We start from the raw sequence: 143,546 nt of genomic DNA, 5'->3' as shown, positions 1-143,546 counted from the left end.
GTGACATTTAATAGTGCAAACAAAACGCTCAATTACTGACTCTTTGAAAATGCAGCACACACTCAAATAATTACACTCCAATAGTGCAGCAAACCCTGAATTACTGTCACTCCAATAGTGCAGCATAATATCAATTACTGTCACTCCAATAGTGCAGCACACCCTCAAATACTGACACTCCAATGCTGCAGCATAATATCAATTACTGTCACTCCAATAGTGCAGCACACCCTCAAATACTGACACTCCAATACTGCAGCACACCCTCAAATACTGACACTCCAATAGTGCAGCACACCTCAAATTACTGACACTCCAATAGTGCAGCACACCATCAATTACTGACACTCCAATAAAGCAGCACATCCTCAATTAGTGACAATCCAATAGTGCACACATGCCCTCAATTACTGACCCTCCAGTAGTGCAGCACACCTTCAATTACTGACACTCCAATGGTACAGCACATCCTCAATTACTGACACCCCAATATTGCAGCACACCCTCAATTAGTAACAATCCAATAGTGCACACTCATTCAATTACTGACCCTTTGTCAGTGCAGCACAACCTCAAATACTTACAATCCAATACAGCCAAACACCCTCAATGACACTCCAATACTGCAGCACATTCTGAATTACTGACACTCCAATGGTACAGCACACACTCAAATACTGACACACCAATAGTGCAGCACTCCCTCAATTAATGATGTTCCAATAAGTTTAGCACACCTTCAATTACTGACGCTTCAATACTGCAGCAAACCTGAATAACTGACATACCAGCAGTGCAGCAAACCCTCAATTACTGACACTCCAATGGTGCAGCACACCCTCAATTACTGACATTCCAATAGTGCAGCACACCTTCAATTACTGACACTCCAATAGTGTAGCACAACCTCAATTACTGACACTCCAGTAGTGCAGCACAACCTCATTTACTGACACTCCAGTAGTGCAGCACAACCTCAATTAGTGACAATCCAATAGAGCACACAGACCATAAATTACTGACCCTTCGACAGTGCAGCATATACTCAAATAATTACACTCCAAAACGGCCAAACCCCCTCAATTACTGCCACTCCAATATTGCAGCAAAACCTCAATTACTGACACTACAATAGTGCAGCACACCCTCAATTACTTATATTCCAATAATGCAGTACAGCCTCAATTAATGACCATCCAATAGTGCAGCGCTCCCTCAATTACTGAAACTACAATAGTGCTGCAAACCCTCAATTACTGACCCTCCAATTGTGCAGCACACCCTCAATTACTGACACACTAATAATACATCACATCCTCAATTACTGAGAATCCAATGGTGCAGCAAACTGTCAAATACTAACTCCTCAACAGTGCAGCTCAACCGCAATTACTGACCATCCAATAGTGCAGCACACCCTCAATTACTGACACGACAATAGTGCAGTACCACCTCAATTACTGACACTCCAATACTGCAGCACACCCTCAGATACTGTCCCTCCAATAGTGCAGCACACCTCAAATTACTGAGACTCCAATAGCGCAGCACACCATCAATTACTGACACTCCAGTAATGCAGCACACCCTCAATTAGTGACAATCCAATAGTGCACACACGCTCTCAATTACTGACCCTCCAATAGTGCAGCACACCTTCAATTACTGACACTTCAATGGTACAGCACATCCTCAATTACTGACACTCCAATAGTGCAGCACACCCTCAATTAGTAACAATCCAATAGTGCACACACACTCACTTACTGACCCTTTGTCAGTGCAGCACAACCTCAAATACTGACACTCCAGTATAGCCAAACACCCTCAATTACTGAAACTCCAATACTGCAGCACATTCTCAGTTACTGACACTCCAATGTTGCAGCACACACTCAAATACTGACACACCAATAGTGCAGCACACCCTCAATTACTGACACACTAATGGTGCAGCACACACTCAAATATTGACACTCCAATAGTGCAGCAAACCCTCAATTACTGACACTCCAATATTGCAGTACTCCTTCAATAACTGACACTCCAATAGTGCAACACACCCTCAATTACTGACACACCAGTAGTGCAGCACACCTTCAATCATTGACGTTCCAATAGTGCAGCACACCTTCAATTACGGACCCTGCAATAGTGCAGCACACCTTCAATTACTGACCCTCCAATAGTGCAGCACACCCTCAATTACTGACACTTGAATTGTGCAGCGCACCCTCAATTACTGAAACTCCAATCGTGCAATTACTGACGTTCCAATAGTTCAGCACACCTTCAATTATTGCCGCTTCAATACTGCAGCAAACCCTGAACAACTGACATACCAGAAGTGCAGCATACCCTCAATTACTGACACTCCAATGGTGCTACACACCCTCAATTACTGACATTCCGATAGTGCAGCACACACTCAATTACTGACTCTCCAATAATGCAGCACACCTTCAATTACTGACCCTCCAATAGTACAGCACACCCTCAATTAATTACCCTCCAATAGGACAGTACACCCTGAATTACTGACCCTCCAATAGTGTTGCACTACATCCTGAACTACTGAAAGTCCAGTAGTGCTCACACACGCTATTACTGAAACTCCAATTGTGCAGCAATACCTCATTTACTGACCTTCCAATAGCGCAGCATACCTTCAATTACTGAAACACCAATAGTGCAGCACACGTTCAATTACTGACACTCCAATAGTGCAGCTCAAACTCAATTACTGACACTCCAATACTGCAGCACACCCTCAATTACTGACCCACCTTTAGTCCAGCACACCATCAATTAATGACACTCCAATAGCGCAGCAAAACCTCAATTACTGACACTCCAATAGTGCAGCACACCCTCAATTACTTATACTCCAATAATGCAGTACAGCCTCAATTAATGACCATCCAATAGTGCAGCACTCCCTCAATTACTGAAATTACAATAGTGCTGCAAACCCTCAATTACTGACCCTCCAATAGTGCAGCACACCCTCAGTTACTGACACACTAATAATGCATCACATCCTCAATTACTGAGCATCCAATGGTGCAGCAAACTGTCAAATACAAACTCATCGACAGTGCAGCTCAACTGCAATTACTGACCATCCAATGGTGCAGCACACCCTCAATTACTGACACGACAATAGTGCAGTACCACCTCAATTACTGACACTCCAATAGTGCAGCACAACCTTAATTAGTGACAATCCAATAGCGCACACAGGCCCTAAATTACTGACCCTTAGACAGTGCAGCACACACTCAAATAATTACACTCCAAAACTGCCAAACACTCTCAATTACTGTCACTCCAATACTGCAGCACAATCTCAATTACTGACAGTCGAAGAGTGCATCATACCCTCAATTACTGACATTCCAACAATACAGCATCCCTTCAATTAATTACCCTCCCATAGGGCAGGACACCCTCAATTTCTGACACTCCAATAGTGCAGCAAAACCTCAATTAGTGACATTTAATAGTGCAAACAAAACGCTCAATTACTGACTCTTTGAAAATGCAGCACACACTCAAATAATTACACTCCAATAGTGCAGCAAACCCTGAATTACTGTCACTCCAATAGTGCAGCATAATATCAATTACTGTCACTCCAATAGTGCAGCACACCCTCAAATACTGACACTCCAATGTTGCAGCATAATATCAATTACTGTCACTCCAATAGTACAGCACACCCTCAAATACTGACACTCCAATACTGCAGCACACCCTCAAATACTGACACTCCAGTAGTGCAGCACACCCTCAATTAGTGACAATCCAATAGTGCACACATGCCCTCAATTACTGACCCTCCAATAGTGCAGCACACCTTCAATTACTGACACTCCAATGGTACAGCACATCCTCAATTACTGACACCCCAATATTGCAGCACACCCTCAATTAGTAACAATCCAATAGTGCACACTCATTCAATTACTGACCCTTTGTCAGTGCAGCACAACCTCAAATACTTACAATCCAATACAGCCAAACACCCTCAATTACTGACACTCCAATACTGCAGCACATTCTCAATTACTGACACTCCAATGGTACAGCACACACTCAAATACTGACACACCAACAGTGCAGCACTCCCTCAATTACGGACACACTAATAGTGCAGCACGCCCTCAAATATTGACACTCCAATAGTGCAGCAAACCCTCAATTACTGACACTCCAATAGTGCAGTACTCCTTCAATAACTGACACTCCAATAGAGCAGCACACCCTCAATTAATGACACACCAACAGTGCAGCATACCCTCAATTACTGACCCTCCAATAGTGTAGCACACCTTCAATCATTGCCATTCCAATAGTGCAGCACACCCTCAATTACTGACCCTCCAATTGTGTAGCACACCTTCAATCATTGCCATTCCAATAGTGCAGCACACCTTCAATTACTGTCCCTCCAATAGTGCAGCACATCCTCAATTACTGACACTCGAATTGTGCAGCACACCCTCAATTACTGAAACTCCAATTGTGCAGAATACACAGAACTACTGACCCTCCAATAGTTCAGAACATTCTCAATTCCTGACACTTCAATACTGCAGCACACCCTCAATTACTGATGTTCCAAAAGTTCAGCACACCTTCAATTACTGACGCTTCAATACTGCAGCAAACCCTGAATAACTGACATACCAGCAGTGCAGCAAACCCTCAATTACTGACACTCCAATGATGCAGCACACCCTCAATTACTGATATTCCAATAGTGCAGCACACACTCAATTACTGACCCTCCAATATAGCACTACACCTTCAATTACTGACACTCCAGTAGTGCAGCACAACCTCAATTACTGACACTCCAGTAGTGCCGCACAACCTCAATTAATGACAATCCAATAGAGCACACAGACCATAAATTACTGACCCTTCGACATTGCAGCATACACTCAAATAATTACACTCCAAAACTGCCAACACCCTCAATTACTGATATTCCAATAGTACAGCACACCCCCAATTAATTACCCTCCCAATAGGACAGTACACCCTGAATTACTGACACCCCAATAGTGCAGCACAGCCTCAATTACTGACCCTCCAATAGTGCTGCACTACATCCTCAACTACTGAACATCCAGTCGTGCTCACACCCGCAATTACTGAAACTCCAATAATGCAGCAAACCCTCATTTACTGACCTTCCAATAGCGCAGCACACCTTCAATTACTGAAACACCAATAGTGCAGCACACGTTCAATTACTGACACTCCATTAGTGCAGCTCAACCTCAATTACTGACACTCCAATACTGCAGCACACCCTCAATTACTGACCCACCTTCAGTGCAGCACACAGTCAATTAATGACACTCCAATAGTGCAGCAAAACTTCAATTACTGACACTCCAATAGTACAGCACACCCTCATTCACTGACATTCCAATATTGCAGCACACCTTCAATTATTGACAATCCAATAGTGCACACATACCCTCAATTACTGACCCTTAGACAGTGCAGCACAGCCTCAAATACTTACACTCCAATACTGCCAAACACCCTCAATTACTGACACTCCAATAGTGCAGCACACCCTCAATTACTGACACACCAATAGTGCAGCATATCTTCAAATACTGACTGTCCATTAGTGCAGCGCACCCTCAATTATTGACACTCCAAAAGTGCAGCAACCCCCAATTACTGACACTCCAATACTGCAGCACAACCTCAATTACTGACACTCCAATACTGCAGCACACCCTCAATTACTGACCCACCTTCAGTGCAGCACACAGTCAATTAATGACACTCCAATAGTGCAGCAAAACTTCAATTACTGACACTCCAATAGTACAGCACACCCTCATTCACTGACATTCCAATATTGCAGCACACCTTCAATTATTAACAATCCAATAGTGCACACATACCCTCAATTACTGACCCTTAGACAGTGCAGCACAGCCTCAAATACTTACACTCCAATACTGCCAAACACCTCAATTACTGACACTCTAATAGTGCAGCACACCCTCAATTACTGACACACCAATAGTGCAGCATATCCTCAAATACTGACTGTCCATTAGTGCAGCACACCCTCAATTATTGACACTCCAAAAGTGCAGCAACCCCCAATTACTGACACTCCAATACTGCAGCACAACCTCAATTACTGACACTCCAATATTGCACACACACCCTCAATTACTGTCCTTTAGACAGTGCAGCACACCCTCAAATACTTACACTCCAAAACTGCCAAACATCCTCAACTACTGACCGTCCAATAGTGCAGCACACCCGCAATTACACACATTACAATACTGCAGCCCAACCTCAATTACTAACACTCCAATAGCGCAGCACACCTTCAATTACTGACCGTCCAATAGTGCAGCACACCCTCAATCATTGACACTCCAATAGTGCAGCACACCATCAATTACTTACACCACAATAGTGCAGCACACCGTCAATTACTGACCCTCCAATAGTGCAGCACACTGTCAATTACTTACACCACAATAGTGCAGTGAACCCTCAATTACTGACACACCAATAGTGCAGCACACACTCTATTACTGACAATTCAATATTGCAGCAAACACTCAATTACTGACTTTCAAATGGTGCAGCAATCACACAATTACTGACACTTAAATAGTGCAGCACACTCTCAATTAATGACAGTCCAATAGTGCAGCAAACACTAAAATGCTAACACTCCAATAGTGCACCACACCCTCAATTACTGACACACCAATAGTGCAGCACACCCTCAATTACTGACACTTGACTAGCGCAGAAACACTCAATGACACTCCAATAGGACAGCATACCCTCAATTATTGACACTCTAATAGTGCAGCACACTCTCAATTACTGACAATCCAAGAGTGCAGCACTCACTCAATTCCTGACACTTAAATAGTGCAGAACACCCTCAATTACTGAAACACCAAAAGTGCAGCACAGCCTCAATTACTGACACTCCAATCATGCAGCACACACTCAATGACTGACACTCCAGTACTGCAGCACGCACTCAACTGCTAACACTTAAATAGTGCAGCACACCCTCAATTAATGGCAGACCAATAGTGCAGCAAACACTCAATTGCTGACACTCCAATAGTGCACCACACCCTCAATTACTGACACACCAATAGTGCAGCACACGCTCTATTACTGATAATTCAATATTGCAGCAAACCCTCAATTACTGACATTCAAATGGTGCAGCAATCACACAATTACTGACACTCAAATAGTGCAGCATACTCTCAATTAATGATAGACCAATAGTGCAGCACACACTAAAATGCTAACACTCCAATAGTGCACCACACCCTCAATTACCGACACACCAATAGTGCAGCACACCCTCAATTATTGAATCTCCAATAGTGCAGCACCCCCTCAGTTACTGACCCACTAATAGTGCAGCACACTCTCAATTACTGACCCTCCAATAGTGCAGCATACCCTCAATTACTGTCCCTCCAATAGTGTAGCACACACTCAATTACTGACAGTACAACAGTGCAGCACTCCATCAATTACTGACCCTCCAATAGTGCAGCAACAAATAATTACTAACACTCCAATATTGTAGCACACCCTCAATTACTGAAATTCCAAAAGTGCAGCATAACCTCAATTACTCACACTTAAATAGTGCAGCACACCCTCAATTAATGACAGTCCAATAGTGCAGCAAACACTCAATTGCTGACACTCCAATAGTGCAGCACACCCTCAATTACTGTCACTCCAATAGTACAGCACACCCTCAATTACTGACACACCAATAGTGCAGCACACACTCTATTACTGACAATTCAATATCGCAGCAAACCCTCAATTACTGACACTCCAATACTGTGGCACACCATTTATTATTGACACTCCAATAATGCAGTACACACTCAATTACTGACACTCCATTAGTGCAGCATACACTCAACGACTGACCCTCCAATAGTGCAGTACACCATCAATTACTGACCCTCCAATATTGTAGCACACCCTCAATTACTGACACTTGAATAATGCAGAAACACTCAATGACACTCCAATAGGACAGCATACCCTCAATTATTGACAATACAATAGTGCAGCACACTCTCAATTACTGACAATCCAAGAGTGCAGCACTCACTCAATTACTGACACTTAAATAGTGCAGAACACCCTCAATTAATGACAGTCCAATAGTGCAGCAAACCCTCAATTGCTGATACTCCAATAGTGCAGCACACCCTCAATTACTAATACACCAATAGTGCACCACACCCTCAATTACTTACACTTCAATAATGCGGCACACCCTCAATTACTAACACTCCAATATTGTAGCACACCCCCAATTGCTGACACTCCAATAGTGCAGCACATCCTCAATTACTAACAGTCCAATAGTACAGGCCACCCTCTAATACTGACCCGCCAATAATGCAGCACACCCTCAATTACTCGTGCTCCAATAGTGCAGCACATCCTAACTTACTGACGCTCCAGTAGTGCAGCACAACTTCAATTTCTGAATCTACAATAGTGCTGCACACCGTCAATTACTGACTCTCCAATAGTGCAGCACACCCTCAATTACTGACCCTCCAAACTGCAGCACACCCTCAATTACTGTCCCTCCAATAGTGCAGCACACCATCAATTACTGACCCTCCAATATTGTAGCACACCATTTATTAGTGACCCTCCAATAATGCAGTACAATCTCAATTACTGACACCCCAATAGTGCAGCACACCCTCAAATACTGACCCTCCAATAGTGCAGCACACCATCAATTACTGACACTTCAATATTGCAGCAAACCCTCAAATACTGACGCTCCAATACTATAGCACACCCTTTCGTACTGACCGTCCAATAATGCAGTACACCCTCAATTACTGACAGTCCATTAGTGCAGCACACACTCAATTAATGACACACCAATAGTGCAGCATACCCAAAATTATTGACACTCCAGTAGTGCAGCACACCCTCAATTACTGACACTCCAATAGTGCAGCACACCCTCAATTACTGACATTTTAATAGTGCAGCAAACTCTCAATTTATGACCCTCCAATAGTTCAGCATACCCTGAATTATTGACACTCCAATGGTGCAGCACACCCTCAATTACTGACACTCCAAAAGGGCAGCACACCCTCAATTACTGACAATCAAATAGTGCACCACCCCCTCAATTACTTACACAACAATATTGCAGCACACGCTCAATTACTGACGCACCAATAGTGCAGCACACCCTCAATTACTGACACTCCAACAATGCAGCACACCCTCAATTACTGACACTCCAATATTGCAGCACACCCTCAATTACTAACACTCCAATATTGTAGCACACCCCCAGTTGCTGACACTCCAATAGTGAAGCACATCCTCAATTACTAACACTCCAATAGTACAGGCCACACTCAAATACTGACCCTCCAATAATGCAGCACACCCTCAATTATTCGCGCTCCAATAGTGCAACACACCCTAACTTACTGATGCTCCAATAGTGCAGCACAACTTCAATTTCTGAATCTCCAATAGTGCAGCACACTATCAATTAATGACCCTCCAATAGTGCAGCACACCCTCAATTACTGTCCCTCCAATAGTGTAGCACACCCTCAATTACTGATACTCCATTATTGCAGCACTCTATCAATTACTGACCCTCCAATAGTGCAGCAACAATCAATTACTGTCACTCCAATATTGTAGCACACCGTCAATTACCGAAACTCCAAAAGTGCAGCACCGCCTCAATTACTGACACTCCAATCATGCAGCACAAACTCAATGACTGACACTCCTGTACTGCAGCACGTACTCAACTGCTGACACTCCAATAGTGCAGCACACCCTCAATTACTGACCCTCCAATAGTGCAGCACACCATCAATTACTGACCCTCCAATATTGTAGCACACCATTTATTAGTGACCCTCCAATAATTCAGTACACCCTCAATTACTGACACAACAATAGTGCAGCACACCCTCAAATACTGACCCTCCAATAGTGCAGCACACCATCAATTACTGACCCTCCAATATTGTAGTACACCCTCAATTAGTGACACTTCAATAGTGCAGAACACACTCAATTAATGACACTCCAATGGTGCAGCACACCCTCAATTACTGACCCTCCAATAGTGCAGCACTTCCTCAATTACTGACATTTCAATAGTGCAGCACACCCTCAATTACTGACACTCCAATAGTGCAGCACACACTCAATTAATTACACTACAATAGTGCAGGTCACCCTCAATTACTTACACTCCAATAGTGCAGCAGACATTCAATTACTGACACTCCAATAGTGCAGGACACCCTCAATTACTGAAACACAAATAGTGCAGCACACCCTCAATTACTGACGCTCCAATAGTGCAGCAAACCTTCAAAAACTGACAGGCCAATAGTTCAGCACGCCCTCAATTACTGACACTCCAATAGTGCAGCCAAACTCAACGACTGACACTCCTTTAGTGCTGCACACCCACAATTAATGACAGTCCAATAGTGAAGCAAACCCACAATTCCTGACACTCCAATAGTGCAGCACACCCTCAATTACTGATACACCAATAGTGCAGCACACACTCAATTACTGACACTCCAATAGTGCAGCACACCCTCAATTACTGACACTACAATAGTGCAGCCACACTCAGTTAATGAAACAACAATAGTGGAGGTCACCCTCAATTACTTACACTCCAATAGTGCAGCACACCCTCAATTACTGACACCACAATAGTGCAGCGAAACCTCAATTACTGAAACACCAATAGCGCAGCAGACATTCAATTACTGACATTCCAATGGTGCAGAACCAACTCAATTACTGACACTCCAAAAATATAGCACATCGACAATTACTGACAATCCAAGAGTGCAGCACTCAATCAACTACTAACACTTAAATAGTGCAGCCCAACCTCAATTAATGACAGTCCAATACTGCAGCAAACCCTCAATTGCTGATACTCCAATAGTGCAGCACACCCTCAATCACTAACACTCAAATAGTGCACTACACCCTCAATTACTGACACTCCAATAATGCAGCACACGCTCAATTACTGACGCACCAGTAGTGCAGCACACCCTCAATTACTGACACCCCAATAATGCAGCACACCCGCAATTACTGACACTCCAATATTGCAGCACACCATCAATTACTAACACTCCAATAATGCAGGACACCCTCAAATACTGACCTTCCAATACTGCAGCAAACCCTCAATTGCTCACGCTCCAATAGTGCAGCACATCCGAACTTACTGATGCTCCAATACTGCAGCACCACTTCAATTTCTGAATCTCCAATAGTGCAGCACACACTCAATTACTGACCCTCCAATAGTGCAGCACACACTCAATTACTGACCCTCCAATAGTGCAGCACACCGTCAATTACTGACACTCCAACAGTGGTGCAGCAATCAATTACTAACACTCCAATATTGTAGCACACCCTCAATTACTGCCAATCAAATAGTGCAGCACACCCTCAATTACTGACACTCGAATAAAGCAGCACACCCTCAATTACTGACACTCCAGTAGTGCAGCACACCCTCAATTACTTACACATCAATAGAGCAGCACAAACTCAATACATAACACAGCAATAGTGCAGCATACCCTCAATTATTGACACTCCAATAGTGCAGCACACCCTCAATTACTGAGAATCCAATAGTGCTGCACACCCTCAATTTCTGAGAATAAAATCTAGCAGCACCCCCTCAATTACTCACACAACAATAGTGCAGCACACCCTCAATTACTGACACTCCAATAGTGAAGCACACCCTCAATTAATGACACTGCAATAGTGCAGCACACACTCAATTATTGACACTCCAATAGTGCAGCACACCCTCAATTACTGACAACACCAATAGTGTGGCACACTCTCAATTAATTACACTACAATAGTCCAGCACACTCTCAATTACTAACACTCCAGTAGTGTAGCACACCCTCAATTACTGACACTGCAATCCTGTCGCACACCCTCAATTACTGAACCTCCAATAGTGCAGGAAAACTCATTTACTGACATTCCAATACTGCAGCACGCCCTCAATTACTGACACTCCTATAGTGTAGCACACCCTCAATTACTGACTTCAGTAGTGCAGCACACCCTCAATTACTGACAATCAAATATTGCAGCACCCCCTCAATTACTTTCACTACAATAGTGCAGCACATCCTCAATTACTGACAATCAAATAGTGTAGTACTCCCTCAGTTACTTACACTACAATAGTGCAGCACACCCTCAACTACTGACAGTCGAATAACGCAGCACACCCTCAATTACTAACACTCCAATGGTGCAGTACACCCTCAATTACTGACCCTCCAACAGCGCAGCACATTCACAATTACTGACAATCAAATAGAGCAGCACCGCCTCAATTAATTACACTACAATAGTGCAGCACACTCTCAATTACTGACACTCAAATAACGCAGCACACCCTCAATTACTGACACTCCAATAATGCAGCAAACCCTCAATTACTGACCCTCCAAATGAGCAGCAAAGCCTCAATTACTGACTCTCCAATAGTGCAGCATACTGTCAATTGCTGACAATCCAATAGTGCAGCACACCATCAATTACTGACCATGTTATATTGCAGCACACCCGCAACTGCTGACCATCCAATAGTGCAGCACACACTCAATTATGGATACTACAATGGTGCAGCACACCCTCACTTACTGACACTTGAATAATGCAGCACACCCTCAATTACTGACACTCCAATAATGCAGCACACCATCAATTACTGAACCTCCAATAGTGCTACACAGCCTCAATTAATGACCCTCCAATAGTGCAGCATACCGTCAATTACTGACACTGCAATAGTGCAGCACACGATCAATTACTGACCATCTTATATTGCAGCAGACCCGCAACTACTGACCATCCAATAGTGCAGCACACACTCAATTACTGACACTTGAATAATGCAGCACACCCTCAATTACGGACACTCCAATAGTACAGCACACACTCAATTACTTACCCTTCAATAGTACAGCACACCCTCAATTACTGACACTCCAACAGTGCAGCACACCCTCAATTACTGACACACTAATAGTGCAGCACACTCTCAATTAATTACACTGCAATAGTGCAGCACATGCTGAATGACTAACACTCCAATAGTGCAGCACGCCCTCAATTACTGACCCTCCAATAGAGCATCACACCCTCAATTACTAGCCCTCCAATAATGCAACACCTCCTAAATTACTGAAGCTCAAATAGTGCAGCACAACTTCAATTACTGACACACCAATAGTGCAGCACAGCCTCAATTACTGACACTACAGTAGTGCAGCACACCCTCAAGTACTGACCGTCCAATAGTGCAGCACACCCACAATTACTGACACTCGAATAGAGCAGCACACCCTCAATTACTGACACTCCAATATTGTAGCACAACCTCAATTACTGACACTCCAATATTGCTCCAGTGCAGCAACAATCAATTACTAACACTCCAATAGTGCAGCACACCCTCAATTACTGACCCTCCAATAGAGCAGCACACCCTCAATTACTGACACTCCAATATTGTAGCATACCCTCAATTACTGACACTCCAATCGTGCAGCACACGCTCAATTAATGACACTCCAATAGTGCAGCACACCCTCAATTATTGACACTCCAATAGTGAAGCACACCCTCAATTTACTGACCATCTTATATTGCAGCAGACCCGCAACTACTGACAATCCAATAATGCAGCAAGAATGAATTACTAACACTCCAATATTGCAGCACACCCTCAAATACTGAAGCACCAGGAGTGCATCACACCCTCAATTATTAACACTCCAATAGTGCAGCACAGGCTCAATTAATGACACTCCAATAGTGCAGCACACCTTCAATTACTGACACTTGAATAATGCAGCACACCCTCAATTACAGACACTCCAATAGTGCAGCACACACTTAATTACTTACACTTCAATAGTGCAGCACACCCTCAATTATTGACACTCCAATAGTGCAACACACCCTCAATTACTGACACTTCAATAATGTAGCACACCCTCAATTACTGCCACTCCAATAGTGCAGCACACACTCAATAGTTACACTCCAATAGTGCAGCACACCCTCAATTACCGACACTCGAATTACGCAGCACACCCTCAATTACTGACACTCCAATAGTGCAGCACAACCTCAATTACTGCGACTTGAATAATGCAGAACACCCTCAATTACTGACACACCAATAGTGCAGCACACACTGAATTACTTACATGTCAATAGTGCAGCACACACTCAATTACTGACACTCAAATAGTGCAGCACACCGTCAATTACTGACACTTCAATAGTGCAACACACCCTCTATTACCGGCACGCCAATAGTGCAGCACAGACTAAATTACCAACACTCCAATAATGCAGCACACCTTCAATTACTGACCCTCCAATAGTGCAGCACACCCTCAATTACTGCAACTTGAATAATGCAGAACACCCTCAATTACTGACACACCAATAGTGCAGCACACACTGAATTACTTACATGTCAATAGTGCAGCACACACTCAATTACTGACACTCAAATAGTCCAGTACACCCTCAATTACTGACACTTCAATAAAGCAGCACACCCTCAAGTACTGACCTTCCAGTAATGTAGCACACCCATAATTACTGACACTCCAATAAAGCTGCACACCCTCAGTTACTGACACTCCAATATTGTAACACCCCCTCAATTACTGTCACTCCAATAGTGCAGCACACCCTCAATTAATGACACTGCAATAGAGCAGCACACACTCAATTATCGACACTCCAATAGTGCAGCACACACTCAATTACTTACACTCCAATAGTGCAGCACACCCTCAATTACAGACACACGAATTACGCAGCACATCCTCAGTTACTGACACTCCAATAGTGCAGGACACCCTCAAATGCTCTCACTTCAATAGTGCAGCACACCCTCAATTACTGACCCTCCAATAGAGAAGCACACCCTCAATTACTGACACTCCAATATTGTAGCACACCCTCAATTACTGACACTCCAATCGTGCAGCACAAGCTCAATTAATGACACTCCAATAGTGCAGCACACACTCAATTATTGACACTCCAATAGTGCAGCACACCCTCAATTTACTGACTATCTTATATTACAGCAGACCCGCAACTACTGACCATGCAATAGTGCAGCAAGAATCAACTTCTAACACTCCAATATTGCAGCACACCCTCAAATACTGACGCACCAGGAGTGCAACACACCCTCAATTATTAACACTCCAATAGAGTAGCACATGCTCAATTAATGACACTCCAATAGTGCAGCACACCTTCAATTACTGACACTGGAATAATGCAGCACACCTCAATTACTGACACTCCAATAGTGCAGCACACACTCAATTACTTACACTTCAATAGTACAGCACACCCTCAATTACTGACTCTCCAATAGTGCAGCACACTCTCAATTACTGACACACCAATAGTGCAGCACACTCTCAATTACACTACAATAGTGCAGCACGTTCTCAATTACTAACACTCCAATAGTGCAGCACACCCTCAATTACTGACCCTCCAATAGAGCAGCACACCCTCAATTACTGGCGCTCCAATAATGCAGCACATCCCAAATTACTGACGCTCCAGTAGTGCAGCACAACTTCAATTACTGACACGCCAATAATTCAGCACATCCTCAATTACAGACACACCAACAGTGCAGCACACCCTCAAGTACTGACCGTCCAATAGTGTAGCACACCCACAATTACTGACACTCCAATAGAGCAGCACACCTTCAATTACTGACACTCCAATATTGTAGCACACCCTCAATTACTGACACTCCAATAGTGCAGCACACCCTCAATTACTGACACTCCAATAGTGCTGCACACCCTCAATTAATGACACTCCAATATTGCAGCATACCCTCAATTACTGACACTCCAATATTGCAGCACACTCTCAATTAATGACACACCAATAGTGCAGCACACTCTCAATTAATTACACTACAATAGTGCAGCACACCCTCAATTACTAACACTCCAACAGTGCAGCACACCCTCAATTACTGACACGCCAATAATTCAGCACACCCTCATTTACAGACACACCAATAGTGCAGGACACCCTCAAGTACTGACCGTCCAATAGTGTAGCATACCCACAATTACTGACACTCCAATAGAGCAGCACACATTCAATTACTGACACTCCAATATTGTAGCTCACCCTCAATTACTGACACTCCAATAGTGCAGCACACCCTCAATTATTGACACTCCAATAATGCAGCACACCCTTAATTACTGACACTCCAATAGTGCAGCAGACCCTCAATTACTGACACTGCAATAGTGCAGTACACCCTTTATTACTGACCCTCCAATGGTGCAGTACGCTCTCACTTACTGACACTCCAATAGCGCAGCACACCCTCAATTATGGACTCACCAGTAATGCAGCATACCCTCAATTATTGACACTCCAATAGTGCAGCACTCCCTCAATTACTGACACTCCTGTAGTGCAGCACACCCTCAATTACTGACTCTCCAAAAGGGCAGCACACCCTCAATTACTGACACACCAATAGTGCAGCACACACTCAATTACTTATACTTCAATAGTGCAGCACACCCTCAATTACTGACTCTCAAATAGTGCAGCACACCCTCAATTATTGACACTCCAATAGTGCAGCACACCCTCAATTACTGACACTCAAATAGTGCAGCACATCCTCAATTACTGACATTCCAATAGTGCAGCAGCACACACTCAATTACTTGCACTCCAATAGTGCAGCACACCCTCAATTACTGACTCTCAAATAGTGCAGCACACCCTCAATTATTGACACTCCAATAGTGCAGCACACCCTCAATTACTGACACTCAAATAGTGCAGCACATCCTCAATTACTGACATTCCAATAGTGCAGCAGCACACACTCATTTACTTGCACTCCAATAGTGCAGCACACCCTCCATTACTGACACTTCAATAGTGCAGCACACCCTCAAGTACTGACCGTCCAGTAATGTAGCACACCCACAATTACTGACACTCCAATAAAGCAGCACACCCTCAATTACTGACACTCCAATATTGTAACACCCCCCCAATTACTGTCACTCCAATAGTGCAGCACACCCTCAATTAATGACACTGCAATAGTGCAGCACACATTCAATTATCGACACTCCAGTAGTGCAGCACACCCACAATTACTGACACACCAATAGTGCAGCACACCCTCAATTACTGACACTCCAATAGTGCAGCACACACTCAATTACTTACACTCCAATAGTGCAGCACACCCTCAGTTACAGACACTCGAATTACGCAGCACATCCTCAGTTACTGACACTCCAATAGTGCAGGACACCCTCAAATACTGACACTTCAATAGTGCAGCACAACCTCAATTACTGACACTCCAATAGTGCAGCATAGCCTCAATTGCTGTCACTTCAATAGTACAACACACCCTCTATTACTGACACTCCAATAGTGAAGCACACCTTCATTTACTGACACTCCATTATTGCAGCACACCCTTAACTACTGATGCTCCGATAGTGCAACACCTGCTCAATTAATGGCACTACAGTAGTGAAGCACACTCTCAGTTACTGACACTCCAATAGTGCAGCACACCCTCAATTATTGACACTCCAATAGTACACCCTCAGTTACTGACCATCATATATTGCAGCAGACTCGCAACTTCTGACCATCCAATAGTGCAGCAACAATCAATTACTAACACTCCAATATTGCAGCACACCCTCAAATACTGATGCACCAGTAGCGCATCACATGCTCAATTACTGACACTCCAACCATGCAACATACACTCAATTACTGATACTCCAATAGTGCAGCACACACTCAATTACTGACACTTGAATAATGCAGCACACCCTCAATTACTGACACTCCAATAGTGCAGCACACCCTCAATTACTGACACTCCAATCATGCAGCACACCCTCAATTACTGACCCTCCAATAGAGCAGCACACCCTCAATTACTGACACTCCAATATTGTAGCACACCCTCAATTAATGACACTCCAATAGTGCAGCACACCCTCAATTATTGACACTCCAATAGTGCAGCACACCCCCAATTTACTGACCATCTTATATTGCAGCAGACCCGCAACTACTAACCATCCAATAGTGCAGCAAGAATCAATTTCTAACACTCCAATATTTCAGCACACCCTCAAATACTGACGCACCAGGAGTGCAACACACCCTCAATTATTAACACTCCGATAGTGCAGCACACGCTCAATTAATGACACTCCAATAGTGCAGCACACCTTCAATCACTGACACTTGAATAATGCAGCACACCCTCAATTACTGACACTCCAATAGTGCAGCACACACTCAGTTACTTACACTTCAATAGTGCAGCACACCCTCAATTACTGACACTCCAATAGTGCAGCACACTCTCAATTAATGACACACCAATAGTGCAGCACACTCTCAATTAATTACACTACAATAGTGCAGCACACTGTCAATTACTAACACTCCAACAGTGCAGCATACCCTCAATTACTGACCCTCCAATAGAGCAGCACACCCTCAATTACTGGCGCTCCAACAATGCAGCACATCCCAAATTACTGACACTCCAGTTGTGAAGCACAACTTCAGTTACTGACACGCCAATAATTCAGCACACCCTCAATTACAGACACACCAATAGTGCAGCACACCCTCAAGTACTGACCGTCCAATAGTGTAGCACACCCACAATTACTGACACTCCAATAGAGCAGCACACCTTCAATTACTGACACTCCAATATTGTAGCACACCCACAATTACTGACACTCCAATAGTGCAGCACACCCTCAATTATTGACACTCCAATAGTGCAGCACACTCTCAATTACTGACACTGCAATAGTGCAGTACACCCTTTACTACTGACCCTCCAATGGTGCAGTACACTCTCACTTACTGACACTCCAATAGCGCAGCATACCCTCAATTATGGACTCACCAATAATGCTGCACACCCTCAATTATTGACACTCCAATAGTGCAGCACTCCCTCAATTACTGACACTCCCGTAGTGCAGCACACCCTCAAATATTGACACTTCAATATTGCAGCAAACCCTCAATTACTGACACTGCAATCCTGCCACACACCCTAAATTACTGAACCTCCAATAGTGCAGCACACACTCATTTACTGACATTCCAGAAGTGCAGCACACCCTCAATTACTTACCCTCCAATAGTGCAGCACACCCTCAATTACTGACACTTCAATAGTGCAGCACACACTCAATTAATGACACTCCAATAGTGCAGCATACTCTCAATTATTGACACTACAATAGTGCAGCACACCCTCAATTACTGACACTCCAATAGTGCAGTACACCCTCAATAACTGACCCTCCAATAGTGCAGCACATCCTCAATTACTGACAATCAAATAGTGCATCACCCCCTCAATTACTTGCACTACAGTAGTGCAGCACACCCTCAATTACTGACACTCGAATAATGCAGCACACCCTCCATTACTAACACTCCAATAGTGCAGCACACCATCAATTACTTACCCTCCAATAATGCAGCACACCATCTATTACTGACTCTTCAATAGTGAAGCACACATTCACTTACTGACACTCCAATATGCAGCACACTCTCAATTACTGACACTCCAATAGTGCAGCACACACTCAATTAATGACACTACAATAGTGCAGGTCACTCTCAATTACTTACACTCCAATACTGCAGCAGACCTTCAATTACTGACACTCCAATAGTGCAGGACACCCTTTATTTACTGACCCTCCAATAGTGCAGTACACCCTCAATTACTGAAACACCAATAATGCAGCACACCCTCAATTACTGACATTCCAATAGTGCAGCACACCCTCAATTACTGACACCCCAATAGTTCAGCACACCCTCAATTACTGACCCTCCAATAGTGCAGCACACCCTCAATTACTGACACCAAATAGAGCAGTACACCCTCAATTACTGACCCTCCATTATTGTAGCTCACCCTCAATTACTGACACTCCAGTAGTGCAGCACACCCTCAATTAATGATACTCCAATAGTGCAGCACACCCTCAATTACTGACACTCCAATAGTGCAGCATACCCTCAATTACTGACACTCCAATAGTGCAGCACTCCTTCAATTAATTACACTCCAATAGTGCACCACACCCTCAATTACTGACACTCGAATAATGCAGCACAACCTCATTTACTGACCCTGCAATAGTGCAGCACAATCTCAATTACTGACACTTCAATACTGCAACACACCCTCTGTTACTGACACTCCAATAGTGAAGCACATCTTCAATTACTGACTCTCCATTGGTGCAGCATACCCTCAACTACTGACAATCCAATAGTGCAACACCCTCTCAATTAATGGCACTCCAGTAGTGCAGGTCACTCTCAGTTCCTTACACTCCAATAGTGCAGCAGACCCTCAATTACTGACACTCCAATAGTGCAGTACACCCTTTATTACTGGCCCTCCAATGGTGCAGTACACTCTCAATTACTGACCCTCCAATAATGCAGCACACCCTCAATTACTGACACTCCAATAGTGCAGCACACCATCAGTTACTGACAATCCAATAGTGCAGCACATCCTCAATTACTGACCCTCCAATAGTGCAACAAATAATCAATTACTGACATGGTGTTCCTTCGTGACTGACCCTTAATCTAATGGTCAGTCACAGCTGCTCCCTATCCGCCCTGTCCATGCCCCTCATAATCTCGATCATGTAGCCCCTCAATCTTCTCTGCTCCAACGAAAACAACCCAAGTCTATCCAACCTCTCTTCATAACTTAAATGATCCTGGTGAATCTCCTCTGCTCCCCCTGCAGTGGAATCACATCCTTTCTATAATGTGCTGAACTGAACTGCACACACTACTCCAGCTGTGGCCTCACCAAGCTTCTGTACAACTCCAACATGACCTCCCTACTTTTGTAATCCATACCTCGATTGATAAAGGCAAGTGTTCCATATGCCTTTTTCACCACCCCACTAACATGCCCCTCCACCTTCAGATATCTATGGACACACATGCCAAGGTCCCTTTGTTCCTCAGAACTTCCTAGTGTTATGCCACTCATTGAATACTTCCTTGTTAAATTACTCCTACCAAAGTATATCACTTCACACTTGTCAGGGTTAAATTCCATCCGACACTTATCTGACCATTTGACCACCCCGCCTATATCTTCCTGCAGCCCAAAACACTCAATCTCACTGTTAACCACCTAGCCAATCTTTGTGTCATCCACAAACTTACTAATTCTACCCCACACATTGTCATCTATGTTATTTATATAAATGATGAATAATAGGGGACCCAACACAGATCCAGGTGGTACGCCACTGGACACTGGCTTCCAGTCATGAAATCAGCCTTCTGTCATCACCCTCTGCCTCCTACAACTAAACCAATTTTGAATCCACCTTATTAAATTACCCTGTATCGCATGTGCTTCTTTATAAGTCTCCCAAGTGGGACCTTGTCAAAGGCTTTACTGAAATCCATATAAACTACATCAACTACACTACCCTCATCTACACACCTGGTCACCTCCTCAAAAAATTTCAATCAAATTTGTTAGGCATGACCTCCCTCTGACAAAGCCATGCTGACTATCCCTGACCAAACCTTGCCTCTCCAAGTGGAGATCGATTCTCACCTTCAAAATTTTCTCCAATAGTTTCCCTACCACTGACGTGAGACTCACTGGCCTGCAGTTCCCTGGCTTCTCTCTACAACCCTTCTTAAATAGCGGAACCACAATATTGTGTTCAGCTTTCTTGGTTATCCAGTTATATTTAAATAAATTAAATTAATAGGAAATAGGTCATACTTCCACCTCTGACCTTACTTTATCATTTGCAACCTTTTATATATAAAAATATGATACAACTGCTCTTGTTTTGAATTTATCCCCTTTGAATTGTGGAGTGAAACTGGAGACCAGAAACCAACTTTGGAACAACTGTGCAAAGATGCACCCAACTGGCCACACGCCATTACCCTCTTGTAATGTTGCATTGCGACCCTGAATGTGCAAATTGAAAGTGATTTTTTTCCCTTGATCATGTGATGTGGGCATCACTGACAAGGCTCACATTCATTGCCCATTCCTGACTGTCTTTGAACTTAGTGGCTTGCTCGGCAATTTCAACAAATTGGTTTGGACCTACAGCCACATGTCGGCCAGACCAAGTAAGGGTGTAGATCAGACAAGGTAAGGGTGGTAGATTTCCTTCACTAAAGTTCCCACATTAGTGAACCAGATGGGTTTTTGAGCAACATCAATGATCACCAGTATAATGAATTCCAGAATTATCAACTGATTTTCAATTCTGCCACAAGCAGCCTTGGTGGGATTTGAACCTGCGTTCACAGAGCCTGGGCTCTGTGACTAGTCCAGTGGAATTTCCATTGCACAATTATCTCCCTCGCAAATTGTACCTGTCTTTACAGTCAATTGCATATTATTAATGCTGAAGCCATTGTTCTTGCTCCCTGATACAAGCCCCATTCACCATCCCTCTCCCAGGCAAAAGTCTGAGATTAACAGTCTGTTTGCAATCTAGCTTCCACAATAAATCCTGAAATAAGCCTCTGACCTAATGTTAATGCCATCACTAAGAACGTCGATTTTCACCCCCTGAGCATCAACCTGCCCCCGGCTCATTGGTTGTTGAAACCCTCATTGATGGCTTCATTAGCTCTAGACTCAAATATTCCAGTGCACTCCAGGGTGGGCTCCCACATTCAACCCTCTGAAATCAATTTTTTTTAAAACTACAAACAACTACTTATCTGAGGGACGTGCAATGTCTAAGTTAGTTTTCCGATTTGTTCTATAAGCTTGTAATATCTTTCATCCAATTTACACTTATATTAATCTGCATTGTGATTGCTAATGGCTATTTATGTTTAATTTTCTGCAGTTCTTATTTGAATATAAAATCAGCATAAATGTGGCCTAGGTTCTGTGTTGCTTCTAGGGTTTAGAGAAACCATGCAACATGTACTCCACCTTCCTTGTTTAAGCCTCTCTTATCTCACATTATACGTAAGTTACGCAGTCTGAATAAGTCAAACACATTAAGCACGGCTGCATGTTTCAGAGTAATTCCATTTTTGAAGCTTTTCTATTTTTAATGTTACTGATCCTGATGTCTAACGCAGCATTCAAAGATCTATAGAATATAAGAGATCAATGAGAATTTATTCTTGGAAAAATCACCAAGAAAATTCCTATTATAATGGCAGAAATTAAATTTGGGGTGTTTTCCAAGATTGAAATTCTTCAGATAAGCCAATTTTGGTTTAGTGGGGGATACATTTTGCCTATCTTTTGGGGTTGATTACAAACTACACAGGGACTCAGTTCAATTAAATTTATCAAGTCCTCTCACATTCCCTGATCACATTAATTTTTATTCATTCACAGGATGTGAACTTCGCTGGCTGCTCCATAATTTATTGCCCATCCAGAGTTGCCCTTGAGAAGAAGATGATATGCTGCCTTCTTGAACAGCAGCAGTCCTTGTGTGTGAGTGCACCCACAGTGCTGTTTGGGAGGGAGTTCGAGGATTTTGATCCAGTGACGGTGAAGGAATGTGATATATTTCCAAGTCAGGATGGTGAGTGACCTGGAGGGGAAATTCCAGGAGGTGGTGGGCTGGGACGACAACAGATGAAGTGCACTCATTGATGTATGCGAGCCAGCGTGGTGGTCCACAGCCACATCTCTGAACCTCTGGTCATTGTCAGAGACACCAAAATAAAAGTATTGGACACAAAGCAGCCTGGTATCAGACAAAGGGCAGAACATCTGAAAATCGACGGTCCTATATAAAACCAGAAAAATGGCCACCCCAGTTCTCAGGGTGTGCCACAAATTCACGTTATTAATTTTAATTCAAAGGGTTGAGAGCATATCTGGGATCAGTAATTGAATAAGTAGGAAACAATGGGAGGGTAAGTTTGCAAATTGATTTGGGGAAATGGTAGAAGGTAGTTATTGTGGATTCAGACAATGGAGGGAGATTGTTTTTGATATGGTCTGTGCTCTGAGGTAAGGTCTTTCTCTCTCTCTCTGTTCCGATTTGTAAATGTGACCTGATCGGCTGTGAGGTCAACTGCTGCTGTGGCCCTGACTACTCCTCTACAGGCATCAATGTCTTCTCTTCCTGTCTGCTGGGAAGTGAACTGTAAGTGTCTGTTAGTGTATTACTGCATTGGGCCCCGATCTGGCGATGCCTTGATTTTAACATAAAAACATAGGAAGTCGGAGCAGGTGCAGACCATGTGGCCCCTGCTGCACTGATCATAATGGCTCTTCTGCCTCAACTCCATTTTCCTGCCTGCTGCTCATATCCCTTTTATTCTTTCATGGGAGTGGGTGTCGCTGGCTAGGCAGCATTTTTATTGCCCATCCCTAGTTGCCCTTGAGAAGCTGGTGGTGAGGTCACTTCTTGAACCACTGCCATCCATAAGGGATCAAAAATTTCAATGCCATTCTTGAATATACTCAATGATGGAGCATCCGCCACCTCTGGGGCAGAGAATTTCAAAGATTCACAACTCTCTGAGTGAATCAGTTCCTCCATACCTGTCCTAAATAATCAACCACTTATTGTAAGGCTTTAACCCCATCTTTTCGGTTCCCAACTATGGGAAGCAGCTTTTCAGTATCTACACTGTCAAGCCCCTTCAGAATCTTCTTTGTTTCAATGTGACCACTTCTATTCATTTTTTAACTTTTAAACTTTTTTTATTTATTTAGTGTTTGCATAATGACAGAGCCAAGCAATAGCTTTGTTCATGGCTAGAGGCGTTCTTTAAGCCCGTCAATCAAGTTTAGTCAATGGACAGTCCTTGATAATGGGCTACATCACAGCCACAGGCTGGATGGTCTTGATGACCTCACTGATGATGGGTGGCTGCACAGAAGCATTGGCCAGTCTAGAAACTGTTTAAAGGGCCCACTCTGGGACCTCAACGCTGGGTGGATGACCAGTGAGGTCCTCAACGAGAGAATGGTTTTTGGTGGATGTTTTCTCCTGCCATGGGTCCTCAGGTGCTGCTCCTCACTGTGGTTGGTTTAACCATATGGGGTGACGTGATGGAAGCATTACTGCTGGTGGGTTGAGAAAGATTTTGAATTAGAGCAGGCTAGGTTAGACTAGAACTTCACCAGTAGCTTGATTGTTCCAATTACACTTCAGGTATTGGGTTGGGGGTTGGGGAGGGGCAATGCTGCTCAGGGCTTGGATCCAGGGGAGGTTAGTTGGTAAAGAGTCCTGTATGATGTGCATTGTTGAATTGAGTTGCACATTGATAAGTGTGGTGTGGGCAGATTAGTATCTTACTGGGCCGTAGTATTCTGAAGTTGAGTACATGATGACAAGGGTAGATGTCCTTAGTATATTGGCCCGTGATCCCCATGAGGAACTTGCCAGTTTACTGAGGAGGTTGTGGCGGATTTTATTTATTTTCTTCAGTCTTGATGAGGTGCTGCCTGTACGTGCGGGTCCTGTCAAGAATGATGCCCAAAGAAACAAGCTGGGTACCCGGCTTCAGTCTCTGGCCATCCAGAGTGATGTTCAGTTTCCGTTTAGCGCTGGTATTGTGAAGGGACAATATGCGAGAGACTGTTTTACTGGTGCTCAGTGAAAGGCACCATGGCTTGTGGTGATCAGCCAGCTTTGCCGGGCCATCATTAAGTGAAACTTCCAGCTCTGGGGAAGTCTGAGTCCGTGTGCAACAGCAGATGGCATCTGCATAGATAAACTCCCCTGGGGGTAGGTTGTTGGTGTACATGTTCAACAGGATTGGAGCCAAGACAGACCCCCAATGTAGCCCAATTATATGTTGCCCCCAGGTACGAGTCTTGGACACCTTGAACCATCTCTCTCAGAGCAGAGTTCAATGCTGTTAGTAACTCAGGAAAGGAGAACTCTTGATATTGTGACACAGATTTAATGTGCCAGGCTGCATCATAGGCTGCAGTGAGGTCGAGGCAAATTGCCACTAGATTGCAATTCCATTGAAAGCCATTTTCAATGAAAGCGATTATTGCCAAAAAGTCACCACATGCACTTCTTCATTCACAATCAAGGCGTTACCCACTTGAGAAAGGACCGCTTGCCTGATCCGGCACATCCTGTTGGCCACAAACAGGTGATTGACAGCGTGTGACACCAATAGGGTGGATGGGAGGGGGGGGGGGGGGAATAAAAACCCAGTCCTACGCCGGGCGACATGGCGAAACTCCTTGGTCACGTGACACGGCCGTTGGACCGCTTATTCGCGCGGCACCTGACGGCTCGGGACAAACGTCACAAACCTGCCGACGGCGCATGCGTCCGGTTTGGGAGCAAAGGAAAACGAAACTGCAACGCGGAGGAGGACGGAGCCAGTGAGATGGGTCAGTGAGTGACCCGGAGGGGGGATGGAGCCAGTGAGATGGGTCAGTGAGTGACCCGGGGAGGATGGAGCCAGTGAGATGGGTCAGTGAGTGACCTGGGGAGGATGGAGCCAGTGAGATGGGTCAATGAGTGACCTGGGGAGGATGGAGCCAGTGAGATGGGTCAGTGAGTGACCCGGGGGGGATGGAGCCAGTGAGATGGGTCAGTGAGTGACCCGGGGAGGATGGAGCCAGTGAGATGGGTCAATGAGTGACCTGGGGAGGATGGAGCCAGTGAGATGGGTCAATGAGTGACCTGGGGAGGATGGAGCCAGTGAGATGGGTCAGTGAGTGACCCGGGGGGGATGGAGCCAGTGAGATGGGTCAATGAGTGACCTGGGGAGGATGGAGCCAGTGAGATGGGTCAGTGAGTGACCCGGGGAGGATGGAGCCAGTGAGATGGGTCAGTGAGTGACCCGGGGAGGATGGAGCCAGTGAGATGGGTCAGTGAGTGACCCGGAGGGGGGATGGAGCCAGTGAGATGGGTCAGTGAGTGTCCCGGAGGGGGGATGGAGCCAGTGAGATGGGTCAGTGAGTGTCCCGGGGAGGATGGAGCCAGTGAGATGGGTCAGTGAGTGACCCGGAGGGGGGATGGAGCCAGTGAGATGGGTCAGTGAGTGTCCCGGGGAGGATGGAGCCAGTGAGATGGGTCAGTGAGTGACCCGGAGGGGGGATGGAGCCAGTGAGATGGGTCAGTGAGTGACCCGGGGGGGATGGAGCCAGTGAGATGGGACAGTGAGTGACCCGGGGAGGATGGAGCCAGTGAGATGGGTCAGTGAGGGACCCGGTTGGGACGGAGCCAGTGAGATGGGTCAGTGAGTGACTCGGGGAGGAAGGAGTCAGTGAGTGACCCGGGTCGGATGGAGCCAGTGAGATGGGTCAATGAGTGACCCAGGGAGGATGGAGCCAGTGAGATGGGTCAGTGAGTGACTCGTGGGGGGACAGAGCCAGTGAGATGGGTCAGTGAGTGACCCAGGGAGGATGGAGTCAGTGAGATGGGTCAGTGAGTGACCCGAGGGGGATGGAGCCAGTGAGATGGGTCAGTGAGTGACCCGGGGAGAATGGAGCCAGTGAGATGGGTCAGTGAGTGACGCGGGGGAGGATGGAGCCAGTGAGATGGATCAGTGAGTGACCCGGGGGAGGATGGAGCCAGTGAGATGGGTCAGTGAGTGACTCGTGGGGGGACAGAGCCAGTGAGATGGGTCAGTGAGTGACCCGGGGAGGATGGAGTCAGTGAGATGGGTCAGTGAGTGACCCGAGGGGGATGGAGCCAGTGAGATGGGTCAGTGAGTGACCCGGGGAGAATGGAGCCAGTGAGATGGGTCAGTGAGTGACGCGGGGGAGGATGGAGCCAGTGAGATGGGTCAGTGAGTGACCCGGGGGAGGATGGAGCCAGTGAGATGGGTCAGTGAGTGACCCGCGGGGGGACGGAGCCAGTGAGATGGGTCAGTGAGTGACCCAGGGAGGATGGAGCCAGTGAGATGGGTCAGTGAGTGACCCGGGGAGAATGGAGCCAGTGAGATGGGTCAGTGAGTGACCCGGGGGAGGATGGAGCCAGTGAGATGGGTCAGTGAGTGACCCGGGGGGGAGGGAGCCAGTGGGAGGGGTCAGTGAGTGACCCGGGGGGCGGAGCCAGTGAGATGGGTCAGTGAGTGACCCGGCGCGGACGGAGCCAGTGAGATGGGTCAGTGAGTGACCCGGTGGGGACGGAGCCAGTGAGATGGGTCAGTGAATGACGCGGGGGACGGAGCCAGTGAGATGGGTCAGTGAGTGACTCGCGGGGAGTGAGCCAGTGAGATGGGTCAGTGAGTGACCCGGGGAGGATGGAGCCAGTGAGATGGGTCAGAGAGTGACGCGGGGAGGAAGGAGCCAGTGAGATGGGTCAGTGAGTGACGCGGGGAGGATGGAGCCTGTGAGATGGGTCAGTAAGTGACCCAGGGGGGAGGGAGCCAGTGAGATGGCTCGGTGAGTGACCCGGGGGAGGGACGGAGCCAGTAAGATGGGTCAGTGAGTGACCCAGGGGGGATGGAGTCAGTGAGATGGGTCAGTGAGTGACCCGGGGGAGGATGGAGCCAGTGAGATGGGTCAGTGAGTGACCCGTGGGGGAGGGAGCCAGTGGGATGGGTCAGTGAGTGACCCGGGGGGGACGGAGCCAGTGGGATGGGTCAGTGAGTGACCCGGGGGGGACGGAGCCAGTGAGATGGGTCAGTGAGTGACCCGGGGAGGATGGAGCCAGTGAGATGGGTCAGTGAGGGACCCGGTTGGGACGGAGCCAGTGAGATGGGTCAGTGAGTGACTCGGGGAGGAAGGAGTCAGTGAGTGACCCGGGTCGGATGGAGCCAGTGAGATGGGTCAATGAGTGACCCGGGGAGGATGGAGCCAGTGAGATGGGTCAGTGAGTGACTCGTGGGGGGACAGAGCCAGTGAGATGGGTCAGTGAGTGACCCGGGGAGGATGGAGTCAGTGAGATTGGTCAGTGAGTGACCCGGGGGAGGATGGAGCCAGTGAGATGGGTCAGTGAGTGACCCGGGGGGGATGGAGCCAGTGAGATGGGTCAGTGAGTGACCTGGGGAGAATGGAGCCAGTGAGATGGGTCAGTGAGTGACCCGGGGGAGGATGGAGCCAGTGAGATGGGTCAGTGAGTGACCCGCGGGGGGACGGAGCCAGTGAGATGGGTCAGTGAGTGACCCAGGGAGGATGGAGCCAGTGAGATGGGTCAGTGAGTGACCCGGGGGGGATGGAGCCAGTGAGATGGGTCAGTGAGTGACCTGGGGAGAATGGAGCCAGTGAGATGGGTCAGTGAGTGACCCGGGGGAGGATGGAGCCAGTGAGATGGGTCAGTGAGTGACCCGGGGGGGAGGGAGCCAGTGGGATGGGTCAGTGAGTGACCCGGGGGGCGGAGCCAGTGAGATGGGTCAGTGAGTGACCCGGCGGGGACGGAGCCAGTGAGATGGGTCAGTGAGTGACCCGGCGGGGACGGAGCCAGTGAGATGGGTCAGTGAGTGACCCGGCCGACGGAGCCAGTGATATGGGTCAGTGAGTGACCCGCGGGGAGTGCGCCAGTGAGATGGGTCAGTGAGTGACCCGGGGAGGATGGAGCCAGTGAGATGGGTCAGAGAGTGACGCGGGGAGGAAGGTGCCAGTGAGATGGGTCAGTGAGTGACCCGGGGAGGATGGAGCCTGTGAGATGGGTCAGTAAGTGACCCAGGGGGGAGGGAGCCAGTGAGATGGCTCGGTGAGTGACCCGGGGGAGGGACGGAGCCAGTGAGATGGGTCAGTGAGTGAGCCGGGGGTGAGGCAGCCAGTGAGATGGGTCAGTGAGTGACCAGGGGGGAGGGAGCCAGTGAGATGGGTCAGAGTGACACGGGGGAAATGGAACCAGTGAGATGGGTCAGTGAGTGACCTGGGGAGGATGGAGCCAGTGAGATGGGTCAGTGAGTGACCCGGAGGGGATGGAGCCAGTGAGATGGGTCAGTGAGTGACCCGGGGGGGATGGAGCCAGTGAGATGGGTCAGTGAGTGACCCGGGGAGGATGGAGCCAGTGAGATGGGTCAGTGAGGGACCCCGTTGGGACGGAGCCAGAGAGATTGGTCAGTGAGTGACTCGGGGAGGAAGGAGTCAGTGAGTGACCCGGGTCGGATGGAGCCAGTGAGATGGGTCAATGAGTGACCCGGGGAGGATGGAGCCAGTGAGATGGGTCAGTGAGTGACTCGTGGGGACACAGAGCCAGTGAGATGGGTCAGTGAGTGACCCAGGGGGTATGGAGTCAGTGAGATGGGTCACTGAGTGACCCGGGGGAGGATGGAGCCAGTGAGATGGGTCAGTGAGTGACCCGTGGGGGAGGGAGCCAGTGGGATGGGTCAGTGAGTGACCCGGGGGGGGCGGAGCCAGTGAGATGTGTCAGTGAGTGACCCGGGGACAGAGCCAGTGAGATGGGTCAGTGAGTGACCCGGGGAGGATGGAGCCAGTGAGATGGGTCAGTGAGTGACCCGGAGGGGATGGAGCCAGTGAGATGGGTCAGTGAGTGACTCGGGGAGGAAGGAGTCAGTGAGTGACCCGGGTCGGATGGAGCCAGTGAGATGGGTCAATGAGTGACCCGGGGAGGATGGAGCCAGTGAGATGGGTCAGTGAGTGACTCGTGGGGGGACAGAGCCAGTGAGATGGGTCAGTGAGTGACCCAGGGAGGATGGAGCCAGTGAGATGGGTCAGTGAGTGACCCGGGGGGGATGGAGCCAGTGAGATGGGTCAGTGAGTGACCTGGGGAGAATGGAGCCAGTGAGATGGGTCAGTGAGTGACCCGGGGAGAATGGAGCCAGTGGGATGGGTCAGTGAGTGACCCGCGGGGGGACGGAGCCAGTGAGATGGGTCAGTGAGTGACCCAGGGAGGATGGAGCCAGTGAGATGGGTCAGTGAGTGACCCGGGGGGGATGGAGCCAGTGAGATGGGTCAGTGAGTGACCTGGGGAGAATGGAGCCAGTGAGATGGGTCAGTGAGTGACCCGGGGGAGGATGGAGCCAGTGAGATGGGTCAGTGAGTGACCCGGGGGGGAGGGAGCCAGTGGGATGGGTCAGTGAGTGACCCGGGGGGCGGAGCCAGTGAGATGGGTCAGTGAGTGACCCGGCGGGGACGGAGCCAGTGAGATGGGTCAGTGAGTGACCCGGCGGGGACGGAGCCAGTGAGATGGGTCAGTGAGTGACCCGGCCGACGGAGCCAGTGAGATGGGTCAGTGAGTGACCCGCGGGGAGTGAGCCAGTGAGATGGGTCAGTGAGTGACCCGGGGAGGATGGAGCCAGTGAGATGGGTCAGAGAGTGACGTGGGGAGGAAGGAGCCAGTGAGATGGGTCAGTGAGTGACCCGGGGAGGATGGAGCCTGTGAGATGTGTCAGTAAGTGACCCAGGGGGGAGGGAGCCAGTGAGATGGCTCGGTGAGTGACCCGGGGGAGGGACGGAGCCAGTGAGATGGGTCAGTGAGTGACCCGGGGGGGATGGAGTCAGTGAGATGGGTCAGTGAGTGACCCGGGGGAGGATGGAGCCAGTGAGATGGGTCAGTGAGTGACCCGTGGGGGAGGGAGCCAGTGGGATGGGTCAGTGAGTGACCCGGGGGGGGCGGAGCCAGTGAGATGGGTCAGTGAGTGACCCGGGGGAGGGACGGAGCCAGTGAGATGGGTCAGTGAGTGACCCGGGGAGGATGGAGCCAGTGAGATGGGTCAGTGAGTGACCCGGGGGTGAGGGAGCCAGTGAGATGGGTCAGTGAATGACCCGGGGACAGAGCCAGTGAGATGGGTCAGTGAGTGACCCGGGGAGGATGGAGCCAGTGAGATGGGTCAGTGAGTGACCCGGAGGGGATGGAGCCAGTGAGATGGGTCAGTGAGTGACTCGGGGAGGAAGGAGTCAGTGAGTGACCCGGGTCGGATGGAGCCAGTGAGATGGGTCAATGAGTGACCCGGGGAGGATGGAGCCACTGAGATGGGTCAGTGAGTGACTCGTGGGGGGACAGAGCCAGTGAGATGGGTCAGTGAGTGACCCGGGGAGGATGGAGTCAGTGAGATGGGTCAGTGAGTGACCCGGGGGGGATGGAGCCAGTGAGATGGGTCAGTGAGTGACCCGGGGAGAATGGAGCCAGTGAGATGGGTCAGTGAGTGACGCGGGGGAGGATGGAGCCAGTGAGATGGGTCAGTGAGTGACCCGGGGGAGGATGGAGCCAGTGAGATGGGTCAGTGAGTGACCCGCGGGGGGACGGAGCCAGTGAGATGGGTCAGTGAGTGACCCAGGGAGGATGGAGCCAGTGAGATGGGTCAGTGAGTGACCCGGGGGGGATGGAGCCAGTGAGATGGGTCAGTGAGTGACCTGGGGAGAATGGAGCCAGTGAGATGGGTCAGTGAGTGACCCGGGGGAGGATGGAGCCAGTGAGATGGGTCAGTGAGTGACCCGCGGGGGGACGGAGCCAGTGAGATGGGTCAGTGAGTGACCCAGGGAGGATGGAGCCAGTGAGATGGGTCAGTGAGTGACCCGGGGGGGATGGAGCCAGTGAGATGGGTCAGTGAGTGACCCGGGGGGGAGGGAGCCAGTGAGATGGGTCAGTGAGTGACCCGGGGGGCGGAGCCAGTGAGATGGGTCAGTGAGTGACCTGGGGAGAATGGAGCCAGTGAGATGGGTCAGTGAGTGACCCGGGGGAGGATGGAGCCAGTGAGATGGGTCAGTGAGTGACCCGCGGGGGGACGGAGCCAGTGAGATGGGTCAGTGAGTGACCCAGGGAGGATGGAGCCAGTGAGATGGGTCAGTGAGTGACCCGGGGGGGATGGAGCCAGTGAGATGGGTCAGTGAGTGACCTGGGGAGAATGGAGCCAGTGAGATGGGTCAGTGAGTGACCCGGGGGAGGATGGAGCCAGTGAGATGGGTCAGTGAGTGACCCGGGGGGGAGGGAGCCAGTGGGATGGGTCAGTGAGTGACCCGGGGGGCGGAGCCAGTGAGATGGGTCAGTGAGTGACCCGGCGGGGACGGAGCCAGTGAGATGGGTCAGTGAGTGACCCGGCGGGGACGGAGCCAGTGAGATGGGTCAGTGAGTGACCCGCGGGGGGAGGAAGCCAGTGAGATGGGTCAGTGAGTGACCCAGGGAGGATGGAGCCAGTGAGATGGGTCAGTGAGTGACCCGGGGGGGATGGAGCCAGTGAGATGGGTCAGTGAGTGACCTGGGGAGAATGGAGCCAGTGAGATGGGTCAGTGAGTGACCCGGGGGAGGATGGAGCCAGTGAGATGGGTCAGTGAGTGACCCGCGGGGGGACGGAGCCAGTGAGATGGGTCAGTGAGTGACCCAGGGAGGATGGAGCCAGTGAGATGGGTCAGTGAGTGACCCGGGGGGGATGGAGCCAGTGAGATGGGTCAGTGAGTGACCCGGGGGGGAGGGAGCCAGTGGGATGGGTCAGTGAGTGACCCGGGGGGCGGAGCCAGTGAGATGGGTCAGTGAGTGACCTGGGGAGAATGGAGCCAGTGAGATGGGTCAGTGAGTGACCCGGGGGAGGATGGAGCCAGTGAGATGGGTCAGTGAGTGACCCGCGGGGGGACGGAGCCAGTGAGATGGGTCAGTGAGTGACCCAGGGAGGATGGAGCCAGTGAGATGGGTCAGTGAGTGACCCGGGGGGGATGGAGCCAGTGAGATGGGTCAGTGAGTGACCTGGGGAGAATGGAGCCAGTGAGATGGGTCAGTGAGTGACCCGGGGGAGGATGGAGCCAGTGAGATGGGTCAGTGAGTGACCCGGGGGGGTGGGAGCCAGTGGGATGGGTCAGTGAGTGACCCGGGGGGCGGAGCCAGTGAGATGGGTCAGTGAGTGACCCGGCGGGGACGGAGCCAGTGAGATGGGTCAGTGAGTGACCCGGCGGGGACGGAGCCAGTGAGATGGGTCAGTGAGTGACCCGGCCGACGGAGCCAGTGATATGGGTCAGTGAGTGACCCGCGGGGAGTGCGCCAGTGAGATGGGTCAGTGAGTGACCCGGGGAGGATGGAGCCAGTGAGATGGGTCAGAGAGTGACGCGGGGAGGAAGGTGCCAGTGAGATGGGTCAGTGAGTGACCCGGGGAGGATGGAGCCTGTGAGATGGGTCAGTAAGTGACCCAGGGGGGAGGGAGCCAGTGAGATGGCTCGGTGAGTGACCCGGGGGAGGGACGGAGCCAGTGAGATGGGTCAGTGAGTGAGCCGGGGGTGAGGCAGCCAGTGAGATGGGTCAGTGAGTGACCAGGGGGGAGGGAGCCAGTGAGATGGGTCAGAGTGACACGGGGGGAATGGAACCAGTGAGATGGGTCAGTGAGTGACCTGGGGAGGATGGAGCCAGTGAGATGGGTCAGTGAGTGACCCGGAGGGGATGGAGCCAGTGAGATGGGTCAGTGAGTGACCCGGGGGGGATGGAGCCAGTGAGATGGGTCAGTGAGTGACCCGGGGAGGATGGAGCCAGTGAGATGGGTCAGTGAGGGACCCCGTTGGGACGGAGCCAGAGAGATTGGTCAGTGAGTGACTCGGGGAGGAAGGAGTCAGTGAGTGACCCGGGTCGGATGGAGCCAGTGAGATGGGTCAATGAGTGACCCGGGGAGGATGGAGCCAGTGAGATGGGTCAGTGAGTGACTCGTGGGGACACAGAGCCAGTGAGATGGGTCAGTGAGTGACCCAGGGGGTATGGAGTCAGTGAGATGGGTCACTGAGTGACCCGGGGGAGGATGGAGCCAGTGAGATGGGTCAGTGAGTGACCCGTGGGGGAGGGAGCCAGTGGGATGGGTCAGTGAGTGACCCGGGGGGGGCGGAGCCAGTGAGATGGGTCAGTGAGTGACCCGGGGACAGAGCCAGTGAGATGGGTCAGTGAGTGACCCGGGGAGGATGGAGCCAGTGAGATGGGTCAGTGAGTGACCCGGAGGGGATGGAGCCAGTGAGATGGGTCAGTGAGTGACTCGGGGAGGAAGGAGTCAGTGAGTGACCCGGGTCGGATGGAGCCAGTGAGATGGGTCAATGAGTGACCCGGGGAGGATGGAGCCAGTGAGATGGGTCAGTGAGTGACTCGTGGGGGGACAGAGCCAGTGAGATGGGTCAGTGAGTGACCCGGGGGGGATGGAGCCAGTGAGATGGGTCAGTGAGTGACCCGGGGAGAATGGAGCCAGTGGGATGGGTCAGTGAGTGACCCGCGGGGGGACGGAGCCAGTGAGATGGGTCAGTGAGTGACCCAGGGAGGATGGAGCCAGTGAGATGGGTCAGTGAGTGACCCGGGGGGGATGGAGCCAGTGAGATGGGTCAGTGAGTGACCTGGGGAGAATGGAGCCAGTGAGATGGGTCAGTGAGTGACCCGGGGGAGGATGGAGCCAGTGAGATGGGTCAGTGAGTGACCCGGGGGGGAGGGAGCCAGTGGGATGGGTCAGTGAGTGACCCGGGGGGCGGAGCCAGTGAGATGGGTCAGTGAGTGACCCGGCGGGGACGGAGCCAGTGAGATGGGTCAGTGAGTGACCCGGCGGGGACGGAGCCAGTGAGATGGGTCAGTGAGTGACCCGGCCGACGGAGCCAGTGAGATGGGTCAGTGAGTGACCCGCGGGGAGTGAGCCAGTGAGATGGGTCAGTGAGTGACCCGGGGAGGATGGAGCCAGTGAGATGGGTCAGAGAGTGACGCGGGGAGGAAGGAGCCAGTGAGATGGGTCAGTGAGTGACCCGGGGAGGATGGAGCCTGTGAGATGTGTCAGTAAGTGACCCAGGGGGGAGGGAGCCAGTGAGATGGCTCGGTGAGTGACCCGGGGGAGGGACAGAGCCAGTGAGATGGGTCAGTGAGTGACCCGGGGGGGATGGAGTCAGTGAGATGGGTCAGTGAGTGACCCGGGGGAGGATGGAGCCAGTGAGATGGGTCAGTGAGTGACCCGTGGGGGAGGGAGCCAGTGGGATGGGTCAGTGAGTGACCCGGGGGGGGCGGAGCCAGTGAGATGGGTCAGTGAGTGACCCGGGGGACGGAGCCAGTGAGATGGGTCAGTGAGTGACCCGGGGAGGATGGAGCCAGTGAGATGGGTCAGTGAGTGACCCGGGGGTGAGGGAGCCAGTGAGATGGGTCAGTGAATGACCCGGGGACAGAGCCAGTGAGATGGGTCAGTGAGTGACCCGGGGAGGATGGAGCCAGTGAGATGGGTCAGTGAGTGACCCGGAGGGGATGGAGCCAGTGAGATGGGTCAGTGAGTGACTCGGGGAGGAAGGAGTCAGTGAGTGACCCGGGTCGGATGGAGCCAGTGAGATGGGTCAATGAGTGACCCGGGGAGGATGGAGCCACTGAGATGGGTCAGTGAGTGACTCGTGGGGGGACAGAGCCAGTGAGATGGGTCAGTGAGTGACCCGGGGAGGATGGAGTCAGTGAGACGGGTCAGTGAGTGACCCGGGGGGGATGGAGCCAGTGAGATGGGTCAGTGAGTGACCCGGGGAGAATGGAGCCAGTGAGATGGGTCAGTGAGTGACGCGGGGGAGGATGGAGCCAGTGAGATGTGTCAGTGAGTGACCCGGGGGAGGATGGAGCCAGTGAGATGGGTCAGTGAGTGACCCGCGGGGGGACGGAGCCAGTGAGATGGGTCAGTGAGTGACCCAGGGAGGATGGAGCCAGTGAGATGGGTCAGTGAGTGACCCGGGGGGGATGGAGCCAGTGAGATGGGTCAGTGAGTGACCTGGGGAGAATGGAGCCAGTGAGATGGGTCAGTGAGTGACCCGGGGGAGGATGGAGCCAGTGAGATGGGTCAGTGAGTGACCCGCGGGGGGACGGAGCCAGTGAGATGGGTCAGTGAGTGACCCAGCGAGGATGGAGCCAGTGAGATGGGTCAGTGAGTGACCCGGGGGGGATGGAGCCAGTGAGATGGGTCAGTGAGTGACCTGGGGAGAATGGAGCCAGTGAGATGGGTCAGTGAGTGACCCGGGGGAGGATGGAGCCAGTGAGATGGGTCAGTGAGTGACCCGGGGGGGAGGGAGCCAGTGGGATGGGTCAGTGAGTGACCCGGGGGGCGGAGCCAGTGAGATGGGTCAGTGAGTGACCCGGCGGGGACGGAGCCAGTGAGATGGGTCAGTGAGTGACCCGGCGGGGACGGAGCCAGTGAGATGGGTCAGTGAGTGACCCGGCCGACGGAGCCAGTGATATGGGTCAGTGAGTGACCCGCGGGGAGTGCGCCAGTGAGATGGGTCAGTGAGTGACCCGGGGAGGATGGAGCCAGTGAGATGGGTCAGAGAGTGACGCGGGGAGGAAGGTGCCAGTGAGATGGGTCAGTGAGTGACCCGGGGAGGATGGAGCCTGTGAGATGGGTCAGTAAGTGACCCAGGGGGGAGGGAGCCAGTGAGATGGCTCGGTGAGTGACCCGGGGGAGGGACGGAGCCAGTGAGATGGGTCAGTGAGTGAGCCGGGGGTGAGGCAGCCAGTGAGATGGGTCAGTGAGTGACCAGGGGGGAGGGAGCCAGTGAGATGGGTCAGAGTGACACGGGGGGAATGGAACCAGTGAGATGGGTCAGTGAGTGACCTGGGGAGGATGGAGCCAGTGAGATGGGTCAGTGAGTGACCCGGATGGGATGGAGCCAGTGAGATGGGTCAGTGAGTGACCCGGGGGGGATGGAGCCAGTGAGATGGGTCAGTGAGTGACCCGGGGAGGATGGAGCCAGTGAGATGGGTCAGTGAGGGACCCCGTTGGGACGGAGCCAGAGAGATTGGTCAGTGAGTGACTCGGGGAGGAAGGAGTCAGTGAGTGACCCGGGTCGGATGGAGCCAGTGAGATGGGTCAGTGAGTGACCCAGGGGGTATGGAGTCAGTGAGATGGGTCACTGAGTGACCCGGGGGAGGATGGAGCCAGTGAGATGGGTCAGTGAGTGACCCGTGGGGGAGGGAGCCAGTGGGATGGGTCAGTGAGTGACCCGGGGGGGGCGGAGCCAGTGAGATGGGTCAGTGAGTGACCCGGGGACAGAGCCAGTGAGATGGGTCAGTGAGTAACCGGGGAGGATGGAGCCAGTGAGATGGGTCAGTGAGTGACCCGGAGGGGATGGAGCCAGTGAGATGGGTCAGTGAGTGACTCGGGGAGGAAGGAGTCAGTGAGTGACCCGGGTCGGATGGAGCCAGTGAGATGGGTCAATGAGTGACCCGGGGAGGATGGAGCCAGTGAGATGGGTCAGTGAGTGACCCGGGGGGGATGGAGCCAGTGAGATGGGTCAGTGAGTGACCTGGGGAGAATGGAGCCAGTGAGATGGGTCAGTGAGTGACCCGGGGGAGGATGGAGCCAGTGAGATGGGTCAGTGAGTGACCCGGGGGGGAGGGAGCCAGTGGGATGGGTCAGTGAGTGACCCGGGGCGCGGAGCCAGTGAGATGGGTCAGTGAGTGACCTGGGGAGAATGGAGCCAGTGAGATGGGTCAGTGAGTGACCCGGGGAGGATGGAGCCAGTGAGATGGGTCAGTGAGTGACCCGCGGGGGGATGGAGCCAGTGAGATGGGTCAGTGAGTGACCCAGGGAGGATGGAGCCAGTGAGATGGGTCAGTGAGTGACCCGGGGGGGATGGAGCCAGTGAGATGGGTCAGTGAGTGACCTGGGGAGAATGGAGCCAGTGAGATGGGTCAGTGAGTGACCCGGGGGAGGATGGAGCCAGTGAGATGGGTCAGTGAGTGACCCGGGGGGGAGGGAGCCAGTGGGATGGGTCAGTGAGTGACCCGGGGGGCGGAGCCAGTGAGATGGGTCAGTGAGTGACCCGGCGGGGACGGAGCCAGTGAGATGGGTCAGTGAGTGACCCGGCGGGGACGGAGCCAGTGAGATGGGTCAGTGAGTGACCCGGGGGACGGAGCCAGTGAGATGGGTCAGTGAGTGACCCGCGGGGAGTGAGCCAGTGAGATGGGTCAGTGAGTGACCCGGGGAGGATGGAGCCAGTGAGATGGGTCAGAGAGTGACCGGGGAGAATGGAGCCAGTGAGATGGGTCAGTGAGTGACCCGGGGAGGATGGAGCCTGTGAGATGGGTCAGTGAGTGACCCAGGGGGGAGGGAGCCAGTGAGATGGCTCGGTGAGTGACCCGGGGGAGGGACGGAGCCAGTGAGATGGGTCAGTGAGTGAGCCGGGGGTGAGGCAGCCAGTGAGATGGGTCAGTGAGTGACCAGGGGGGAGGGAGCCAGTGAGATGGGTCAGAGTGACACGGGGGGAATGGAACCAGTGAGATGGGTCAGTGAGTGACCTGGGGAGGATGGAGCCAGTGAGATGGGTCAGTGAGTGACCCGGAGGGGATGGAGCCAGTGAGATGGTTCAGTGAGTGACCCGGGGGGGATGGAGCCAGTGAGATGGGTCAGTGAGTGACCCGGGGAGGATGGAGCCAGTGAGATGGGTCAGTGAGGGACCCCGTTGGGACGGAGCCAGAGAGATTGGTCAGTGAGTGACTCGGGGAGGAAGGAGTCAGTGAGTGACCCGGGTCGGATGGAGCCAGTGAGATGGGTCAATGAGTGACCCGGGGAGGATGGAGCCAGTGAGATGGGTCAGTGAGTGACTCGTGGGGACACAGAGCCAGTGAGATGGGTCAGTGAGTGACCCAGGGGGTATGGAGTCAGTGAGATGGGTCACTGAGTGACCCGGGGGAGGATGGAGCCAGTGAGATGGGTCAGTGAGTGACCCGTGGGGGAGGGAGCCAGTGGGATGGGTCAGTGAGTGACCCGGGGGGGGCGGAGCCAGTGAGATGGGTCAGTGAGTGACCCGGGGACAGAGCCAGTGAGATGGGTCAGTGAGTGACCCGGGGAGGATGGAGCCAGTGAGATGGGTCAGTGAGTGACCCGGAGGGGATGGAGCCAGTGAGATGGGTCAGTGAGTGACTCGGGGAGGAAGGAGTCAGTGAGTGACCCGGGTCGGATGGAGCCAGTGAGATGGGTCAATGAGTGACCCGGGGAGGATGGAGCCAGTGAGATGGGTCAGTGAGTGACTCGTGGGGGGACAGAGCCAGTGAGATGGGTCAGTGAGTGACCCGGGGAGGATGGAGTCAGTGAGATGGGTCAGTGAGTGACCCGGGGGGGATGGAGCCAGTGAGATGGGTCAGTGAGTGACCCGGGGAGAATGGAGCCAGTGAGATGGGTCAGTGAGTGACCCGCGGGGGGACGGAGCCAGTGAGATGGGTCAGTGAGTGACCCGGGGAGGATGGAGCCAGTGAGATGGGTCAGTGAGTGACCCGGAGGGGATGGAGCCAGTGAGATGGGTCAGTGAGTGACCTGGGGAGGATGGAGCCAGTGAGATGGGTCAGTGAGTGACCCGGGGGAGGATGGAGCCAGTGAGATGGGTCAGTGAGTGACCCGGGGGGGAGGGAGCCAGTGAGATGGGTCAGTGAGTGACCCGGCGGGGACGGAGCCAGTGAGATGGGTCAGTGAGTGACCCGGCGGGGACGGAGCCAGTGAGATGGGTCAGTGAGTGACCCGGGGAGGATGGAGCCAGTGAGATGGGTCAGTGAGTGACCCGCGGGGAGTGAGCCAGTGAGATGGGTCAGTGAGTGACCCGGGGAGGATGGAGCCAGTGAGATGGGTCAGAGAGTGACGCGGGGAGGAAGGAGCCAGTGAGATGGGTCAGTGAGTGACCCGGGGAGGATGGAGCCTGTGAGATGTGTCAGTAAGTGACCCAGGGGGGAGGGAGCCAGTGAGATGGCTCGGTGAGTGACCCGGGGGAGGGACGGAGCCAGTGAGATGGGTCAGTGAGTGACCCGGGGGGGGAGTGAGCCAGTGAGATGGGTCAGTGAGTGACCCGGGGAGGATGGAGCCAGTGAGATGGGTCAGTGAGTGACCCGTGGGGGAGGGAGCCAGTGGGATGGGTCAGTGAGTGACCCGGGGGGGGCGGAGCCAGTGAGATGGGTCAGTGAGTGACCCGGGGGACGGAGCCAGTGAGATGGGTCAGTGAGTGACCCGGGGAGGATGGAGCCAGTGAGATGGGTCAGTGAGTGACCCCGAGGGGATGGAGCCAGTGAGATGGGTCAGTGAGTGACCCGGGGGACAGGAGCCAGTGAGATGGGTCAGTGAGTGACCCGGGGGGAGGGAGCCAGTGAGATGGGTCAGTGAGTGACCCGGGGGGAAGGAGCCAGTGAGATGGGTCAGTGAGTGACCCGGGGAGGATGGAGCCAGTGAGATGGGTCAGTGAGTGACCCGGGGGGGATGGAGCCAGTGAGATGGGTCAGTGAGTGACTCGGGGAGGAAGGAGGGTCAGTGAGTGACCCGGGTGGATGGAGCCAGTGAGATGGGTCAGTGAGTGACCCGGGGAGGATGGAGCCAGTGAGATGGGTCAGTGAGTGACCCGTGGGGGGAAGGAGCCAGTGAGATGGGTCAGTGAGTGACCCGGGGAGGATGGAGCCAGTGAGATGGGTCAGTGAGTGACCCGGGGGGATGGAGCCAGTGAGATGGGTCAGTGAGTGACCCGGGGAGGATGGAGCCAGTGAGATGGGTCAGTGAGTGACCCGGGGAGGAATGAGCCAGTGAGATGGGTCAGTGAGTGACCCGGGGAGGATGGAGCGAGTGAGATCGGACAGTGAGTGACCCGGGGAGGATGTAGCGAGTGAGATCGGACAGTGAGTGACCCAGGGAGGATGGAGCGAGTGAGATCGGACAGTGAGTGACCCAGGGAGGATGGAGCCAGTGAGATGGGTCAGTGAGTAACCGGGGAGGATGGAGCCAGTGAGATGGGTCAGTGAGTGACCCGGGGGAGGATGGAGCCAGTGAGATGGGTCAGTGAGTGACCCGGCGGGGACGGAGCCAGTGAGATGGGTCAATGAGTGACCCGCGAGGATGGAGCCAGTGAGATGGGTCAGTGAGTGACCCGGGGGGGATGGAGCCAGTGAGATGGGTCAGTGAGTGACCCGGGGGAGGATGGAGCCAGTGAGATGGGTCAGTGAGTGACCCGGGGGAGGATGGAGCCAGTGAGATGGGTCAGTGAGTGACCCGGGGGGGAGGGAGCCAGTGAGATGGGTCAGTGAGTGACCCGGGGGAGGAGCCAGTGAGATGGGTCAGTGAGTGACCCGGGGGGACGGAGCCAGTGAGATGGGTCAGTGAGTGACCCGGGGAGGATGGAGCCAGTGAGATGGGTCAGTGAGTGACCCGGGGGATGGAGCCAGTGAGATGGGTCAGTGAGTGACCCGGGGGAGGAGGAGCCAGTGAGATGGGTCAGTGAGTGACCCGGGGAGGATGGAGCCAGTGAGATGGGTCAGTGAGTGACCCGGGGAGGATGGAGCCAGTGAGATGGGTCAGTGAGTGACCCGGGGAGGATGGAGCCAGTGAGATGGGTCAGTGAGTGACCCGGGGGAGGAGCCAGTGAGATGGGTCAGTGAGTGACCCGGGGGAGGACGGAGCCAGTGAGATGGGTCAGTGAGTGACCCGGGGGGGATGGAGCCAGTGAGATGGGTCAGTGAGTGACCCGGGGGAGGGAGCCAGTGGGATGGGTCAGTGAGTGACCCGGGGGAATGGAGCCAGTGAGATGGGTCAGTGAGTGACCCGGGGAGGATGGAGCCAGTGAGATGGGTCAGTGAGTGACGCGGGGGTGGATGGAGCCAGTGAGATGGGTCAGTGAGTGACGCGGGGGAGGATGGAGCCAGTGAGATGGGTCAGTGAGTGACCCGGGGGAGGATGGAGCCAGTGAGATGGGTCAGTGAGTGACCCGGGGGGGACGGAGCCAGTGAGATGGGTCAGTGAGTGACCCGGGGGAGGATGGAGCCAGTGAGATGGGTCAGTGAGTGACCCGTGGGGGAGTGAGCCAGTGGGATGGGTCAGTGAGTGACCCGGGGGATGGAGCCAGTGAGATGGGTCAGTGAGTGACCCGGGGGAGGATGGAGCCAGTGAGATGGGTCAGTGAGTGACCCGGGGAGATGGAGCCAGTGAGATGGGTCAGTGAGTGACCCGGGGAGGATGGAGCCAGTGAGATGGGTCAGTGAGTGACCCGGGGGGCTGGAGCCAGTGAGATGGGTCAGTGAGTGACCCGGGGGGGATGGAGTCAGTGAGATGGGTTAGTGAGTGACCCGGGGGAGGATGGAGCCAGTGAGATGGGTCAGTGAGTGACCCGGGGAGGATGGAGCCAGTGAGATGGGTCAGTGAATGACCCGGGGGGTCGGAGCCAGTGAGATTGGTCAGCGACTGACCCGGGGAGGATGGAGCCAGTGAGATGGGTCAGTGAGTGACCCGGGGGGGATGGAGCCAGTGAGATGGGTCAGTCAGTGACCCGGGGAGATGGAGCCAGTGAGATGGGTCAGTGAGTGACGCGGGGGAGGATGGAGCCAGTGAGATGGGTCAGTGAGTGACCCGGGGGAGGATGGAGCCAGTGAGATGGGTCAGTGAGTGACCGCGGGGGGACGGAGCCAGTGAGATGGGTCAGTGAGTGACCGCGGGGGGACGGAGCCAGTGACATGGGTCAGTGAGTGACCCGGCGGGGATGGAGCCAGTGAGATGGGTTAGTGAGTGACCCGGGGGGAAGGGAGCCAGTGAGATGGGTCAGTGAGTGACCCGGGGAGGATGAGCCAGTGAGATGGGTCAGTGAGTGACCCGGGGAGGATGGAGCCAGTGAGATGGGTCAGTGAGTGACCCGGGAGGATGGAGCCAGTGAGATGGGTCAGTGAGTGACCCGGGGGGATGGAGCCAGTGAGATGGGTCAGTGAGTGACCCGGGGGAGGAGGAGCCAGTGAGATGGGTCAGTGAGTGACCCGGGGAGGATGGAGTCAGTGAGATGGGTCAGTGAGTGACGCGGGGGAGGATGGAGCCAGTGAGATGGGTCAGTGAGTGACCCGGGGGAGGATGGAGCCAGTGAGATGGGTCAGTGAGTGACCCGGGGGGACGGAGCCAGTGAGATGGGTCAGTGAGTGACCCGGGGGGATGGAGCCAGTGAGATGGGTCAGTGAGTGACCCGGGGGAGGATGGAGCCAGTGAGATGGGTCAGTGAGTGACCCGGGGGGATGGAGCCAGTGAGATGGGTCAGTGAGTGACCCGGGGAGGATGGAGCCAGTGAGATGGGTCAGTGAGTGACCCGGGGGGGATGGAGCCAGTGAGATGGGTCAGTGAGTGACCCGGGGAGGATGGAGCCAGTGAGATGGGTCAGTGAGTGACCCGGGGAGGATGGAGCCAGTGAGATGGGTCAGTGAGTGACCCGGGGAGGAAGGAGCCAGTGAGATGGGTCAGTGAGTGAGCCGGGGGTGAGGCAGCCAGTGAGATGGGTCAGTGAGTGACCAGGGGGGAGGGAGCCAGTGAGATGGGTCAGAGTGACACGGGGGGGAATGGAGCCAGTGAGATGGGTCAGTGAGTGACCTGGGGAGGATGGAGCCAGTGAGATGGGTCAGTGAGTGACCCGGAGGGGATGGAGCCAGTGAGATGGGTCAGTGAGTGACCCGGGGGGGATGGAGCCAGTGAGATGGGTCAGTGAGTGACCCGGGGAGGATGGAGCCAGTGAGATGGGTCAGTGAGGGACCCGGTTGGGACGGAGCCAGAGAGATTGGTCAGTGAGTGACTCGGGAGAGGGACAGGAGTCAGTGAGTGACCGGGTCGGATGGAGCCAGTGAGATGGGTCAATGAGTGACCCGGGGAGGATGGAGCCAGTGAGATGGGTCAGTGAGTGACTCGTGGGGACAGAGCCAGTGAGATGGGTCAGTGAGTGACCCAGGGGGTATGGAGTCAGTGAGATGGGTCACTGAGTGACCCGGGGGAGGATGGAGCCAGTGAGATGGGTCAGTGAGTGACCCGTGGGGGAGGGAGCCAGTGGGATGGGTCAGTGAGTGACCCGGGGGGGGCGGAGCCAGTGAGATGGGTCAGTGAGTGACCCGGGGACAGAGCCAGTGAGATGGGTCAGTGAGTGACCCGGGGAGGATGGAGCCAGTGAGATGGGTCAGTGAGTGACCCGGAGGGGATGGAGCCAGTGAGATGGGTCAGTGAGTGACTCGGGGAGGAAGGAGTCAGTGAGTGACCCGGGTCGGATGGAGCCAGTGAGATGGGTCAATGAGTGACCCGGGGAGGATGGAGCCAGTGAGATGGGTCAGTGAGTGACTCGTGGGGGGACAGAGCCAGTGAGATGGGTCAGTGAGTGACCCGGGGAGGATGGAGTCAGTGAGATGGGTCAGTGAGTGACGCGGGGGTGGATGGAGCCAGTGAGATGGGTCAGTGAGTGACGCGGGGGAGGATGGAGCCAGTGAGATGGGTCAGTGAGTGACCCGGGGAGGATGGAGCCAGTGAGATGGGTCAGTGAGTGACCCGGGGGGATGGAGCCAGTGAGATGGGTCAGTGAGTGACGCGGGGGAGGATGGAGCCAGTGAGATGGGTCAGTGAGTGACCCGGGGAGGATGGAGCCAGTGAGATGGGTCAGTGAGTGACCCGGGGGGGATGGAGCCAGTGAGATGGGTCAGTGAGTGACCCGGGGGAGTGAGCCAGTGAGATGGGTCAGTGAGTGACCCGCGGGGAGTGAGCCAGTGAGATGGGTCAGTGAGTGACCCGGGGGGACGGAGCCAGTGAGATGGGTCAGTGAGTGACCCGGGGAGGAAGGAGCCAGTGAGATGGGTCAGTGAGTGACCCGGGGGGAAGGAGCCAGTGAGATGGGTCAGTGAGTGACCCGGGGAGGATGGAGCCAGTGAGATGGGTCAGTGAGTGACCCGGGGAGGATGGAGCCAGTGAGATGGGTCAGTGAGTGACCCGGGGGGATGGAGCCAGTGAGATGGGTCAGTGAGTGACCCGGGGAGGATGGAGCCAGTGAGATGGGTCAGTGAGTGACCCGGGGGGAGGGAGCCAGTGAGATGGGTCAGTGAGTGACCCGGGGGGGAGGAGCCAGTGAGATGGGTCAGTGAGTGACCCGGGGGGAAGGAGCCAGTGAGATGGGTCAGTGAGTGACCTGGGGAGGAGGTAGCCAGTGAGATGGGTCAGTGATTGACCCGGGGGAATGGAGCCAGTGAGATGGGTCAGTGAGTGACCCAGTGAGGAAGTAGCCAGTGAGATGGGTCAGTGAGTGACCCGGGGAGGATGGAGCCAGTGAGATGGGTCAGTGAGTGACCCGGGGAGGATGGAGCCAGTGAGATGGGTCAGTGAGTGACCCGGGGAGGATGGAGCCAGTGAGATGGGTCAGTGAGTGACCCGGGGGGAATGGAACCAGTGAGATGGGTCAGTGAGTGACCTGGGGAGGATGGAGCCAGTGAGATGGGTCAGTGAGTGACCCGGGGGGGATGGAGGCAGTGGGAGGGGTCAGTGAGTGACCCGGGGAGGATGGAGTCAGTGAGATGGGTCAGTGAGTGACGCGGGGGAGGATGGAGCCAGTGAGATGGGTCAGTGAGTGACCCGGGGGAGATGGAGCCAGTGAGATGGGTCAGTGAGTGACCCGGGGGGATGGAGCCAGTGAGATGGGTCAGTGAGTGACCCGGGGGAGGAGGAGCCAGTGAGATGGGTCAGTGAGTGACCCGGGGAGGATGGAGCCAGTGAGATGGGTCAGTGAGTGACCCGGGGGAGATGGAGCCAGTGAGATGGGTCAGTGAGTGACCCGGGGAGGATGGAGCCAGTGAGATGGGTCAGTGAGTGACCCGGGGGGGATGGAGCCAGTGAGATGGGTCAGTGAGTGACCCGGGGAGGAAGGAGCCAGTGAGATGGGTCAGTGAGTGACCCGGGGAGGATGGAGCCAGTGAGATGGGTCAGTGAGTGACCCGGGGAGGATGGAGCCAGTGAGATGGGTCAGTGAGTGACCCGGGGAGGATGGAGCCAGTGAGATGGGTCAGTGAGTGACCCGGGGAGGATGGAGCCAGTGAGATGGGTCAGTGAGTGACCCGGGGGGAAGGAGCCAGTGAGATGGGTCAGTGAGTGACCCGGGGAGGATGGAGCCAGTGAGATGGGTCAGTGAGTGACCCGGGGGGAGGGAGCCAGTGAGATGGGTCAGTGAGTGACCCGGGGAGGATGGAGCCAGTGAGATGGGTCAGTGAGTGACGCGGGGGAGGATGGAGCCAGTGAGATGGGTCAGTGAGTGACCGGGGGAGGATGGAGCCAGTGAGATGGGTCAGTGAGTGACCCGCGGGGAGTGAGCCAGTGAGATGGGTCAGTGAGTGACCCGGGGAGGATGGAGCCAGTGAGATGGGTCAGTGAGTGACCCGGGGGGATGGAGCCAGTGAGATGGGTCAGTGAGTGACCCGGGGAGGATGGAGCCAGTGAGATGGGTCAGTGAGTGACCCGGGGAGGATGGAGCCAGTGAGATGGGTCAGTGAGTGACCCGGGGGGGATGGAGCCAGTGAGATGGGTCAGTGAGTGACGCGGGGGAGGATGGAGCCAGTGAGATGGGTCAGTGAGTGACCTGGGGAGGATGGAGCCAGTGAGATGGGTCAGTGAGTGACCCGGGGGGCGGAGCCAGTGAGATGGGTCAGTGAGTGACCCAGGGGAGGATGGAGCCAGTGAGATGGGTCAGTGAGTGACCCGGGGGGATGGAGCCAGTGAGATGGGTCAGTGAGTGACCCGGGGGAGGATGGAGCCAGTGAGATGGGTCAGTGAGTGACCCGGGGAGGATGGAGCCAGTGAGATGGGTCAGTGAGTGACCCGGGGGGATGGAGCCAGTGAGATGGGTCAGTGAGTGACCCGGGGAGGATGGAGCCAGTGAGATGGGTCAGTGAGTGACGCGGGGGAGGATGGAGCCAGTGAGATGGGTCAGTGAGTGACCGGGGGAGGATGGAGCCAGTGAGATGGGTCAGTGAGTGACCCGGGGAGAATGGAGCCAGTGAGATGGGTCAGTGATTGACGCGGGGGAGGATGGAGCCAGTGAGATGGGTCAGTGAGTGACCGGGGGGATGGAGCCAGTGAGATGGGTCAGTGAGTGACCCGGGGAGGAATGGAGCCAGTGAGATGGGTCAGTGAGTGACACGGGGAGGATGGAGCCAGTGAGATGGGTCAGTGAGTGACCTGGGAGGATGGAGCCAGTGAGATGGGTCAGTGAGTGACCCGGGGAGGAAGGAGCCAGTGAGATGGGTCAGTGAGTGACCCGGGGAGGAGGGAGCCAGTGAGATGGGTCAGTGAGTGACCCGGGGAGGATGGAGCCAGTGAGATGGGTCAGTGAGTGACCCGGGGGGAAGGGAGCCAGTGAGATGGGTCAGTGAGTGACCCGGGGGGACGGACCAGTGAGATGGGTCAGTGAGTGACCCGGGGAGGATGGAGCCAGTGAGATGGGTCAGTGAGTGACCGGGGAGGATGGAGCCAGTGAGATGGGTCAGTGAGTGACCCGGAGGGGATGGAGCCAGTGAGATGGGTCAGTGAGTGACCCGGGGAGGAAGGAGCCAGTGAGATGGGTCAGTGAGTGACCCGGGGGGGATGGAGCCAGTGAGATGGGTCAGTGAGTGACCCGCGGGGGGAGGGAGCCAGTGAGATGGGTCAGTGAGTGACCCGGGGGGACGGAGCCAGTGAGATGGGTCAGTGAGTGACCCGGGAGGATGGAGCCAGTGAGATGGGTCAGTGAGTGACACGGGGGAATGGAGCCAGTGAGATGGGTCAGTGAGTGACCTGGGGAGAAGGAGCCAGTGAGATGGGTCAGTGAGTGACCCGGGGAGGATGGAGCCAGTGAGATGGGTCAGTGAGTGACCCGGGGGAGGATGGAGCCAGTGAGATGGGTCAGTGAGTGACCCGGGGGGAAGGAGCCAGTGAGATGGGTCAGTGAGTGACCGGGGGGACGGAGCCAGTGAGATGGGTCAGTGAGTGACCCGGGGGAGGATGGAGCCAGTGAGATGGGTCACTGAGTGACCCGGGGAGGATGGAGCCAGTGAGATGGGTCAGTGAGTGACCCGGGGGACGGAGCCAGTGAGATGGGTCAGTGAGTGACCCGGGGAGGATGGAGCCAGTGAGATGGGTCAGTGAGTGACCCGGGGAGGATGGAGCCAGTGAGATGGGTCAGTGAGTGACCCGGGGAGGATGGAGCCAGTGAGATGGGTCAGTGAGTGACCTCGGGGAGGAAGGAGCCAGTGAGTGACCCGGAGTGACCGGGGGATGGAGCCAGTGAGATGGGTCAGTGAGTGACCCGGGGAGGATGGAGCCAGTGAGATGGGTCAGTGAGTGACCGGGGGGGAAGGAGCCAGTGAGATGGGTCAGTGAGTGACCCGGGGAGGATGGAGTCAGTGAGATGGGTCAGTGAGTGACCCGGGGGGGATGGAGCCAGTGAGATGGGTCAGTGAGTGACCCGGGGGGGATGGAGCCAGTGAGATGGGTCAGTGAGTGACCCGGGGGAGGATGGAGCCAGTGAGATGGGTCAGTGAGTGACCCGGGGAGGATGGAGCCAGTGAGATGGGTCAGTGAGTGACCCGGGGAGGATGGAGCCAGTGAGATGGGTCAGTGAGTGACCCGGGGAGGATGGAGCCAGTGAGATGGGTCAGTGAGTGACCCGGGGAGGATGGAGCCAGTGAGATGGGTCAGTGAGTGACCCGGGGAGGATCGAGCCAGTGAGATGGGTCAGTGAGTGACCCGGGGAGGATGGAGCCAGTGAGATGGGTCAGTGAGTGACCCGGGGAGGAAGGAGCCAGTGAGATGGGTCAGTGAGTGACCCGGGGAGGATGGAGCCAGTGAGATGGGTCAGTGAGTGACCCGGGGGGGATGGAGCCAGTGAGATGGGTCAGTGAGTGACGCGGGGGAGGATGGAGCCAGTGAGATGGGTCAGTGAGTGACCCGGGGGAGGATGGAGCCAGTGAGATGGGTCAGTGAGTGACCCGGGGGGGATGGAGCCAGTGAGATGGGTCAGTGAGTGACCCGGGGGAGTGGAGCCAGTGAGATGGGTCAGTGAGTGACCCGGGGAGGGACGGAGCCAGTGAGATGGGTCAGTGAGTGACCCGGGGGGAAGGAGCCAGTGAGATGGGTCAGTGAGTGACCCGGGGCGGATGGAGCCAGTGAGATGGGTCAGTGAGTGACCCGGGGGAGATGGAGCCAGTGAGATGGGTCAGTGAGTGACCCGGGGAGAATGGAGCCAGTGAGATGGGTCAGTGAGTGACGCGAGGGAGGATGGAGCCAGTGAGATGGGTCAGTGAGTGACCCGGGGGAGGATGGAGCCAGTGAGATGGGTCAGTGAGTGACCCGGGGGGGATGGAGCCAGTGAGATGGGTCAGTGAGTGACCCGCGGGGGGACGGAGCCAGTGAGATGGGTCAGTGAGTGACCCGGGGGACGGAGCCAGTGAGATGGGTCAGTGAGTGACCCGGGGAGGAAGGAGCCAGTGAGATGGGTCAGTGAGTGACACGGGGGAATGGAGCCAGTGAGATGGGTCAGTGAGTGACCTGGGGAAGAGCCAGTGAGATGGGTCAGTGAGTGACCCGGGGAGGATGGAGCCAGTGAGATGGGTCAGTGAGTGACCCGGGGGAGGATGGAGCCAGTGAGATGGGTCAGTGAGTGACGCGGGGGAGGATGGAGCCAGTGAGATGGGTCAGTTAGTGACCGGGGGAGGATGGAGCCAGTGAGATGGGTCAGTGAGTGACCCGGGGGGGATGGAGCCAGTGAGATGGGTCAGTGAGTGACCGGGGGAGGATGGAGCCAGTGAGATGGCTCAGTGAGTGACCCGCGGGGAGGAGCCAGTGAGATGGGTCAGTGAGTGACCCGGGGAGGATGGAGCCAGTGAGATGGGTCAGTGAGTGACCCGGGGAGGATGGAGCCAGTGAGATGGGTCAGTGAGTGACCCGGGGAGGATGGAGCCAGTGAGATGGGTCAGTGAGTGACCCGGGAGGATGGAGCCAGTGAGATGGGTCAGTGAGTGACCCGGGGAGGATGGAGCCAGTGAGATGGGTCAGTGAGTGACCCGGGGAGGATGGAGCCAGTGAGATGGGTCAGTGAGTGACCCGGGGGGGATGGAGCCAGTGAGATGGGTCAGTGAGTGACCCGGGGAGGATGGAGCCAGTGAGATGGGTCAGTGAGTGACCCGGGGGAGGATGGAGCCAGTGAGATGGGTCAGTGAGTGACGCGGGGAGTAAGGAGCCAGTGAGATGGGTCAGTGAGTGACCCGGGGAGGATGGAGCCTGTGAGATGGGTCAGTAAGTGACCCAGGGGGGAGGGAGCCAGTGAGATGGGTCAGTGAGTGACACGGGGGAATGGAGCCAGTGAGATGGGTCAGTGAGTGACCTGGGGAAGACGGAGCCAGTGAGATGGGTCAGTGAGTGACCTGGGGAGGATGGAGCCAGTGAGATGGGTCAGTGAGTGACCCGGGGAGGATGGAGCCAGTGAGATGGGTCAGTGAGTGACCCGGGGAGGATGGAGCCAGTGAGATGGGTCAGTGAGTGACCCGGGGGGAGGGAGCCAGTGAGATGGGTCAGTGAGTGACCCGGGGAGGATGGAGCCAGTGAGATGGGTCAGTGAGTGACCCGGGGGAGATGGAGCCAGTGAGATGGGTCAGTGAGTGACCCGGGGGAGGATGGAGCCAGTGAGATGGGTCAGTGAGTGACCCGGGGGAGGATGGAGCCAGTGAGATGGGTCAGTGAGTGACCCGGGGGGAAGGAGCCAGTGAGATGGGTCAGTGAGTGACCCGGGGAGGATGGAGCCAGTGAGATGGGTCAGTGAGTGACCCGGGGGGGATGGAGCCAGTGAGATGGGTCAGTGAGTGACCCGGGGAGGAAGGGAGCCAGTGAGATGGGTCAGTGAGTGACCCGCGGGGAGTGAGCCAGTGAGATGGGTCAGTGAGTGACCCGGGGGAGGATGGAGCCAGTGAGATGGGTCAGTGAGTGACCCGCGGGGGGACGGAGCCAGTGAGATGGGTCAGTGAGTGACCCGGGGAGGATGGAGCCAGTGAGATGGGTCAGTGAGTGACCCGGGGGGAGTGAGCCAGTGAGATGGGTCAGTGAGTGACACGGGGGAATGGAGCCAGTGAGATGGGTCAGTGAGTGACCCGGGGAGGATGGAGCCTGTGAGATGGGTCAGTAAGTGACCCAGGGGGGAGGGAGCCAGTGAGATGGGTCAGTGAGTGACCCGGGGAGGATGGAGCCAGTGAGATGGGTCAGTGAGTGACCCGGGGAGGATGGAGCCAGTGAGATGGGTCAGTGAGTGACCCGGGGGGGATGGAGCCAGTGAGATGGGTCAGTGAGTGACCCGGGGGGAATGGAGCCAGTGAGATGGGTCAGTGAATGACCCGCGGAGGATGAGCCAGTGAGATGGGTCAGTGAGTGACCCGGGGAGGATGGAGCCAGTGAGATGGGTCAGTGAGTGACCCGGGAGGATGGAGCCAGTGAGATGGGTCAGTGAGTGACCGGGGGAGGATGGAGCCAGTGAGATGGGTCAGTGAGTGACCCGGGGAGGATGGAGCCAGTGAGATGGGTCAGTGAGTGACCCGGGGGGGGATGGAGTCAGTGAGATGGGTCAGTGAGTGACCCGGGGGAGGATGGAGCCAGTGAGATGGGTCAGTGAGTGACCCGGGGGGATGGAGCCAGTGAGATGGGTCAGTGAGTGACCCGGGGGAGGGATGGAGCCAGTGAGATGGGTCAGTGAGTGACCCGGGGAGGATGGAGCCAGTGAGATGGGTCAGTGAGTGACCCGGGGGAGGAAGGAGCCAGTGAGATGGGTCAGTGAGTGACCCGGGGTGGAGGGAGCCAGTGAGATGGGTCAGTGAGTGACCCGGGGGGGAGGGAGCCAGTGAGATGGGTCAGTGAGTGACCCGGGGGGACGGAGCCAGTGAGATGGGTCAGTGAGTGACCCGGGGAGGATGGAGCCAGTGAGATGGGTCAGTGAGTGACCCGGCGGGAGGAGCCAGTGAGATGGGTCAGTGAGTGACCCGGGGAGGATGGAGCCAGTGAGATGGGTCAGTGAGTGACCCGGGGAGGGATGGAGCCAGTGAGATGGGTCAGTGAGTGACCCGGGGAGGATGGAGCCAGTGAGATGGGTCAGTGAGTGACCCGGGGGGATGGAGCCAGTGAGATGGGTCAGTGAGTGACCCGGGGAGGATGGAGCCAGTGAGATGGGTCAGTGAGTGACCCGGGGAGGGATGGAGCCAGTGAGATGGGTCAGTGAGTGACCCGGGGAGGATGGAGCCAGTGAGATGGGTCAGTGAGTGACCCGGGGAGGAGGAGCCAGTGAGATGGGTCAGTGAGTGACCCGGGGGTGAGGCAGCCAGTGAATTGGGTCAGTGAGTGACCCGGGGAGGATGGAGCCAGTGAGATGGGTCAGTGAGTGACCCGGGGAGGATCGAGCCAGTAAGATGGGTCAGTGAGTGACCGGGGGAGATGGAGCCAGTGAGATGGGTCAGTGAGTGACCCGGGGAGGATGGAGCCAGTGAGATGGGTCAGTGAGTGACCGGGGGGATGGAGCCAGTGAGATGGGTCAGTGAGTGACCCGGGGGGACGGAGCCAGTGAGATGGGTCAGTGAGTGACCCGGGGGGAAGGAGCCAGTGAGATGGGTCAGTGAGTGACCCGGGGAGAAGGAGCCAGTGAGATGGGTCAGTGAGTGACCCGGGGAGGATGGAGCCAGTGAGATGGGTCAGTGAGTGACCCGGGAGGAAGGAGCCAGTGAGATGGGTCAGTGAGTGACCCGGGAGGATGGAGCCAGTGAGATGGGTCAGTGAGTGACCCGGGAGGAAGGAGCCAGTGAGATGGGTCAGTGAGTGACCCGGGGAGGATGGAGCCAGTGAGATGGGTCAGTGAGTGACCCGGGGAGGGATGGAGCCAGTGAGATGGGTCAGTGAGTGACCCGGGGAGGATGGAGCCAGTGAGATGGGTCAGTGAGTGACCCGGGGAGGAAGGAGCCAGTGAGATGGGTCAGTGAGTGACCCGGGGGAGGATGAGCCAGTGAGATGGGTCAGTGAGTGACCCGGGGAGGATGGAGCCAGTGAGATGGGTCAGTGAGTGACCCGGGGAGGATGGAGCCAGTGAGATGGGTCAGTGAGTGACCGGGGGAGGAAGGAGCCAGTGAGATGGGTCAGTGAGTGACCCGGGGAGGATGGAGCCAGTGAGATGGGTCAGTGAGTGACCCGGGGGGGATGGAGCCAGTGAGATGGGTCAGTGAGTGACCCGGGGGAGGACGGAGCCAGTGAGATGGGTCAGCGAGTGACCCGGGGAGGATGGAGCCAGTGAGATGGGTCAGTGAGTGACCGGGAGAGGGGATGGAGCCAGTGAGATGGGTCAGTGAGTGACCCGGGGAGGATGGAGCCAGTGAGATGGGTCAGTGAGTGACCCGGGGGAGGATGGAGCCAGTGAGATGGGTCAGTGAGTGACCGGGGGAGGAAGGAGCCAGTGAGATGGGTCAGTGAGTAACCCGGGGAGGATGTAGCCAGTGAGATGGGTCAGTGAGTGACCCGGGAGGAAGGAGCCAGTGAGATGGGTCAGTGAGTGACCCGGGGAGGATGGAGCCAGTGAGATGGGTCAGTGAGTGACCCGGGGAGGATGGAGCCAGTGAGATGGGTCAGTGAGTGGACCCGGGGAGGAGGGAGCCAGTTGAGATGGGTCAGTGAGTGACCCGGGGAGGAATGGAGCAGTGAGATGGGTCAGTGAGTGACCCGGGGAGGAAGGAGCCAGTGAGATGGGGTCAGTGAGTGACCCAGGGGGGAGGGAGCCAGTGAGATGGGTCAGTGAGTGACCCGGGGGAGGAAGGAGCCAGTGAGATGGGTCAGTGAGTGACCCGGGGGAGGATGGAGCCAGTGAGAGGGGTCAGTGAGTGACCCGGGGGAGAGGGAGCCAGTGAGATGGGTCAGTGAGTGACCCGGGGGGGGAGGGAGCCAGTGGGATGGGTCAGTGAGTGACCCGGGGAGGATGGAGCCAGTGAGATGGGTCAGTGAGTGACAGGGAGGTGGGATGGAGCCAGTGAGATGGGTCAGTGAGTGACCCGGGGAGGATGGGGCCAGTGAGATGGGTCAGTGAGTGACCCGTGGGTGACGGAGCCAGAGAGATGGGTCAGTGAGTGACCCGGGGGATGGAGCCAGTGAGATGGGTCAGTGAGTGACCCGGGGGAGGATGGAGCCAGTGAGATGGGTCAGTGAGTGACCCGGGGAGGATGGAGCCAGTGAGATGGGTCAGTGAGTGACCCGGGGAGGAAGGAGCCAGTGAGATGGGTCAGTGAGTGACCCGGGGGGGATGGAGCCAGTGAGATGGGTCAGTGAGTGACCCGGGGGAGGATGGAGCCAGTGAGATGGGTCAGTGAGTGACCCGGGGAGGATGGAGCCAGTGAGATGGGTCAGTGAGTGACACGGGGGAATGGAGCCAGTGAGATGGGTCAGTGAGTGACCTGGGGAGGACGGAGCCAGTGAGATGGGTCAGTGAGTGACCCGGGGAGGATGGAGCCAGTGAGATGGGTCAGTGAGTGACCCGGGGAGATGGAGCCAGTGAGATGGGTCAGTGAGTGACCCGGGGAGGATGGAGCCAGTGAGATGGGTCAGTGAGTGACCGGGGAGGATGGAGCCAGTGAGATGGGTCAGTGAGTGACCCGGGGAGGATGGAGCCAGTGAGATGGGTCAGTGAGTGACCCGGGGGGATGGAGCCAGTGAGATGGGTCAGTGAGTGACCCGGGGAGGATGGAGCCAGTGAGATGGGTCAGTGAGTGACCCGGGGAGGATGGAGCCAGTGAGATGGGTCAGTGAGTGACCGGGGGAGGATGGAGCCAGTGAGATGGGTCAGTGAGTGACCCGCGGGGAGTGAGCCAGTGAGATGGGTCAGTGAGTGACACGGGGGAATGGAGCCAGTGAGATGGGTCAGTGAGTGACCCGGGGAGGATGGAGCCTGTGAGATGGGTCAGTAAGTGACCCAGGGAGGATGGAGCCAGTGAGATGGGTCAGTGAGTGACCCGGGGGAGGATGGAGCCAGTGAGATGGGTCAGTGAGTGACCCGGGGGGGAAGGAGCCAGTGAGATGGGTCAGTGAGTGACCCGGGGGGATGGAGCCAGTGAGATGGGTCAGTGAGTGACCCGGGGGAGATGGAGCCAGTGAGATGGGTCAGTGAGTGACCCGGGGGAGGATGGAGCCAGTGAGATGGGTCAGTGAGTGACCCGGGGAGGATGGAGCCAGTGAGATGGGTCAGTGAGTGACCCGGGGAGGCTGGAGCCAGTGAGATGGGTCAGTGAGTGACCCGGGGAGGAGGGAGCCAGTGAGATGGGTCAGTGAGTGACCCGGGGGGGACGGAGCCAGTGAGATGGGTCAGTGAGTGACCCGGGGGAATGGAGCCAGTGAGATGGGTCAGTGAGTGACCCGGGGAGGATGGAGCCAGTTAGATGGGTCAGTGAGTGACCCGGGGAGGAAGGAGCCAGTGAGATGGGTCAGTGAGTGACCCGGGGAGGAAGTAGCCAGTGAGATGGGTCAGTGAGTGACCCGGGGAGGAGGAGCCAGTGAGATGGGTCAGTGAGTGACCCGGGGGTGAGGGAGCCAGTGAGATGGGTCAGCGAGTGACCCGGGGAGGATGGAGCCAGTGAGATGGGTCAGTGAGTGACCCAGGGAGGAAGTAGCCAGTGAGATGGGTCAGTGAGTGACCCGGGGGGGATGGAGCCAGTGAGATGGGTCAGTGAGTGACCCAGGGAGGATGGAGCCAGTGAGATGGGTCAGTGAGTGACCCGGGGGGGATGGAGCCAGTGAGATGGGTCAGTGAGTGACCCGGGGAGGATGGAGCCAGTGAGATGGGTCAGTGAGTGACCCGGGGAGGAAGGAGCCAGTGAGATGGGTCAGTGAGTGACCCGGGGAGGAAGGAGCCAGTGAGATGGGTCAGTGAGTGACCCGGGGGGGATGGAGCCAGTGAGATGGGTCAGTGAGTGACCCGGGGAGGATGGAGCCAGTGAGATGGGTCAGTGAGTGACCAGGGGAGGATGGAGCCAGTGAGATGGGTCAGTGAGTGACCCGGGGTGGAAGGAGCCAGTGAGATGGGTCAGTGAGTGACCCGGGGAGGATGGAGCCAGTGAGATGGGTCAGTGAGTGACCCGGGGGAGGATGGAGCCAGTGAGATGGGTCAGTGAGTGACCCGGGGAGGATGGAGCCAGTGAGATGGGTCAGTGAGTGACCGGGGAGGATGGAGCCAGTGAGATGGGTCAGTGAGTGACCCGGGGGAGGATGGAGCCAGTGAGATGGGTCAGTGAGTGACCCGGGGGGGATGGAGCCAGTGAGATGGGTCAGTGAGTGACCCGGGGGAGGATGGAGCCAGTGAGATGGGTCAGTGAGTGACCCGGGAGGGAGGGAGGCAGTGGGAGGGGTCAGTGAGTGACCCGGGGAGGATGGAGTCAGTGAGATGGGTCAGTGAGTGACGCGGGGGTGGATGGAGCCAGTGAGATGGGTCAGTGAGTGACGCGGGGGAGGATGGAGCCAGTGAGATGGGTCAGTGAGTGACCCGGGGAGGATGGAGCCAGTGAGATGGGTCAGTGAGTGACCCGGAGGGGATGGAGCCAGTGAGATGGGTCAGTGAGTGACCCGGGGGGGATGGAGCCAGTGAGATGGGTCAGTGAGTGACCCGGGGGGGATGGAGCCAGTGAGATGGGTCAGTGAGTGACCCGGGGGAGGATGGAGCCAGTGAGATGGGTCAGTGAGTGACCCAGGGAGGAAGTAGCCAGTGAGATGGGTCAGTGAGTGACCCGGGGAGGAAGGAGCCAGCGAGATGGGTCAGTGAGTGACCCGGGGAGGAAGGAGCCAGTGAGATGGGTCAGTGAGTGACCCGGGGAGGAAGGAGCCAGTGAGATGGGTCAGTGAGTGACCCGGGGAGGACGGAGCCAGTGAGATGGGTCAGTGAGTGACCCGGGGAGGAAGGAGCCAGTGAGATGGGTCAGTGAGTGACCCGGGGGGGAAGGAGCCAGTGAGATGGGTCAGTGAGTGACCCGGGGAGGATGGAGCCAGTGAGATGGGTCAGTGAGTGACCCGGGGAGGATGGAGCCAGTGAGATGGGTCAGTGAGTGACCCGGGGAGGATGGAGCCAGTGAGATGGGTCAGTGAGTGACCCGGGGAGGATGGAGCCAGTGAGATGGGTCAGTGAGTGACCCGGGGGAGGATGGAGCCAGTGAGATGGGTCAGTGAGTGACCCGGGGGGATGGAGCCAGTGAGATGGGTCAGTGAGTGACCCGGGGAGGATGGAGCCAGTGAGATGGGTCAGTGAGTGACCCGGGGAGGATGGAGCCAGTGAGATGGGTCAGTGAGTGACCCGGGGGGATGGAGCCAGTGAGATGGGTCAGTGAGTGACCCGGGGAGGATGGAGCCAGTGAGATGGGTCAGTGAGTGACCCGGGGAGGATGGAGCCAGTGAGATGGGTCAGTGAGTGACCCGGGGAGGATGGAGCCAGTGAGATGGGTCAGTGAGTGACCCGGGGAGGATGGAGCCAGTGAGATGGGTCAGTGAGTGACCCGGGAGGAGGAGCCAGTGAGATGGGTCAGTGAGTGACCCGGGGAGGAGGAGCCAGTGAGATGGGTCAGTGAGTGACCCGGGGGGAAGGAGCCAGTGAGATGGGTCAGTGAGTGACCCGGGGAGGATGGAGCCAGTGAGATGGGTCAGTGAGTGACACGGGGGGGATGGAGCCAGTGAGATGGGTCAGTGAGTGACCCGGGGAGGATGGAGCCAGTGAGATGGGTCAGTGAGTGACCCGGGAGGATGGAGCCAGTGAGATGGGTCAGTGAGTGACCCGGGGAGGATGGAGCCAGTGAGATGGGTCAGTGAGTGACCCGGGGGGAAGGAGCCAGTGAGATGGGTCAGTGAGTGACCCGGGGGGATGGAGCCAGTGAGATGGGTCAGTGAGTGACCCGGGGGGATGGAGCCAGTGAGATGGGTCAGTGAGTGACCGGGAGGGATGGAGCCAGTGAGATGGGTCAGTGAGTGACCCGGGGAGGGATGGAGCCAGTGAGATGGGTCAGTGAGTGACCCGGAGGGGATGGAGCCAGTGAGATGGGTCAGTGAGTGACCCGGGGAGGAAGGAGCCAGTGAGATGGGTCAGTGAGTGACCCGGGGAGGATGGAGCCAGTGAGATGGGTCAGTGAGTGACCCGGGGAGGACGGAGCCAGTGAGATGGGTCAGTGAGTGACCCGGGGAGGATGGAGCCAGTGAGATGGGTCAGTGAGTGACCCGGGGGGAAGGAGCCAGTGAGATGGGTCAGTGAGTGACCCGGGGAGGATGGAGCCAGTTAGATGGGTCAGTGAGTGACCCGGGGAGGAAGGAGCCAGTGAGATGGGTCAGTGAGTGACCCGGGGGACGGAGCCAGTGAGATGGGTCAGTGAGTGACCCGGGGAGGATGGAGCCAGTGAGATGGGTCAGTGAGTGACCCGGGGAGGATGGAGCCAGTGAGATGGGTCAGTGAGTGACCCGGAGGGGATGGAGCCAGTGAGATGGGTCAGTGAGTGACCCGGGGAGGAAGGAGCCAGTGAGATGGGTCAGTGAGTGACCCGGGGAGGAAGGAGCCAGTGAGATGGGTCAGTGAGTGACCCGGGGAGGAAGGAGCCAGTGAGATGGGTCAGTGAGTGACCCGGGGGTGAGGGAGCCAGTGAGATGGGTCAGTGAGTGACCCGGGGAGGAAGGAGCCAGTGAGATAGGTCAGTGAGTGACCCGGGGAGGATGGAGTCAGTGAGATGGGTCAGTGAGTGACCGGGGAGGACGGAGCCAGTGAGATGGGTCAGTGAGTGACCAGGGAGGAAGGAGCCAGTGAGATGGGTCAGTGAGTGACCCGGGGAGGAAGGAGCCAGTGAGATGGGTCAGTGAGTGACCCGGGGAGGAAGGAGCCAGTGAGATGGGTCAGTGAGTGACCCGGGGGGAGGAGCCAGTGAGATGGGTCAGTGAGTGACCCGGGGGAGAAGGAGCCAGTGAGATGGGTCAGTGAGTGACCCGGGGAGGATGGAGCCAGTGAGATGGGTCAGTGAGTGACCCGGGGAGGATGGAGCCAGTGAGATGGGTCAGTGAGTGACCCGGGGGAGGATGGAGCCAGTGAGATGGGTCAGTGAGTGACCCGGGGAGGAAGGAGCCAGTGAGATGGGTCAGTGAGTGACCGGGGGAGGAAGGAGCCAGTGAGATGGGTCAGTGAGTGACCCGGGGGGGAGGGAGCCAGTGAGATGGGTCAGCGAGTGACCCGGGGAGGATGGAGCCAGTGAGATGGGTCAGTGAGTGACCCAGGGAGGAAGTAGCCAGTGAGATGGGTCAGTGAGTGACCCGGGGGAGGATGGAGCCAGTGAGATGGGTCAGTGAGTGACCCGGGGGGAAGGAGCCAGTGAGATGGGTCAGTGAGTGACCCGGGGGATGGAGCCAGTGAGATGGGTCAGTGAGTGACCCGGGGGAGGATGGAGCCAGTGAGATGGGTCAGTGAGTGACCCGGGGAGGAAGGAGCCAGTGAGATGGGTCAGTGAGTGACCGGGGGAGGATGGAGCCAGTGAGATGGGTCAGTGAGTGACCCCGGGGAGGATGGAGCCAGTGAGATGGGTCAGTGAGTGACGCGGGGGAGGATGGAGCCAGTGAGATGGGTCAGTGAGTGACCCGGGGAGGAAGGAGCCAGTGAGATGGGTCAGTGAGTGACCCGGGGAGGAAGGAGCCAGTGAGATGGGTCAGTGAGTGACGCGGGGGAGGATGGAGCCAGTGAGATGGGTCAGTGAGTGACCGGGGGAGGATGGAGCCAGTGAGATGGGTCAGTGAGTGACCCGGGGGACGGAGCCAGTGAGATGGGTCAGTGAGTGACCCGGGGAGGATGGAGCCAGTGAGATGGGTCAGTGAGTGACCCCGAGGGGATGGAGCCAGTGAGATGGGTCAGTGAGTGACCCGGGGAGGAAGGAGCCAGTGAGATGGGTCAGTGAGTGACACGGGGGAATGGAGCCAGTGAGATGGGTCAGTGAGTGACCTGGGGAAGACGGAGCCAGTGAGATGGGTCAGTGAGTGACCCAGGGAGGAAGTAGCCAGTGAGATGGGTCAGTGAGTGACCCGGGGAGGAAGGAGCCAGTGAGATGGGTCAGTGAGTGACCCGGGGGAGGAAGGAGCCAGTGAGATGGGTCAGTGAGTGACCCAGGGGAGGAAGGAGCCAGTGAGATGGGTCAGTGAGTGACCCGGGGAGGAAGGAGCCAGTGAGATGGGTCAGTGAGTGACCCGGGGGAGGATGGAGCCAGTGAGATGGGTCAGTGAGTGACCCGGGGGGATGGAGCCAGTGAGATGGGTCAGTGAGTGACCCGGGGGGATGGAGCCAGTGAGATGGGTCAGTGAGTGACCCCGGGGGGATGGAGCCAGTGAGATGGGTCAGTGAGTGACCCGGGGAGGATGGAGCCAGTGAGATGGGTCAGTGAGTGACCCGGGGAGGATGGAGCCAGTGAGATGGGTCAGTGAGTGACCCGGGGAGGAAGGAGCCAGTGAGATGGGTCAGTGAGTGACCCGGGGAGGAGGAGCCAGTGAGATGGGTCAGTGAGTGACCCGGGGGGAGGGAGCCAGTGAGATGGGTCAGTGAGTGACCCGGGGGGGAAGGAGCCAGTGAGATGGGTCAGTGAGTGACCGGGGGGGATGGAGCCAGTGAGATGGGTCAGTGAGTGACCCGGGAGGATGGAGCCAGTGAGATGGGTCAGTGAGTGACCCGGGGGAGGAGGAGCCAGTGAGATGGGTCAGTGAGTGACCCGGGGGAGGATGGAGCCAGTGAGATGGGTCAGTGAGTGACCCGGGGAGGATGGAGCCAGTGAGATGGGTCAGTGAGTGACCCGGGGAGGATGGAGCCAGTGAGATGGGTCAGTGAGTGACCCGGGGAGGAAGGAGCCAGTGAGATGGGTCAGTGAGTGACCCGGGGAGGATGGAGTCAGTGAGATGGGTCAGTGAGTGACGCGGGGGAGGATGGAGCCAGTGAGATGGGTCAGTGAGTGACGCGGGGGAGGATGGAGCCAGTGAGATGGGTCAGTGAGTGACCGGGGGAGGATGGAGCCAGTGAGATGGGTCAGTGAGTGACCCGGGGGGAGTGAGCCAGTGAGATGGGTCAGTGAGTGACCCGGGGAGGATGGAGCCAGTGAGATGGGTCAGAGAGTGACGCGGGGGGATGGAGCCAGTGAGATGGGTCAGTGAGTGACCCTGGGGAGGAAGGAGCCAGTGAGATGGGTCAGTGAGTGACCCGGGGAGGATGGAGCCAGTGAGATGGGTCAGTGAGTGACCCGGGGAGGATGGAGCCAGTGAGATGGGTCAGTGAGTGACCCGGGGAGGATGGAGCCAGTGAGATGGGTCAGTGAGTGACCCGGTGGGGGATGGAGCCAGTGAGATGGTCAGTGAGTGACCCGGGGGAGGATGGAGCCAGTGAGATGGGTCAGTGAGTGACCCGGGGAGGAAGGAGCCAGTGAGATGGGTCAGTGAGTGACCGGGGGAGGAGGAGCCAGTGAGATGGGTCAGTGAGTGACCCAGGGGAGGATGTAGCCAGTGAGATGGGTCAGTGAGGGACCCGGTTGGGACGGAGCCAGAGAGATGGGTCAGTGAGTGACTCGGGGAGGAAGGAGCCAGTGAGATGGGTCAGTGAGTGACCCGGGGGGGATGGAGCCAGTGAGATGGGTCAGTGAGTGACCCTGGGGGAGACGGAGCCAGTGAGATGGGTCAGTGAGTGACCCTGGGAGGAAGGAGCCAGTGAGATGGGTCAGTGAGTGACCCGGGGAGGATGGAGTCAGTGAGATGGGTCAGTGAGTGACGCGGGGGTGGATGGAGCCAGTGAGATGGGTCAGTGAGTGACGCGGGGGAGGATGGAGCCAGTGAGATGGGTCAGTGAGTGACCCGGGGAGGATGGAGCCAGTGAGATGGGTCAGTGAGTGACCCCGAGGGGATGGAGCCAGTGAGATGGATCAGTGAGTGACCCGGGGAGGAAGGAGCCAGTGAGATGGGTCAGTGAGTGACACGGGGAGGATGGAGCCAGTGAGATGGGTCAGTGAGTGACCCGGGGGGATGGAGCCAGTGAGATGGGTCAGTGAGTGACCCGGGGAGGATGGAGCCAGTGAGATGGGTCAGTGAGTGACCCGGGGGGATGGAGCCAGTGAGATGGGTCAGTGAGTGACCGGGGGAGGATGGAGCCAGTGAGATGGGTCAGTGAGTGACCCGCGGGGAGTGAGCCAGTGAGATGGGTCAGTGAGTGACACGGGGAGGAAGGAGCCAGTGAGATGGGTCAGTGAGTGACCCGGGCGGATGGAGCCAGTGAGATGGGTCAGTGAGTGACCCGGGGAGGAAGGAGCCAGTGAGATGGGTCAGTGAGTGACCCGGGGAGGATGGAGCCAGTGAGATGGGTCAGTGAGTGACCCGGGGGAGAGAGCCAGTGAGATGGGTCAGTGAGTGACACGGGGAGGATGGAGCCAGTGAGATGGGTCAGTGAGTGACCCGGGGGGACGGAGCCAGTGAGATGGGTCAGTGAGTGACCAGGGAGGAAGTAGCCAGTGAGATGGGTCAGTGAGTGACCCGGGGAGGAAGGAGCCAGTGAGATGGGTCAGTGAGTGACCCGGGGAGGAAGGAGCCAGTGAGATGGGTCAGTGAGTGACCCGGGGGAGGGGAGCCAGTGAGATGGGTCAGTGAGTGACCCGGGGAGGAAGGAGCCAGTGAGATGGGTCAGCGAGTGACCCGGGGAGGATGGAGCCAGTGAGATGGGTCAGTGAGTGACCGGGAGGGGGAATGGAGCCAGTGAGATGGGTCAGTGAGTGACCCGGGGAGGATGGAGCCAGTGAGATGGGTCAGTGAGTGACCCGGGGGGAGGGAGCCAGTGAGATGGGTCAGAGTGACACGGGGGGAGAGAGCCAGTGAGATGGGTCAGTGAGTGACCCGGGGGGATGGAGCCAGTGAGATGGGTCAGTGAGTGACCCGGGGGGATGGAGCCAGTGAGATGGGTCAGTGAGTGACCCGGGGAGGATGGAGCCAGTGAGATGGGTCAGTGAGTGACCGGGAGGGATGGAGCCAGTGAGATGGGTCAGTGAGTGACCGGGGAGGAATGGAGCCAGTGAGATGGGTCAGTGAGTGACCCGGGGAGGAAGGAGCCAGTGAGATGGGTCAGTGAGTGACCCGGGGGGGAGGAGCCAGTGAGATGGGTCAGTGAGTGACCCGGGGGGGATGGAGCCAGTGAGATGGGTCAGTGAGTGACCCGGGGGAGATGGAGCCAGTGAGATGGGTCAGTGAGTGACCGGGGGAGGATGGAGCCAGTGAGATGGGTCAGTGAGTGACCCGGGGAGGATGGAGCCAGTGAGATGGGTCAGTGAGTGACCCGGGGGGAGGAGCCAGTGAGATGGGTCAGTGAGTGACCCGGGGAGGATGGAGCCAGTGAGATGGGTCAGTGAGTGACCCGGGGAGGAAGGAGCCAGTGAGATGGGTCAGTGAGTGACCCGGGGGGAGGGAGCCAGTGAGATGGGTCAGTGAGTGACCCGGGGGGATGGAGCCAGTGAGATGGGTCAGTGAGTGACCCGGGGAGGATGGAGCCAGTGAGATGGGTCAGAGAGTGACCCGGGGGAGGAAGGAGCCAGTGAGATGGGTCAGTGAGTGACCCGGGGAGGATGGAGCCAGTGAGATGGGTCAGTGAGTGACCCGGGGGGAGGGAGCCAGTGAGATGGGTCAGTGAGTGACCCGGGGAGGGACGGAGCCAGTGAGATGGGTCAGTGAGTGACCCGGGGGGGATGGAGTCAGTGAGATGGGTCAGTGAGTGACCCGGGGGAGGATGGAGCCAGTGAGATGGGTCAGTGAGTAAACCGTGGGGGAGGGAGCCAGTGAGATGGGTCAGTGAGTGACCCGGGGGGGGGCGGAGCCAGTGAGATGGGTCAGTGAGTGACCCGGGGGACGGAGCCAGTGAGATGTGTCAGTGAGTGACCCAGGGAGGAAGTAGCCAGTGAGATGGGTCAGTGAGTGACCCGGGGAGGAAGGAGCCAGTGAGATGGGTCAGTGAGTGACCCGGGGAGGAAGGAGCCAGTGAGATGGGTCAGTGAGTGACCCGGGGGTGGGGGAGCCAGTGAGATGGGTCAGTGAATGACCCGGGGGGGATGGAGCCAGTGAGATGGGTCAGCGAGTGACCCGGGGAGGATGGAGCCAGTGAGATGGGTCAGTGAGTGACCGGGAGGGGGGATGGAGCCAGTGAGATGGGTCAGTGAGTGACCCCGGGGAGGATGGAGCCAGTGAGATGGGTCAGTGAGTGACCTGGGGAGGATGGAGCCAGTGAGATGGGTCAGTGAGTGACCCGGAGGGGATGGAGCCAGTGAGATGGGTCAGTGAGTGACCCGGGGAGGAAGGAGCCAGTGAGATAGGTCAGTGAGTGACCCGGGGAGGATGGAGTCAGTGAGATGGGTCAGTGAGTGACCCGGGGAGGATGGAGCCAGTGAGATGGGTCAGTGAGTGACCCGGGGAGGATCGAGCCAGTGAGATGGGTCAGTGAGTGACCTGGGGAGGAAGTAGCCAGTGAGATGGGTCAGTGAGTGACCCGGGGGGGATGGAGCCAGTGAGATGGGTCAGTGAGTGACCCAGGGAGGAAGTAGCCAGTGAGATGGGTCAGTGAGTGATCCGGAGGGGATGGAGCCAGTGAGATGGGTCAGTGTGTGACCCGGGGAGGAAGGAGCCAGTGAGATGGGTCAGTGAGTGACACGGGGGGGATGGAGCCAGTGAGATGGGTCAGTGAGTGACTTGGGGAGGACGGAGCCAGTGAGATGGGTCAGTGAGTGACCCAGGGAGGAAGTAGCCAGTGAGATGGGTCAGTGAGTGACCCGGGGAGGAAGGAGCCAGTGAGATGGGTCAGTGAGTGACCCGGGGAGGAAGGAGCCTGTGAGATGGGTCAGTGAGTGACCCGGGGGTGAGGGAGCCAGTGAGATGGGTCAGTGAATGACCCGGGGGGGACGGAGCCAGTGAGATGGGTCAGCGAGTGACCCGGGGAGGATGGAGCCAGTGAGATGGGTCAGTGAGTGACCGGGAGGGGGGATGGAGCCAGTGAGATGGGTCAGTGAGTGACCCGGGGAGGATGGAGCCAGTGAGATGGGTCAGTGAGTGACCCGGGGAGGAAGGAGCCAGTGAGATGGGTCAGTGAGTGAGCCGGGGGTGAGGCAGCCAGTGAGATGGGTCAGTGAGTGACCAGGGGGGGAGGGAGCCAGTGAGATGGGTCAGAGTGACACGGGGGGAATGGAGCCAGTGAGATGGGTCAGTGAGTGACCTGGGGAGGATGGAGCCAGTGAGATGGGTCAGTGAGTGACCCGGAGGGGATGGAGCCAGTGAGATGGGTCAGAGAGTCACCCGAGGAGGAAGGAGCCAGTGAGATAGGTCAGTGAGTGACCCGGGGAGGATGGAGTCAGTGAGATGGGTCAGTGAGTGACCCGGGGAGGATGGAGCCAGTGAGATGGGTCAGTGAGTGACCTGGGGAGGAAGGAGCCAGTGAGATGGGTCAGTGAGTGACCCGGGGGGGGATGGAGCCAGTGAGATGGGTCAGTGAGTGAGCAGGGGGTGATGGAGCCAGTGAGATGGGTCAGTGAGTGACCCGGGGGGGATGGAGCCAGTGAGATGGGTCAGTGAGTCACCCGGGGAGAATGGAGCCAGTGAGATGGGTCAGTGAGTGACCCGAGGGAGGATGGAGCCAGTGAGATGGGTCAGTGAGTAACCCGGGGGAGGGACGGAGCCAGTGAGATGGGTCAGTGAGTGACCCGGGGGTGAGGGCGCCAATGAGATGGGTCAGTGAGTGACCCGGGGGGGACGGAGCCAGTGAGATGGGTCAGTAAGTGACCCAGGGGGGAGGGAGCCAGTGAGATGGCTCGGTGAGTGACCCGGGGGAGGGACGGAGCCAGTGAGATGGGTCAGTGAGTGACCCGGGGGGGATGGAGCCAGTGAGATGGGTCAGTGAGTGAGCAGGGGGTGATGGAGCCAGTGAGATGGGTCAGTGAGTGACCCGGGGGCGATGGAGCCAGTGAGATGGGTCAGTGAGTCACCCGGGGAGAATGGAGCCAGTGAGATGGGTCAGTGAGTCACCCGGGGAGAATGGAGCCAGTGAGATGGGTCAGTGAGTGACCCGAGGGAGGATGGAGCCAGTGAGATGGGTCAGTGAGTAACCCGGGGGAGGGACGGAGCCAGTGAGATGGGTCAGTGAGTGACCCGGGGGTGAGGGCGCCAGTGAGATGGGTCAGTGAGTGACCCGGGGGGGACGGAGCCAGTGAGATGGGTCAGCGAGTGACCCGGGGAGGATGGAGCCAGTGAGATGGGTCAGTGAGTGACCGGGAGGGGGGATGGAGCCAGTGAGATGGGTCAGTGAGTGACCCGGGGAGGATGGAGCCAGTGAGATGGGTCAGTGAGTGACCCGGGGAGGAAGGAGCCAGTGAGATGGGTCAGTGAGTGAGCCGGGGGTGAGGCAGCCAGTGAGATGGGTCAGTGAGTGACCGGGGGGGAGGGAGCCAGTGAGATGGGTCAGAGTGACACGGGGGGAATGGAGCCAGTGAGATGGGTCAGTGAGTGACCTGGGGAGGATGGAGCCAGTGAGATGGGTCAGTGAGTGACCCGGAGGGGATGGAGCCACTGAGATGGGTCAGAGAGTGACCCGGGGAGGAAGGAGCCAGTGAGATAGGTCAGTGAGTGACCCGGGGAGGATGGAGTCAGTGAGATGGGTCAGTGAGTGACCCGGGGAGGATGGAGCCAGTGAGATGGGTCAGTGAGTGACCCGGGGAGGATCGAGCCAGTGAGATGGGTCAGTGAGTGACCTGGGGAGGAAGGAGCCAGTGAGATGGGTCAGTGAGTGACCCGGGGGGGATGGAGCCAGTGAGATGGGTCAGTGAGTGAGCAGGGGGTGATGGAGCCAGTGAGATGGGTCAGTGAGTGACCCGGGGGCGATGGAGCCAGTGAGATGGGTCAGTGAGTCACCCGGGGAGAATGGAGCCAGTGAGATGGGTCAGTGAGTCACCCGGGGAGAATGGAGCCAGTGAGATGGGTCAGTGAGTGACCCGAGGGAGGATGGAGCCAGTGAGATGGGTCAGTGAGTAACCCGGGGGAGGGACGGAGCCAGTGAGATGGGTCAGTGAGTGACCCGGGGGTGAGGGCGCCAATGAGATGGGTCAGTGAGTGACCCGGGGGGGACGGAGCCAGTGAGATGGGTCAGCGAGTGACCCGGGGAGGATGGAGCCAGTGAGATCGGTCAGTGAGTGACCGGGAGGGGGGATGGAGCCAGTGAGATGGGTCAGTGAGTGACCCGGGGAGGATGGGGCCAGTGAGATGGGTCAGTGAGTGACCCAGGGAGGAAGGAGCCAGTGAGATGGGTCAGTGAGTGAGCCGGGGGTGAGGCAGCCAGTGAGATGGGTCAGTGAGTGACCGGGGGGGAGGGAGCCAGTGAGATGGGTCAGAGTGACACGGGGGGAATGGAGCCAGTGAGATGGGTCATTGAGTGACCTGGGGAGGATGGAGCCAGTGAGATGGGTCAGTGAGTGACCCGGAGGGGATGGAGCCAGTGAGATGGGTAGAGAGTCACCCGGGGAGGAAGGAGCCAGTGAGATAGGTCAGTGAGTGACCCGGGGAGGATGGAGTCAGTGAGATGGGTCAGTGAGTGACCCGGGGAGGATGGAGCCAGTGAGATGGGTCAGTGAGTGACCCGGGGAGGATCGAGCCAGTGAGATGGGTCAGTGAGTGACCTGGGGAGGAAGGAGCCAGTGAGATGGGTCAGTGAGTGACCCGGGGGGGATGGAGCCAGTGAGATGGGTCAGTGAGTGAGCAGGGGGTGATGGAGCCAGTGAGATGGGTCAGTGAGTCACCCGGGGAGAATGGAGCCAGTGAGATGGGTCAGTGAGTGACCCGAGGGAGGATGGAGCCAGTGAGATGGGTCAGTGAGTAACCCGGGGGAGGGACGGAGCCAGTGAGATGGGTCAGTGAGTGACCCGGGGGTGAGGGCGCCAATGAGATGGGTCAGTGAGTGACCCGGGGGAGGGACGGAGCCAGTGAGATGGGTCAGTGAGTGAGCCGGGGAGGATGGAGCCAGTGAGATGTGTCAGTGAGTGACCCGGGGGGGATGGAGCCAGTGAGATGGGTCAGTGAGTGACCCAGGGAGGAAGTAGCCAGTGAGATGGGTCAGTGAGTGATCCGGAGGGGATGGAGCCAGTGAGATGGGTCAGTGTGTGACCCGGGGAGGAAGGAGCCAGTGAGATGGCTCAGTTAGTGACACGGGGGGATGGAGCCAGTGAGATGGGTCAGTGAGTCACCCGGGGAGAATGGAGCCAGTGAGATGGGTCAGTGAGTGACCCGAGGGAGGATGGAGCCAGTGAGATGGGTCAGTGAGTAACCCGGGGGAGGGACGGAGCCAGTGAGATGGGTCAGTGAGTGACCCGGGGGTGAGGGCGCCAATGAGATGGGTCAGTGAGTGACCCGGGGGAGGGACGGAGCCAGTGAGATGGGTCAGTGAGTGAGCCGGGGAGGATGGAGCCAGTGAGATGTGTCAGTGAGTGACCCGGGGGGGATGGAGCCAGTGAGATGGGTCAGTGAGTGACCCAGGGAGGAAGTAGCCAGTGAGATGGGTCAGTGAGTGATCCGGAGGGGATGGAGCCAGTGAGATGGGTCAGTGTGTGACCCGGGGAGGAAGGAGCCAGTGAGATGGCTCAGTGAGTGACACGGGGGGATGGAGCCAGTGAGATGGGTCAGTGAGTGTCTTGGGGAGGACGGAGCCAGTGAGATGGGTCAGTGAGTGACCCAGGGAGGAAGTAGCCAGTGAGATGGGTCAGTGAGTGACCCGGGGAGGAAGGAGCCAGTGAGATGGGTCAGTGAGTGACCCGGGGAGGAAGGAGCCTGTGAGATGGGTCAGTGAGTGACCCGGGGGTGAGGGAGCCAGTGAGATGGGTCAGTGAATGACCCGGGGGGGACGGAGCCAGTGAGATGGGTCAGCGAGTGACCCGGGGAGGATGGAGCCTGTGAGATGGGTCAGTGAGTGACCGGGAGGGGGGATGGAGCCAGTGAGATGGGTCAGTGAGTGACCCGGGGAGGATGGGGCCAGTGAGATGGGTCAGTGAGTGACCCGGGGAGGAAGGAGCCAGTGAGATGGGTCAGTGAGTGAGCCGGGGGTGAGGCAGCCAGTGAGATGGGTCAGTGAGTGACCGGGGGGGAGGGAGCCAGTGAGATGGGTCAGAGTGACACGGGGGGAATGGAGCCAGTGAGATGGGTCAGTGAGTGACCTGGGGAGGATGGAGCCAGTGAGATGGGTCAGTGAGTGACCCGGAGGGGATGGAGCCAGTGAGATGGGTCAGAGAGTCACCCGGGGAGGAAGGAGCCAGTGAGATAGGTCAGTGAGTGACCCGGGGAGGATGGAGTCAGTGAGATGGGTCAGTGAGTGACCCGGGGAGGATGGAGCCAGTGAGATGGGTCAGTGAGTGACCCGGGGAGGATCGAGCCAGTGAGATGGGTCAGTGAGTGACCTGGGGAGGAAGGAGCCAGTGAGATGGGTCAGTGAGTGACCCGGGGGGGGATGGAGCCAGTGAGATGGGTCAGTGAGTGAGCAGGGGGTGATGGAGCCAGTGAGATGGGTCAGTGAGTGACCCGGGGGCGATGGAGCCAGTGAGATGGGTCAGTGAGTCACCCGGGGAGAATGGAGCCAGTGAGATGGGTCAGTGAGTGACCCGAGGGAGGATGGAGCCAGTGAGATGGGTCAGTGAGTAACCCGGGGGAGGGACGGAGCCAGTGAGATGGGTCAGTGAGTGACCCGGGGGTGAGGGCGCCAATGAGATGGGTCAGTGAGTGACCCGGGGGGGACGGAGCCAGTGAGATGGGTCAGCGAGTGACCCGGGGAGGATGGAGCCGGTGAGATGGGTCAGTGAGTGACCGGGAGGGGGGATGGAGCCAGTGAGATGGGTCAGTGAGTGACCCGGGGAGGATGGGGCCAGTGAGATGGGTCAGTGAGTGACCCGGGGAGGAAGGAGCCAGTGAGATGGGTCAGTGAGTGAGCCGGGGGTGAGGCAGCCAGTGAGATGGGTCAGTGAGTGACCAGGGGGGGAGGGAGCCAGTGAGATGGGTCAGAGTGACACGGGGGGAATGGAGCCAGTGAGATGGGTCAGTGAGTGACCTGGGGAGGATGGAGCCAGTGAGATGGGTCAGTGAGTGACCCGGAGGGGATGGAGCCAGTGAGATGGGTCAGAGAGTCACCCGGGGAGGAAGGAGCCAGTGAGATAGGTCAGTGAGTTACCCGGGGAGGATGGAGTCAGTGAGATGGGTCAGTGAGTGACCCGGGGAGGATGGAGCCAGTGAGATGGGTCAGTGAGTGACCCGGGGAGGATCGAGCCAGTGAGATGGGTCAGTGAGTGACCTGGGGAGGAAGGAGCCAGTGAGATGGGTCAGTGAGTGACCCGGGGGGGATGGAGCCAGTGAGATGGGTCAGTGAGTGAGCAGGGGGTGATGGAGCCAGTGAGATGGGTCAGTGAGTGACCCGGGGGCGATGGAGCCAGTGAGATGGGTCAGTGAGTCACCCGGGGAGAATGGAGCCAGTGAGATGGGTCAGTGAGTGACCCGAGGGAGGATGGAGCCAGTGAGATGGGTCAGTGAGTAACCCGGGGGAGGGACGGAGCCAGTGAGATGGGTCAGTGAGTGACCCGGGGGTGAGGGCGCCAATGAGATGGGTCAGTGAGTGACCCGGGGGGGACGGAGCCAGTGAGATGGGTCAGCGAGTGACCCGGGGAGGATGGAGCCAGTGAGATGGGTCAGTGAGTGACCGGGAGGGGGGAAGGAGCCAGTGAGATGGGTCAGTGAGTGACCCGGGGAGGATGGGGCCAGTGAGATGGGTCAGTGAGTGACCCGGGGAGGAAGGAGCCAGTGAGATGGGTCAGTGAGTGAGCCGGGGGTGAGGCAGCCAGTGAGATGGGTCAGTGAGTGACCGGGGGGGAGGGAGCCAGTGAGATGGGTCAGAGTGACACGGGGGGAATGGAGCCAGTGAGATGGGTCAGTGAGTGACCTGGGGAGGATGGAGCCAGTGAGATGGGTCAGTGAGTGACCCGGAGGGGATGGAGCCAGTGAGATGGGTCAGAGAGTCACCCGGGGAGGAAGGAGCCAGTGAGATAGGTCAGTGAGTGACCCGGGGAGGATGGAGACAGTGAGATGGGTCAGTGAGTGACCCGGGGAGGATGGAGCCAGTGAGATGGGTCAGTGAGTGACCCGGGGAGGATCGAGCCAGTGAGATGGGTCAGTGAGTGACCTGGGGAGGAAGGAGCCAGTGAGATGGGTCAGTGAGTGACCCGGGGGGGATGGAGCCAGTGAGATGGGTCAGTGAGTGAGCAGGGGGTGATGGAGCCAGTGAGATGGGTCAGTGAGTGACCCGGGGGCGATGGAGCCAGTGAGATGGGTCAGTGAGTCACCCGGGGAGAATGGAGCCAGTGAGATGGGTCAGTGAGTGACCCGAGGGAGGATGGAGCCAGTGAGATGGGTCAGTGAGTAACCCGGGGGAGGGACGGAGCCAGTGAGATGGGTCAGTGAGTGACCCGGGGGTGAGGGCGCCAATGAGATGGGTCAGTGAGTGACCCGGGGGGGACGGAGCCAGTGAGATGGGTCAGCGAGTGACCCGGGGAGGATGGAGCCAGTGAGATGGGTCAGTGAGTGACCGGGAGGGGGGATGGAGCCAGTGAGATGGGTCAGTGAGTGACCCGGGGAGGATGGGGCCAGTGAGATGGGTCAGTGAGTGACCCGGGGAGGAAGGAGCCAGTGAGATGGGTCAGTGAGTGAGCCGGGGGTGAGGCAGCCAGTGAGATGGGTCAGTGAGTGACCAGGGGGGGAGGGAGCCAGTGAGATGGGTCAGAGTGACACGGGGGGAATGGAGCCAGTGAGATGGGTCAGTGAGTGACCTGGGGAGGATGGAGCCAGTGAGATGGGTCAGTGAGTGACCCGGAGGGGATGGAGCCAGTGAGATGGGTCAGAGAGTCACCCGGGGAGGAAGGAGCCAGTGAGATAGGTCAGTGAGTGACCCGGGGAGGATGGAGTCAGTGAGATGGGTCAGTGAGTGACCCGGGGAGGATGGAGCCAGTGAGATGGGTCAGTGAGTGACCCGGGGAGGATGGAGCCAGTGAGATGGGTCAGTGAGTGACCTGGGGAGGAAGGAGCCAGTGAGATGGGTCAGTGAGTGACCCGGGGGGGATGGAGCCAGTGAGATGGGTCAGTGAGTGAGCAGGGGGTGATGGAGCCAGTGAGATGGGTCAGTGAGTGACCCGGGGGGGATGGAGCCAGTGAGATGGGTCAGTGAGTCACCCGGGGAGAATGGAGCCAGTGAGATGGGTCAGTGAGTGACCCGAGGGAGGATGGAGCCAGTGAGATGGGTCAGTGAGTAACCCGGGGGAGGGACGGAGCCAGTGAGATGGGTCAGTGAGTGACCTGGGGGTGAGGGCGCCAATGAGATGGGTCAGTGAGTGACCCGGGGGAGGGACGGAGCCAGTGAGATGGGTCAGTGAGTGAGCCGGGGAGGATGGAGCCAGTGAGATGTGTCAGTGAGTGACCCGGGGAGGATGGAGCCAGTGAGATGGGTCAGTGAGTGACCCGGGGGGGACGGAGCCCGTGAGATGGGTCAGTGAGTGACCCGGGGGATGGAGCCAGTGAGATGGGTCAGTGAGTAAGCAGGGGGTGAGGGAGCCAGTGAAATGGGTCAGTGAGTGACCCGGGGGGGATGGAGCCAGTGAGATGGGTCAGTGAGTGACCCGGGGAGGATGGAGCCCGTGCGATGGGTCAGTGAGTGACCCGGGGGAGGATGGAGCCAGTGGGATGGGTCAGTGAGTGACCCGAGGGAGGATGGAGCCAGTGAGATGGGTCAGTGAGTAACCCGGGGGAGGGACGGAGCCAGTGAGATGGGTCAGTGAGTGAGCCGGGGAGGATGGAGCCAGTGAGATGTGTCAGTGAGTGACCCGGGGAGGATGGAGCCAGTGAGATGGGTCAGTGAGTGACCCGGGGGGGACGGAGCCCGTGAGATGGGTCAGTGAGTGACCCGGGGGATGGAGCCAGTGAGATGGGTCAGTGAGTAAGCAGGGGGTGAGGGAGCCAGTGAAATGGGTCAGTGAGTGACCCGGGGGGGATGGAGCCAGTGAGATGGGTCAGTGAGTGACCCGGGGAGGATGGAGCCCGTGCGATGGGTCAGTGAGTGACCCGGGGGAGGATGGAGCCAGTGGGATGGGTCAGTGAGTGACCCGAGGGAGGATGGAGCCAGTGAGATGGGTCAGTGAGTAACCCGGGGGAGGGACGGAGCCAGTGAGATGGGTCAGTGAGTGACCCGGGAGGGATGGAGCCAGTGAGATGAGTCAGTGAGTGACCCGTGGAGGAAGGAGCCAGTGAGATGGGTCAGTGAGTCACCCGGGGAGGATGGAGCCCGTGAGATGGGTCAGTGAGTGACCCGGGGAGGACGGAGCCAGTGAGATGGGTCAGTGAGTGACCCGGGGAGGACGGAGCCAGTGAGATGGGTCAGTGAGTGACCTGGGGAGGAAGGAGCCAGTGAAATGGGTCAGTGAGTGACCCGGGGAGGAAGGAGCCTGTGAGATGGGTCAGTGAGTGACCCGGGGAGGACGGAGCCAGTGAGATGGGTCAGTGAGTGACCAGGAGGGGGGATGGAGCCAGTGAGATGGGTCAGTGAGTGACCCGGGGAGGAAGGAGCCAGTGAGATGGGCCAGTGAGTGAACCGGGGAGGATGGAGCCAGTGAGATGGGTCAGTGATTGACCCGGGGAGGGACGCAGCCAGTGAGATGGGTCAGTGAGTGACCCGGGGGGGATGGAGCCAGTGAGATGGGTCAGTGAGTGACCCGGGGGGGATGGAGCCAGTGAGATGGGTCAGTGAGTGACCCGGGGAGGATGGAGCCAGTGAGATGGGTCAGTGAGTGACCCGGGAAAATAAATTTTAAGAGGATGTAAGAGCTGACGAAGGGATTTCTATAGTTTAAGCGAATGGGCAAAAATTTGGCAGATGGCGTCCAATATAGGAAAAAAAAATGAGCAAGACCAGTTTGGCAGGTAGAACAGGAAAGCAGAATATTATTGAAATGAAAAGAGGTTGCAGAGCTCCCTGGTTCAGAGGGATTTGAGTGCACTGGTAAATGAATCGCTAAAGGTTCAGTCAGCGATTAGGAAGGCAAATGGAATGAAGATAGGACAAATCTGGGTCAGTATAGGGTGCGGGGCTGGGTCAGTATAGGGTGCGGGGCTGGGTCAGTGAGGGGTGCGGGGCTGGGTCAGTGAGGGGTGCGGGGCTGGGTCAGTATAGGGTGCGGGGCTGGGTCAGTGGGGGGAGCGGGGCTGGGTCAGTATAGGGTGCGGGGCTGGGTCAGTATAGGGTGCGGGGCTGGGTCAGTATAGGGTGCGGGGCTGGGTCAGTGGGGGGTGCGGGGCTGGGTCAGTATAGGGTGCGGGGCTGGGTCAGTGAGGGGAGCGGGGCTGGGTCAGTATAGGGTGCGGGGCTGGGTCAGTGGGGGGTGCGGGGCTGGGTCAGTGGGGGGTGCGGGGCTGGGTCAGTGGGGGGAGCGGGGCTGGGTCAGTATAGGGTGCGGGGCTGGGTCAGTGGGGGGAGCGGGGCTGGGTCAGTGGGGGGAGCGGGGCTGGGTCAGTGGGGGGAGCGGGGCTGGGTCAGTGGGGGGAGCGGGGCTGGGTCAGTGGGGGGAGCGGGGCTGGGTCAGTGGGGGGAGCGGGGCTGGGTCAGTGGGGGGAGCGGGGCTGGGTCAGTGGGGGGAGCGGGGCTGGGTCAGTATAGGGTGCGGGGCTGGGTCAGTGGGGGGAGCGGGGCTGGGTCCGTGGGGGGTGCGGGGCTGGGTCAGTGGGGGGTGCGGGGCTGGGTCAGTGGGGGGCGCGGGGCTGGGTCAGTATAGGGTGCGGGGCTGGGTCAGTATAGGGTGCGGGGCTGGGTCAGTGGGGGGTGCGGGGCTGGGTCAGTGAGGGGTGCGGGGCTGGGTCAGTGGGGGGTGCGGGGCTGGGTCAGTATAGGGTGCGGGGCTGGGTCAGTATAGGGTGCGGGGCTGGGTCAGTGGGGGGTGCGGGGCTGGGTCAGTATAGGGAGCGGGGCTGGGTCAGTGGGAGGGGGTGCGGGGCTGGGTCAGTGGGGGGTGCGGGGCTGGGTCAGTGGGGGGCGCGGGGCTGGGTCAGTGGGGGGCGCGGGGCTGGGTCAGTGGGGGGTGCGGGGCTGGGTCAGTGGGGGGTGCGGGGCTGGGTCAGTGGGGGGTGCGGGGCTGTGTCAGTATAGGGTGCGGGGCTGGGTCAGTGGGGGGTGCGGGGCTGGGTCAGTGGGGGGTGCGAGGCTGGGTCAGTGTGGGGCGCGGGGCTGGGTCAGTATAGGGTGCGGGGCTGGGTCAGTGGGGGGAGCGGGGCTGGGTCAGTATAGGGTGCGGGGCTGGGTCAGTGGGGGGAGCGGGGCTGGGTCAGTGGGGGGAGCGGGGCTGGGTCAGTATAGGGAGCGGGGCTGGGTCAGTATAGGGAGCGGGGCTGGGTCAGTATAGGGAGCGGGGCTGGGTCAGTATAGGGAGCGGGGCTGGGTCAGTATAGGGTGCGGGGCTGGGTCAGTATAGGGAGCGGGGCTGGGTCAGTGGGGGGTGCGGGGCTGGGTCAGTATAGGGTGTGGGGCTGGGTCAGTGGGGGGTGCGGGGCTAGGTCAGAGGGGGGTGCGGGGCTGGGTCAGTATACGGTGCGGGGCTGGGTCAGTGGGGGTTGCGGGGCTGGGTCAGTGGAGGGAGCGGGGCTGGGTCAGTGGAGGGAGCGGGGCTGGGTCAGTGAGGGGAGCGGGGCTGGGTCAGTATAGGGTGCGGGGCTGGGTCAGTGGGGGGAGCGGGGCTGGGTCAGTGAGGGGTGCGGGGCTGGGTCAGTGGGGGGAGCGGGGCTGGGTCAGTATAGGGTGCGGGGCTGGGTCAGTATAGGGTGCGGGGCTGGGTCAGTGAGGGGAGCGGGGCTGGGTCAGTATAGGGAGCGGGGCTGGGTCAGTATAGGGTGCGGGGCTGGGTCAGTGGGGGGTGCGGGGCTGGGTCAGTATAGGGTGTGGGGCTGGGTCAGTATAGGGTGCGGGGCTGGGTCAGTGGGGGGTGCGGGGCTGGGTCAGTGAGGGGAGCGGGGCTGGGTCAGTATAGGGTGCGGGGCTGGGTCAGTATAGGGTGCGGGGCTGGGTCAGTGGGGGGTGCGGGGCTGGGTCAGTATAGGGAGCGGGGCTGGGTCAGTATAGGGAGCGGGGCTGGGTCAGTGGGGGCTGGGGGGCTGGGTCAGTGGGGGGAGCGGGGCTGGGTCAGTATAGGGTGCGGGGCTGGGTCAGTATTGGGTGCGGGGCTGGGTCAGTGGGGGGTGCGGGGCTGGGTCAGTGAGGGGTGCGGGGCTGGGTCAGTGGGGGGTGCGGGGCTGGGTCAGTGGGGGGTGCGGGGCTGGGTCAGTATAGGGAGCGGGGCTGGGTCAGTGGGGGGTGCGGGGCTGGGTCAGTGAGGGGAGCGGGGCTGGGTCAGTATAGGGTGCGGGGCTGGGTCAGTGGGGGGTGCGGGGCTGGGTCAGTATAGGGAGCGGGGCTGGGTCAGTATAGGGAGCGGGGCTGGGTCAGTGGGGGGGTGTGGGGCTGGGTCAGTGAGGGGAGCGGGGCTGGGTCAGTGGGGGGAGCGGGTCTGGGTCAGTGGGGGGTGCGGGGCTGGGTCAGTGGGGGGTGCGGGGCTGGGTCAGTGGGGGGTGCGGGGCTGGGTCAGTGGGGGGTGCGGGGCTGGGTCAGTATAGGGAGCGGGGCTGGGTCAGTGTGGGGTGCGGGGCTGGGTCAGTGAGGGGAGCGGGGCTGGGTCAGTATAGGGTGCGGGGCTGGGTCAGTGGGGGGTGCGGGGCTGGGTCAGTATAGGGAGCGGGGCTGGGTCAGTATAGGGAGCGGGGCTGGGTCAGTGGGGGGTGTGGGGCTGGGTCAGTGGGGGGAGCGGGGCTGGGTCAGTATAGGGTGCGGGGCTGGGTCAGTATAGGGTGCGGGGCTGGGTCAGTGGGGGGTGCGGGGCTGGGTCAGTGGGGGGTGCGGGGCTGGGTCAGTGGGGGGTGCGGGGCTGGGTCAGTGGGGGGTGCGGGGCTGGGTCAGTATAGGGAGCGGGGCTGGGTCAGTATAGGGAGCGGGGCTGGGTCAGTGTGGGGCGCGGGGCTGGGTCAGTATAGGGAGCGGGGCTGGGTCAGTGGGGGGCGCGGGGCTGGGTCAGTATAGGGAGCGGGGCTGGGTCAGTGAGGGGAGCGGGGCTGGGTCAGTGGGGGGTGCGGGGCTGGGTCAGTATAGGGTGCGGGGCTGGGTCAGTATAGGGTGCGGGGCTGGGTCAGTGGGGGGAGCGGGGCTGGGTCAGTATAGGGTGCGGGGCTGGGTCAGTATAGGGTGCGGGGCTGGGTCAGTGGGGGGTGCGGGGCTGGGTCAGTGGGGGGTGCGGGGCTGGGTCAGTGAGGGGAGCGGGGCTGGGTCAGTATAGGGTGCGGGGCTGGGTCAGTATAGCGTGCGGGGCTGGGTCAGTGAGGGGTGCGGGGCTGGGTCAGTGAGGGGAGCGGGGCTGGGTCAGTATAGGGTGCGGGGCTGGGTCAGTATAGGGTGCGGGGCTGGGTCAGCGGGGGGTGCGGGGCTGGGTCAGTGGGGGGTGCGGGGCTGGGTCAGTGGGGGGTGCGGGGCTGGGTCAGTGGGGGGTGCGGGGCTGGGTCAGTGGGGGGTGCGGGGCTGGGTCAGTGGGGGGAGCGGGGCTGGGTCAGTATAGGGAGCGGGGCTGGGTCAGTATAGGGAGCGGGGCTGGGTCAGTGGGGGGCGCGGGGCTGGGTCAGTATAGGGAGCGGGGCTGGGTCAGTGGGGGGCGCGGGGCTGGGTCAGTATAGGGTGCGGGGCTGGGTCAGTGAGGGGAGCGGGGCTGGGTCAGTGGGGGGTGCGGGGCTGGGTCAGTATAGGGTGCGGGGCTGGGTCAGTATAGGGTGGGGGGCTGGGTCAGTGGGGGGTGCGGGGCTGGGTCAGTGGGGGGAGCGGGGCTGGGTCAGTATAGGGTGCGGGGCTGGGTCAGTATAGGGTGCGGGGCTGGGTCAGTGGGGGGTGCGGGGCTGGGTCAGTGGGGGGTGCGGGGCTGGGTCAGTGAGGGGAGCGGGGCTGGGTCAGTATAGGGTGCGGGGCTGGGTCAGTATAGGGTGCGGGGCTGGGTCAGTGAGGGGTGCGGGGCTGGGTCAGTGAGGGGAGCGGGGCTAGGTCAGTGGGGGGTGCGGGGCTGGGTCAGTGGGGAGAGTGGGGCTGGGTCAGTATAGGGTGCGGGGCTGGGTCAGTATAGGGTGCGGGGCTGGGTCAGTGAGGGGTGCGGGGCTGGGTCAGTGGGGGGAGTGGGGCTGGGTCAGTATAGGGTGCGGGGCTGGGTCAGTATAGGGTGCGGGGCTGGGTCAGTGGGGGGTGCGGGGCTGGGTCAGTATAGGGTGCGGGGCTGGGTCAGTGGGGGGTGCGGGGCTGGGTCAGTGGGGTGTGCGGGGCTGGGTCAGTATAGGGTGCGGGGCTGGGTCAGTATAGGGTGCGGGGCTGGGTCAGTGGGGGGAGCGGGGCTGGGTCAGTGGGGGGAGTGGGGCTGGGTCAGTATAGGGTGCGGGGCTGGGTCAGTGAGGGGAGCGGGGCTGGGTCAGTGAGGGGAGCGGGGCTGGGTCAGTGAGGGGAGCGGGGCTGGGTCAGTGAGGGGAGCGGGGCTGGGTCAGTGAGGGGAGCGGGGCTGGGTCAGTGGGGGGAGTGGGGCTGGGTCAGTATAGGGTGCGGGGCTGGGTCAGTGGGGGGTGCGGGGCTGGGTCAGTGGGGGGTGCGGGGCTGCGTCAGTTAGGGGAGCGGGGCTGGGTCAGTGGGGGGTGCGGGGCTGGGTCAGTATAGGGAGCGGGGCTGCGTCAGTGAGGGGAGCGGGGCTGGGTCAGTGGGGGGAGCGGGGCTGGGTCAGTGAGGGGAGCGGGGCTGGGTCAGTGAGGGGAGCGGGGCTGGGTCAGTGGGGGGTGCGGGGCTGGGTCAGTGGGGGGTGCGGGGCTGGGTCAGTATAGGGAGCGGGGCTGGGTCAGTGGGGGGTGCGGGGCTGGGTCAGTGGGGGGTGCGGGGCTGTGTCAGTGAGGGGAGCGGGGCTGGGTCAGTGAGGGGAGCGGGGCTGGGTCAGTGAGGGGAGCGGGGCTGGGTCAGTGAGGGGAGCGGGGCTGGGTCAGTATAGGGTGCGGGGCTGGGTCAGTGGGGGGTGCGGGGCTGGGTCAGTGGGGGGTGCGGGGCTGGGTCAGTATAGGGTGCGGGGCTGGGTCAGTATAGGGAGCGGGGCTGGGTCAGTATAGGGAGCGGGGCTGGGTCAGTGAGGGGAGCGGGGCTGGGTCAGTATAGGGAGCGGGGCTGGGTCAGTATAGGGTGCGGGGCTGGGTCAGTATAGGGTGCGGGGCTGGGTCAGTATAGGGTGCGGGGCTGGGTCAGTGGAGGGTGCGGGGCTGGGTCAGTATAGGGTGCGGGGCTGGGTCTGTGGGGGGAGCGGGGCTGGGTCAGTGGGGGGTGCGGGGCTGGGTCAGTGGGGGGTGCGGGGCTGGGTCAGTGGGGGGTGCGGGGCTGGGTCAGTGGGGGGAGCGGGGCTGGGTCAGTATAGGGTGCGGGGCTGGGTCAGTATAGGGTGCGGGGCTGGGTCAGTATAGGGTGCGGGGCTGGGTCAGTATAGGGTGCGGGGCTGGGTCAGTATAGGGTGCGGGGCTGGGTCAGTATAGGGTGCGGGGCTGGGTCAGTATAGGGTGCGGGGCTGGGTCAGTATCGGGGGCGGGGCTGGGTCAGTATAGGGTGCGGGGCTGGGTCAGTATTGGGTGCGGGGCTGGGTCAGTATAGGGTGCGGGGCTGGGTCAGTATAGGGTGCGGGGCTGGGTCAGTGAGGGGAGCGGGGCTGGGTCAGTGGGGGGAGCGGGTCTGGGTCAGTATAGGGTGTGGGGCTGGGTCAGTGGGGGGTGCGGGGCTGGGTCAGTGGGGGGTGCGGGGCTGGGTCAGGGGGGGTGCGGGGCTGGGTCAGTGGGGGGTGCGGGGCTGGGTCAGTATAGGGTGCGGGGCTGGGTCAGTGGGGGGTGCGGGGCTGGGTCAGTGGGGGGTGCGGGGCTGGGTCAGTGGGGGGTGCGGGGCTGGGTCAGTATCGGGTGCGGGGCTGGGTCAGTATCGGGTGCGGGGCTGGGTCAGTGGGGGGAGCAGGGCTGTGTCAGTATAGGGTGCGGGGCTGGGTCAGTGGGGGGTGTGGGGCTGGGTCAGTGGGGGCAGCGGGGCTGGGTCAGTGGGGGCAGCGGGGCTGGGTCAGTGGGGGCAGCGGGGCTGGGTCAGTATAGGGTGCGGGGCTGGGTCAGTGGGGGGAGCGGGGCTGGGTCAGTGGGGGGAGCGGGGCTGGGTCAGTATAGGGTGCGGGGCTGGGTCAGTGGGGGGTGCGGGGCTGGGTCAGTATAGGGTGCGGGGCTGGGTCAGTGGGGGGAGCGGGGCTGGGTCAGTGGGGGGAGCGGGGCTGGGTCAGTGGGGGGAGCGGGGCTGGGTCAGTATAGGGTGCGGGGCTGGGTCAGTGGGGGCAGCGGGGCTGGGTCAGTGGGGAGTGCGGGGCTGGGTCAGTATAGGGTGCGGGGCTGGGTCAGTGGGGGGAGCGGGGCTGGGTCAGTATAGGGTGCGGGGCTGGGTCAGTGGGGGGTGCGGGGCTGGGTCAGTGGGGGGAGCGGGGCTGGGTCAGTGGGGGGTGCGGGGCTGGGTCAGTGGGGGGTGCGGGGCTGGGTCAGTGGTGGGTGCGGGGCTGGGTCAGTATAGGGTGCGGGGCTGGGTCAGTATAGGGTGCGGGGCTGGGTCAGTGGGGGGCGCGGGGCTGGGTCAGTATAGGGTGCGGGGCTGGGTCAGTGGGGGGAGCGGGGCTGGGTCAGTGGGGGGAGCGGGGCTGGGTCAGTGGGGGGAGCGGGGCTGGGTCAGTGGGGGGAGCGGGGCTGGGTCAGTATAGGGTTCGGGGCTGGGTCAGTGGAGGGTGCGGGGCTGGGTCAGTGGGGGGTGCGGGGCTGGGTCAGTATAGGGTGCGGGGCTGGGTCAGTGGGCGGTGCGGGGCTGGGTCAGTATAGGGTGCGGGGCTGGGTCAGTATAGGGTGCGGGGCTGGGTCAGTGGGGGGTGCGGGGCTGGGTCAGTGGAGGGTGCGGGGCTGGGTCAGTGGGGGTAGCGGGGCTGGGTCAGTGGGGGGAGCGGGGCTGGGTCAGTGTGGGGCGCGGGGCTGGGTCAGTATAGGGAGCGGGGCTGGGTCAGTGGGGGGAGCGGGGCTGGGTCAGTGGGGGGAGCGGGGCTGGGTCAGTGGGGGGAGTGGGGCTAGGTCAGTGGGGGGTGCAGGGCTGGGTCAGTGGGGGGAGTGGGGCTGGGTCAGTGGGGGGTGCGGGGCTGGGTCAGTGGGGGGTGCGGGGCTGGGTCAGTGGGGGGAGCGGGGCTGGGTCAGTGGGGGGAGCGGGGCTGGGTCAGTGGGGGGAGCGGGGCTGGGTCAGTGGGGGGTGCGGGGCTGGGTCAGTATAGGGTGCGGGGCTGGGTCAGTGGGGGGAGCGGGGCTGGGTCAGTGGGGGGAGCGGGGCTGGGTCAGTGGGGGGTGCGGGGCTGGGTCAGTGGGGGGTGCGGGGCTGGGTCAGTGGGGGGTGCGGGGCTGGGTCAGTATAGGGTCTGGGGCTGGGTCAGTGGGGGGAGCGGGGCTGGGTCAGTGGGGGGTGCGGGGCTGGGTCAGTATAGGGAGCGGGGCTGGGTCAGTGGGGGGTGCGGGGCTGGGTCAGTGAGGGGAGCGGGGCTGGGTCAGTGAGGGGAGCGGGGCTGGGTCAGTGAGGGGAGCGGGGCTGGGTCAGTGAGGGGAGCGGGGCTGGGTCAGTGAGGGGAGCGGGGCTGGGTCAGTGAGGGGAGCGGGGCTGGGTCAGTATAGGGTGCGGGGCTGGGTCAGTGGGGGGTGCGGGGCTGGGTCAGTATAGGGAGCGGGGCTGGGTCAGTATAGGGTGCGGGGCTGGGTCAGTGAGGGGAGCGGGGCTGGGTCAGTATAGGGTGCGGGGCTGGGTCAGTATAGGGTGCGGGGCTGGGTCAGTATAGGGTGCGGGGCTGGGTCAGTGGAGGGAGCGGGGCTGGGTCAGTATAGGGTGCGGGGCTGGGTCAGTGGGGGAGCGGGGCTGGGTCAGTGGGGGGTGCGGGGCTGGGTCAGTGTGGGGTGCGGGGCTGGGTCAGTGTGGGGTGCGGGGCTGGGTCAGTATAGGGTGCGGGGCTGGGTCAGTATAGGGTGCGGGGCTGGGTCAGTATAGGGTGCGGGGCTGGGTCAGTATAGGGTGCGGGGCTGGGTCAGTATAGGGTGCGGGGCTGGGTCAGTATAGGGTGCGGGGCTGGGTCAGTATAGGGTGCGGGGCTGGGTCAGTATAGGGTGCGGGGCTGGGTCAGTATAGGGTGCGGGGCTGGGTCAGTATAGGGTGCGGGGCTGGGTCAGTGAGGGGAGCGGGGCTGGGTCAGTGGGGGGAGCGGGTCTGGGTCAGTATAGGGTGTGGGGCTGGGTCAGTGGGGGGTGCGGGGCTGGGTCAGTGGGGGGTGCGGGGCTGGGTCAGTGGGGGGTGCGGGGCTGGGTCAGTGGGGGGTGCGGGGCTGGGTCAGTATAGGGTGCGGGGCTGGGTCAGTGGGGGGTGCGGGGCTGGGTCAGTGGGGGGTGCGGGGCTGGGTCAGTATCGGGTGCGGGGCTGGGTCAGTATCGGGTGCGGGGCTGGGTCAGTATCGGGTGCGGGGCTGGGTCAGTGGGGGGAGCAGGGCTGTGTCAGTATAGGGTGCGGGGCTGGGTCAGTGGGGGGTGTGGGGCTGGGTCAGTGGGGGCAGCGGGGCTGGGTCAGTGGGGGCAGCGGGGCTGGGTCAGTATAGGGTGCGGGGCTGGGTCAGTGGGGAGTGCGGGGCTGGGTCAGTATAGGGTGCGGGGCTGGGTCAGTGGGGGGAGCGGGGCTGGGTCAGTATAGGGTGCGGGGCTGGGTCAGTGGGGGTGCGGGGCTGGGTCAGTGGGGGGAGCGGGGCTGGGTCAGTGGGGGGAGCGGGGCTGGGTCAGTGGGGGGTGCGGGGCTGGGTCAGTGGGGGGTGCGGGGCTGGGTCAGTGGGGGGTGCGGGGCTGGGTCAGTGGGGGGTGCGGGGCTGGGTCAGTATACGGTGCGGGGCTGGGTCAGTATAGGGTGCGGGGCTGGGTCAGTGGGGGGCGCGGGGCTGGGTCAGTATAGGGTGCGGGGCTGGGTCAGTGGGGGGAGCGGGGCTGGGTCAGTGGGGGGAGCGGGGCTGGGTCAGTGGGGGGAGCGGGGCTGGGTCAGTGGGGGGAGCGGGGCTGGGTCAGTATAGGGTGCGGGGCTGGGTCAGTGGAGGGTGCGGGGCTGGGTCAGTGGGGGGTGCGGGGCTGGGTCAGTGGGGGGTGCGGGGCTGGGTCAGTATAGGGTGCGGGGCTGGGTCAGTATAGGGTGCGGGGCTGGGTCAGTATAGGGTGCGGGGCTGGGTCAGTGGGGGGTGCGGGGCTGGGTCAGTGGAGGGTGCGGGGCTGGGTCAGTGGGGGTAGCGGGGCTGGGTCAGTGGGGGGAGCGGGGCTGGGTCAGTGTGGGGCGCGGGGCTGGGTCAGTATAGGGAGCGGGGCTGGGTCAGTGGGGGGAGCGGGGCTGGGTCAGTGGGGGCAGCGGGGCTGGGTCAGTGGGGGCAGCGGGGCTGGGTCAGTGGGGGCAGCGGGGCTGGGTCAGTATAGGGTGCGGGGCTGGGTCAGTGGGGGGAGCGGGGCTGGGTCAGTGGGGGGAGCGGGGCTGGGTCAGTATAGGGTGCGGGGCTGGGTCAGTGGGGGGTGCGGGGCTGGGTCAGTATAGGGTGCGGGGCTGGGTCAGTGGGGGGAGCGGGGCTGGGTCAGTGGGGGGAGCGGGGCTGGGTCAGTGGGGGGAGCGGGGCTGGGTCAGTATAGGGTGCGGGGCTGGGTCAGTGGGGGCAGCGGGGCTGGGTCAGTGGGGAGTGCGGGGCTGGGTCAGTATAGGGTGCGGGGCTGGGTCAGTGGGGGGAGCGGGGCTGGGTCAGTATAGGGTGCGGGGCTGGGTCAGTGGGGGGTGCGGGGCTGGGTCAGTGGGGGGAGCGGGGCTGGGTCAGTGGGGGGTGCGGGGCTGGGTCAGTGGGGGGTGCGGGGCTGGGTCAGTGGTGGGTGCGGGGCTGGGTCAGTATAGGGTGCGGGGCTGGGTCAGTATAGGGTGCGGGGCTGGGTCAGTGGGGGGCGCGGGGCTGGGTCAGTATAGGGTGCGGGGCTGGGTCAGTGGGGGGAGCGGGGCTGGGTCAGTGGGGGGAGCGGGGCTGGGTCAGTGGGGGGAGCGGGGCTGGGTCAGTGGGGGGAGCGGGGCTGGGTCAGTATAGGGTTCGGGGCTGGGTCAGTGGAGGGTGCGGGGCTGGGTCAGTGGGGGGTGCGGGGCTGGGTCAGTATAGGGTGCGGGGCTGGGTCAGTGGGCGGTGCGGGGCTGGGTCAGTATAGGGTGCGGGGCTGGGTCAGTATAGGGTGCGGGGCTGGGTCAGTGGGGGGTGCGGGGCTGGGTCAGTGGAGGGTGCGGGGCTGGGTCAGTGGGGGTAGCGGGGCTGGGTCAGTGGGGGGAGCGGGGCTGGGTCAGTGTGGGGCGCGGGGCTGGGTCAGTATAGGGAGCGGGGCTGGGTCAGTGGGGGGAGCGGGGCTGGGTCAGTGGGGGGAGCGGGGCTGGGTCAGTGGGGGGAGTGGGGCTAGGTCAGTGGGGGGTGCAGGGCTGGGTCAGTGGGGGGAGTGGGGCTGGGTCAGTGGGGGGTGCGGGGCTGGGTCAGTGGGGGGTGCGGGGCTGGGTCAGTGGGGGGAGCGGGGCTGGGTCAGTGGGGGGAGCGGGGCTGGGTCAGTGGGGGGAGCGGGGCTGGGTCAGTGGGGGGTGCGGGGCTGGGTCAGTATAGGGTGCGGGGCTGGGTCAGTGGGGGGAGCGGGGCTGGGTCAGTGGGGGGAGCGGGGCTGGGTCAGTGGGGGGTGCGGGGCTGGGTCAGTGGGGGGTGCGGGGCTGGGTCAGTGGGGGGTGCGGGGCTGGGTCAGTATAGGGTCTGGGGCTGGGTCAGTGGGGGGAGCGGGGCTGGGTCAGTGGGGGGTGCGGGGCTGGGTCAGTATAGGGAGCGGGGCTGGGTCAGTGGGGGGTGCGGGGCTGGGTCAGTGAGGGGAGCGGGGCTGGGTCAGTGAGGGGAGCGGGGCTGGGTCAGTGAGGGGAGCGGGGCTGGGTCAGTGAGGGGAGCGGGGCTGGGTCAGTGAGGGGAGCGGGGCTGGGTCAGTGAGGGGAGCGGGGCTGGGTCAGTATAGGGTGCGGGGCTGGGTCAGTGGGGGGTGCGGGGCTGGGTCAGTATAGGGAGCGGGGCTGGGTCAGTATAGGGAGCGGGGCTGGGTCAGTGAGGGGAGCGGGGCTGGGTCAGTATAGGGTGCGGGGCTGGGTCAGTATAGGGTGCGGGGCTGGGTCAGTATAGGGTGCGGGGCTGGGTCAGTGGAGGGTGCGGGGCTGGGTCAGTATAGGGTGCGGGGCTGGGTCAGTGGGGGGAGCGGGGCTGGGTCAGTGGGGGGTGCGGGGCTGGGTCAGTGGGGGGTGCGGGGCTGGGTCAGTGGGGGGTGCGGGGCTGGGTCAGTATAGGGTGCGGGGCTGGGTCAGTATAGGGTGCGGGGCTGGGTCAGTATAGGGTGCGGGGCTGGGTCAGTATAGGGTGCGGGGCTGGGTCAGTATAGGGTGCGGGGCTGGGTCAGTATAGGGTGCGGGGCTGGGTCAGTATAGGGTGCGGGGCTGGGTCAGTATAGGGTGCGGGGCTGGGTCAGTATAGGGTGCGGGGCTGGGTCAGTATAGGGTGCGGGGCTGGGTCAGTGAGGGGAGCGGGGCTGGGTCAGTGGGGGGAGCGGGTCTGGGTCAGTATAGGGTGTGGGGCTGGGTCAGTGGGGGGTGCGGGGCTGGGTCAGTGGGGGGTGCGGGGCTGGGTCAGTGGGGGGTGCGGGGCTGGGTCAGTGGGGGGTGCGGGGCTGGGTCAGTATAGGGTGCGGGGCTGGGTCAGTGGGGGGTGCGGGGCTGGGTCAGTGGGGGGTGCGGGGCTGGGTCAGTATCGGGTGCGGGGCTGGGTCAGTATCGGGTGCGGGGCTGGGTCAGTATCGGGTGCGGGGCTGGGTCAGTGGGGGGAGCAGGGCTGTGTCAGTATAGGGTGCGGGGCTGGGTCAGTGGGGGGTGTGGGGCTGGGTCAGTGGGGGCAGCGGGGCTGGGTCAGTGGGGGCAGCGGGGCTGGGTCAGTATAGGGTGCGGGGCTGGGTCAGTGGGGAGTGCGGGGCTGGGTCAGTATAGGGTGCGGGGCTGGGTCAGTGGGGGGAGCGGGGCTGGGTCAGTATAGGGTGCGGGGCTGGGTCAGTGGGGGTGCGGGGCTGGGTCAGTGGGGGGAGCGGGGCTGGGTCAGTGGGGGGAGCGGGGCTGGGTCAGTGGGGGGTGCGGGGCTGGGTCAGTGGGGGGTGCGGGGCTGGGTCAGTGGGGGGTGCGGGGCTGGGTCAGTGGGGGGTGCGGGGCTGGGTCAGTATACGGTGCGGGGCTGGGTCAGTATAGGGTGCGGGGCTGGGTCAGTGGGGGGCGCGGGGCTGGGTCAGTATAGGGTGCGGGGCTGGGTCAGTGGGGGGAGCGGGGCTGGGTCAGTGGGGGGAGCGGGGCTGGGTCAGTGGGGGGAGCGGGGCTGGGTCAGTGGGGGGAGCGGGGCTGGGTCAGTATAGGGTGCGGGGCTGGGTCAGTGGAGGGTGCGGGGCTGGGTCAGTGGGGGGTGCGGGGCTGGGTCAGTGGGGGGTGCGGGGCTGGGTCAGTATAGGGTGCGGGGCTGGGTCAGTATAGGGTGCGGGGCTGGGTCAGTATAGGGTGCGGGGCTGGGTCAGTGGGGGGTGCGGGGCTGGGTCAGTGGAGGGTGCGGGGCTGGGTCAGTGGGGGTAGCGGGGCTGGGTCAGTGGGGGGAGCGGGGCTGGGTCAGTGTGGGGCGCGGGGCTGGGTCAGTATAGGGAGCGGGGCTGGGTCAGTGGGGGGAGCGGGGCTGGGTCAGTGGGGGGAGCGGGGCTGGGTCAGTGGGGGGAGCGGGGCTGGGTCAGTGGGGGGAGCGGGGCTAGGTCAGTGGGGGGTGCGGGGCTGGGTCAGTGGGGGGAGTGGGGCTGGGTCAGTATAGGGTGCGGGGCTGGGTCAGTGGGGGTTGCGGGGCTGGGTCAGTGGGGGGTGCGGGGCTGGGTCAGTATAGGGTCTGGGGCTGGGTCAGTGGGGGGAGCGGGGCTGGGTCAGTGGGGGGAGCGGGGCTGGGTCAGTGGGGGGAGCGGGGCTGGGTCAGTGGGGGGAGCGGGGCTGGGTCAGTGGGGGGTGCGGGGCTGGGTCAGTGGAGGGTGCGGGGCTGGGTCAGTATAGGGTGCGGGGCTGGGTCAGTGGGGGGTGCGGGGCTGGGTCAGTATAGGGTGCGGGGCTGGGTCAGTATAGGGTGCGGGGCTGGGTCAGTGGGGGGTGCGGGGCTGGGTCAGTGGGGGTAGCGGGGCTGGGTCAGTGGGGGGAGCGGGGCTGGGTCAGTGTGGGGCGCGGGGCTGGGTCAGTATAGGGAGCGGGGCTGGGTCAGTGGGGGGAGCGGGGCTGGGTCAGTGGGGGGAGCGGGGCTGGGTCAGTGGGGGGAGCGGGGCTAGGTCAGTGGGGGGTGCGGGGCTGGGTCAGTGGGGGTAGCGGGGCTGGGTCAGTGGGGGGAGCGGGGCTGGGTCAGTGTGGGGCGCGGGGCTGGGTCAGTATAGGGAGCGTGGCTGGGTCAGTGGGGGGAGCGGGGCTGGGTCAGTGGGGGGAGCGGGGCTGGGTCAGTGGGGGGAGCGGGGCTGGGTCAGTGGGGGGAGTGGGGCTAGGTCAGTGGGGGGAGCGGGGCTGGGTCAGTATAGGGTGCGGGGCTGGGTCAGTGGGGGGTGCGGGGCTGGGTCAGTGGGGGGAGCGGGGCTGGGTCAGTATAGGGTGCGGGGCTGGGTCAGTGGGGGGAGCGGGGCTGGGTCAGTGGGGGGTGCGGGGCTGGGTCAGTGGGGGGTGCGGGGCTGGGTCAGTATAGGGTGCGGGGCTGGGTCAGTATAGGGTGCGGGGCTGGGTCAGTGGGGGGTGCGGGGCTGGGTCAGTGGGGGGAGCGGGGCTGGGTCAGTATAGGGTGCGGGGCTGGGTCAGTGGGGGGAGCGGGGCTGGGTCAGTGGGGGGAGCGGGGCTGGGTCAGTGGGGGGAGCGGGGCTGGGTCAGTGGGGGGTGCGGGGCTGGGTCAGTGGGGGGAGCGGGGCTGGGTCAGTGGGGGGAGCGGGGCTGGGTCAGTGGGGGGAGCGGGGCTGGGTCAGTGGGGGGAGCGGGGCTGGGTCAGTGGGGGGAGCGGGGCTGGGTCAGTGGGGGGAGCGGGGCTGGGTCAGTGGGGGGAGCGGGGCTGGGTCAGTGGGGGGAGCGGGGCTGGGTCAGTGGGGGGAGCGGGGCTGGGTCAGTGGGGGGAGCGGGGCTGGGTCAGTGGGGGGAGCGGGGCTGGGTCAGTGGGGGGAGCGGGGCTGGGTCAGTGGGGGGAGCGGGGCTGGGTCAGTGGGGGGAGCGGGGCTGGGTCAGTGGGGGGAGCGGGGCTGGGTCAGTGGGGGGTGCGGGGCTGGGTCAGTGGGGGGAGCGGGGCTGGGTCAGTATAGGGACCGGGGCTGGGTCAGTGGGGGGAGCGGGGCTGGGTCAGTGGGGGGAGCGGGGCTGGGTCAGTGGGGGGAGCGGGGCTGTGTCAGTGGGGGGTGCGGGGCTGGGTCAGTATAGGGTGCGGGGCTGGGTCAGTATAGGGTGCGGGGCTGGGTCAGTGGGGGGAGCGGGGCTGGGTCAGTATAGGGTGCGGGGCTGGGTCAGTGGGGGGAGCGGGGCTGGGTCAGTATAGGGTGCGGGGCTGGGTCAGTATAGGGTGCGGGGCTGGGTCAGTATAGGGAGCGGGGCTGGGTCAGTATAGGGTGCGGGGCTGGGTCAGTGGGGGGTGCGGGGCTGGGTCAGTGGGGGGTGCGGGGCTGGGTCAGTGGGGTGTGCGGGGCTGGGTCAGTGGGGGGTGCGGGGCTGGGTCAGTGGGGGGTGCGGGGCTGGGTCAGTGGGGGGTGCGGGGCTGGGTCAGTATAGGGTGCGGGGCTGGGTCAGTATAGGGTGCGGGGCTGGGTCAGTATGGGGTGCGGGGCTGGGTCAGTATAGGGTGTGGGGCTGGGTCAGTATGGGGTGCGGGGCTGGGTCAGTATAGGGTGCGGTGCTGGGTCAGTATAGGGAGCGGGGCTGGGTCAGTGGGGCTGGGTCAGTATAGGGTGCGGGGATGGGTCAGTATAGGGTGCGGGGCTGGGTCAGTGGGGGGTGCGGGGCTGGGTCAGTATAGGGTGTGGGGCTGGGTCAGTGCCCGGGTGCGGGGCTGGGTCAGTATAGGGTGCGGGGCTGGGTCAGTATAGGGTGCGGGGCTGGGTCAGTATAGGGTGCGGGGCTGGGTCAGTATAGGGTGCGGGGCTGGGTCAGTGGGGGGTGCGGGGCTGGGTCAGTATAGGGTGCGGGGCTGGGTCAGTATAGGGTGCGGGGCTGGGTCAGTATAGGGAGCGGGGCTGGGTCAGTATAGGGCGCGGGGCTGGGTCAGTATAGGGTGCGGGGCTGGGTCAGTGGGGGGTGCGGGGCTGGGTCAGTATAGGGTGCGGGGCTGGGTCAGTGGGGGTGCGGGGCTGGGTCAGTGGGGGGAGCGGGGCTGGGTCAGTGGGGGGAGCGGGGCTGGGTCAGTGGGGGGTGCGGGGCTGGGTCAGTGGGGTGTGCGGGGCTGGGTCAGTGGGGGGTGCGGGGCTGGGTCAGTATAGGGTGCGGGGCTGGGTCAGTGGGGGGTGCGGGGCTGGGTCAGTGGGGGGTGCGGGGCTGGGTCAGTATAGGGTGCGGGGCTGGGTCAGTGGGGGGGTGCGGGGCTGGGTCAGTGGGGGGTGCGGGGCTGGGTCAGTGGGGGGTGCGGGGCTGGGTCAGTGGGGGGTGCGGGGCTGGGTCAGTATAGGGTGCGGGGCTGGGTCAGTGGGGGGTGCGGGGCTGGGTCAGTATACGGTGCGGGGCTGGGTCAGTATACGGTGCGGGGCTGGGTCAGTATAGGGAGCGGGGCTGGGTCAGTGGGGGGAGCGGGGCTGGGTCAGTGAGGGGTGCGGGGCTGGGTCAGTATAGGGAGCGGGGCTGGGTCAGTGGGGGGAGTGGGGCTGGGTCAGTGGGGGGTGCGGGGCTGGGTCAGTGGGGGGTGCGGGGCTGGGTCAGTGGGGGGTGCGGGGCTGGGTCAGTATAGGGTGCGGGGCTGGGTCAGTGAGGGGTGCGGGGCTGGGTCAGTGGAGGGTGCGGGGCTGGGTCAGTGGAGGGTGCGGGGCTGGGTCAGTGGAGGGTGCGGGGCTGGGTCAGTGGAGGGTGCGGGGCTGGGTCAGTGGAGGGTGCGGGGCTGGGTCAGTATAGGGAGCGGGGCTGGGTCAGCGGGGGGTGCGGGGCTGGGTCAGTATAGGGTGCGGGGCTGGGTCAGTGGGGGGTGCGGGGCTGGGTCAGCGGGGGGAGCGGGGCTGGGTCAGCGGGGGGTGCGGGGCTGGGTCAGTGGAGGGTGCGGGGCTGGGTCAGTATAGGGTGCGGGGCTGGGTCAGTGGGGGGAGCGGGGCTGGGTCAGTGGGGGTGCGGGGCTGGGTCAGTGAGGGGAGCGGGGCTGGGTCAGTGAGGGGAGCGGGGCTGGGTCAGTGAGGGGCGCGTGGCTGGGTCAGTATAGGGAGCGGGGCTGGGTCAGTGGGGGGAGCGGGGCTGGGTCAGTGCGGGGTGAGGGGCTGGGTCAGTGGGGGGTGTGGGGCTGGGTCAGTGGGGGGTGCGGGGCTGGGTCAGTGAGGGGAGCGGGGCTGGGTCAGTATAGGGTGCGGGGCTGGGTCAGTGGGGGGTGCGGGGCTGGGTCAGTATAGGGTGCGGGGCTGGGTCAGTATAGGGTGCGGGGCTGGGTCAGTGGGGGGAGCGGGGCTGGGTCAGTGGGGGGGAGCGGGGCTGGGTCAGTGGGGGGTGCGGGGCTGGGTCAGTGGGGGGTGTGGGGCTGGGTCAGTGGGGGGTGCGGGGCTGGGTCAGTGGGGGGTGCGGGGCTGGGTCAGTGGGGGGTGCGGGGCTGGGTCAGTGGGGGGAGCGGGGCTGGGTCAGTGGGGGGTGCGGGGCTGGGTCAGTATAGGTTGCGGGGCTGGGTCAGTGCCCGGGTGCGGGGCTGGGTCAGTGGGGGATGCGGGGCTGGGTCAGTGCCCGGGTGCGGGGCTGGGTCAGTGCCCGGGTGCGGGGCTGGGTCAGTGCCCGGGTGCGGGGCTGGGTCAGTGCCCGGGTGCGGGGCTGGGTCAGTGCCCGGGTGCGGGGCTGGGGCAGTGCCCGGGTGCGGGGCTGGGTCAGTGCCCGGGTGCGGGGCTGGGTCAGTGCCCGGGTGCGGGGCTGGGTCAGTGGGGGTTGCGGGGCTGGGTCAGTGCCCGGGTGCGGGGCTGGGTCAGTGCCCGGGTGCGGGGCTGGGTCAGTGCCCGGGTGCGGGGCTGGGTCATTGCCCGGGTGCGGGGCTGGGTCATTGCCCGGGTGCGGGGCTGGGTCATTGCCCGGGTGCGGGGCTGGGTCATTGCCCGGGTGCGGGGCTGGGTCATTGCCCGGGTGCGGGGCTGGGTCATTGCCCGGGTGCGGGGCTGGGTCATTGCCCGGGTGCGGGGCTGGGTCATTGCCCGGGTGCGGGGCTGGGTCATTGCCCGGGTGCGGGGCTGGGTCATTGCCCGGGTGCGGGGCTGGGTCAGTGGGGGGTGCGGGGCTGGGTCAGTATAGGGTGCGGGGCTGGGTCAGTATAGGGTGCGGGGCTGGGTCAGTGGGGTGTGCGGGGCTGGGTCAGTGGGGGGTGCGGGGCTGGGTCAGTGGGGGGTGCGGGGCTGGGTCATTATAGGGTGCGGGGCTGGGTCAGTGGGGGGTGCGGGGCTGGGTCAGTGGGGGGTGCGGGGCTGGGTCAGTGGGGGGTGCGGGGCTGGGTCAGTGGGGGGTGCGGGGCTGGGTCAGTGGGGGGTGCGGGGCTGGGTCAGTGGGGGGTGCGGGGCTGGGTCAGTGCCCGGGTGCGGGGCTGGGTCAGTGGAGGGCGCGGGGCTGGGTCAGTGGGGGGAGCGGGGCTGGGTCAGTGGGGGGAGCGGGGCTGGGTCAGTGGGGGGAGCGGGGCTGTGTCAGTATAGGGTGCGGGGCTGGGTCAGTGCCCGGGTGCGGGGCTGGGTCAGTGGGGGGTGCGGGGCTGGTCAATGCTAGGTGGCTGCAGGGGTGGGTGCAATGTGAGTTAAACAGCAGATAAGTAAATTTTACATTGTCTCATTCATTCTTTATAAATTAACGCTGGAGAATAATTAATTTGTAATTTGGAGAAAAGACTGATCCAAGACTGAATCATTTTTATACTTCTACAGTGTAGAAATGATAGGACACTGGCTGATAGTTTGATTGGGCACAAGGGTATGGGCATACATGCAGTGAGCCACACAAGTGGAGAAAATGCAACAAATTGCATTTGTCTTGCACCTTTCATTCGCAAAACATTCCATGCTGCTTAACAAAACCAGTACAATTTCTTTTGAAAATGGTACCAAGATACTGAAGGAGTACCAGAGCACGTGGTCAGAGAGTTGGTGTTTTTAAGGAGAATTTTAAAGGAGGAGAGAGAAGTAACAGAGGCTGAGAGGCTCTGGAAGGGAAAAGCTCAGAACTTGGACCCCAGTTTTGGATGATTATCATCAGGATGTGAAACATGACAGACTCGGAGAGATGGAGGGCAGAGATATCGATGTCTTCCAAAGCTGTTCGAGGTTACATAGATAAGAAGAGAGGGGCCATGGAGAAATTTGAAAAGCTAGGTTGGGAATTTTAAAATGAGATGTTGTGAGACTAGGAGCCAGCGTGGACTAGTAGGCACAGATGATGGGTAAAAGGGACTTGTTTAGAGTCAGGATACAGGAAACTGTGATGAAGTAGAGCTGGGTGTCCTCAGCTTACCTGTGGAACCAGGCTGCCAAGGGGCGGCTTGTTGTTGAGAAATAGAAGAGGGCCAACGAGACATCATTGGGAGACTCCAGAGATAATGGTGTGGGAGTGGGAAGAGATTCTTTGGCTGCAATTTAATAGATAAGAGTTGATCTGGGAACTTTTGCCGCATTTTCACCCAGCTTGGTGACAGCAGAGAGGAGTTGGAGAAGGATGATGTGGTCAACCATGTCAAAGGCTGTAGACAGGTCTAGAAGGATGAAAATGCTTCATTTCCTACTGCCAGAGCCAGGAAGGGTGTTATTTGTGACTTCAATAAGAGCCGTTTTGGTCCTGTGGAATGGTTGCACCTTGATTGGAGGGATTCAAACATGGAATTCCATGAAAGATGGGCATGGATTTTGGAGATAATAACATGTTGAAGTGGGAAAAGGAGACTGGAGGGCAGTTGTTTGCAAGGACAAAGGGGTCAAGGGTGGATTTTTGGAGAAGGGTGAGAGCAGGTCGTACATTGTCTAGCAGCCAAAAATCTACCATCTGTATCACCGTGACACTTGTGAGATTGTAAATTCCCTAAAGATATCCTGCAAATAAATGCTGCGCATCGCCTCACTGTTTGAAGCTGTCAATATTCTTCTGATTTTAATATATCCATCTAATCCTTGTATTCATCTAATATTTATTACAGAACATCCTAATCTGGGAACATCTGTCAGTACCATGGCTGAAGGTCCAAACGAGACAGAATATCAAACAACTACAAAAGGAATGAGAATGGCCACAGGTAGGTTCACAAAATACTTCAGGATAAAATTTCTTTGCTAATAGATTGACCATATCTTGTGCAAGACCTGCAGCTCAGACAGGAAGAGGGAACAGGACAGGGGCCGAGTAGAAGGAGTTAAATGAGTGACCCTCTAAAGGGCCATCACAGTCACAGGTTGAGGGAGCTCCTGAGTACTGGAACTGTTGAGTAGATAACTGACCATGGTGCCATGCGTGGTCAAATGCTGCCATGATGGCAGGGAGTCACCTCACCTCAGATCTAGAATCAGTTGGCTACTTAAAGAAGAGGGCTCCTGTGTATTGAAGTTTTTATTATAATTTCACTCCTGAAAGGTCTGGCTCCAATCTTTTTTACTATACTCCCTAGTCATAGAGCCATGGGGGGAATTCCACACCAAGGCAGTGACCCGCACCACCTCCTTGGCTTAAAATTAAGCTGCACCTAGCTCCATGTGACTGGGAGTGTCCGAGCCAAATTAACAGCCATAGGGCCATTAATTGGCTCAGAACAAGACTTAAGCTGCTATCAGAAAGGATTTCCCACCTCTGAGAGCTACCTGCTAATAAAATGGCAAGTAGCATTCATGCCATACAGGTGCCAAGCAATGATAATCTCCAACAAGATAGAATATAACCATCTCCACTTGACATTTAATAGCATCACCATCATTGAATCGCCCGCTTTCAACATCCTGGGGGTTACCATTGACTGGTAACTGAACTGGATTAGCCATATAAATACTGTAGCTACAAGAGCATGTCAGAAGCTGGGAATTATGAGGAGAGTAACTCACTTCTGTCTTCTCAAAGTCTGCCCACCATCTGCAAAGCACAACTTAGGAGTGCAATGGAATATTCTCCCCTTGCCTAGATGTCTGCAGCTCCAACAACACTCAAGAAAACCTACACCATCAAGAGCCCACTTGATCAGCATCCCATCCACCACGTAGAACATTTAAACAATTATTCTTTCATGGGTTGTGGGCTTCACTGGATAGACCAGCATTTATTGTCCATCCTGAGTTCTAAGTTGCCCTTGAGATGATGGTAGTGAGCTGCCGCCTTGAACTGCTGCAATCCACATGGCGCAGGTATATCCACAGTGCTGTTAAGGAGGGAGTTCCAGCGACAGTGAAGGAATGGTGACATATTTTCAAGCCAAGATGCTGAGTGGCTTGGAGATGAACTTCCAGATGGTGGTTTTCCCATCTATTGCTGCGCTTGCCCACTGAGATGGTTGCGGCAGGTGGGTGGGAAGGTGCTGTCTAACGAGCCTTGGTGAGTTCCTGCAGTGCATCTTGTAGATCGTGCACACTGCTGCCACTGTGTGTCGGTGGTGGAGGGAGTGAATGTTTGTGGATGGGGTGCCAATCAAGCAGGTTGCTTTGTTCTGGATGCTGTCAAGCTTCGTGAGTATTCACGGAGCTGCACTCATCCAGGCAAGTGGAGAGTATTCCATCACACAGCTGACTTGTGCCTTGTAGATGGTGGACAGGCTTTGGGGAGTCAGGAGCTGAGTTACTCACTGCAGCATTCCTAGCCTCTGACCCGCTCTTCTAGCCACAGTGTTTATGTGGCTAGTTCAGTTCACTTTCAGGTCAATTTTGACCCTCAGGATGTTGATGGTGGAGAATTCAGCAATGGTAATGGCATTGAATGTCAAGGGGCGATGGTTAGATTCTCTCTTGTTGGACATGGTCATTGCCTGGTACTTGTGTGGCACGAATATTTACTTGCCACTTGTCAGCCCAAGCCTGGATATCACCCAGGCCTTGCTTCATGTGGACATGGACTGCTTCAGTATCTGAGAAGTTGCGAATGATGCTGAACATTGTGTAATCATGAGTGAACATCTCCACTTCAGACCTTGTGATGGAATGAAGGTCATTGCTGAAGCAGCTGGAGATGGTTGGGCTTAGGACACTACCCTGAGGAACTCCTACAGTGATGTCCTGGAACTGAGATGATTGACTTCCAACAACCACAACCATCTACAATTGTGCTTGGTCTGACTGCAACCAGTGGAGAGTTTTCCCATTGACTACAGTTTTGCTAAGGTTCCCTGATGCCACACTCAGTCAAACGCTGCATTGATGTCAAGGGCAGTCACTTTCATCCCACCTCTGGAGCTCAGCTCTTTTGTCCATGTTGAAACAAGGCTGTAATGAGGTAAACAGCTGAGTGACCCTGGCGGAACCCAAATGAGTGTCAGTGAGCAGGTTATTGCTGAGCAATTGCTGCTTGAAAGCACTGTTGATGAACCCTTCCTTCACTTTTCTGATGGTCGCGAGTAGACTGATGGGTAATTGGCCAGATTGGATTGTCCTGCTTTTTGCGTACAGGACATGCCTAAGCGATTTTTCACATTGTCTGGCAGGTGCCAGTATTGTAGCTGCACTGAAGCAGCTTGGCTAGGGTCGCAGCAAGCTCTGGAGCACAAGTCTTCAATACTGTTGCTGGAATATTGTCAGGGCCCATAGCCTTTGCAGTATCCAGTGCCTGCATCTGTTTCTTTATCACGTGGAGTGAATTGAATTGGCTGAAATCTGGCATCTGTGATCCTGGGGGCATCTGGTGGAGGCCGAGATGGATCATCCACTCTGCACCTCTGGCTGAAGATTGTAGCAAATGCTTCAGCTTAATCTTTTGCACTGATGTACTGGACTCCCCCATCATTGAGGATGGGGATATTTGTGGAGCCTCCTCCTCTAATGAGTAGTTTAATTGTCTACCGTCATTCATGACTGAACATGGTAGGATTGCAGAGCTTAGATGTGATCCATTGGTTGCGGAATCATTTAGCTTTGTCTGTTACTTGCTACTAATGCTGCTTGGCACACAGGTAGTCCTGTGTTATAGCTTCGCCAGGTTGACACATCATTTTTAGGTATGCCAGATGCTGCTCCAGGCGTTCCCTCCTGCACTTTTCATTGAACCAGCGTTAAACCCCTGGCTTGGTGGTAATGGTAGAGAGTGGGAAATACCGGGCCATGAGGTTATAGGTTGTGGTTTAGTACAGTTCTGCTGCTGATTGCTCACAGCGCTTCAAGGTTGCCCTGCCTTGAGTTGCTAGATCTGTTTGAAATCTATCCTAATTAGCACGATGATGGAGGGTATCCTCAGTGTGAAGACATTAGCTCCTTCCACCACTTATGCACAGTGGCAGCAGTGTGTAGTGTCTACAAGATGCACCGCAGCAACTCACCAAGGCTCTTTTGACTCCATCATCCAAATCCATGACCTTTACCACCAAGAAGAACAAGAGCAACAGATGCGTGGGAATACCGTAACCTGCAAGTTCCTCTCCAGGCCACACAGTATCCTGACCTTGAAGAAAATCACTGTTCCTTTCCTGTCACTATGTCAAAATACTGGAACTCCCTTCCCAGAAACGTTGTGGGCATACATGCACTAGATATATTGCAGTGGTTCAAGAAGGTCTCTCACCATCTCCTTCTCTGGGGCAATTTGGGATAGACAACAAATGCTGGCCTTGCCAACGACTCCCACATCCAGCAAACAATAAAGAAATTTAAAAACAAAAAAACTGCGGATGCTGGAAATCCAAAACAAAAACAAAAACAGAATTACCTGGAAAAACTCAGCAGGTCTGGCAGCATCGGCAGAGAAGAAAAGAGTTGACGTTTCGAGTCCTCATGACCCTTCGATAGAACTTGAGTTCGAGTCCAAGAAAGAGTTGAAATATAAGCTGGTTTATGGTGTGTGTGTGGGGAGCGGAGAGAGAGAGAGAGGTGGAGTGGGGGTGTGGTTGTAGGGACAAACAAGCAGTGATAGAAGCAGATCATCAAAAGATGTCAACAACAATAATACAAAATAACACATAGGTGTTAAAGTTAAAGTTGGTGATATTATCTAAACAAATGTGCTAATTAAGAATGGATGGTAGGGCACTCAAGGTATAGCTCTAGTGGGGGTGGGGAGAGCATAAAAGATGTAAAAAAAATAAATCAATAAATAATTTTTTTTTTCCTTTTTCTCTTTTTATAATGGAAATAGGTGGGAAAAGGAAAATCTATATAATTTATTGGAAATAAAAGAAAAGGAAGGGGGAAACAGAAAGGGGGTGGGGATGGGGGAGGGAACTCACGACCTAAAGTTGTTGAATTCAATATTCAGTCCGGATGGCTGTAAAGTGCCTAGTCAGAAGATGAGGTGCTGTTCTTCCAGTTTGCGTTGGGCTTCACTGGAACAATGCAGCAAGCCAAGGACAGACATGTGGGCAAGAGAGCAGGGTGGAGTGTTAAAATGGCAAGCGACAGGGAGGTTTGGATCATTCTTGCGGACAGACCGCAGGTGTTCTGCAAAGCGGTCGCCCAGTTTACGTTTGGTCTCTCCAATGTAGAGGAGACCACATTGGGAGCAATGAATGCAGTAGACTAAGTTGGGGGAAATGCAAGTGAAATGCTGCTTCACTTGAAAGGAGTGTTTGGGTCCTTGGACGATGAGGAGAGAGGAAGTGAAGGGGCAGGTATCGCATCTTTTGCGTGGGCATGGGGTTGTGCCATAGGAGGGGGTTGAGGAGTAGGGGGTGATGGAGGAGTGGACCAGGGTGTCCCGGAGGGAGCGATCCCTACGGAATGCCGATAGTGGGGGTGAAGGGAAGATGTGTTTGGTGGTGGCATCATGCTGGAATTGGCGGAAATGGCGGAGGATGATCCTTTGAATGCGGAGGCTGCTGGGGTGATAAGTGAGGACAAGGGGGACCCTATCATGTTTCTGGGAGGGAGGAGAAGGCGTGAGGGCGGATGCGCGGGAGATGGGCCGGACACGGTTGAGGGCCCTGTCAACGACCGTGGGTGGAAAACCTCGGTTAAGGAAGAAGGAGGACATGTCAGAGGAACTGTTTTTGAAGGTGGCATCATCAGAACAGATGCGACGGAGGCGAAGGAACTGAGAGAATGGGATGGAGTCCTTACAGGAAGCGGGGTGTGAGGAGCTGTAGTCGAGATAGCTGTGGGAGTCGGTGGGTTTGTAATGGATATTGGTGGACAGTCTATCACCAGAGATTGAGACAGAGAGGTCAAGGAAGAGAAGGGAAGTGTCAGAGATGGACCACGTGAAAATGATGGAGGGGTGGAGATTGGAAGCAAAATTAATAAATTTTTCCAAGTCCCAACGAGAGCATGAAGCGGCACCGAAGTAATCATCGATGTACCGGAGAAAGAGTTGTGGAAGGGGGCCAGAGTAGGGCTGGAACAAGGAATGTTCCACATACCCCATAAAGAGACAGGCATAGCTGGGGCCCATGCGGGTACCCATAGCCACACCTTTTATTTGGAGGAAGTGAGAGGAGTTGAAGGAGAAATTGTTCAGCATGAGAACAAGTTCAGCCAGACGGAGGAGAGTAGTGGTGGATGGGGATTGTTCGGGCCTCTGTTCGAGGAAGAAGCTAAGGGCCCTCAGACCATCCTGGTGGGGGATGGAGGTGTAGAGGGATTGGATGTCCATGGTGAAGAGGAAGCGGTTGGGGCCAGGGAACTGGAAATTGTTGATGTGACGTAAGGTGTCAGAGGAATCACGGATGTAGGTGGGAAAGGACTGGACAAGGGGAGAGAGAAGGGAGTCAAGATAACGAGAAATGAGTTCTGTGGGGCAGGAGCAAGCTGAGACGATCGGTCTACCAGGGCAGTTCTGTTTGTGGATTTTGGGTAGGAGATAGAAGCGGGCCGTCCGAGGTTGGGTGACTATCAGGTTGGAAGCTGTGGGAGGGAGATCTCCAGAGCAGATGAGGTCAGTGACAGTCCTGGAAACAATGGCTTGATGTTCAGTGGTGGGGTCATGGTCCAGGGAGAGGTAGGAGGAAGTGTCTGCGAGTTGGCGCTCAGCCTCCGCGAGGTAGAGGTCAGTGCGCCAGACAACAACAGCACCACCCTTGTCAGCGGGTTTGATGACAATGTCAGAGTTGGACCTGAGAGAATGCAGTGCAGTAAGTTCAGAGAGAGACAGGTTAGAATGGGTGAGAGGAGCAGAGAAATTGAGACGACTAATGTCGCGCCGACAGTTCTCAATGAAAAGATCAAGAGAAGGTAAGAATCCAGAGGGAGGGGTCCAATAAAGAAATTTGCTGGTTTTAAATTTGAGATTGATAGCTTCTTGTTAACCATGGGTATTCAGGGATTTGGGGCAAGGTTAGGAATTAGGTCACAAATCAGCTATGCTATCACTTAATGTTTCTGGATTTTCACACTTTGTTTGATAATGTGGCTCACAGGAGGATTCAGTCGCTTCCTGTAAAGGAAGTAGAACAACATGACTGGAAATTCAATGATGTTTGTTTTTCTCCATTTTGTGTTCACAGATCCAAACTCCAGAATCACTGAGTTCTTGACAAAGTGGGATGATTTCCAGCTGTTCCAGTTGACAAAATTTTACTGGGACAGAATAGAACAGGCGATTGAAGAAGGGGTGGATGGAGTCAGCTCATTGTTAACATACGAGCAGATTTTCAATGGACAAGAACATCGGGTAAGTGGGAGGATTGCAATGAGTTTGGATTATTTAAATATTACAAAACTTGCAGAGTGTAAGGATGATAGAAGACCAAGATCTATCTAGATCATCTTCTAGCACCCAGGCAGTCACATGCTGATAATGGTGATAAATCAACCTCCAATAATTAGTCTACACCAGAACCAAGCTTGAGGTGAGGAAAGCCTCAAAGCTTTGGGAACCGTAGACCTAAAGTGATCTGTTTCTTCCAAGCATACAACACTTACCACATACAGATACAGCAGCATTGTGGTTATGTTACTGAATTAACAAACTAGTAGCCTGGACTCATACTCCAGAGACCTGAACTTAGATCTCACTGTGACAGTTTGTGAATTTGATCTAAGGTAATTAAATAATATTGAATTGTCGTCAAAAGCCATCTGGGTCGCTCATGTCCTTCAGGGAAGGAAACCTGCCGTTCTTACTCATCCTGACCTTTATATGGCTCCAGACACCCAGCAACATGGTTGACTCTTCACTGCCCTCTGAAATGGTCGAGATCAACATGCAACACAGCTATAAAAAGCTGTAATAAGAGCACCCAGCATTGGATTCAGTCACAGCTCAGTCGACCATGCAAAGTCCCCACTAACGTTGAAGGACTTGTAACAAATGTGACTAATAAAACAACAGCCTGATGTAAGAATAATCCTGTCAATATGACCATCAAACAACATTCCAGACTCTTCTGCTACTATTCCTGGGTATGCCCTTTCCCACTAGATAGATCCACCAGAGATGGCAGCCTAGGGGTAATACAGTAACCAGGGAGAGTCCTCAATATAGATTCAGGACCTCAGGAAATCTCTTGGCATGAGGCCAAAGATAGACAACAAAACCACCTGCTGATTATTGCCCTCCTTCAGTTGATGAATATGGACTCCTCCAGATTAATTAGAAAAAAGCAAGGGCAGAGAATTCACAATAGGTGGGGACTTAATTTCTCCCATCAAGAATGGCTCGGTAGCACCACTAATGACAATGCTTTCTGAGTCTTGAAAGACATATCTGCCAGACTGGGCTTGCAGCAGTTGGCCAGAGAATCAACAGGAGGTGAAACCCTATTTGTCCTCACCCATCTACCTATTGCAGATGCATCTGTCTATGACACTATAGGAGTGACCACCGCATAGTCCTCAAAGGAAATGAAGTACCGTCTTCAAATTGTGTTGTGCTATAGTATCACTGTGCTAAAAGTGATGGATACACAATAGATCTACTGTCTCTAAACTCACTATCCACAAAGCGCTGTGGGCCATCAGCTTGAGAATTCTTGTACAGCATTTCCATCACTCCACCATTTCAATCAAACCAGTGGCTCAACCCTGGTTCAATTAATGTGTAGGAGAGCATTGCAGGATCAGCATCAGAGGTCTATAAACATGAGATGCCAACCTGGTGAGGCTACAACACATCACCATAGCATATATACTTCACATCTGTCTTCAGCCAAGAGAATGAGGATGAAGGTATCAAACTCGGGTAGAGAGACTGCAAGGTTCTTGACCAAATTGATATCGGGAGTGTCAAGGTATTGGAGGTATTGGCAGGCTTAAAAGTGGACAAATCTCCAGGTCCAGATGATGTGTGTCCCAGACTGCTGAGGGAGGCAAGTGGGGAGATCACAGGGGCTCTCACCCAAATTTTTAATTCCTCTCTGGCCACAGGGGAGGTGCCAGAGGACTGGAGAACAGCTAATGTGGTTCCGCTATTTAAGAAAGGTTGTAGAGAGAAGCCAGGGAACTACAGGCCAGTGAGTCTCACGTCAGTGGTAGGGAAACTATTGGAGAAAATTCTGTAGGAGAGAATCTATCTCCACTTGGAGAGGCAAGGTTGATCAGGGACAGTCAGCATGGCTTTGTCAGAGGGAGGTCATGCCTAACAAATTTAATTTAATTCTTTGAGGAAGTGACCAGGTGTGTAGATGAAGGTTGTGCAGTTGATGTAGTTTATATGGATTTCAGCAAAGCCTTTGACAAGGTCCCACATGAGAGACTTATAAAGTAGGCAAATGCACATGGGAGACAGGGTAATTTGACGAGGTGGATTCAAAATTGGCTTAGTTGTAGGAGACAGAGGGTGATGACAGAAGGATGCTTTAGTGACTGGAAGCCTGTGTCCAGTGGCGTACCACAGGGATCTATGCTGGGTCCCGTATTATTCATCATTTTTATAAATGACATAGATGACTATGTAGCGGGGAGGATTAGTAAGTCTGCGGATGACAAAAAGATTGGCCGGGTGGTTAACAGTGAGGTTGAGTGTCTTGGGCTTTAGGAAGATACATACGGGATGGTCAAATCGGCAGATAAGTAGCAGATGGAATTTAACCCTGTAAAGTGGAAGGAGTAATTTGACAAGGAAGTATTCAACGAACGGCATGACACTAGGGAGTTCTGAGGAACAAAGGGACCTTTGCATATGTGTCCATAGATCTCTGAGGAGGAGGGGCATGTTAGTGGGGTGGTGAAAAAGGCATATGGGATACTTACCTTTATCAATCAAGGCATAGATTACAAAGGTAGGGAGGTCCTGTTGGAGTTGTATAGAACCTTGGTGAGGCTGCAGCTGGAGTACTGTGTGCAATTCTGGTTGCCACATTATAGGAAGGATGTGATTGCACTGGAGGGGGTGCAGAGGAGATTCACCAGGATGTTGCCTGGGATGAAAAATTTAAATTATGAAGAGAGGTAGGATAGACTTGGGTTGTTTCCATTGGAGCATAGATGACTGAGGGGTGACCTGATTGAGGTGTAAAAGATTATGAGGAGCATGGACAGAATGGATAGGGAGCAGCTGTTCCCCTTAGTTGAAGGGTCAGTCACGCGGGGACACAAATTCAAGGTCAGGAGCAGGAGGGGATGTAGGGAAACACTTTTTTTCCCAAAGAATGGTGATGGTCTGGAATGCACTGCCTGGGAGGATGGTGGAGGCGGGTTGCCTCACCTCCTTTAAAATGTACCTGGATGAGCACTTGGCATGTCATAAAATTCAAAGCTATGGTCTGGTAAATGGGATTAGGTAGGTAGGTCAGGTGTTTCTCATGTTTGGATGCAGACTCGATGGGCCAAAGGACCTCTTCTGCACTTTGTGATTCTGTGATATTCAGAAGCAAGTAATCCCACAACCAACAGAGTGTATAGCGTTGCATTCCTGCCAGACCATTAATATTGTGGTGAACAGCTAAACAACAAACTGGAGGAGAAGAATCCACAAACATGCACATAAGCAATAATGGGAAGCCCAGCACGAGTGCAAAAGATAAGGCTGAAGCTTTTGCAACTATCTTCAGTCCAAAGTGTTTAGCGGATGATTTATCCACTAGGTCCTGGTTCCCATCATCACTGAAACAAGTCTCCAGCCATTTTAAATCCCTTCACATGATGTAAAGGAGCAACCGAGCTCACTGGATGCAAGGCCCCCAACAACTTCCGGGCTGTAGTTCTTGAAGTTAGTGCCCCAGGACTAGCCGCAATTCTAGTCAAGTTGTTTCAGTGCAACACTGGCATCGACCTGACAATGTTAAAATTGCACAGGAATATCCTATCCATGAAAAGCAGGACAAATCTAAGCCAGCAATTGCAATTCTATTAGCCTACTCTCAGTCATCAGTAAAACAACGGAAGGTATCGTCGACAGTGCTTTGAACTGGCCCTTACTCAGCAATAACCTGCTCACCAATACTTAGTTTGGGTTCTGCCAGGACCACTCTGCTCCAGACCTAATCGCAGCTTTGGCTCAAACATGGCCAAAAGAATTCCAGAGGAGAGGTGGTGGTGCTTTCCCTTCACATCAAGGCAGCATTTGAGCTAATGTGGCATCAAGGTGTCCTCACAAAACTGAAGTCAATGGGAAACAACAATCATATTACTTCTCAATCTTTTTTTTCCAGTGAGGACGCTCCCAGTTTACACAATAGCTCCTCGCCCAACCCCTCCATCCTCTCAATCGTTCTAGTAGCTCTTATAACCTTATTGTACTGAGGCAATCAGGGCTATACACAGTTTTCTAAGTATGGACACACCAATGTTTTTAGCAAGTTGCAAATTACCTCACACTTCTGGCTCAATATTGCCCTCTTAATACAACCCAACACCTAATTTGCTTTCCATGCTGCCACTGAGAATTGTTCTCATTTTAGATAAAAGAATCACCAAATCTTACAGAATAGAAATGGGAAAATGAGTCAAACTGTAAATATTGTGAATCTGACACAATGCTATGAAACTGAAAACACCCAGCCGATCCATCATTATCTGTAAAAGGATAGGAGAATGATTCAGGTTTATCTCTAGTGTGGACTGACAATAAAAGGAAAGAGTTTGATGAGGCTGGGTAAAGGAGAGAACAGGGAGGATATAGTGGGAAAGCAATGAACTACCAGGAAACTAGTTAACAGTAAATTGAGAAACGGTAGATGACAAAAATAAGCCTGTGGGTTAAACAAAAGACATTTGAAAACAAGGGAGAGCTGAAAATGTGCAAAACCCAAACTAAGAAAGAGAGCCAAAAGAAAAATCTGTGGGTCAGAAGAAAACAATCGTTTCCTCCATCGATGCTGTGATTTTATCTCATGCTTCAGAAGCTTGAAGACTTTGATCAATTCATCCTTTAGTCTGCTCACCTTGAATCCTAAATTCTCAAATACCCACATTAACAATAACTCCTCATCCCTGGTAACATCCTGATGAATCTGCAGGACAGTTCCTTCAGTGTTTATATTTCATTCAATAATGGAGTGTCCAAAACTGCACACAACTGGAATAAATTATTTTTCTCTGCCCTCTTAGTGTGACCCATCACTCCTCATAGGAGCATCAGCAAACTAAACTCATTCAATCTGCAACTTCCTGTCCAACCATTCTGACTTGGAACTCTATCGCCATTCCCTCACTGTCACTAGGTCAAAACGAGAATGTCCTTCTCAGCAGCACTGTGCGTGTAACGGTACCAGATGGATTGCAACAGTTCAAGAAGGTCGCTCACTACCGTCTTCTCTCTAGCGTGGACTGACAAAAGGAAAGAATTAAGAATGAGTAACAAATGCTGACTTAGCCAGTGATGCCCACATCTCGTCAAAGAATATATCCTGTCCCTGTTTCTCCCTCTGACAGTCACCTCTCATGGGTGAACATCAGGTAATTGAGTTCATTCACTGTGTAATTTCCTGCCTCTATACTCTTGGCGTGGAATGTAACTCCCTTTTCCTACTGTTAGACATTGGAAAAATTGACACCATTGTCTGCTATCCCTGCCACAAACTCCATCTTCTCACCACTTGATTTTATTTCTCCCCCTGGTCACTGACTAAAGCTTAGCTAGGCTATCTGTGATTTCAGTGTCCAGCTTCCCACTGAACTCAATTTGCTGCAAACTTGCCAGCACAAAAATGTCCCACATAACACTACAAGTCTCTACCCCTATCTCAACACTTCTCCTGAACCTTCATCCATGTATTTGGAACAGTTGAGTGTGGAGGTAACCAAGGTAACCTTGCAATCTCTGGAATGTTAAGCTACTTGGATTTTGCTGCCTTTATCCTGTACCACTCCAGGTCCCAGATATCACTCGTGTGCCCACAAACCTATAATATCTCCTAGTACTCAGATGCCTTCAATTTAAAATTCCCATTCTTCTATTTAATTAACTTAATGACCTTGACCCTTTCGTTCCTTGTAAGCTGCTCAAGTCCTGAAACCTCCCATTGGAATTCTCCATTGCTCTGACTCTGGCCTTTTGAGCAGCCTCTCCTTCACACCACCACAGTGTTCAGTTATCTTGGGTCCCACTCACTCTCAAAACCTACCCACTTCCCACTCCTTACCAAGTTTTCATATTCGTAGCAAATTTGCAAAAATATCAAGCTGCTGAACTTTCAGTTTCTGAGGGGGAAATTGATCGGATTGATTGGATTTTTCACCATTATTAATATTCGATTCTCCTTACAGATAAATCAACAGTACTGGTTTGGTTCAGTCAATGGTGATTTCTCTGCCAGTTTTCATTTTAAGATTCCCATTCTTCTGTTAAAATAACTTAATGACCAGAATTGTCCCTTCCCTTCCACCAGTGATCTGATTTGCTGCTATTTTCTTGCTGAGTAAATGAGAATCTGTGACAACAGGACGTCATTGTGAGGAAACAAGTGGATCATATTGTCAATCAATAACTTGACAAAGAAAACTCATCACACTGATCACATTAAAATACTGCAGATTGTCAATGATTCCTCACTCTCTCCAAAATGTATTTCAGACTTCTGGCTTAGTTTATTTACATTTATTTGCTGTTAATGACTGAAATGAGATGAAGATGATTTTTAGTGAATGTTCATTATACATCAGTTCTCGGCCCAGTGACTGTTTATTGTGCTCAAAACAACTGGAAAATGCCATCACTCAGCAGATCCTTTCCTTCTCATTCTCAGTCTTTATCTTTCACTCTGATCTTCAATATATTCATTATTATTCTTTGCAGAAAGTCACCGAGCTCACGGATAAGGGAAACCGGGCGGAGAGTTCCAAGCTGCTCCTAAGTCTGGTGATGGAGAAAGGCTCTCGGGCCCGAAGGGTGATGTGGGAATCCTTTGTGAAAGTGCATCATGGGGTCCCAAAGTTGGATAAGATAATAAAAGAAATACAGGAACTTGGTACGGTAAAATCACACAGTGAATTCAATTTCAGATTCAAACATTCAGATTTTGCTATAACATTACACATATCTGATTTCATGAAAGTTAATTGCTTTAAACAGGTTCTGATCCATTTGATTACATGAACATTGGAAGGGGCTTATCTGATGTACCCAGTCACCTGAAAGGTAAGAGATGAAATGGACATTTAAAACCATTTCACTTTTTTTTATTCATTCACAGGATATGGGCTTCGCTGGCTGGGCCAGCGTTTATTGCCCATCCTTAGTTGCCCTTGAGCTGGTGGTGGTGACTTGCCTTCTTGAACCACTGCAGTCCATGTGGTGTAGGTACACCCACAGTGCTGTTTGAAGGGCGTTCCAGGATTTTGACACAGCGACAGTAAAGGAACGGCGATATATTTCCAAGTCAGGATGGTGAGCGACTTGGAGGGCAACCTCCAGGCAGTGGTGTTCCCATCTATCTGCTGCCCTGGTCCTCATAGGTGTTAGTGGTCTTGGGTTTGGAAGTGGATGCTGCCTAAGGAGCCTTGGCAAATTCCTGCAGTGCACCTAGTAGATGGTACACACTGCTACTGTGCGTCAGTGGTGGAGGGAGTGAATGTTTGTGGATGTGGTACCAATCAAATGGGCTGCTTTGTCCTGGATGGTGTCAAGCTTCTTGAGTGTTGTCGGAGCTGCACTCACCCAGGCAAGTGGGGAGTATTCCATTACACTCCTGACTTGTGCCTTGTAGATGGTGGACAGCTTTGTGGAGTCAAGAGGTGAGTTACTTATTGCACAATTCTTAGCCTCTGACCTGCTCTTGTAGCCACAGTATTTATGTGGCTAGTCCAGTTCAGTTCCTGGTCAATGGTAACCCCGAGGATGTTGGTAGTGGGGCATTCAATGATGGTAACACCATTGAACATCAAGGGGCAATGGTTGGATTCTCTCTAGTTGAAGATGGTCATTGCCTGACACTTGTGTGGTGTGAATGTTACTTGCTACTTGTTAGCCATGCCCTCCTGCACTCTTCATTGAACCCCTGGCTTGATGGTATTTGTAGAGCGGGGGATATGCCGGGCCATGACATTACAGATTGTGTTTGAGTACAATTCTGCTGCTGCTGATGGCCCACATCAATGCCCAGTCTTGAGTTTGCTTGATCTGTTTGAAATCTATCCCATTTAGCACGGTGGTAGTGCCACACAACACAAAGGAGGATATCCTCAATGTGAAGGCGGGACTTTGTCTGCATAATGACAGTGCGCTGATTACTCCTACCGATACTGTCATGGACAGATGCACAAGTGGCAGGCAGGTTGGCGAGGATGAGGTCAAGTATGATTTTCCCCTCTTGTTGGTTCCCTCACCGCCTGCTACAGACCCAGTCTAGCAGCTATGTCATTTAGGACTCAGCCAGCTCAGTCAGTGCTACCGAGCCACTCTTGGTGATGGACATTGAAGTCTCCCACTCAGTGCTCTCTTCGTTCAACATAGAGGAGCACTGAATCAGCTGAGGGAGAGCGGCACGTGGTACTCAGCAGGAGGTTTCCTTTCCCACGTTTGACCTGATGCCATGAGAATTCTTGGGGGTGTGAAGTCGATGTTGAGGACACCCAGGGTAAGTATCAGTGTGCTGCCACCTCTGCTGACAGGACACCAATATTATCCCAGACCCAGGGATAATGATGGATATTATCTGATATTATGGGACATTGTCTCCATGAGGATTGACTAGCCTGTGAGACAGCTCTCCCAATTTTGGGAGATGTTAGTAAGGAGGAATTTGCAGGGTCGTCAGATCTGCGATTGTCATTGTTGTTTCCTAGGTCAGTACTGGATGCTGCATCTGGTTTCATTCCTATTTTGTGTTACAACTGTGTGCGAGTCCATTTCAGAGCTAACTGCAAAGAGCTAATTGCTGTGGGTCTGAAGTTGCATGTAGGCCAGACCAGGTAAGGACGGCAGATGGGTTGAACCAGATGGGTTTTTACAACAATTGACAATGGTTTCATGATCATCATTAGACCTTTAATTCCAGATTTTTAATGAATTAAAATTCTACCATCCACCATGACGGGATTTGAACCCAGGCTTCCAGAGCAGTACTCTGGGTCTCTGGGTTACTAGTTCAGCGACAATACCATCGCCTCCTTTCTCAGAATCCAATTCATGAAATCACGTTGCCCAGTTGTTACCTATAAGCCAGTGACAATGTCCACCAAATTTCTCTCATGCCCTATTCTAGTGACGTCCCCACTAAACTCCACCAAATTTGTTCGACACAAGCTAATTTTTTTGAAGTTGTGTTGTGAATTTCTAATGGCCTCTTCCCTTTCCCAGTGATCATAAGGAACATCCCTTATTATCCCTTCCACCATTTGTCCCTTTTTAAATTGTCCGGATAATGTTAAAGAAATTTGAAACATTACATTTTTATTATTTCACGGAACAGAGAGGTCAGAAAGTCTTTGATCCGAAATGAGAATATCTACAGATATTCACACAACAGAACATTAATGTGGAGAAATGTGAGGAAAAGGGAATATTCAGGGTGACTGGGAATCTACATCCATTTCCTCATGGCAGTGAAAGAGAGCTCACTATTCTACTCAAAGAATAATCCTACAATTCATGGGTTGTGTTTGAACCCAATGTAATAATTAAAATATATTTATTTTTAATTTCCCAAAACTACATTGTGGGAAACTAGAAGCAAAATTAGTTATTTGTAAACAGTTCAAATGAACTGTCAATTTTACTGCTCTAATGTTACATGGCATGAAGTAGGTAGTTGTTCCATTTCTAGTTCTAATCAGTAAGATGACAGGACTATTATTGAAACATAATCAAAGTATGCATGTATAAAACTCCTGAAAAAGTGTTAGCGATTTCTGAAACGCAGTACAACAGGAAAAGGATTATTCTTTTTGAGTTCTCTGCCCGAAGGCACGTCCGACTCACAGCTAAACCATGATAGGGCAAGGAGGCAGGTCCCAGATCCACCCCAGCCGGAATGGAATCGAACCCCATGCTGTTGGCACTAACCTGATCCACACTGGCTGTTCAGTCAACTGAGCCAACAGGCCCTAATATCTCAGATAACCTGCCCACAGCCTGATAGAATACCAGAAGGAATCTTGCTCTTCAAGTGCACAGTAATATCAAAGATAACTTGCTGAAGGCAGGTTACATTAACAGTGGGACTCCTGAACAATTACAGTCACTCCCTCTCCCGCTCCTATCCAATGTCCTATTTACCATTGCTGCAGAAGATTGGCTTCGCTGAGGATTTCATAAAATAATTGCCAAGAACACCTACTGCCATATAACCAAGATATTTGGATTTGTAATGAAGTGTCTAGAGTAAAGGCAGGTCAGAAAGTGTTAACCATCAGAGAGAAAATATCATCTTTATAAAATCTCCACGTTCAGTATATATTAGAACCAAGTGACGACTTCAAATTTTTCTTCGTCATTGCTCACTTTCAAGCAAGGCTTCCAATAATTGAGCTTTAATTCCTGCACAAACTTTAATTGAAACCGTAAAATGAATCTATCTATTCAGCAAGATCATATTGAGAAGCCTTTTATGTTACTACAACTAACATTTTCTGTCTATTCTAAATGAAGGTGTTCAACAGAAACACAAGGAGATCCTCCGGGTTCAAACTGAAACATTGAGAGTGAACACTATCCTAATAAAAGAAAAGGTTAAGATTTTCCAGCTGATTGATCGATACGCTGAGCTAACGATCATTTCCAATGTTCGAGATCGGACACTTGTCGAACATGAACTGCTGGCAAGAGGCCGGGACCATGAAGAGCGGAGAAAGAAACATCTCTGGAGAGAACTGGAAAAAATCCGAACTGATCAATTGTTCCAGAGCAGTTTTTCCCTGAGAAAATCCGAATCTGGGAATTCTGCAGTAGTGAGTGGAGTCTCAGGGATCGGAAAAACAACAATGGTACAAAAGATTGTTTATGACTGGGCCACTGGGAAAATATTTCCACACTTTCAATTTGTTTTCAGTTTTAAATTCCGGGATTTGAACAATATTAACTGCAGAATAAACCTAAGGAATTTGATACTGGATCAGTATCCTTACTTTTGGAATGTTCTGGGAGAGCTCTGGAAGAACCCAGAGGGATTGCTGTTTATATTCGATGGTTTGGATGAATTCAAGGACAGGATTGATTTTGCTGACAATCAGAGAAATACAAAACCTCAGTTCATGTGCACAGATCCTGAATGTTCGTGTGAAGTGTCTGACATTGTGTACAGCTTAATACAGCACAAGCTGCTCCCAGGATGCTCAGTGCTAGTGACCAGCCGCCCCACTGCATTACATCTATTGGAAAAGGCTGAGATTAGTTTCTGGGCTGAAATCCTGGGATTTGTTGGTGATGAATGGAAGGAATATTTCAACAAGTTTTTTGAAGATCAGGAGGTGGCAGCAGCTGTTTTCAAACACGTGGAGGAGAACGAGATCCTGTACACCATGTGCTACAACCCTTCCTACTGCTGGATCCTTGGTCTGTCACTGGGCTCATTCTTTACACAAAGTGATAGGAAACACCAAGTTCCCAAGACCATCACCCAACTATATTCCTACTATATATACAACATTCTAAAAAACCATGGCCGAGAGATTGAAAGCCCCCGTGATGTGTTCCTGAAGCTTGGTGAGATGGCCTTCACAGGAGTCTCTGAGAAGACGATTGTGTTTAGAAATGGAGATTTGATCAAGTACAATCTGCAACCTTCCCAGTTCCTGTCTGGGTTCCTGATGGAACTTTTGGAGAGAGATGATTCCATCCAGAGTGTGGTTTACACATTCCCACACCTCACCATCCAAGAGTTTATAGCTGCACTCGCACAATTCCTGACTTCAGACCCCAAGGACATCCAGAAATTCCTCAGCAAAGCGGACAGTGAAAAAGATGGGAGATTTGAGATATTTCTCCGTTTTCTTGTTGGTCTCTCCTCCCCACAGTCAGCTCAGCCCCTGGAGGAGTTTCTGAGTCCATTTCTTCATCAAACAACCTGTCGAGTGATTGACTGGGTGAAGGAGAAGGTTAAAGGTCAGATTGGAAACACAGTGACTGAAATTGGTAAAAGGAACCTCCCGAACACATTCCACTACCTATTTGAGTCTCAGAATAAAACACTGGCTCAGGCCACAGTGGGATCTGTGGAAACACTTGAATTTAGAGGATTGCAACTGACCCCGATTGACTGTACAGTCCTGTCTCATGTCCTTGGACTCTGTGATACAGTAAAAGAGCTCCGTCTATACTATTGTGACTTTGAGTGTGAAGGATTCCAGTGGCTGGGAAACGTTCTGCACAAATGCCAGAAGTTGAGGTAATTGCTTGTTTGGTCCTGTAGCTCGTATTTTCATTATTGAAGTAAAATTTACTATCTTATAAACAAAAAAAAAATAACTTCCAGTTCAAGAAAAAAGAGGCAGAGCCAGAAAAAACTTTACAAAATAATATGTGTAAAATTCCAAATTGGAAAATAAGAATAACGCCTTTGAGAACAAATTGTTGGTATACTTAATGGTGAATCAAATAGTTTTAAGCGTAGCATTTTGATGATAAGAAATAGTGCTAATTATTTACAAAGGGAACATAATATAGATAGTCTAAGGATAATAAACACCAGTGGAGATAAAAATAATTAAATAAGAATTATAAACCATATCAACTGTAAGCTGTACTGATCACAAGGGAAAATAAGTCCTATATATCATCATAATTAATCAAATTGTTTCTGGCGGGAGGGTGAAATATCTTAAATTTAGATAATTACGAGAAAAGACCTTTCGAATTCTAATTATTTAAATTTGCTCCCATTTCTGTTCATTTAATGAGGAAACCTGCTGCTGATCTAAGTTCCCCCATTGCACGTTTATACCCAGAATGCAGCCACACGCTAGACAACTGGGAGGTATTTTCAGGAATCTGTACCACTGATTGGTTCTTACACAGAGTGGACAGTCTCTGGTAGAACTGACAGTTGGTATATTACAGGATTTTCTGATAATCCACCCCATATCTGTGAAACTGCCACGAGCAGGGAACTCCCGGCAATTGCCTTGAAATATAATAAAAGCTGCACCTGCAGTAAACATAGAGGTTATTTAATGGGGAATAACGTGGGAAACACCCTTCCCATATCAACTAGGGGAACAGGGACATGTCAACTTTGTAACAGTATAGAATAAACTTTCCTTGTTGCATAAAATCCAGCGGATAGATTTTTCAGAAGCAATTAGCACACTTTGACAATATCCAGTAATAGTTGGAAATCAAGACGTGGAAGGGAGAGAGGAACCTGATGAAATTAGAATCACTAGGGAAGCAGTGCTGAGCGAACTGATGGAGCTGCAGTCTGACAAGACTCCACATCCTGATGGGCTTTATCTTAGGGTCTTAAAAGAGGTGGCTAATGAGGTCGTGGATGCGCTGGTGTTAATTTTCCAATATTCGCTGGGTTCCGGAAAGGTTCCATCAGATTGGAAAGTAGCAAATATAACCCCTCTATTCAAGAAGGGAGGGAGGCAGGAAGCAGGAAACTATAAGCCAGTTAGCTTGACGTCTGAAGTGGGGAAGGTGTTAGAGTCGAACGTTAAAGGGTTTATAGCTGGGCACTTAGAGAAATTCAAGGTCATCGGGAAGAGTAAACATGGTTTTGTGAAAGGGAAATCATGTATAACCAATTTAATGAAGTTCTTTGAAGGAGTGACATGTGCAGTGGATAGAGGGGAGCCTGTAGAGATACTGTGCTTGGATTTCCAGAGGCATTTGATAAAGTGCCGCAACAAAGGTTATTGCATAAAATAAAGACCATGGTGTAGGGATTAACATATTAGCATGGATAGAGGATTGGCTGGCTTTCAGAAAACAGAGGCTATGCATAATTGGGTCTTTTTCCTGATTGGCAGGATGTGACGAGTAATTGGTGGGAGTGCTAACTTAAAGGAGCACAGGTTCCATTTCAAACCCATATAAATTAGAATCATTTTTTTTGTCTGCTTAGTGTTCTGTGTGTTGTATTTATTTGTTGTCTATTATATAGGGCTATAAAATGGGCATTGTAGGCTCGTACCTCCTAAATGTGTAATATCCACTTGTTAACAATTTCAGATTACTGAATGGCATGCTGGACCCTCTATTAGTAAAGTGCATGGCAGCCTAGATACTGTGCAAATCTCTCACCTTCACATTCTACCAAACTCCCACCCTCCAACTGGACCAAAGTTTTAAAGACACTCAGGCATTGTCACTGGCAGTGAAGCCTTTGTTCATCATGTTGTCTTGGAGGCCCAGCCAATCTCTCTTTCCTCCTGCCTTCGCGACTGTGCCCTGCCTCACACTGGCACAAGATTGCACATACTGAGGCCTTACTCACCCTGGCCACCTTCATGAGGTCAACGAGGCCCTTCTGGCATTGAGGCCAGGTTCTCCTGACCAGCCCAACATTGCTGACCTGTTCAGCTGCTGATCCCAGGCAGCACGTGTTTGGCTTGGCTTCTTCCTCTTCCCACCGGATGGCATCAGCTGCTCATGTTGGTTGGACACTGCATGTAGGAGGGCTCTGAGTCAGTCCTCATTAAATCCATGGGCTGGTTTGGTCCTCCTCCCCTGCCTCTCCCCTGGCTCCAATAGCGCAGACATCTCTGAAGGAAAATATGCAGCAACTAGACAACTCCTCCATGCAACGGTTCACAAAGAATGCCAGCTCTGCTCAGTGTAAAAGTTTGGAGACAGCAGAACTCATAAATAAACACTCAGCTTAACAGCCTGGAAATAGCTGAAGTCCAAGTGAGCCTCCAAGCTGTGAACAATGCCAACATTTGTTCCATCCTCTGACACTGCCCCATTCCAGAGGGCCCAGTAAATTACTGACTGTGACTTCGTTTCGGATCAAGGCCAATGACCTCAAAGGCTGGATATGCCGCCCTCCAATACTGATTGGGCAGATGCTCGCCCCCTGTTGGCCTGAAATCTGCCCTCCATTCGCAATTGGATCAATTAATGGATCATACGCCAAGTTTGAATGGTGGGTTCGGCGATCCGCCCACTTTCAGGTAAAGTCCTGCCCCCCCCCCGCCCGCCACATACAACAGGAGTGTATTATTCAGCCCCATATGTGGGGTTTTGGTGGGATTAGGAAATCCTCAGAAATGTCTCTGAACTATAGCAATAGTCTCACCTGCAGTAAAGGTAAAGCCTGTTTAATGCTAAATAAAATGGGATACACCCCTTCCCTGTCAACTAGGAGAACAGGGACATTTCAACTTTGTTAACAGGAGAGAATAAAATTTCCTTGTTTTATTAAATCGAAGGAGATGGATTTTAAAGCTACGGTTAGCAAAGTTTCACAATATAATTCACTCCGAGGTATTATATAGAGTAATGTAATGCACAAGAGTTATGAAGGACATGGAATCACTCCTTTGATTCTTGGAAAATTGGGTCGTTCTGAAAAAAGCCCAGAATTAACAAAGAACAGAAATGAGACAAGTTTCCTCAAACTTGGCAGGCCAGTCACTGAGCTTCAGGAGAATAATTCTGATCATCAGGGATTGAGGCCAGACCGGGGGACATTTAGAGGCTGCACACAGACAACTCTCTGTCTAATAAACATTGAGAGGGGTGAAAGTGGTATTCACCAGTAGTCAAATTAGTGATAGTGAATTGTTCACCAGTTTACACTGCTCACTCTTTCCTTTTCCGTTCAATTGAAAGGAAAATCGGGTGAGCTGTAGTATGGGCGGGTGATCCAATATCACCCATCATACACTATCGACAAAAGATCAAATTACCCCCTGTAGATTTAATTTACAGGAACAGTAAAATCTCTGCATTGATTTCTGATGTTGCTTCCATATTTCCTGTGATATTGGGCAGAAGAATTGAATCTGATCTGAGTTTTTATTCAATGTAATTACATTTCGGGGCCCACCGAAGGACGGAAACAGAGGCAGCGGTGGGAGGGGGTGAAAGTGCCAAGAATACTGGCACCGGCCGTGTGTCAATTTCAAGATGCTGATGCTTGTTTCATCATGAATCACCAAGAGTAAGTGGGTTAGGACAGGAATCTCAATTAAGACAGTTGAGAACTTTGTTAAGCATGTAATAAGGTTTGAGATTTAAAGTTCTAAAGGAGCGGACAGTTTACCTGTTCATCTGAATGAAAGTGGGCACAGAGGGGAGCCAGCCATGGCTGTCACAACCCGATAAGAATGTCAGTGGGGCAGGCACTTAGTAAGGGGGTGCCTTGGTGCTGCAGAGGTGGCAGGGAGAGTGGAAACTCAGGATTTGAATGGGGTTGGCACTCCCAGTAGTGCTGAGGGAAACTCAGGATTTGAATGGGATCGGCACTCCCAGCAGTGCTGAGGGAAACCCAGGATTTGAATGGGGTTGGCACTCCCAGCAGTGCTGAGGGAAACTCAGGATTTGAATGGGATCGGCACTCCCAGCAGTGCTGAGGGAAACTCAGGATTTGAATGGGGTTGGCACTCCCAGCAGTGCTGAGGGAAAAGAGGGAGAAAGGCTGCCAAGAACAATTGAGAGGCCACCTTCCCAGAAAGAAGGCTCCAGCTGGATGAGGGGCAACACCCTCCACAGGGTGGGCAGAACCCCAGGCATCAGAAGGGCACGGGAGAGGAAAGAGGGGCAGGAAGGCAACAGAGGCCAAACATTCAATGCAGGAACTATTGCTGAAGACGGAGCTATCAAGGCCCAGTGATGGTGGATATTGTGACCTTTCAGGCAGTGGTCACATACATCTGTGTCCTCAGTGCCGAATACCTCGCAGCATTGGTCACTGTTATTGTGGCAATGAACTCCTTCACTTCTGGCTCTTTCCAAGGATCAGGTGTGGATCTTAGAGGCCTGTCTCATGTGGCTGCTCACCCGTCCATCTCTCAGGTCATGGGTTCACTTTTTGCCAGAGCTGGACAGTGCATTCATTTAATAACAAGGAGGCCTTGCAGGGACACAGGGTTTCCCCCAGAGGCAGGGTATCACTGATTGTACCCTTTGGCTATCAAGGCACCCAGTGACCGGTCAGGGAGATCCATACAGGAAGGGCTTCCACTCCCTCAATGGCTCGTCTGTGACCACAACAAAAATTTCCTCCATGTGTGCACTCACTTTCCTGGCAGCTGCCATGACACTTCATCCTCCAAAGTGTGTGTCCTAGAGGACAATGGATATTCCACAGAGTGATGTTACTGAGCTCACTGTTGGAGTCCCAGAGAGAGGCACAATGGTTGGACAACCATTGAACAGGACATCAGGCTTCTGAAGACCTCCAATACCCTCTTGCAAGTGTCTCTGTCAGTGTGGAACCTGCTGCATTCTGCATAACATGACTCTCCAGAGAGGTGTGGACCTTGAGGACAATGCGGCACTGGGATGAAATAGCTCATCGAGGGAACAGCAGGCTGTGAGAGAGGAGGTGAATGGAGAGGACGCTGAACAAAGTGGAGCCCCTGCTGCAAGATGAGGTGGTTTCCTCCTGCTACCCTCGGGGAAGAGGAACTCGCCCCCGCCCCTCCCTCATGGCCTCCAGTTTGGCAGCAATAAAGCGATGGGATTCCTTGCCCTGGGTGCCAAGCCTCGGGCTTCCCTGTGACATCTCACTTCCCTCTGGTGCTGTGGAAGGTTTTGGTACAAACTCCTGATCTCTCCCTCAGGACAACCAGCAGCCTCAGTGATGGCTGCCAAGTGAACAGGAAATCTGTCTCCATGACAAATAATGGCGTCCCCATGCAAAAATCATAACTTTAATCACTTTTCCACAGGTTGTGGGTTTCTGACACAAAATAACCCCAGCTCCTGTTTCTTGCCTCCATTGTGAAAATTCAACCTGTTTTAATATGTTTCTCACTTCTCTGTTTAGAGTGGGTGAAAATAATCTGGGAGATTCAAGAGTGAAAATACTGTCTGCGGCCCTGAGGAATCCAAGCTGTAAAATTCAGGAACTGGAGTAAGTACCAGACTGTGTGAGTTTTTGTTTATAATAACCGGATGTCTGACACTATATTATTATTATTAGCATCAGGATTTAAGTTATTAATAGCCCTATGTTCGTTATTATGAGCATCAGTAATGTGATTAATGTTAATCAGTGGGGTGAAAATGGACATGGAAATGGCAGGGATGTAAAACAGGTAAAAACACATTTTCTGGTGTCTACAGGAACACCTGATATTGAGGTCTATTGAAGTAGATCCATATCACAGATGACTGATGCAGTGCTGACTATTCTGTAACTTCATACATGTCTAATTTCACCCCTGCCTGTATTTTGTCCAGATTTCTACTGTTTTCTCTCCCTCGCATCTCCAGACTGTGTAACAATGCTCTCACAGATTCTTGTGCTAAGGATCTTGCCTCCGCTCTCAGTACAAACCAGTCACTGACGAACCTGGACCTAAGTAATAATAAACTGAAAGATTCTGAAATGAAATTACTGTCTACAGCTCTGAGGAAACCGGATAGCAAAATACAGAAACTGAAGTAAGTGCATAAGAAATAGGTGTGGGAGTAGACCATTTGGTCTCTCGAGCCTGCTCTGCTATTCAATAAGATCATGGCTGATCTGCTTGTGTTTCGAATTTCACATTCCTATCTGCTGCTGATGATCTTTGATTCCCTTGCCTAACAAGGATCGATGCAGCTCCTCTTTAAAAATATTCAAAACCCCGCCTCCACCACCTTCTGAGGCAGAGAGTTCCACAGTCTCACAACTGCCTGAGAGAAAAAAAATTCTCATATCTATCCTTAAAACAGTGACCCCGAATTCTGGACTCACCTGCAGGAGGAAAATTCTTTTCCATGTCCACCTCATCAAGACCATTCAGCATCTTATATACCTAAATCAAATCACCCCTCACGCTTTTAAACTCCAGTGGCAACAAGCACAGTCTGTCCAACCTTTCCTCATAAGACACCCCACTCATTCCAGGTATGAATCCAGTAAACCTCCTCTGAACCGCCTCCAATGCACTTACACCCTTCCTTAAATAAGGAGACCAAAACTACACACTATTCAAGATACGGTCTTACCAATGCCCTGTATAACTGAAGCATAACATCCTTACTTCTATAATAAAAGCGAAAAACTGCGGATGCTGGAAATCCAAAACCAAAATAAAAATACCTGGAAAAACTCAGCATGTCCGGCAGCATCTGTGGAGAGGAACACAGTTAACGTTTTGAGTCCGAATGACTTTTCAACAGAACTAAGTAAAAATAGAAGAGAGGTGAAATATAAGCTAGTTTAAGGGTGGGGGGGCGGGGGGGGGGGCGTGCGGGATGGTGGGACAAGTAGAGCTGGATAGAGGGCCAGTGATAGGTGGAGATAACCAAAAGATGTCATAGACAAAAGGACAAAGAGGTGTTGAAGGTAGTGATATTATCTAAGGAATGTGCTAATTAAGGGTAGAAAGCAGGACAAGCAAAGTACAGATAGCCCTACTGGGGGTGGGGTGGGGTGAAGGAATCAAAATAGACTAAAAGGCAGAGATAAAACAATGGATGGAAATACATTTAAAAATAATGGAAATAGGTGGGAAAAGAAAAATCTATATAAATTATTGGGGGAAAAAAAGGGGGGGAATCGGAAAGGGGGTGGGGATGGAGGAGAGAGTTTATGATCTAAAATTGTTGAACTCAATTAAGTCCGGAAGGCTGTAAAGTGCCTAGTCGGAAGATGAGGTGCTGTTCCTCCAGTTTCCGTTGAGCTTCACTGGAACAATGCAGCAGGCCAAGGACGGACATGTGGGCATGAGAGCAGGGTGGAGTGTTGAAATGGCAAGCGACAGGGAGGGTCATGCTTGCGGACAGACCGAAGCTGTTCCGCAAAGCGGTCACCCAGTCTGCGTTTGGTCTCTCCAATGTAGAGGAAACCGCATTGGGAGCAATGAATGTAGTAGACTAAATTAAGGGAAGTGCAAGTGAAATGCTGCTTCACTTGAAAGGAGTGTTTGGGCCCTTGGATGGTGAGGACAGGGGAAGTAAAGGGGCAGTTGTTGCACCTTCTGCGGTTACATGGGAAGGTGCCATAGGAGGGGGTTGAGGTGTAGGGGGTGATGGAGAAGTGGACCGGGGTGTCCCGGTGGGAACGATCCCTGTGGATTGCCGCCGGGGTGGGGGGGGCGGGTGAAGGGAAGATGTGTTTAGTGGTGGCATCATGCTGGAGTTGGCGGAAATGGCAGAGAGTGATCCTTTGAATGCGGAGGCTGGTGGGGTGATGTGAGGACAAGGGGGACCCTATCATGTTTCTGGGAGGGAGAGGAAGGTGTGAGGGCGGATGCGCGGGAGATGGGCCAGACACAGTTGAGGGCCCTGTCAACCATCGTGGGTGGAAAACCTCGGTTAAGAAAGAAGGAGGACATGTCAGAGGAACTGTTTTTGAAGGTAGCATCATCAGAACAAATGCGACAGAGGCAAAGGAACTGAGAGAATGGAATGGAGTCCTTACAGGAAGCGGGGTGTGAGGAACTGTACTCGAGGTAGCTGTGGGAGTTGGTGGGCTTGTAATGGATATTGGTGGACAATCTATCACCAGAAATTGAGACAGAGAGGTCAAGGAAGGGAAGGGAAGTGTCAGAGATGGACCATGTGAAAATGATGGAGGGGTGGAAATTGGAAGCAAAATTAATAAATTTTTCCAGGTTCCGATGAGAGCATGAAGCAGCACCGAAGTAATCATCGATGTACCGGAGAAAGAGTTGTGGTAGGGGGCTGGAGTAGGACTGGAACAAGGAATGTTCCACATACCCCATAAAGAGACAGGCATAACTGGGGATCATGCGGGTACCCATAGCCACACCTTTTATTTGGAGGAAGTGAGAGAAGTTTAAGGAGAAATTTTTCAGTGTGAGAACAAGTTCAGCCAGACGGAGGAGAGTAGTGGTGGATGTCGATTGTTCGGGCCTCTGTTCGAGGAAGAAGCAGAGAGCCATTGTTCCATCCCGGTGGGGGATGGAGGTGTAGAGGGATTGGACGTCCATGGTGAAAAGGAGGTGGTTGGGACAAGGGAACTGGAAATTGTTGATGTGATGTAGGGTGTCAGAGGAATCACGGATGTAGGTGGGAAGGGACTGGACAAGGGGAGAGAGAATGGAGTCACGATAGCAAGAAATGAGTTCCGTGGGGCAGGAACAGGCTGACACAGTCGGTCTGCTGGGACAGTCCTGTTTGTGGATTTTGGGTAGGAGGTAGAAGCGGGCCATCTGAGGTTGGGAGACAATCAAGTTGGAAGCTGTGGAAGGAAGATCTCCAGAGGAGATGAGGTCAGTAACAGTCCTGGAAACAATGGCTTGATGTTCAGTGGTGGGGTCATGGTCCAGGGGGAGGTAGGAGTAAGTGTCTGTGAGTTGACGCTCAGCCTCTGCGAGGTAGGGGTCAGTGCGCCAAACAACAACAGCACCACCCTTGTCAGCAGGTTTGATAACAATGTCAGGGTTGGACCTGAGAGAACGGAGTGCAGCAAGTTCAGAGAGAGACAGGTTAGAGTGGGTGACAGGAGCAGAGAAATTGAGACGACTAATGTCACGCCGACAGTTCTCAATGAAAAGATCAAGAGAAGGTAAGAATCCAGAGGGAGGGGTCCAGGTAGAGGAAGAATATTGGAGGTGGGTAAAAGGATCCGTTGAACGGGGAGAGGACTCCTGCCCAAAGAAGTGAGCACGGAGACGAAGATGGCGGAAGAAGAGTTCAGCATCGTGCCAAGCCCGAAATTCATTGAGATAAGGGCTTAAGGGTATGAAACTAAGTCCTTTGCTGAGCACTGAATGTTCAGCATCGGAGAGGGGAAGGTCAGGGGTATGGTGAATACACAGCCAGGGCTGCGATTGGAAGATGGGGTGGGGACGGAGGGAGGGCAGGGGATGAGGGTCCTGGATGGTTGTTGGTGTCGCTGAGTTGTTGGAGCTTGCGTTCCTTTGCACCTTAAAGAAAGAGACAAAGTTTCTTGTTGAGGCGTTGGATGAGACGAAGAGTAAAATGAAACTGGGGGCACGCGCAGCTTAGACAAAGGGTGCAGCGGTGCTGCTGGAGGGAGAGGTCGAGTGTGTTCATATGGCGGCGCATGGCACTGAGTGTGGATTTCAGAATGCGACAAGAACAGCAGTCTGAGAAACGTTTTATGTCCCGGAGATACCTGTAATCCTGAGTGGGTTCGAAACATGAGGGATGGAACTTCAGCTGAAATCCACGTGGGTTAAGTCGGAGCCAGAGACAGTCACTGAGGAAGGAAATATGGCTGTGAAAGCGGGTTTTAGTAAACACCAGGAGAGAAATAGAAATTTATGAAGGTGAACAAGGCAAAAGAGAGATATGGAAATCCTGTCGGAGGGAAGAGCAATACTTCTTCAAGGTAGGCATTCCTTGAAGAGAAGTGACAGTCAATTAAACATTGAGATAAAAGCAAAAAAGTGCGGATGCTGGAAATCCAAAACAAAAATAAATATACCTGGAAAACCTCAGCAGCTCTGGCAGCATCTGCGGAGAGGAACACAGTTCCTCTCCTTACTTCTCTGTTCAATTCCCCTTTAATAAAGGTCAGCATTCCATTAGCCTCCTGAATTACTTGCTGTACCTGTGTCCTAACTTTTTATGACTCATACTAGAACAGCTAGATCCATCTGCACCTTGGAATTCTGCAGTCATTCCCTGTTTAAATAATATTCTATCTTTTTATTCTTCCTACCATTGTGGACAACTTCACATCTTCCCACATTATGATCCGTTTGCCAGATTTTTGCTCACTCATTCAACTTATCTATATCCATCTGCAAACTTCTCCTATCCTTTTCAAAACATACTTTCCAACCTATTCTTTGTGACACTGAAAATTTAGTGACCATGCCATCGCTCCCTTCATGTAAGTCATTGATGTAAATTGTAAAAGATTGGGACCCCAGCACAGATCCCTGTGGGACTCCACTCGACACATCCTGCTTTTCGGAAAAAAGACCCATTTATTCATACTCTGCTTTCTGCCAGCCAACCAATCTCCTATCCATGCTAATATGTTACCCCCTACACCATGAGCATTTATTGTCCACAGTAAACTTTGGCATGGCACCTTATCAAACGCCTTCTGGAAATTCAATTACAGAATATCTACAAGCTCCCTTTATCCACAGTGCATATTACGCCTTCAAATAATTCCCAATAAACTGGTTAAATATGGGCAGAATTTTCGGGTCGGTGAGCATGGGTGGGGCCTGCTCGCCGATGCATACAATGATGCGCGGTGACATCGGACGGGAGTCTCGGCATCAACGTGCGCTATTTAGATTTTCAGTTTGGTGGGTGCGCAGCCAAACTGTCAAAGGCCTATTGAGGCCATTAAGAAAGTAATTAAAGTCGTTCAGAAGGCTGCCTGTCCAACCTTAAGGTTGGAGGGCAGGCAAAGAGTCCAGGTGGCCTTCCCATTTTTCATGAAACCTCATCCATGGGCGGGATCAGGTTTCATGAAAGGTTTATTAATTAAATGAACAAAGTTTAAACATTTGATAAACGCTGTCACATGAGGGGACATGTCTAAATAATTTTTTGTGTCTTTAATAAAAACTTTCATTCCGCACTTAATCTCCGTGAGGCCGCTCTGTGCCTCGGAGATTTCTGCGTTCTTTCACCCGCGCATGCGCGAAAGAGCTCAGGCCCAGACTCAGGGAATCCAACCCCAGCCCCACTCTCGCTGCCCCCACAGAGAGCGTTCAGCGCTTCGGGGGCATGCGTCATGCTTGGCGGGCTTTAATTGTCCCACCTACGTAAAATGGCGGCGCAGCCTCAATCTGGGGCGCCCATCAGGATCGCGCCCGACCCCACCCAACCCCCATCCCTTTCTGCCCATGATTCTCCTTTCACAAAACCATGCTGAGTCCACCTGATTACCCGAGTTTTTCTCAGTGTTTAGCTATCACCCCCTTAATGATCAATTTTGACAACTTCCTCACCACAAATACCTATAGTTTCCTGTTTTCTGCCTCGTTCCCTTCTTGAGTAGACAGGTTATATTTGCAACTTTCCAGTCTGATGGAACATTTCCAGAATCTAGTGAAATTTGGAAAATTGGCACCAACTTCATTAGCCAGCTCTTTTAAGATGTGAGGGTGTCGTCCATCAGGGCGAGGAGACTTGTCAGCCCGCAGCTCCATCAGTTTGCTCAGTACAGTTTCCTTAGTGATTGAATTTTCACCAAGTTCCTCTCTTCCTATCACCTTCTGATTTGCAGCTATGACTGGAATGTTTTTTTGTATCCTCTGTAGTGAACACAGGAATAAAATATTTGTTCATTTCATTCACCATGTCCTTATTTTCTACTAATAACTCCCCACTGCCTCTCTCTAGAGGAACAACTTTATTTGAAGAGCAAAATGTTTTAGTTTGACAGGCAATATGATCGGCACAGGCTTGAGGGCCGATCTTTGTACTTAGTCTTATCCTTTTTAAGTACCTGTAGAAACTCTTGTAGTCCATTTTTACATTTCTAGCTAGCTTCCTCTCATGCGCTAATTTATTTCTGCTGATTAACCTTTTAGTCATTCTTTGCCATTCTTGATATTCTGACCAATCATCTAGCCTGCCACTCATCTTTGCACTGTTATATGCATTTTCCATACGTTTCATGCTTACCTTAACTCCTTTAGTTAACCACGGATAGTTAACTAAATAAGTTAAGGATTTTTTCTTTATCGTGGGAATATACTTATTCTGAATATTCTGAAATATCCCCTTAAATGTTTCTCTGTTGACATATCCTACAGCTAAGTATCCCAGTTCACTTCTACTTGCTCAGCTTTCATGCCCACATGGTTGCCCTTATTTAAATTTAAGGTACTAGCCTCAGACCCATTCTCCTCCCTTTCAAGCTGGATGTAAAATACAATCATACATTCCTCAGCTCCCGACTACCTCCTGTAGCTCCGCTCCCACTCCCAGCAAGGTCGGCCGCTCTGCAATCCCTGGTCTTTATTTACAGGTGCTCCTCATATCCAAACTGTCTCCCGCAGCTCCGCTCTGACTCCCAGCAAGGTACCAGACTATAAGATTGTGTTTATAATAACTGTATGTCTGATGCTGTAAATTATTATAAGTATCAGTAATAGCATGCAGTGTTTATTAGTGACACTATTACTACAATTATTAGTGTTATTAATAAACACCACGGATTAACTCTGATTCATGAAATGTTTCTCTCTCTGATATCCAAGTAGATAGTAACAGCCTCACATATTCATAGCTCCCCTCTCAGCACAAATTGGGCACTGATGAGCCTGGAACTGAGTTACAACAAACTGCAAGATTCAGGAAAAATACCTTTAAAAATCATTTAAATTCATTCTCAAAGACATGAATCAGAATTAAAAAATGGACAAAACGATTATTGCTTCTACAATTACCATGGTGGAATTTTATGGCCCCTCTCGCCAGCGGGATTTTCCAGACCCCGCCGAAGTCAATGGATTGTGAACGGCCCATCCTATTTTACAGCCCCTCCCATGCTGTAAAATTCTGCCCCATGTTGTATTCTTACATTTTTAGCTTAGGTTAATTAGACATTCACATTGTAGATCTTTAAGCCTAAAAGCTCCTCAGTTTGTAACAAAAGTGTAAAACTTACAAAATATATTGGTAAGGCAGTTAATAAACTATCAAAATGAATAAGCTATCAAAGTCTGTGGCTCCCAATAACCCAACATTAAATTTCAGAAACTGTGTGAGATTTTGTTTCTGATAACGGATGTCAAACACCACCAAACACATCTTCCCTTCACCCCCCACCCCCCCACCCCCAGCGGCATTCCGCAGGGATTGTTCACTCCTGGACACCCTGGTCCACTCCTTCATCACTCTCTGCACGTCAACCCCCTCCCACGGCATCTTCCCATGCAACCGCATAAGGTGCAAAACCTGCCCCTTCACTTCCCCTCTCCTCACCGTCCAAGGGCCCAAACACTCCTTTCAAGGGAAGCAGCGTTTCACTTGCACTTTCCTCAATTTAGTCTACTGCATTCGTTGTTCCCAATCCGGTTTCCTCTACATTGGAGAGACCAAACGCAGACTGGGTGACCGCTTTGCAGAACACCTTCGGTCTGTTTGTAAGCATTACCCAGACCTCCCTGTTGCTTGTCATTTCAACACACACCACCCTGCTCTCATGCCCACGTCTGTCCTTGGCCTGCTGCATTGTTCCAGTGAAGCTCAACGCAAACTGGAGGAACAGCACCTCATCTTCCGGCTAGGCACTTTACAGCCTTCCGGACTGAATATTGAGTTCAACAACTTTATATCATGAACTCTCCCCTCTACCCCATCCCCTTTCCAACCACCGCCACCCCCCAAGTTTTTTTCCCAATAATTTATATCGATTTTTCTTTCCCCACCTATTTCCATTATTTTTAAATGTATTTCCATCCATTGTTTTATCTCTACCTTTTACCCTTTTTTGATTCCTTCACCCCACCCCCACTAGGGCTATCTGTCCCTTGCTTGTCCTGCTTTCTACCTTTAATTAGCACATTCCTTAGATCACCACCTTCAACACCTCTTTGTCCTTTTGTCTGTGACATCTTTTGGTTATCTCCACCTATCACTGGCCATCCAACCAGCTCTACTTGTCCCCCCCACCCTTCCCTTAAACCAGCTTATATTTCATCTCTCTTCTATTTTTCTGTTGAAGGGTCATTCGGACTCGAAACATTAACTGTGTTCCTCTCTGCAGATGCTGCCAGACATGCTGAGTTTTTCCAGGTATTTTTGTTTTTGTGTCGAGCACTGTACGGTATCATTAGTGTCAGTCATGGTGTCATCATCAACAACATAAGCTTTCATTCATATAGCAACATTAATACAGTTAATTGTCCCAAAACACTTCACAGGAGTGTCATCGAACAGACTTGGGCAGCATGGAAAATGAGATATTAGGACAGGCAACTAAAAGCCAAGTCGGGGAGGGAGGTTTTAACGAGAGTGTTAAAGGAGAAGAGAGGGGTAGAGAGGTGGAAGGAATTAGGAAGGGAAATCCAAAGCTTGGGGCTGAAGAGTTGAAGGTGCAGCTGCCAATGACAATAATTTCCATATTTAATAATATGAATCATAAACACTGTATGTTATTAATAGCGTTGGGAATAGTGTTATTTAAAATAAAACTTATTAATAGGCACATAATTAGCTTAGCAGCGAAGTTAAAGCCCAAGTAATAAAAGGGACTGTGGCAGCATGGATATAAAGTTGCCTGAGTGACAGGAAACAGAAAATAGTTATTAATGGTTGTTTTTCAGTTCGAGGAAGCATACAGTGGAGCTCTCCACCAGTTGCTTCAGGACGAGCATTACATTTCTTGATATATGCTAATGACTTAGACTCAGGTGCACCGAAAAATGAGGCAGCAAGCTGGTGAAGCTACAACCCAGGACAACTTGCAGGCCAACTAATGGGAGAAGCACGTGATCCCACAACCACCCGATAAGATCAAAGTTTTGTACACCTGTCACATCCAGTTGTGAATGGTGACGGGCGATTAAACAGCTCACTGGAGGAAAAGGCTCCACCAATATTCCCATCCTCAATGGGGGAGGCCAGCCACGTCTGACGGTTATTGGCTCAAACAGTCCAATTTAACTGGGTCAGACCCATTCTTAGACCATTAAAGTTGGCTTTACCCATATTAATTATTCTTACTCTGGACTGTTCTTTGTTTTATCCCATAGTCAGCCTAAACCTTATGATACAGTGATCACTCCTTTATACTTGATCCACTTGGCCCATCTAATTCGAAAGAATCAGGTCAAGCTGCGCATCCTTTCTCACACTGGAAACACACTGCTGTAGAAAAATTTCCTGGTCACACTCTAGGAATTCTTGCCCCTCTCCGCCTGCCACATTAATACTATCCCAGTCTATATTTGGATAATTAAAGTTCCCCATTATAACTACTCTCTAATGCTTACACCTCTCTGGAATTCCTTTGCAAATTTGTTCTTCTCCATCTTTCCCCTAGTTGGTAGCCTATAGACTAGCAATGTAATTGCACCTTTTTTGTTCCATAGATCTAGCCATATAAATTCTGTCCTTGACCTCTTTGGATCATCCCCTTTCTCCAGCACTGAAATATTCTGCTTAATCATTCCAACCACCCCATTCCGTTTTCTCCCTTTCCGATCTTTCCTGAATACCCTATATTCAGGAATAGTTGTTACCCAGACCTGCCATTCATTGAGTGAGGCCTCTGTTACTGCCACAGCACCATATTTCCACATGGCACGTAATCTTATTTACCACACTCCATACATTCACAAACATGCTCTGTAACCCTGATTTAGACTTTGTTGTCTTCTCCCTTACTCTGTATAGACTTAATAACTTACTATTTCCCACTCAAGCGCTAAATATTTCTCCCAGTATTCCTTGGAATTCCTCTCTGATATTACCTCCTGGTTCCCACACTCCTGCCAAGTTAGTTTAAATCCTCCTCAATACCAGTAGAAAATCATCAGGAACTCAGTTCCAGCTCTGTTTAGGTACAATCCATCTGGCCTGTAGAGGTCCCACCTCCCTCAGAGCTGGTTACAAAGTCTCAGCAATTCTAAATCCCTTTCCCATGCACCATCTTTCCAGCCACTAATTCATCTGCTTATCCTCCTATTTCTGTGTTCACTTGTGCAGGATACGAGGAGTTATCCAGAGATTACTGCTTTTCAGGCTGCGCTTGCTAATTTCTTACCTAGCTCCCTAACTGCTGTCTGCAGGGAAACAGTCTCATTATAGGCTACTGAACTTTAAGGACTGATGTGAGGAGAAATTACTTCACTTAAGGGATTATGAATCTTTGGAATTCTCTGTCCCAGAGGGTTGTGGATCCCCATCATTGAATAAATACTTCTAAGGCTGAGAGAGACAGGTTTTTTGGTCCCTCATGGGATTGAGCAACATGGGGAGTGGGTGGGAAAGTGGAGTTGAAGCCCTAGGTCATCCATGATTATATTGTCTGAGCAGGCTACTCCGGATCCTGTTTCTTTGTTCTTGTGCAGCAAGACCTGGAGAATTTGTAGGCTTGGCTTGATAAGTGGCAAATAACAAATGCACCATACAAGGGCCAGGCATCAAGAGAGAATCTAACCTCACCACCACTCCACCACTACCATAGAGGCTGGGAATTCTGCAGTGAGTAACTTACCTCCTGACACCCCAAAATCTGTTAACTAGCTAGAAGGCCACAAGTTAGGAAAGTGAAGGAATGCTCTCCACTTGCCTGGATCAGTGCAACTCTAACAACAATCAAGAAGCTCGACACCATCCAGGGCAAATGAGCATGCTTGAACAGAATCCCATTGACCAACCTAACATCCATTCCCTCCACCACCGACCCACATTGGCGGCAGCATCACACCAAGACTCCTTCAACAGCAACTTCCAAACCCATGGCCTCTACCACCTGGAAGAGCAAGGTCAGCAGATGCATCAGAAACTGCAAGTGCCCCTCGAAGTCACACACCATCCTGACTAGGAACTATATCCCCGTCCCTACATTGTCACCTGGTCAAAATGTGCAAGTGAAGCTTGAGATTCAACATACAGACGTGTTCCATATGCGTCTTTACTTAGATGCCCATTTAATATAATTAATCTTCCACCTTGTGCAGCTCTGTTGCTGTTTCTTTGAATGTCCTTAACATTTCCCTGGAACCGTTAGCACATGTTGGAAATGAATTGAACTCATTCTGTGTTGTCCTTCCATTGTCACCCTTTGCAGGAGGCAGTGAACTGTTACAGGCTCATTAACGTTCTTTAAAATAATGGTGAAAGATTATTTTTGTGATGCACCATCTTAAAATTCATTGAAGACACATACACAAGGTGATATGTCACAACAAAATATAACCCTGTGAAACCCAAGTGCAATGAGATGAACCTTTTAAACTGATGATGGGGCTCCTATGTTGTGCTCCCCCTGCGCTGTCAGCTGAGATGGAGGCAGGGTACTGACCTTTCTCCTCCGAGGATTTCTATGACTACGGTGGTTGTCTTCTGGTTCCCTGAGGTCTGGAGGGTCCCAGCATACTGAGGGCCTCCTGCACAGATGTTGAAATCAGCTATGATATTGTGGGTTTGTGAGATGCTGGTGTTACATTCAGAGCAGTGGAGGACCCTGCCAAATCCAGGAGCACCCTGAGGGGAGCCCCCAGATGCTGCAGGCAGTCACTCCTATACACTTTCAGGGCACACTGGACCCTCCCTGCACAGTGGAGGAGTCCGAGGATTTGGTGGTGACTCCAGTCACCCCACCCCCTCTCACCCAACCATTGCTCATGGAGGTGGTGATGACATGCAGGTCAGTGTGTATCTCCAGTCGTTGGTATGCTGGATTGACTGTCCATCAAGGTCACCAATCTCTCAGTAGAGGATGCCTAGGGCGCTCATGCCCAGGACACAGCAATACTCGTAGCTTGGATTACACCTCCTACATCCTTTGTGTCTGGTTACACATAACTTCTTTAAGCTCTGCCAGATGTTCACACACCTCATGCTGCAGTTCCAACATCTGTTGCCTTGTTGAAGACCCTGGTGACATGTCATCAGCCTGAAGCTTGGCATTGCCTTTCCCTCCCATAGCCCTCTGAATGTGAGTGACCTTGGCTATTACTGTCTCCATCAGCTGTTTGGGCGTGTCTGTGCCGTTCACCAGACTGTGACTCCTTTACTAATGGAATGTGACTATTTCCCGACGTGATAGTACCTGCACTAGTGAAGGGTGTGAGGGGAATAACGTGACGGTGCACCCTCTGAGGTCTCCTTGTCGTCCTCAGAGGCAGATGGCTGTCACCCATTCACAGCCGTCGATCTGTGAAAGAAAAAATAGTGTTTCCAGGGAAATGTTTGTTTTGTGCTCGCCAGAGGGTCTCCTGTGTCCATCCATTAGGGCACTCATTCTCTCAGCTCCACAAGACACCTCAACATCAGTGATTGCCCACCCTGCCTCCAGATCTCCCAGTTCATGTGTCTGAATTTCCATGGGTGTAAGGATGAGGAGATCTGGGACACGGTGACCCATCTTGGCTCAGGTCCTCTCGTCAGCTGTTACCATCTGCAAGCACAGAAATCTTCATGTACCTCGCCCATCAAAAACACACGAGCCTATACTGGTGGCAGCCTGACTGTCCCGCATGGCACCACATGCATGTCTCCTGCATGCAGCACTCATCAGCGTGCAACCCTTGATCTGTCTTCTGCCATTTCAGCTCTTCATTCAGTAACTAGGGCTCCCTTGCTAGTCCCTCCAGAGCTGCTGTGTTTGACAGTACTGCTGGCTGCCTTTACAGATGGCGCCAGCATTGTCTGAACCGGGACGTCCCCTGTCTGCACCACCGAAGTGGACGGCTCCTCCCACCTGTCAGTTCTGATAATATCGCATTCGTAACTCTGACTACCCTGACCCTACGTCCAAACACCCACTTACAATCTGATCAGGCCTTCACCGCCTCCGGTAAAATTCCAGTCATTATTTTCAGCCCCATCACAGACTCCATTCCCGAGCCATTGACCATCCCATGCCCCTCCCTAGGAACCCGGATAAGGACATGGGAATCCTGTGCTTTTGTTTTGTATCATCATCCTTTTTCATATTGTCCTTTCCTTGCCACCCTCCCATCCCCATTTCCCTGTTGCTTAAAACCTGTAGATTCGCTGATTTCTTTTTCAATTCTAATGAAAGTGTATTGATAGAAACATTTAACTCTTTTTCTCTCTGAACTGATATTGCCTGACCTGCTGAGTATTTCCAGCATATTCTATTTAGATTTCAGATTTACACCAACGATAGTATTTTGCCTTCTAGATTAATGGAAGTTGTTTATTGAATTTCTCACACTATATATTATTATTGTCATTAATGGTCTTTAAAACACTGACTTTACCCTAATCCCTGTTATATTTCTCCCTCTGATCTTCAGCCTGTCTCATAACCATCTCACAGGTTCTTGTGCCAAGGATCTCGCCTCTGTTCTCAGGACAAACCAGTCACTGACGGATCTGAACCTTGGTTATAATAAACTGGGAGATTCAGAGGTGAATCTGTTGTCTGAGGCTCTGAGGGATCCGGACTGTAAAATACAGAAACTGTGGTAAGTACAGACTGTGGGATATTGTGTTTATAATAGGATATATAACAAAACAATTTCCGCACTGCTAAAGGTTTAATGAATAAACGCTGTCCAATTTTATTAGTGCCAGTGATAAAGTTATTAATTTTAAAAATCTCCATTTACTCTGATTCATGTAACTTCTGTCTCTAATCCCATCTATGGGATGTCAGTCCCACAGATGTTTGTGCTGAGGGTGCAGGGGAATAAAGTGATGGTGCACCCTCTGAGGACCCCTCCTCCTCAGAGGTGGGCTGTTCCCCGGTCACAGGAGTTCTTGATTTGCGAGAGCAAGAAGAGTGATTCGAGGGCAATGCACATTACAACACACCCTTCAGATTATTGTGTGTGAACAGTGACGCATACATGAACACGATGTTTTGTGGTCACCAGAGGCTCTCCTGTGTCCATCTATTAGACCACTCTCTCTCTCTCTCTCTCTCTCTCAGCTCCACAACCCATCTCACCATCAGTGATTGTCGCCCAGCCTCTAGGCTTCCCAGCTCCAGCGCTTCACCTTCCATCAAAGACCGGAATGAGCCTAAGCTGGAGCAGCCTGACTGTCCATCATGACACCACAGGCATGGGTCCTGCATGGAGCCATTTGGTCATCACAAGTTAACTCTGACTGGGCCCTCCAGAGAGGCTGACATGTCTCTAACAGCCAATGCTGCTGCCTGGGCATTGCCATTGGCTGGGTGGGGATGACCTTTCTACCAATTTCACTTTCATCATAAGTCATAAGTGAAGCTGTCAGCTTCACCTTGTGTGCTGCATTCACAGCCATTATCCTCATCCCCACCACAAACTCCATCCCCTGATCACTGATGCCCCTTGTCCTCTAGCAACCCCAGGCAAGGACTTGAGGATGCTGTGATTGTGTCTTGCAAGCAGGGAAATTATCCCTTTGAAGTTGTGACCATAGAATTACAGGGAGTATGACGTGGTTCAACGCCCAACAGAACAACACAAATGTGTGATTCAGAATCAGCTCTCAATCTGTACTGAACTGTTCCCACTTTACTTCCATTTACACATGTGATATATATGAGACATCAAGTCCCTAGACTACCCCTCTCTGAATCAGCTATTCCCAAAGCTGCTAGTATAACACTTACAATCACCCCTCGGCTGATCTTCTGATGAGGATGTAGATCCTGCTTCCGGTGACAGTCTCTGGCTGCAGGTGTGTGTATTACACTGCAAATCTCAGTTTATACTTATACAGCCCTCTGCACAAAATGGTGATTGCTCTTTCTCTGGTGGCCAACTTGGCTGATCTTGTTAGCTTATGTTCTCACTCACTTTAAACAGTTTTTGATCTTTTAATCAAGACAGGCAAAGGCCAGCTTGTTTCTGCTGATGGTTGACCCATACAGGCTTATCTGTCCCACTGTCTGAATATAATGTTAGCAGACGCCAAACCAATTTTCCTTCTCCGGTGCTAATAGTCACCTGAAACAGATGTTTGACCACATTTCATGCTGCAACTTGGCTCTCAAAAAGCAAAGTCTCACACCCGGAGTTAATGATTGCTGTCCTTCATGCACCGTCATCCATTTGTCGTTTAATCACTCCTGCACTTCCATTTTGTTCCTGTCTTACCTTCCTCTCCCCCAATTCCCTGTCGGTTAAAACCTGTCAAGTCCTGGCTTTTTCCCAGTTCTGATGAAGGCTCAACAAACTGAAACCTGGGCAGGGATTTTTCGGATGGTGGTGTTTCCCATCCCGCCATCCGAAGATTCGATGGGGAACACATCTCCGTCAACACTGTCTGTCCCACGGAGATTTCACGCTCCAATGAATGTTTATTGGCTGCAGGCAGGACTTCCACCCCTCACTTGGGAGAAAGTCCTGCCTCTGAGACCTGCCAGACTATCAGATTGGCCGGCAGTTCTCTAGTTCATGCAGTGCCAGAAGCTGCTTTGGACAGGACTGAGACTGCACACACTCCCCAGAGCCTAAGTCCTGGGAGTCCAGGAAAAGGTAAGTTTTGGGGGTCTCAGAATGGAGAGGAATGGGGCTGGACCGTCGGCGATTCGAGTATCAGGGACTGAGGGTTGGAGGGAGGTCCTGCGGCCACTGGACCTTGGTGGGGCACCTGGAGGCGGGGAGAATGGGGGATGCCCGAGGTTAAAAGGGGGCTTCTGATGGAGACACCTCCCCGCCCCTAGCCCTTTCTGCCAAAGACCTGAATCCGGTTATTTTTGGGCTTTCACCAGACCCAGGAACTCCTCCCGCCAACTTAAAAATTGAGGCTGGGTGGGAAAGGGCCCTCAGGTGATCAATAATTGGCCACTTAGCGGCCTCAACTGGGGCGAGGGAAGATGCCTGTCTGAGACCTCGCCCACCCCAGCGTCAATCGCTGAGAGGTCTCAGCTGGTGGGAAGCCCAGCCGAAAAGTTTTACTCTCAGCCATTGCTTAAAAACCCACTGGCGGGTGAGCTTAAAATTCAAACTGTTATCTCTAAATCTTTCTTCACATATAGTGTCTGACTGGCTGAGTATTTCCAGCATTTCCTATTTATATTTCAGATTTTCATCATCAATAGTATTTTCCCTCTATATAATGGAGTGTCTCACACTGTACATTACTATTGTCATTAATAGTGTTCCTTCGGACACCGGAGATTTACCCTGATTCCTGCTGGTTTTCTCTCCCTTATCTCTAGTCTGATGTTTAACAATCTCACAGATTCTTGTGCCGAGGTTCTTGCCTCTGTTATCGGTACAAACCAGTCACTGATAGATCTGGACCTGGGTGTTAATAAACTGGGAGACTCAGGAGCGAAACTACTGTCTTTGGCTCTGCAGAACTTGGACTGTAAATTACAGAGGCTGAGGTAAGTACCAAACTGTGTGAGATTATGTTGATAATAACTGAATGTCTAACAGTACATTTTCAGCAGTGTTATCAGAAAAATAAATAAACACTGTTCATTATTATTAATGTCAGTGATAATGTTATTTATGAAAATGAAACTGCATTTCCTCTGCCTCCTGTTATTTTTCTCTCTCTAACCCCCAGTCTATGGAATGTCAGTCCAACAGATTTTTGTGCCGGTGGTGTGGGGGAATAATGTGACGGTGCACCCAGAGGTCCCCTCCTCCTCCTCAGAGGTGGATGGCTGTCCTCCAATCACAGCAGCCCTTGATTTGTGAGAGGGAGGAGAGTGATTATAGGGCAATGCACATTTGAATATTTCCTTCATATTACTCCATGTGACTAAGGACTGATACATGACACCATGTTTTGCGGTCTCCATAGGCTCTCTTGTGTCCATCCATTAAGCCATTCACTCTCTCAGCTCCACAACCATCTCACCGTCAGTGATTGCCCAGCCTGCTTCCAATCTCCCAGCTCCAGCATTTCATCTTCCATTGGTTTAAGGATGACAAGATCTGGTTGTAGCCACCCATCTTGGATCGTTCCCCGAAATTGTGTGCTCTCTTCTACAAGCACACAAATTTCCATTGTTACTCACCCATCAAAGACATACACGAGCCTACGCTGGTGACAGCCTGACTGTCCATCATGGAGACACAGGGATGCTTCCTGCTTACGCCCACTGAGTCACGGCAGCACAGGATTCAACTCTGACTGACCGGGGCTCTCCACAGAGAGGCTGACATGCTTCTGACAGCCAATGCTGCTGTCTGCCCATTGCCAGTGGCTGGGTGGGCAAGACCTTTTGACCAAGTTCACTTTTATCCTGAGTCACAGACAAGTCTGTGAGGCTAACACTGTGTACTGACCTCACAGCCATTATCTTTCTCCCCACCACAGACTCCATTCCTTTACCATCCTCACTCCATGTCCACACACGAGTGACACGGGTTTAAGGTGTGGACTCCGGTGATTTGTTTTGTACCCTCACCAGTTTTGTCACGTTAATAATCGGTGCACTTCCATGTTGCAATCCCCCAATTTACTGTCACTTAAAACCAGTGCAGACGCTGCTTTTCCCAGTTCTATTGCAAACTCATCAAACTGAAACATTAACCTGGCCTGAATTTTTCCCTTGTCAGGTGCACGATCGAGGAGCCTGGGAGCGGGTGTGAAATGCGCTTCTGCCCGATCAGCCCCGCGACCATGATCTTACGCTGCTTGGCCAATTGAGAGCCAGCCGGTGTGAAGCGTACCCGTGGAAAGGCTCAGCACTGCCGCTGGGGGAGGGAAGAGGGCGGCACCGACCTCACTGTAAGTGCTGGTGAGCGCTTCCAGTGAGCTCCCTGAAGGCAGACAGACGCCTCAGAGAGTTGCAGACCTCCAAATAATAAGAGAAAGCACAAAAGTGCTGCGAAACTGTCCATGCAGCACAATCAAGCACCTGAAAGCAGGCCTCACAAAAAAACCAGTCCCCGGATATTTATTTTTATTTTAAATCCTAACGGAGATTTCATCCCTCCCTTGGATGAGGTTTCATCAAGAATGTAAAGGTCACCTGGTCGATTGGCTGGTTCCCCCAACATCAGGTTGGATGGGGCACGAAAACCCACTGACAATTGGGACGTTAATGGGTTTAATTTCCCACTTCATTGTCCGCGGGAGCTCTTCAACCTTTGCATCTGCCCGCCAAGCCAAATATCGCACGCGTGCGCGATGACCTCAGGACGCTGGAATCTCGCACGATTCCACGCCTGCTTGGGTCAGGCTTGCGCCCCCCTGCGGGACTCTGGGCTCTGTTTGTCACGTCACAGATACTGTCTCACAGGCTGACTATTTACAGAATATTCCTTTATATTTCACATCGATAGCATCAATTATAGATCGCTTTTATGTTTTGAAGTTGTGTTTCCTGAATGTTTCACACTGTATATTATTATTTTAATTAGTTACGTTCTTTGAAAAAATCTAGATATTTATTCTGATTCGTGTTATTTTTTTCTCTCTCGAAACCTACCCCACCCCCCCCCACCCCACCCCCAGCCTAGTGAATACCGCTCTGACAGATTCTTGTACTGAGGATCTTGCCTCTGTTTTTAATCGCTCACTGACAGATCTGAACCTGGGTAATAACAACCTGGGAGATTCAGGAGTGAAACGACTGTCTGTAGCTCTGAGGGGATCGGACTGTAAAATACAGAAACTGGAGTAAGGAGGAGATATTGTGAGATTGTGTTTAGAAAAACTTAATATTTAACAATATATTTGAGCACTGTTACTAGTATTAGAAAAAACACTGTCCATTATTATTAGTGTTAGCTATGAATAAAAAGAAACATTTAGTTTGATTCATGTTATTTCTCTCTCTCTGAAACCTAGGCTATGGGATGGCAGTCCCAAAGATCATTGTCTCTCGGGTGTAGGGAGAAATTGCGAAGTTTCCCCTGCTCCTCAGAGTTGGGCAGCTGTCCCGGTCACTGTGGCCATTAATTTGCAACAAAGAGAAAAGTGATTAGATGGCAAAAGCGAGAAAAATTTGGTGGGGTTACTCTGTTAATAACTAATGACATGAGTACTGTAGTCAGAGATGACTTTATTTCAGAAGATCAAGATGTAGAATTAGTTTGAGTAGAAATATGAATTAGCAAAGGTAACATGTCATTTTGGATTCAATCATGGGATCCAGGCATCACTGGCTAAGCCAACATTAATTGCCCATCACTAATTGTCCTTGGGAAAGTTGTGGTGAGCTGCCTTTTTGAACCGCAGCTGTCCATGTGGGAGTTGCTTATAGGCCCCTTGTATCTTCACACTTTCGGACAGAATATACAGGAAAAAATAATAGGCGCCTGTAAGAAAGGTGCTGCAATAATTGCGTGTTATTTTAATCTTCATACATATTGGATGAAGCAGAGTTGCAAAGGTTGCCTGGAAGATGAGTTTGTAGAGTGTATTCAAGACAGTTTCTTAGTGAGTATGTTCCAGTGACAACCATAGAACGTCTATTTTATTTCTGGGAATGTTCAGTGAGACTGGATTAATTAATGACAACATAGTAAAGGTACCTTTTATCAGCAGAGTATGAGAGAAAGCCAGTTAGAAGTATAAAAACTGATAGAGGTTCTCCAAATATTTATATAGGAAATTAATACTAAAGTATGCATAGGACCCTTAGAAAATGAGGCCAGGAAACTAACAATGGGAAATAAGGAAATGGCAGAATCGTTGAACAGGAATTTTGTGTCTCTATTGACTGTAGAAGACGCAAGAAACATCTCAAGAATACTTGAAAGTAAAGAGGTAAAACGAAAGGAGGAACTTAAAACAATCAGGGTTATGAGGGAAAAGCTATTAGGGAAACTATTAGATCCAAAGGTTGACAAGTCCCTTGACTTGATGGCTTTCATCATATGGTCTTAAAGGAAGTGGCTGCAGACATAGTAGATGCATTGGTTGTGATCCTCCAAAATTCCCTAGATTCATGGAAGGTCCAGAGGATTGAAAATCACATGGGGTGATTGTATTAGATTTCTTTGAGGAAGTAACAAGGAAATCGATAAAGGAGAATCTGTAGATTTGGTGCACTTGGATTTCCAAAAGCAATTTGATAAGGTGTGACATTAAAGATAATAAAGATAAAAAAGATAACAAGATAAGAATTTGTTATGCAGGTGTTAGCATATTAGTATGCATAGATGATTGATTAGCTAACAGCAAACAGAGAGTTGGGGTAAAGGGCCATTTTCGGTTTGGCAAACTGGTACTAGTGAAGTGACATAGAGGTCAGTGCTGGGGCCTCAAATACCTGTCTAAATTACTTGGGTGAGGGAACTGTATGCATGGGAGCTAAATTTGCCGATAGCACAAAGGTAGGAAAGTAACTTGTCAAGTGGACATAAATAGTCTATTAAGGGATTTAGATAGGTAAGTGAATGGGCAGAAAATTGGCAGATGGAGTTTAATGTGAGACAGTGTGAATTTGTCCTCTTTGGCTGTAAGAATAGAAAAGCAGTATCTTACCTGAATGGAGGAAGACTGCAGACGGAATGGTACTGAGGGATCTGGGAGCCCCAGTCCATGAATCGCTAGGCATGCAGTGGAGGAAGTGATTAGGAAGACAATTGGTATGCTGGCGTTTATGTGGATGCTGTGGATAAAGCAGTTCCAACGACTGTCTAGTAACCCGAAGATCCTGAGTGTGAATCTCAGTGGTGCCTTTACCCCAAGTTCTATTCAAGGCTTTGAAATGTGATGTGTTTACAACAAAAACATTCCTTTGATGCACACAAACCCAGCAACTAAAGGTGTCCCAACTATAGAAATCAAGAATTGTATTAGATCAAGGGAAGAGATGTATTGAGTTGCCAGAAAAAGGAAAGCCTGAGAATTGGGAGCATTTTAGAAATCTGCAGAGGAGGACATAGAAATGGACGAAGAAAGAAAAGATAGAATATGAGAGTAAACTAGCAAGAAACACAAAGACTGAGTGTAAATGCTTCTGTAGGTATGTAAAAAGGAAAATATTAGCAAACATAAATGTGGGTCCAGTTCAAGCAAAGTCAGGCAAATTTACAATTTGGAATAAGGAAATGGCCGAGAAATTAAACAAAGACTTTGTGTCTGTCTTCACAGAGAAAAATACTAAAAATCACTCAAAAATAAAGGAGAATCAAGGGACTAATGTAAACAAGGAACTGCAAGATATTAATATTTGTTTAAAAAAGCATTAAATAAATTAATGGGTCTTAAAGTAGATAAATCCCCTGAACCTGATGATCTACATCCCAGAGTATTGAAGGAAGTGGCTGCAGAGATAGCAGATGCGTTGGTGATCATATTTCAAAATTCTGTAGCCTCTGGAATGATTCCTGCAGATTGGAAAGTGGTAAATATAACCCCATTGTTTAAGAAAGGAGGGAGAGAGTAAACTGGGTGCTAGAGGTCTGTTAGCCTGATATAAGTAGTAGGGAAAATGCCTGATTCTGCAATAAAGGATGTGATAATAGAACACTTAGAAAATAATGGTAGCATTGGGCAGATTCAGCATGGATTTATGAAAGGGAAATCATGTTTAACATACCTGTTGGGGGTTTTTTGAGGATGCAGTCACCAGAATAGATAGGGGGAGACCCGTGGATGTGGTACAGTGAGATAGGGCAAGGATCACAGCCGCAGCAATTCACAATCTTTATCAACGATTTGGACGTGGTGATTAAATGTAATATTTAGAAGTTTGCAGGTGAGAGGAAATTAGGTGGAAATGTGAGGTGTGAGTAGGATGCAAAGTTGCTTCAAGGGGATCTGGAGACGATAAGAGAGTGGCCAAAATTTGGCCGATGGAATACAATATGGAGAAATGTGAGGTTATCCACATTGGCAGGAAATAACAAATACAGACCATTTGCTAAATGGTGAGAGACTGGGAAGCATTGATCTTCAAAGGTATTTCAAAGTCCTTGATCAGGAGTCACTTAAAGCTAACATGCAGGTACAGCAAACAGTTATAAAGGTAAATGGTATATTGGCTTTTATATCAAGTGGATTTGAGTTTAGGAGTAAAGATGTCTCACTGCCTTGGTGAGACTGCAACAGGAGCATTCTATGCAGTTTTTGTCTTCTTACCTAAGGAAAGATGTACTTGAGTTAGACTGAGTGCAATGAAGGTCCCACTAAAATAATTCGTGGAGCAATGTGTGCTGGGGGAAAATTAAATAGACTGGGCCTCTATTCTCTGGAGTTTAGAAGAATGAGAGATGATCTCATTCAGGCATACCAAATTCTTACAGGGATTGACAGTGTAGATGCAGGTAGGAGGTTGCCCCAGGCTGGGGGTGTCTAAAATTGGGGGACACAGTCTCAGAGTAAAGGGCAGGCAATTTAGGACTGAGATGTGGAGCAATTTCTTCACTCAGAGGGTGGCAAATCTTTGGAATTCACTGCCCCAGAGGAGGCTCAGGCATTTAGTATGTTCAAGACTGAGATTTATCGATTTCTACACATTGAAAGCATCATGGAACATAGAGTTAATACAAGGAAATGTTGTTGAAGTGGAAGATGAACCATGATCTCAGTGAATGGTGGAGCGGGCTCGAAGGGCTGAATAGCTGTCTCCTGCTCCTATTTCATATGTTTTAATTGCAAGGGGAATGCATTGTAAAAGAAGGGAAGTTTTGCTGCAGATATACAGGGCCTTATTCAGACAGCATCTGGAGTAAACTATACAGTTTTGGTCCATTTACTTAAGAAAGGGTTTAATTGCATGAGAACCAGTTCAGAGAAGGTTCACTCAACTGATTGCTGTGATGAAGGGGTTTATTTTATGATGAAAGTTTAAGCAGATTGGGCCTATACCCGTTGGTGTTCAGGAGGCTGCGAGGTGATCTTATTGAACACATAAGATCCTGAGGGGACTTGACAGGGTGTATACTGAGAGGATTTTCCTCTTGTGGGAGGAGAACTTAGGGAAACTGTTTTTAAAAAAATAGTGGTCTCCCATTTAATACTGAGATGAGAAGAAATTTAGTTAGTCTGTGGAATTCTCTTCCCAAGAGGCGAATGGAGGCTTGGTCATTGAATATGTTCAAGGCTGAGTTAAGGTAGATTTTTCATTGACAAGAGAATCGAGGGTTATGGCAGACCAACAGGAATGCAGAGTTCAGGCCAGAATCAGATCAGCCATCATCTTATCAAATAATGGAGAAGGCTTCAGGGCTGAATGGCCTACTCCTGCTCCTAGTTATTCTGTTCATATTCCAACGCGTTCTTCAGACTAAAATCTGTGACCAGTGATGGATAGAGAAGCATTATGTTTTGTGGATCCCAGAGGCTCTCCTGTGCCCGTTCATTAGGCCACTTGACCTCTCATCTCCACCAACCATCCGCCCTGCCTTCAGGCCTCTCCTTACCTGAGGAAGGATGTTCTTGCTCAGGTAGGGAGAGCAGCGAAAGTTTACCAGACTGATTCCTGGGTGGACGAGACCAACATATGTGGAGAGATTGATTCGGTTAGGATTATATTCGCTGGAGTTCAGAAGAATGAGGGGGGATCACATAGAAAGCTGTATAATTGTAACATGACTAGACAGGGTAGATGCAGGAAGGATATTCCCGATGGTGGTGGAGTCCAGAACCAGGTGTCACACTCTGAGGATATGGGATAGACTATTTTGGACTGAAATGAGAAGTGGTGAGCCTGTGGAATTCACAAACACAGAAAGTGGTAGAGGCCAAAGCATTGCATGTGTTGAAGAAGGAGTTAGATATAGCTCTTGGTGGAGCAGGCTCGAAGGGCCAAATGGCCTATTCCTGCTCCTAGTTTCTATGTTTCAATGTTTAACTCTGTTTCTCTCTTTGCAAATACTTGCCTGATCTGCTGAGTATTTCCAGTATGTTATATTTATATTTAATTTGCAGCATTCACAGTGTATACTTTTTCCTTTATAAATGGATGTTGTGCTATTGGAATGCCTCTTACTGTATATTATTAATAATAGTATTTGTTAAAACACTGTGGATTCACCCTGATTCCTGTTATTTTTCTCCCGCTGATCCTTTGTCTATTTGATAACCGTCTCACTGATTCTTGTGCCGAGGATCTCGCCTCCGCTCTCAGTACAAACCTGTCACTGATGGATCTGAACCTGGGATTCAACCGCTTCACAGACCGATCTGTCCCCACTCTCCGCCGCCTCATCCTGAACTGCAGGACTCT

The 143,546-nt window shown here is 54.2% G+C and overlaps 1 protein-coding gene across 1 annotated transcript; it reads left to right on the top strand.

Annotated features, from left to right (window-relative positions):
* Positions 1–26,577: 26,577 nt before the first annotated feature.
* LOC121289625 (NACHT, LRR and PYD domains-containing protein 3-like) lies at positions 26,578–137,068 on the top strand. Its single transcript, XM_041209256.1, has 11 exons — positions 26,578–26,644; positions 94,524–94,619; positions 100,941–101,107; positions 107,612–107,783; positions 107,888–107,953; positions 111,404–113,138; positions 118,692–118,778; positions 119,141–119,311; positions 132,760–132,930; positions 135,621–135,791; positions 136,978–137,068. The coding sequence occupies exons 1-11, from the start codon at positions 26,641–26,643 to the stop codon at positions 137,066–137,068; spliced, it is 2,931 nt and encodes a 976-aa protein (XP_041065190.1). The 5' UTR covers positions 26,578–26,640.
* The last annotated feature ends 6,478 nt before the right edge of the window (positions 137,069–143,546 follow it).

This window comes from Carcharodon carcharias, chromosome 17, assembly GCF_017639515.1.
Source record: "Carcharodon carcharias isolate sCarCar2 chromosome 17, sCarCar2.pri, whole genome shotgun sequence".
In the NCBI taxonomy this organism is placed as follows: Eukaryota; Metazoa; Chordata; class Chondrichthyes; order Lamniformes; family Lamnidae; genus Carcharodon; species Carcharodon carcharias.
Note: the sequence above shows the minus strand (reverse complement) of the source record. Positions and strands in the feature narration are given on the sequence as shown.

Bases quoted from the DNA above. Each gene is read 5' to 3' on its own strand.
- LOC121289625 (XM_041209256.1), top strand. The intron at 107,954-111,403 runs GTAAGAGATGAA...TTCTAAATGAAG, and splicing joins TGTACCCAGTCACCTGAAAG to GTGTTCAACAGAAACACAAG. The intron at 135,792-136,977 runs GTAAGTACCAAA...TTCCCTTGTCAG, and splicing joins TGTAAATTACAGAGGCTGAG to GTGCACGATCGAGGAGCCTG.